Here is a 144,179-nt window from a genome sequence, read left to right on the forward strand (position 1 = left end):
GCTCCTTGGTCCCTAAGTATGAGCTGATTTCTAGTTCTTAAATCACTCTAGGAGTTGCTGGACTCTTCTTTGAACCCTTTCCAAATTCTCAGTGTCTATTCTTGAACTGTGGACACCAAAACTGACCAGGGTTCTCCAGCTCTACCAGACACCAGCAACACACACAGAGCTCACCTAACTTTATTAGCCTCATTTAGTCTGCCTGTATTTCAGCCTGTAGAGATCACATTAGAATTTTAAACATTTTAGCTCCTGCTGAGCTCACTGTCCATTATGATGCCCATGACCTCCTTAGAGTTTCCCTTTCCAGATTGGACTCCCCATCCTGACATATGGCGTGCAAACGTTCTTCGTGCCTGCATGTATGGCCTTAATTCTGAGTGTGCGGAAACATGCACTGTTTTCTTGCACCAGGCTTAAAAACAAGTACTGGAAGAGCTTGCCTATGGATGGGGGGAATGTCTCCCACTCAAGAGCAAACGAGGCAAAAATCTGTCAGGATAGGAGTTCCTTCTTTGGAAAGAGAGGGAGGGAGGGAATGATCTTGAGGTTGTCACCAGCCCTATTTGTAATCCAACCACATTGTCCCCCTGATTTTTTCTCTCCCCTTTTTACCAAAGCCACAGTCTGTGACACTGGCAAACTTCTCAGTAACAACTTCATATTTTGTTCTGGGTCATTGTTAAAAACGTAGTTAAATACTATAAGGTCAAGAAATGATCTCTTTGGGCCCTCATTAAAAACCCATCAGGTTGATAAAATTTTCCCCATTTACAGTGACATTTTCAGACCTAGGAACTAGTCAGTTTTTAATCAATTTAGAATAATACAAATTCAATACAGCCTACATTAATTTCCTAATTAAAATGTCAGGTAGCGTGAAGCTGAATATTTCTGAAAAGTCTATAATATCAAACCCAATTCCTTTACCAGCTAAACTTATACTTCAATTTTAATTTCACCAGATATTTTTTGTTTACTGGTGTTACTCACATTATCCTCCCTTAATTCTTTATCTACTAAGCCCTGCATAAACTGTTCCACTGTTTACCTAAAATTGTTTTTAGCCCTGAGAGACATCTAATTACACAGCTCATTCCACATATCCCTTTGAAAATATTGGTGTAATATTAGCTGTCTTCCACTTTAATGTTCCCAGTGTTCCAAAACCTGTTGAAACAATGTTTGTAGGTCAGAGAGCTCCTTGACCAACTCATTCAAAATTCTTAAGAGTAAGACACCAGGATCTGACGATTTCCTCTTCAGTTATTGTTAAAATGGAAAGTATTTTATTACCTTGTAGTATGAGTAATATATCATTTCACTTTTCTCAGACACTTTTTAAATAGTTTTTGTTCTATTATTCACAGATCTATCATTTCTATCTATGACTGATGAGAGTCATTGTTTAAATTGCTTTAACTTCTGGGATACTTAACTCCTTTCTAACTGTTAATTGTGATAGCCATAGATTTTTCCTTCTGTTCTTTGTTTCCATTATTACTTTTTTTTCCACAATCCCTGCTTCCATCTCCCTTCTCCTTGCATTCATCTCCCTTCTGAATCTGGCTGTTCTCTGTTAACTAGAACAGCCTCCATTCTCAGCTGAATTGTGGTTTTTGAAGCATATTCTAGAATGTTTTAAGCAGTTCCTTATTATTATTCTCATTTTCTATTTATCTTCTTTCCTTCCAGCTGATTTAGCTTTTAACTGTTTTCAGCTTTGTGAAATTGGCTTTTTTAGTTACCAAGTACATATATAGCTGTTTGGACTATCTTTTGGTTACACATCACAAATGCAATCAAGTTAGGATCCCATGCAATTAAGCAAGCTCTTTAATATAGTGACAGATTTCTCTACCCATCATGACTGAGTTTAACACATATTCCTTTCATATTAGAGGCAAAATCTGATGGGCTAGGAAAGCCATCTGTAGTTAGCAGAACTTCATCAAATATATTGACCTGACTGAGTATCATCAAGTATTCCTTCCTGAAAATACATTTAAAGTGAGTATTTAGAGAGATTTTTCACTTTGCCATTTTATCAATGGAGAAGAGGCATGAAGAAGATCAGCATGTTTGGAAATATATTTTAAGAGTATGGTCAGCTTAACCTGCTAATTTCTCTTGCTGGCATTTTTCCATTTGAAACTCAGCTGAAACAGTTCTATCTACATAAAATTAGTACAAAATACATTTGTCTTTATAATGTTAAGGGGTGAGCAGACAGAAGTATTCCTTTAATACTATGTGAACTTTTCAATAGTTCTCAGCATGGTTTATCTTCATAAACCAGCCACAGTGCCGCAGTGATCCCTTGCGTGTTGTGTTTATTTAGAAGCTAAGGTCATTTGGAGCTTCACAAGCTCATGTGGTTTCTTCGTATTCTTGCTGTAGAAAGGCAAAAATAACAATCAGGACAACAGGTTAGTAACAATTTTTTTTTTTAATTATTTTTCATGGACTTACTACCCCAGTAACAAAATTCTCTTAAAACAGATAGGAGAAACTCTGTAAAGATGGATTTCACTTTCTGAGAAAGCCCATTTCTGAATGTCATTTGAAACTGTCTTCACTAAATGGTGTCCTCTGACTTCCCTCTCCAGATGAAAACATGAAAAGATGTTTGCAATTAATGTTGATAGCAAATATCTCTTTAATAATATTTTATTTTAAAACACTCCCATGGTTTAAACAAAGACAGTATATATGCCTTCTGGGGGAAGAAAGGAGATCTCTATAAACTAAACTATTTGAAACTCAAAATATAATGCAAAAAAAAAATAGTGATATTTGACAGACAAGAACACTGTACTGATAAGCACAGCTTATTTGTTCATTGTTGGCATTAAAGCAGGATGCAGTGAGTAGAAGGGAAAATGCCATTTGCATTAGAAAACTCACTGTATTTTAATTAAAAACTTGATTTATATGGATCAGATTTATCTGTATTTCCACTATCTGGCAGAAGTAAAGGGAAAAAGGGCCTCATAAACTTATAGTTAGTGCTTCAAGCAATAGGGGTCAAGCAATGAATCATTTTACTATGTGTTTGCTTTAAAACAAGTTGGGCACCGCTGAATATTTTGCCGAGGGGTTCCAAGAAGAAAATCATTGCACTCCAATCCACTCCTTGCAAATATGTTAATAGCAGTTCTCTTGGAGATCATGAGGTTATTTCTACTCCATGGGACCAGTAGCAATACTAATACCGTTTGACATCTATGCATTTCAAAGAAAGATGCATTTGGTAATTTACAGCCTGATTTAAAGTTGACTGCAGTTTATGGGAACTACTACCAATTTCAATAAGTTATAGATCAATCAGTTATTGAATAAGGATTGAAAGACTGAGCATGTGATAAATTCACTCCACTGGGAATCACCTGGCACCAAATACCAAGCCTCACATTCAATCAAGATATCAGGGAAGCCAAGTTACATGAATAAGGTATTTGTTTATTGAGTATCAGTTCATTCAATATTTGTTAGACATCCAAAATGTACAAATCTTAAGAATGTGTTTTATAACTACAAAACGTTTTTTGATCCACTTAATGCCTGGGACAAAATACTTTGAGATAGCACGTTAGTCTTACAGCTTCTGATGTGATCATAAAAAAAAAAAAGAAGAATAGGAGGAGAAGAAGTTGTTCTCCTATGGGTGAAAACAGATCAATGTTTAAAGACGAGCCACTAAAATATAGCTCCAGGTATACCACTAGATGAAGATGGGACAAAAAATGTATTTATCCCTTAAACCAGCCACTTATTTTCTAGAGTCTTACCACGTTTGCATTACATGGGTGTACCGTGATGCATATACTGTTGCCTGTTTATGTTTCTTCATATTTTTCCACCTTCCAGTTCATATTTCAAATGTTTTACCAGCTCCTGCAGGGACCTCTGCCCAACCAGGTATAAATGAAGCAGAAGTGTTTCGTGGCTTCTAAAGTTTTGCCTACCTCCATCACAAGACTTCAAGGCACCATATTCTACAAACTAACACATTTAGATTCAGTGAAACCCTGTGTTACTGCACACTAATGTAATAATGAGAAATGTAATTAAAGTCACTACTATAATAACGTCTTATCGGAATGCACAATGAAGATAAACTTGCTTATTCCAGAGACAGAAGGTTTATTGCATACATAGGAAGCAGTTTGTTCTGATGGATTCTTTGATCTACAACTAGTATCTCTGTTAACTGGAGGGGTGGGGAAGGGCTTGGTATATATTGCTAAATTTTCCTTCAGCTGCCAAGGGAAGAATAATTAAAAATAAGGGGGGCTTCAGGATCAAAGAAATGGAAAAAGTTATGCTGCCTAGTGAACAGGCTGAAGGAAAAAATTAAAAAAAAATCTTCATGAGTAAATATTTAGAAGGCACAGATGCTGAATAAACACCTCATTTAGCTAGAGACTTCAGCAGAACAATTACTGTATGAAAAAAATCAAAAGACTCAAAAGAAAAATAAAACTAGGTTGGTGACAAGTATGTAGACTGTGTACAGAAATACCACAACTATGCACAAGGTATCAGGTTTTCTTCATAAAGAGCAAGAAATTACTCTGACTCATCTCTCCATATTTTGTACACAAATGAGACTGGATGGCAACTGAAAGCCTCAGAGACATTTCAGAAGTTGTCAGTCCCTGGGAACCGGGTGAGATAGTTTCAGCATACTGGCCCTTGGCACTGTGTATCTTAAACTGGTAGGTTCAACTTGCTCCAGTCTTTTCCAAAGGAGGCACTAACAAGCTCAGGGAAATAAAGAAGAAAAGAAAAAAAAAATTTTTTTTTTCTGCATAAGGCTTGCCAAAGCTAGAGCACAGCATCAATCGTTTATTCCAAATACTTAAACACTCAGTGCTTGGTTCCATGTTTGCAGAGTCCAAGTGGAAATGACTCAGCAAGAAAAAAGAAAAAGAGCGGCTGCCCTGTTGTAATTCACATAATTAAAATATTCTGCCTAAATGCATTACATCTCCCCACACACATCAAAGGCTTCTGTTTCCTCAAACCCACCATTTACATTTAGGGAAGCCAGAGTTCTTAGGCTCTTAAGAGAGAGAAAATATGATGTGGCCTGGGCATCTCTGCCTTGGTGTGGATAACAAATCATAACACTGTAAAATACAAGGTCCCAGGCAAAGATGCCTTATATTTAATATGCGCTGCAGCAGTGCCACAACTCAGTTACCCTTTGCTGTGCTAAGGGCTATATGTCTAATTCAGTTTCTACATTAGCCTAGATGATTCCCCTGTGCTGCCACATGCCTGCAACAGGGCATCTAGGTCTTTCAGTGATCTAAACCGCCAGCAGCCCAGCTGTGTATGAAAACTAGGTGCAGGTGTGAAGGAACCAGCAAAAGAACCTACATCCTCGTGGGCAGATTTAAAAAGGCTTCAAGATGATGAACAGTTTTTATTTTACTGGATTTTGGAAGGGTGTAGGGGGAGGTCCTGGGAAGTGGAAGGTTGCCTAGAAGCGTGGCAGTTCTGATGTGAATGGGGCAAGGGCCTGCCGTGCTACTGGTGGTGTTTGGATTGGGCTACCCTGTTCTCCTGCTGAACTAAATACAATTCGTGATGACTTTCTGCACCAGTGTGTGTGGTATATGTTGTCTTGTCTAGCAGCCTACATGTGGTGGAAAATGCAGGATGAGAGGTTACAGTTTAGGGAAATAAGAACTTGGAGATTCTGATGTAGGAAGAGCAGCAGGAGCAGTTGTGGGTTTGTGTCAGTAATGAGAATTACAGTCATAGCAGAGTTCCATTAAAAGCAATGAGAAGCTGCAGTAATTCTTGCCTGGGCTGCTGGTGCTATGACTAACAGCTAGTGGATGAGTGCAGCATTGTGGGGCTTTGCTGGGGAGGGAGACAGATAGGGAAGATGTGGGATAGGCACTTAGTGCTTGTTGCGCCCTCTTATATTGGGCCCAGTAGGCCAACTCCTGATGTGAGCAAGGAGAACAGATCAAAAGACTGTGGCCTCAGAAGAAAAGCTGGATGCTATCTACCCCTTCTATAGCCCAAAGTTATTTGGACTGAGGCTGGAATGGCACCAGGTCAAGGATGCTTGGGGGCATGAAAGGAGTGAGGGCAGGGGTCAGGGTATGGTGGTGATACCTTCGTCTCTGGAGATCAGGCCAGACCTCTGTCTTGACTTAGGGGACTCTGCTCTAGCACGCTATGGGACTGACAGTGTTAGGAGTCTTCTCCGGTGGGGTCATCCACTCAGTGAGCTTGAGTCTGTGAGTTGGCCCCTGCTCCCCTTGGCTGATGCAACTTCTTCCTTCAGGGTGCTTTAACACTATTTGGTACTTCCAGTGGACTGGCAGCATTTACTGGGGTGTTGTACTCTGTGTCTTGTGAAGACAAGGCTTGTCAGCTGCAGTTCAACACTGTGGTACCCACTGTTATGACTGCCTAACATAAACAACTACTCCATATTGCCTGAAGGAATAAGACCGTGGACGGAGCATGTTCTGGACAAATTTCCTCACACAGTTTGTTTTGTTTTTCCTCAATACTCCTGATTTAGCTTCCTCTAGGAAAAGAGGTAACCATTCATCCTGATGCCTTTAACCTCATGCTACAAAGCAATTTTTTCCCAATTAATCATGCCTTAATGAAGAGTTTGGGAATGGAGCTCATCTCTGCACCATGGCTGGATGATCTCCTGTTTCGACCTGTAACTAGGTAAAGTCTTGACAGCAGTTATAACAGTTGCTAGATAGCAAAAAGATTAGGAGAGGCCAGTTCTCCCTGCCTGCCTTAGCACCTCAGCTGGAAGTTGTTAAGCCTAAGAGTAGGAGCCTGGTCACAACTGGGTAATTCTCATAGGTTAAGGTAGGTAGCTGAGCTCTTCATAATGGACAGGACTGGACATTCCCATTGTGGGGGAGCAGTGTACTGTGGGTGCAGTTCCATGATGTTCTTCAGCTGATCAAGGCAGAGCTGCTATCAGTCCCACCATCCCTGGCCTTGCTTTCTTATCCCCTCCCTTGTAGGAGGATAGCATAACTGCCTATCCCCTTGTAGGAGGGGATGAGAAAGCATAGGCATTTATAATAAGGTCTTCATGCCAGGACTTAGGTAGGTAACAGGTCCAGCTGAACACTAAGCACTCTTCAGATGAGTTAGTGTTCAGCTGGAAAATGCACTCATCTAGGTGTGGCTGTGCAATGGTGACATAAAGAAGAGATGAGGACAGGAGATGAGAAGATCAAGATCACACCCTACAGTAGTAGGGCAGCTTTAGGCAGGCTTAGTGAAGTGGTTACTTCACTACATTTATGGTATGAAGGCTCCATATGCATGTGCATGGCAATTTCTGTTTTTATTTTTATGTATGTGAGAGCAAAGCCATTTGGAGTCAGCTGTTAGAAAACACACAATACAGAGATGTGTCTCAAGAGGCAATTGACTCAGGGCTTCACACTCACACCCCTGCATAGGAGACTGAACACCAGAACATCTTCTGAGGAAGGTGAGAAGAAGTAGGGGTAGTGGTGGCACCACAGCAACATAATGGTTACAGCAAAATGGAGCAGATAGGTTCTGGGCCCTCCTTTACCTAAGGAAATTTAACCCTTGGTACCTCCTTTCTCAAAAAGCCACTCAGCTATAGAAAGCTATGAAGGCACTGAACTTTTGTTGAAATTGGGCTGCTGTTCAGCAAAGAGTGCAAGACTCATGACAACACAGACTAAGTGGAGGGGAATATGGCTTCTTTTTTTCACTGAGGAACATGTCTAAGAATGGGAAGTCTTCGTTCTCATCCATGTGCTGAGAACTGCATCACGAAACTTGTCTGTCAAGTCATAGAATAAAATGCGTCCACAGGACTGGAAACAAGACTCAGGATTCCTTTCCCAAGGGGAGATTTAAACTTTTAATCGGAAAAGATTTAAACTTTTCATTGAACATAATTTGTCAGCATTGATTTTATTACTCAGTGGCTATTAATCATGTGCCTCACTGTGGCATTCATATTTCAAGTCATTAGCCCTTCAGTTTCTGGCAAAAATGCAGTAGATCTGTAAGACTGACTGTTCCCTACGGTTGAGAAATCCATGGCATCATAAAACTTGAGAAGCCTTACACTAACGTAATCAATCTATTAAATGACATCTATATTAAAAATACAGTGTGCATGTATAATGCCTCGCAACAGACAGCAAAATACCATTAACACAACAATGTAGTGGCTCAGTTCCAGCACTTGGTAAGTTTCTTGTATGCAAGGGTCTATTCCCTCTGACATAATGTTCCTTATCTAAAACAAATGGTGGGTTGCCACATAGCATTTTGATCTCAGATTTGTATCTTAGTAAAATGATAAGCACTTCTTTTTTTTTCTTTTTTTTAAATTACATTATTTGCTGGATATGAAAGATTAAAGTTTGCCACGACTTCACATCCAGTGAATGTTTCCTATAAGCTTTTTGCTGTCTAAAGCAAAGCACTGGGAAATGTGAGCCATTTTTTTAAAGTTTGTGTTTTATTGTCTACAAAGACAGTAGCCATTTTATGTGCCTTGCTCACTTTGATCTAGCCTCTTCCTCAAGGTTCAAAAGTTAATTTCCTATGTAGAAGGACTATACAAGATTCAACTGCGGATAACTATACAAATCAAATTGGGGCAAAGATCAAATTAGGGGCAAAATGTTCACAAGTCCCTAGCAGAACATGGAACCTGGTATGAAAGAAAGAACCTTTCGCAGAGCTAGGAATGTGAATTTCCTGAGAAACTGTTTATGATCCTTGCAAATTATTATCTAGGTACTTCTGAGAATATCAGTATATGTGCTTGCTAGCTTTTTCTAATTCTTAAATATCTGACTGTGAGCTAAAATAGTAGCTATATGAATGACTACTTTACAAATGTTTTCCTAAAACATCTTGCTTGATGGAAAAATAAAAGTTTTTGCACATTGCTCAATCTTGTGCAATTACATTACGCATTAGATTTGCACTTAGTAGCAAAGATTGTATTCTCCCCAAAGCAGTCACTGTGTATAATAAAACTTCTTCAAAGCACAGAATTTAATCGCTTGATGTTGATTGTATACCTGCATAATTTGCATAATATGCAGGTATACATTATATGCATAATGCTTAAATTAACAGGGAACATCTTAGGAAGAGGAGCTAAATCCCAGGATTTTTAGTGCAGGCTGCAGGCAGGATAAATGGGGTCCTAGACAATCAATGAAATCACTTCATATCACTCTGTGAATGCTTGCTATTCACAGTGAGGAGCTTTTATTCTAACACATTAAAATCTTTCACCCTAACATTGGAAAATTCAGTAGGGGTTTTTTGAGGGTAAATAAATTATCATGCCCATCTTTCAGATTAGGGCTAGACTGATGTATTGCATAATCTTGAATAAATCAGAAGTAGCCAGGAATAACAAAAAATGCTTCATTATTTTACAACCCATAGAAATCAGTACATGTAAAATTAGATTCCTTTAAACATGCAGGTCTGCTCAAGTTATTTCTGAAATTCCTTTGTGATGGGGAAGGGTGCATACAGCAAGATCAACCTTTCTTCACTGCTTTCTCTGAAACTGTTTCAGTGTTGGAGGCACTGCATCCATGCTTTCAGGGAATAGAGTGGGCCCTGCATTAGATTTTTCTTCTCTCCATTCCTCTCACATCCATAAGATGCAACCACACTCTCTCTTCTTTCAGTGATTGTTCAGGTGCAATCCATTTTAAGGGTACCTGAGCAGTGACTCTGTATTTGGGATTTTATCATGATCCTCTTCTATTATCTGGAGAAGGCAACATACAGGATATGAAGTTAGGTCTTCCTTGGTTAGCACGAGCATTAGGAAGGCACTGGCAAGTATGTGAAAGACAAACATCATGCACTTAGACAACATGATGAGTAAGGTCTCCAAACTGCAGTAATTTTTTAAGGTCTGACAGATCATAGCATTCCTTATTCTTTGTTTGCCACTTAAAGATGAATGTATCCAGTAAGTCATCTAGCTGCGTATATTCATTTTGGTAAGAGTCTTTCCCAAAAACTAATTCTTCTGATAAGTGAACTGGTCCAGCAAAGGGCCACTAGGATGATTAAGGGACTGAGGAAAGGCTGAGAGAGCTGGGAATGTGTAGCTTGGAGAAGAGAAGACTGAGGGGGGATCTTATCATTGTGTATAAATAGCTGAAGGGAGAGTGTAAAGAGGATGGGGCCAGACTCTTTTCAGCAGTGTCCAGTGATAGGATGAGAGGCAACAGGCACAAACTAAAATACAGAAAGTTCCATCTGAACATAAGGAAAAACTTTTATACTGTGAGAGTGACCAAACACTGGAACAGGCTGCCCAGAGAGATTGTGGAATCTCCATCCATGGAAATATTCAAAAGCCGTCCGGACACAGTCCTGGACTACATGTTTTAGTTGACCCTGCTTGAGCAGGGGGGTTGGACTAGATGATCTCTAAAGGTCCCTTCTGACCTCAACTGCTCTGTGATTCTGTGATTTTATTGAGAAAATGTTTTCTTTTAAGCATATCAGGAATAGTAAAATTAAGCATACCACCAAAACTGCTCAACATCAGAAAACACTCTTCTGAGACCAGAACTTTATTGTTTAATAAAAGCTCACCAGGAAAGGTTGTTCTAACCTCATCTGTGCTTAAGCTCTCATTATCATGAAAGCTTCTACCAAACAGAACCTAGCCAGACTTGTAAAACTACCAAAGGAAGAGCTGACACAGTTGATTAGCACTTCCAAAACTTATGACTTGGCTTAAAGACTGGAAGATGGCCATGGATATAGTTCCTTTTTTTGGTTGTTTTTCTGGCAACAGGATACAAGAGTTATCAGCAATTCTGCTGCTGAGACCTTAAATGGCATCAGACCTAGTCAGCCAAGAAGAGTTAGGAATTTCTTGTGGTTTTGACCTAGTTCCTGATTTGACAGTAGATCATTTAGAGTATACAGTGGGGTGGTTCATGACACTTGGTCTGTGCAACTAAGGTTGTAATGTGGCCGCAGAATGAAGCCTGTCCTTGGCATAATTAAATGACTTCCATAGCTAAACCTTTGTCTACTTAACAAAGATAAGAAGAAAAAGATTTGTCCCACATGTGGAAGGCTGCTTTCCAGAGACCATGCAAAGTGAATTTGCCAAAACTGTTTGCAGAACTGAATTTTCTTCATCATCGTGTGGTTCAAACAGCTCTTCTGATCTCCAGTCCAAAAGCTGACATTCAATATTTCTCTTTGATTTGTAGAGGAATCTTTATACAGATCCAAAATAACCTCAGATGAAACATTAGAACATGGCAGAAACAGATGGGAATTCCAGAGCTAATGTCACCTCATTCTTAAAGAATATTGTATAGAACAGGCCAGCAATGAAGGCTTGGATTCTGTCTAGATATTGAAGTTAAGTCTGCAAAAAGAACAAACTGTCAAAAGTTCAAAGGAGGACAGTGATCTTGATAGCAGAACAGTAAGACTCAAGGAGGGTAGAGTCTGACTAATGGAAAGGCACGGACCTGTGAGGGACTTAGGGTCATGTAGGCAAGAAGGATCACCTCTGGCTAAGCCATTTCTGGAAGATGTTTGTCTGGCTTGTAGCTGTTTCCTGAATACTAATTGTACATGCAGAAAGAGATTCTTGAGTATGAGTAGTTATTTATATGATTTGCTGCTTGTATAGGAGTGCTGAGAAGTGTAGGAGAGTAAATATAGACAAAGGATAACTATATGTGACAGACTACTGTTCACTGATGGTAGAACGTGTCCTTAGAAGACATAGGAGAATTAAGAGGCCTTAATGCAATACCTGGGAGCTGCAGAGAGTCCAAAGAGAAGTACTCTGTATTAGTAGTGTGCCTTTTATCATGAGAAGCATTTCCTGTGGCCCTGCTGAATTGCTTTAAGGATGCTTACACTACAGTTGGTCAACATGTCCAGCTGATGCAAATCGGGTGCTGCTGCAGCTCAATACCTGACCTAAAGTAGGTCAGGTATTTCTAATAACTGCAGTCATGCTCTTACTGTGCATTGAAGAATTGCTGTGCTGACCAGGCTGCTGGTTTTGAAGTGGGCTAGACAGTTTCACAACTTCTTTGTTCTTTTAAAATGAGCGTGGTAGATTTGCCAAGTATGGAGTGCTACTATTAGTGAAACATACAGCAAGAGTTCATCTCCCTTTTCTGAAAGGGAGATGTGCTTTAGCAAAGAAAATTCTACCTTTGGCACTAATGAACGTGCACATACTATGTCAACGTATGTATGTAATGCAAGAATCTGGCAGACAGATAGGCAGCTTACAAACTGACTCACTGTTACCTGTGAAAGTGTACTTGGAAGACTGCTCCAAGCAAGGGGAGCTGGAAAGTTTTGTTTGTTTTTTTTTTAAGACCAGGGAAATACCAAATTATGCAGTTAGAGCAGTTGCACAGATTGCTACAAAGACTTGCAAGCAAAATGGATTAAAAAATATCCAGGAAAATGGAGGCTGGTTAGCTTTTTCTCTTCTGATGTATCCTTTAAATTAAATCATATCCTAGCACACCCCTTTCAGCTATGATCTCACAACTATTACTTAAACGCGGTCATATAAAAATACCATCTCTTTCTCCAGTAAGAAACAAAGGTTTGTCTATAGCTTCTCCCCTGAGCCTAGGTGACCCCTTGGGCTAATGTGTTTGATACTCCCTTATGTGCTGTTGGCTAACGCAATACACACGACATAGTGGCATCCAACTCTTAACCTCTGAATCCCTGTCCCAAAGAGGTAGATAACTTATGGTTCAGCTGGGAGGGTGCAGCCTTCAACAACTTTGGAACACTACTTTAATTCATGCCTCTTGAGCTATAACAGACGTGCCACTGCACCCCTAAGAAACATACACGGATCATAAATAAGGTTAGATGTTATGTTAAGTAATAAACAGTGAGACAGAGAAACTTCATTGCAGTCTTCTGTCTTTGCCTGTCTTTTCACCTGGACTATTTTTAGTTTGCAGTCAGCCTTATGACTGTGAACGTTAGGAACACTTGGACAACAGGTACATAAATAATTATGGATAGGTCTCCAGAGCCCTAAACTTTAGCAGAAGGATTCAAGTCAAGTGCTGGCTGGGACTATTCAGTGGCTTGGAGATGTGGCAATGCTTGTACATATTAATATAACTTCATTTTCCAAGGTGAAAAAATAACCTGGACTTCTCTCTGCATTATTGGTAGTAGAAGGGTCTGCACAGGAGTTTTGAGTGCTGTACATTGATGTATTATTGAACACCATTCTGCAGAATGAACTGGAGCTGTCTTCCATGTTTGGCTGCTTACACTTCACAGTAGTGATCTCCGAGTGCTTTATATAGACTAAAACTGATTAGAGATATGTGATTACTCATTTCAGAGTTACTCTGTTTTGTGATAATGCTGCAGTGCCACTGAAACCAGTTGGGGATATAGAGCTAACCTCTGGAGTTGTTCCAGACAATGTGACTACAATATACTGCACATCGACAGGACATGTTATATGTCAAAGAATAAAAAGAGAGAGAATTTTTACTATTTTCCCCATCCATATTCAAAACATGAGTAAAAAATGGCTTCTAAAGATAAAAACCAAATGTTTACCAGGGGATTTTGCATTACTGTTCTGATTGTGATACAAAATGGTAACAGTGAAGAAATCTTGTGTAAACTACTGAACTATTCTCAGTAACTTTTTTTTTTTTGCACGTATGTCTATGAAATTACTTTGTTTTGATGCTTCCTTGGAGGGCTGGGTCATGCAGGAGACTGAGTAATCTGGAAGACTCACATCTGCACGGGTCATCCCTAAAAATGCAAGGATAGGAGGAAATCATAACGGTTAAGCTTCCACTGAAATACAAACAAGGAGACTGCATCTCTGCCAGTCTGTGAGGAGAAGAGTGAGGATAAGTTGTACAAAGAACTGGTTTGAATGACACGCTTTGTGATCAGGGAAGCAGTTCACTTTATGTCCAGAGAAACCTGGCTGTCTACATAATCTCTGGTTAAATAGGACTGCATGAAATCTGAATCCATCAGTCCTTCCCCTAGTAGAAACAACCTGCAGATATTCCACTAGAATGTACCATTCAAAGTTTTGGCACTTCGTAAAATCAAGTGGTGGCTTTAGAATACATCAAGAGAAGGAGCCAGTACTTTCTTGCTGTAGCTCAGTGATTAGACAACTTATGCAGGGAGGGAAACACCACCTCACCCTTGTCTAGGCTTCAGAGAGGAAAGATGGAAATTAAATCCGCATGTCCTACCTTCTTAGAAAAGTGGCCTAGCCCCCAGGTGACAAGTTATTCTTTGGGCTTGTGGTGAGTCCACAGTTGTTAAAAGGGGAAGCCCTACTTTTGCTGCTTTACCTTCTGTTTGGTGGACCGCTTGGTGAGTCATTTTAAATCACTAAAATGGCAGAAAACTATCTCAGAAAAAAAGAAAGAAAAAACAAGTGGAAGATGGCATCCTGCCATTCTGGTGAGTCAATGTGGCTTGAGGGACAGTCCAAACAGTCCCAGAACAGGTGCAGAGGGAGCAGAAACTCTCCTCTTGATGGCTGTGTGCTATTAAACCAGCACAGCTGCTTCTGAAACTGTACCTAGAGCATCTTCCACTGCTTCTGGGATTGCTGTGCAAGAAAACTGATATGTTGGGCCTGAAAGAACACACAGAAGGAGAGGGGTGCTCTCAAGAAACTTACCTGATGACTGGAACCCAAGTCTTTCTCACCCTTGGTAAGTACTGTGATAAATGAGGTGGAGTTATGTTTCACTGTTGGGCTTTGTGCACATCAATGCACAGTGGAACAGCTTAAATAGAAAGCAGTTAAGAGAACAGCCCATGGGAGATAAGGGTTTGATCTCCCTCCAGTGTAGGAATCTAGTCTTGGTCTCCTATTTTTTAGATAAAGATTCTAATCAGTGGGCTAGCAAGCAGGTTCCTGCTCTGTTAAAAGCAAGCTTCGACCTGTTTTCTGAAAGGCTTCTACTCCTTCCTACCCTAAGAAAAGAGTTCTGGGCTGTGCAGGGAGCAAAAAGATACCTCCCTGCATGCTGAGTAGGCTGATGTTAGATAACTCTGACTAAAGCCAGTAGGTTAGTCTGGGACATGCACTATTTCACACAGGTGCCTTGTTCAGGATTCTGGATTCCAATCACCTTTAGGGTAGGCACCATAGAATCTGATGGTTTATGTCTTAAATCACATATTGGATCTGGTCCAAAAACTCTGTCAACTGCTGTGATCTTCATGGAAAAATCATGATACGTGATTCCAAATCTCCCCTTGGTTCAGACAGCTACACACAGTTACTGGAAATAACCTAAACTGAGTCACTGGTTAAATAGCTAAAAATTTATGCATTTAAAGAAAAGCAAACTCTTAAGGTAAAAGCTTGGGGAAGATCAGGATATAAATGACTGCTAGTGTGTGTGTGTGTGTGTGCATGTGTATACACATATAAAAATCACACAAAGACAGGTCATCTTTGATTTCTGACACTTACAGATCTCTATTAGATTTTTTAAAGGATCTGTTTTCAGATAATTCTAGATGAGTTATGTTTCCAATCACCCTGCCTCTAACATTTCTATAGAACTGTTGGGTTAGTGTAAAATGTTCTGGTGTCACAGACTGCTGCTTGTGTGTTGGGATTACTTAATACTGAATTTGGAATCTTTGCCACACGGCCGTCTCTTATTTAAAGTCCATAACCATTGTGTAGCTGCTTTTCAAAAAATCAGATGTTCCATCACGTTTGCTTAGGAGTTTTCAGTGCTTGCTTGTCCTTGTACTTCCTCTTCTCTGCATTCAGTAAATATGAATTCAGTTAATGTTGACCTGTATTTTTATATGGGGCTCAAGACACAAGCGGACTTAAGATACCTACCTCTGACTCAAATCAAAAATTTAATTTTTCAATGTTCAAAATCCTTGCTCTGCTGTGGTCTGACCTGAAGGCATGCAAAAGCAATAGAGAGTAAAACATTTTCAAGTTCCTGATACGCACTAAATCTCACTGTGGACAGGCTCTTACAGACTTTACTCTTGACATCGAAAAGCCACTTTTTGCTTATGTTTTAGTTGCTCCTTGTTGGGATCCACAAAGTAGACACACCTTTACCTCAAGAGTGTGATGTTTACATATGCCTAACATAATCTGCCAAACACACATCTAGAGGAATGCTGATAACTGAGCATGAGCAAAAATCTAAAATCATGAGTCTAACCTTCTGTTAAGATATGTGCCTGATGGAATCCTGGTCTCCTGTGATGGCTTATGAATCTTATATTTTATAATTTACAGGTACAAGAAGAAGGAGCTGAGGATGCTACCCAGAAGGTTTCTAACCACTACATAAGACAGACATGTTTCACTGCTGAGTGCTACTACTACTATCTTACAATGTTAATAACCATTAACAATGTGAGTCTCTTATAGTCCTGATTAATCTGGCTGAAGTAGCTTTAAGACTTTACTGCCTGTAGCTGTCCTCCTTCCCTTCCAATTCTGCAACAGAAGCAACCATCCTTCTGAGCTAATCTAAGTCCCCTTTGCTGCTTCTGCTTCAGCAGAAGCTTGGAGCAGTTGCTTAAACAAGTGCAGGTAACTGTTTCAGACCTGAGCACAATCCATGCAAAGAAATCAGAAAAGGACTGATAATGCTTCAACCCCAGAACGCACTATGGTAGACTCTGAACTCAAATTTTTTGAGCAGCACCATCAGCGCGCACATTGCACTGCTCAGATCCTTTCCTAGAAGCTACTGATGAGAGCAGGGCTCCCAGCTCTGCCTGGGCCTGTGTGTGAATGCAGGGAGAGGCTACTGGAGCTTTATTTACCATCTAAGCAGCTGGTGCCTTTTTTACCCTGATCTGTTGTAAAGTTGAGATGGTATCACATCTGCATCACTGAATGGTCCAGATACCCATTCAAAATGATCTGCAGAACAGTTTGGAAGTCCTTCCACCATTTCTTAAGATGTGGGCATGGATTCCCTTAAACAATAGAGGAACTGAATCCGTACCTCTAATACCCTATTTGAATGCACTGACCATTTGGGCAAGAGGGGAAAAACCTCAGATGCTTGTCTTGTTTTAACTTTACCTGATAAAGGAGAGTGTACTGCCTTTTATCCTTTGCCTCATTTATAGTCTGTCCAAACTTCCAGTTTTTAAACCAATCAATTTAGTTTCCTTTATCACACAACGCGTTAATTCCTTGATCAGTCCCATGCACTGAACAAAATATGTTTTTTAGGAAATACAGTTCTTAGTTAAGCAAGTATCTGCTATCATAGCACACATACACAATATGGGAAAGAGTCAAAAATGCCACTTTTGTTTCCAACTCTCTTTGTACCTAGCTTTCTAACTCGGAAAAGTGAGCTTTCATTGGAACTTGGTGTGTACAATCTCCTGCTTCTTTGTGAGAGATTCGGTTGCTCCTTAATGCTCTTCAGAGTTGGAGCCTGTAGATCTACTGCAGATTTCAGTCACCAGGGCTGGAAGAATAACTGACACCAGTAGCCATTTATTCCCTTTATGGACCAGCACTGAAAGAGGAATGAGACATGGATTGTGTAGAAGTTGGATGACAACTGAGAAACACTGAGAAACGGATCTTGGGTTCCACTCCAGACTCTGGACAGTGCTCTGTTTGTTTCAGTCTCAGTTTGTTTTAGATCATGACACTTCTGTCCTAACCCTATTCTCATGGAGGACTTGGCTTAGTGAGCCCCTTCAGCTTCCCCTTCCCCCATTGGCAATGTTTCCATTTCCATGCTTAATTGATTTGTTTCCTTCCCCATTCCCTTCTTCCACTCTCTTTGCTGAGTCCATTGCTATTCCATCCCCATTCCTCATGCAGTCTCAGTATTCCTCTCTTCCATTTCACTCACTAGCTTTCAATCTCAGCCCTAGATCAGCCTCCTTTTCAGTTTTTCCTTATATTCTTTCTGTCCCAGTTTACTTTTTTTTTTTTTCCTCCATCCCAGTTCAGCTTTTATCCCCACTGCAATGAACAGGCTACACCTCTACAAGTAAACTAAATGCCAGGTGTCCCACAGCTGCCTATGCCTGTTACCATGCTCTCAAAATGTTTTTCAGGCACGGTTTGGGAGTCAGTGCAGTTCAAGGACTATCTCCAAGAGACAGTCTGGATATGGCAAAGGAGAAGGGAGCCTTAGTCATATGGATGTGAGCTCTATCATGTCTGTTGACTTCAGGGCCAGAGAACAGACTCTGGACTATGAAGCGATACAGTGAGCTTTATGCATGGCTCAAATTCACAGAAAGCATGAGATTTCCTTGTCAACAAGTTCTAGTATCAACACAAGAAAACTAAAAGATAGCAAGTCTAGCATCACCTCTGCATCTCTGAGCTGGAAGATGGCAAATATTCTGTGGGAATGATATATATGTACAGGAGTTTTTAGAGGAGACAGCTCACTAAGGAGAGAGCTACTGGAGAATTTATCCGCCAAGTTTTAGAAAGACTTTGTAGAAAACACTTTTTTTTTTTTTTTAAATATCGATTACACTAGCACCTCATTTCCAAGCTTTGGCATCCTGTTTAAAAGCACACGTTCTAAAAGAACAGGTCATCAGATGTTTACTTATCACGGGGAAATAATGCATCACCTAAGCCTCATCATTTGAAAAAGGTGAACTATTTCAGTCAAAATTTTGAAGTACAATTTTAAGGTAAAACATCAGGAAAATTTAAGGGAACTGTTTTTGAGAACTGGCTGACAACTTAATTATGGGCACAGCTATCACTCTCGAAGTCTGATCAGAGCAATTCACTTTACCAGAACTGAGAAGCTGGTATTTTAATCCAGCAATGGCAGCAAGGAGTCATGTGATTGATTCTGCAAAAGTGAGAGAGATGTATGTGGAGTAGGCAGAATATCAAAGAGAATGAAGCCTACAAAATAAACTGAACGTATTTTTTGAGAATTTATTCCAACACTTCAGTTTATAGAAAACTGAGGTAACCTTAATAGGAGCAAAACCCAATATTGCGTAATAGAGTTGGCAGAAGGAAGAAGAGAAATTACCAATTAAATATGCCAAGATAAAACTGTACCCACTTCATGCTTTAAGCATGTTCAGATTTGTACATGCTTCCAAAAGAAAGACAAGTTTAGTTTGTTGGCAGTCCACAGCTATATAGTTTTGAAAGCATTATTTAAAGTTGTATTCTGTAATAGGGTATGACATTACTAAGAAAAGATACTTTTTCCCCCCTCTGATCTCATTTGAAGCATGAGAACTTCAAATTGGCATTGCTAATGCACAGGCCCCCAATGTACACTGGGTCTCATTTTCGTATGCTCTGAATTACTTTTCCATGCCCTTTTTACTACAGATTTGGAGATGCCAAGGACTCCTAGCCTTGAACATACAGTATTCATTAGTATGCAAGAAACAAATCTATTTATAAAAGACAACATTTTAAAATGAAATGTGCTTTCTCTTGAAACTTCTACAGTCAGTGGAGACAATCTAAAGTTTGATCTCAGACAAACTATTTTGGCTTCAGACAAGAACATTTGGAATGTCAAGAAACTACTGAAAGTTCTTAGAACAGCCTTATGAACATTATTTTTATAACTCAGGAAAACCCATTAATGTTTCCCATAACATTGAATCTAAATATGCATCAGCATGAAGTATGATTGATCATTCCAAGCTGCAATATGGCTGTAAATTTCCATATACTACAGAAACAAATGGTTGTGGCCATTTACAACAGACAGAATATTGCACCTTGTAGAATATACAATGCCTCTTTTCAACATGTACGAATTTTACTAGTAGGAATTCTGAATGTATGATGAGACAAAAGCAGATGTATTTATTTATGTGAATGAATTTATATAAGACCTGTTGAAGCTACTATTCAATATAATAAAAACCTGATTACCAGATAAAGAAAATCTTTTGAGAAATGCTTTCTCTTTTCTAAACATTATACAAGTTCCCCATTGACAATCTTATAAAACACATACATGTTGCAGAAATGACGCATACAACAGGAGCAATGAAGATTACCTCAGCTTTCATCACCATTTTGCTTCATTGAAACTGTTCACATGTTCCATTAAGTATAATAATACATTTGGAGAATGTAAATAACCTAATTATATTTTCTTGTTTCAAGCTGCCAGGCACCAGTCATATATCGCAGTCGTATAAAAAGAAGATCCCTGCCCATCTGCAGCCAGCTCCAAAAGGGAACCAGCTTAGAACCTGTGATTAATGAAGAAGAAAATCAGAAGGACATTGTTAGAAAAAATGAACATTGGCAAGACACACATTTAACTAGTCATGAATCTCTGCATTGTCAGTACATTCAGCTTAGACCTTAATTTTAATAAAAATTTATACAGCAAGAATTATTGCCTTATAGTAATTACATCATACAATGAGTGGGAGATTCTAGCTTGGAAGCAGTGCAGCACAGTAACTCAACACATGCCACAGAATGTATATGGTCTTCTCTGCTGGACAAGGTTTTGTTCAGGTAAATAAGAACCTGAATGCTAATAACTAGGCAAATTGTTTCTGAGTGACTTGGGAGACTTACAGCAATAGTACAAATGCACCAATCTTCAGGTAATGTAAGGAACCCAGACCATTAAACTAATTTCTTTTCCATCTCTGCTAGCATTCATGCCAGGTGCACCAAAAGAAAGCATTCCCTTTTCTAGTAAAGTTGGCTGAGGATGTTCTGTACTTGCTTGCTTGCTCCTGTTCCCCCCACCCCTCATCACTGTTGCAGTTTATTATACTTTTAGTTGTTCAGGGGTTGTGTTGTAGAGAAGAAGTCCAGGTTAAAAAAATTAAATGAAGAAAAAGGAATAGCACTTGATGGGAAGGGATAAATGAGCTGAATAAATGAAGCAGTCAGCTGGAGACAAGTACCTCTTCAGCTGGCTTTACTACTAAGAGGTACTTGCTTCCAGCTGCCTGACAACACAACCCCTGAACACCTAAATGTAAAATGCTTCCTGCACACAGGTCTTCTACAATTGCAGTAATTTTGTTAGGACATTACAGCAAGAGGATGTGCCAAAGAAGTACTACTTTGCCCTAGCAGTATAATTATGTACATTTGTCTCCAGTGGGAATGCACAGTTTCTCTCCTTTGCTGCTACTCCTGTGCCTACAATCCCATGCCTTGTCCGTAAGGCTGGCAAGGACACAAAATTGGACAGTCATATAAGGAAGGAGGTTGGATAAAATCTGACTCACTCTGGGAAGAGACTTGGATATTTTATTCTGGATTGACACTTAAGAGATTTTATAAAATATAAACAATTTAATTACCTTCAATTTCAGTCCAGTTGACAGCAACTTCTGCTATAGGTATTCTCAAGTGCTGAGCTATATAAAGAAGTTCCACATCAAATGCCCTGAAGTAGAACAGGAAATAACAAATATGGTGATATTTATTTTCAGAAGAAAGATGGTAGCACTGTCAATTAAATCTCTAGCCTGATACAACTTAAAGCGCTTGGTGCGCAGCTATGAAATTGATACCAATGCTCTAAAGGTCAGATGCACATGAATGGGAAATTAGTTATACGACTGAATGACTCAGAAAATAGCCAATATACATATGACAATACTTCACTGCATCCTGTTTTTAAAGGTATGTGTTATGCAGTGCTCAGACCACTGCTCGCTTTCCATTTAGTCACAACCATGATTTAGACATTTTTAAAGACCAAGGCAGTCTAATGTGCAACGTCAATCTACATCTCTAGCACCTTCATCGAAGGGGACTACCTGCTGTGGCTTTATGATGATTTGATGCTTTCTCCTTGTTTTCTCTAAGTCAAGAATAAAGGCAGCAGCACATAAGTGATCTGAGAAGGTACTCTGCAGTAACAGAGCCTGAATAACAGTTGTAATTTAGCCAGTGACCATTTAACATATAACACACAAGCTCTTTCGAGAAAGAGGACCCAAACCTCTCTTCTCAAAGCTAATGCTTTAACAACCAGACTTCGCAGTCAGGTCCTCTTTCACTCACCAGTGAGTTTTGAAGATTCTGCCACATAGCTAAACTTCATCAGGAAGCTGAAGGGCTTCCTTTTCCTTCAGAACATGAGGTATCCTCATGGATATGGCACCCTCAAGGGAAGCATGAGATGTGAATTTGAAATTCCTTATGGCAAGAAGAGACAGTCTACAGACCTTCCCTTTTACTGTTAAAGCGTTAGTTCTGCATGTACATGAGTGCATCCAGAGACTATTTGCTGTGGCAGGGAATATGTTTTGATACTGTCGAAACCTAAGCAAACCAGCTTGACACCTCGTAACAAAAAATCCTGAGGAAATCAGGTATAGCTAATAGGGGAACCTGCCTGTGTACGCTTGTAGCCAACAGTGCTGCAAAAAAATGCCTCCCTTTGGAAGTCACAGTAGTTGAATGCTCATATGTGGAATCAATATTACATAAAAAGGATGCACTGCTAGCACTAAAAATGTCAGGTGTCTAAGAGAGTTTCATGCTCAGAGTACCAGATTCATTTAGACTGCAGTTTGAAGTTTAAATAAAAAAAAAAGACAGGTAGAATCTCAAACACGCACAGCCTCTCCAACACATTTCACATTGACTCAGGTCTCATCATAGTGTGACATGAACTTATTTCACTGGCAAAGCTGCCTTAAGCAGTTCTGACCTTCCTTCATCCACTCTCTCTTCTGCTTTGACCTCTCATTTTTGTTGGCACAACTGTTTGTAGGCTGTGCAGCAATGTGACTTGGGGAAGAGAACCTACACAGGCAGCCAAGCTCTGCTACCCCCCAATTTGTCAAAATATGCCTTAATTCTCTCCGTTCTCTGCACAGAGAATTGTCTATTCCATTCTTTCAACCATATGCTCAACTTGATCTTCAGGATCTGAGGCACTAAGGCATTTGATGTTACAAAAGTGCTTTGGCAACCACAGCTTATATTCTTCATGTAGAAATCAACATGTAAAATAATCAGTAGCTACTATTGACAAGGGAAAAAGCAAATCACAATTATAAAGTTTTTGGTTAGGTTTCTTAAAATTATTAATTGCTAGGTCTTTATTTTTCCCCCTTTATACTCCTCAATTGCCAGTAGGAGTGTTTCTGTTTCTTAACTGATTTCTAATCATTAGAATTTAAGGCACATGAAAAAAGTCTTTTGCCACTGGAGAAAATACATGCAACAGAAAACTAACATTATTCCCTCATGCTTCAAGTGTTGCTCGGATTCAAGTCATTAGTAATCCCTTTGACACAACTATGGAACAGAAAGGTGAACAGGAACCTTCTGATGAAATTATAACCAGTCCAGCAGCAACCTGAACACACACTGTATGTGCATATTACAGGAAAACTACTGCTATCACTCTGGACCACATTAAAAGATGTAAAAGCAGTGTAAATAAAGGTTATCTACAGAGACTACACAATTGTTTTGTATAGAGAATTTAGAACCTCTTTGTAAGTCTGATTTTGATTAGGACACAGGCCTTTTAATTGCCACAAAACAGTTACAGGAATAAACTAATGTTTTTTCTCAGTGAACTGCATCTGCTCCAAGTGGCCTTGCTACTTCACTGTTTTTCTTCCAAATGAGGGTTGAATATTATTTTATTAATTATGCCATGGTCTCTTTTACTGAAATTGTATTATTTGTTTTTTTGCTGACATTTTACATTCGTAAGCCAAAAAACGTGTACACCTTTGAATGTCTATGAGTCATGTGTATTAGAGTAAATCTAATTTTGTAATACTACTTAACTGACTAAAAATCTTAAGAGACACAGAATATTTGTCTGATGAATTATACTATATGAGCTGCTCTAAAAATATTACTTCATAAAATATTAGCCTAGTGAACTAATAGTCATTTGCAGCAATTTCTATGGATAACCAATTACTGGAATGTCAGCACATACAAAATACATCACAGTAGAGCAACATTAAATAGTTTGGTGAACTACAGTGTTCAAAGTAAAAGATGAACAACACAGGAATGAATCAGGTTGAACACTGACATCAGTTACATGTGGCAGCCATCTGCATAATGGTGAACGTATCCCGAAATTTAAACTCCCCTACTCAAAGATGAAAGGAAAAAGACTCCTGTAACATACTGCTGGGATACTACCCTGCCACCTTCAGTGTACCCAATATGTGCACTAGAAGAGTTAACAGGGGAATACAGGTTGCAGTATATTCAGTACACTGATGGTATTACACTCCTATTGCAGATACCAGATCCAGATAGTACAAAAGAACTCAGTTTCCATATTCGGGATTTAAGTGTGGGTATGTCAGCTGGAGCCTATTCTAGAGAAGATCAAAGAAACACTAGTGGATGAGCTGGTGAGTGCAATACAAGTGTTTGACATGAAGCAGCAAGTCATCCATTTGTGACTACCATGTGACAGAACCACTGTTGGAAATAGCAGGGAATTATTCACACCATGTATTTCAGAGGCTCATGCTGTAGACGGTGGAAGTAAAAGCCTCTGGGCAGGGGGAACACAGTTCAGACTATCTTAAGTTTGAAAGTTAAGCACTTTCCTGATCATATAAAAAGTTCAGGCTCCAACTTAAGCACCTGAAGTTAGACACCCAAAATACACGGTGCAAACAACTTCCCCATCTATTTCTAATAGTGGCTCTATTATGTGTTAATTTACACAAATATGAATTGTAAAATACAGAAAGGGGAGAACTTTTTCATATGGTTGTGTTTAAGCCGAGGAGTACTTTTGCTTAAGTTATAATTTAAGACTATGCTGGCTAAAATTTGGTTGAACCCCAAGTCAGTAGGGTATTTAACTGAATTCAACCTTTTTAAAGCGAACGCTTAAAATGTTTCAGCTTATAAAATATCTATACTGCAAACTTACTCTGTATTTTGAAATTGCAGTTAGGCTTTTTTGGTGGTGAGTCACCACTGATACTAAGTGTTTCAAATTCCAAAATCAGGCCTTCAGCTATACTGTTATAACAGGAATTTAGACTTTCTACAATCAAAATGATGTGTTCTTCCAGCAGACTCTTGAAGTGGGGACACAACTTTCAATGGCCAAAGAGTTTTAAGAATGAAATATGCTGTCAAGAGGATTAAACCGCCAATACAGTTGTAGTTCTACTGGGGCTTTTGAAAGCCCACATAAGCCTGCCAAGAGGAGGACTTTTTACTTCAAGATGAAACAGACATAGTTATAACAGCATGATATTTTTGTGTAGATTAGACATTCATAAACAATTCTACTGGTCATGCAGAAAACCAGGAAAAAACAATTCATTCCACTGTTCGTGTTGGTCTAAATGGCCAAAAGAATGGAAAAAAATCCCCACTGCTACAGGAAGCAGATTTATATAATATGAATGTTGATTTTTCTGTAATTCTTATATTTAGACTCACATTTAGAGATTAGTGACAAATTACAGAAATAAACATTAATATTTTTAAAAATTCACTAGCTCAGTACAAGTGTGAAATAGAATGGCTTGTTCACTGCACGTCATTTTTATAGACAAACGTAATAACCAAGATCTTTTTTCTTTTTATCCAATCAGTGATCTGCTGATTTGCTTAAAATCATTATAAATTGTCAATCACAAGACTGTGCCAATCAAGACAGGACTAGAACTGTGTTTGAAATTTCCCTCATTTGACCAATATTCCAGATAGGACAGTAACCGCTGCCATCTCTAGTTTCCTTATGTAAGGAAAGACATTTTCAGGCTAGAAGAAAATTTACCGTATTTCTCCTAGTCAAAAGAAGTCAATGAGAAAATTTTAGATAGGAAAATTCTCCCAGTGAGGCCATCTAATTTTCCAGTTTTCCTCCTGTGCATTATAATTCAATATAAAAAAAATTACATCTTTCAGGTCAAGACTGTAGATGCAGAAACAGAGCTTCTTTTGGAATCTGGAAGTGAGTAATTCCAACTGTCTCTATTATGCTTTTAAAATATCCCTTTTAATTTTCTTTTAAGTTTTAATTTAAAAAATGTGCTCCATCCATTTCTGAAAAATAGATTAGTGGTGTAATCAGATTCAGAACCTAAAACACAAAGCATATGCTCTCTGTTCAAAAGGTTGCTCATTTCAAACTAATGTCAAAACTTTGCTATTTAGAAAGTAAATTTCAAAAACATTTGGTTTATACTGGTATGTATACAGCCAGCTTTCAAAAGGGCAGTTAAACAAAAAAAAGTCAATGAAAATACCAAAAGAAAAAAAAAAAAAACTTATTTAGGATGTGATAATGATTTCTTAGTATCAAAAATATACTTTCCAGCATCTATTAATTTTCAAATGCTTTCCAAATTTTAGAGTTAGATTAAAAAAACCCTTTTGGAGATATCTTGGTCTCTCTTTGGAAGTATTGCTGCACGGCCCTCATCCCCTAATGAAGAAATACCTTTCCTTGTATATTTCAGTTTGCTCTCAAGATTCCCTAAATATAGGCATCTACACACCAAATTCCACACAGGAAGTAGACAACTGTGCTCTCAAACTTCTAGAATTTTTAACATTAAAGAGGTGATATTTAATTCAACATCAACTGGAAGAGAAAGAACATGCTGAAAGAAGAAAAAATTGGAGACATGAGCAAACAGTTTTTCATTCCTAATCTAGCCGAAATAGAGTTATTTCTTGGTGATTGTGAAACTGTCAATGACACACAGAAGATCATATAAAGGACAGTCTTGACATATTCCCCTCTTTTGCATATGAAAGGCAAACATGGAAACACAAGGCTCCAGTTAATAGGTGGTCCTGATGAAACACTGAAAACACCATAAGCATTTCTTTCTGGTGTCTCTGATAGCAATTTAAATGTGGAAACTTAAAATTTTTTCAGCCTGTCCAATCTAGCAGCAGGATAGCTATGTTGTTTACATTGACATATTTATTGCCAGGGTGCAAGCTTCCAGGAAAGAGAATGTGCTCCCAACACTCACTCTTTGAGTGAGGTATGTTAACAGCCTGCTGAGAGACATAGAAATAAAACTTCTCTTATCTCTTGGATAAGTGTTGCTCTCTCTTTTGGAGAAGTATTGACAACAACCAACACTTCAAGGCAATCTCCTACTGCCCAGTGCTAATTCAGCATGTGCGGTCTCTTGTATGCAACAAAATCTACTGAATTCCTTCATCTAAAGGGAAGGATTCTTTAGGCTTTGCCTACAGAAACAACTGCCACTGTCAATATAGTCACCAGTCTTCCCCCTACTCTACTTCTTTCAGGATTTACTGCATGGTTTATCCTTTTGATAAAATGGAGGCACCAGTAAGATGAAAATTTTTTCTTGAGATATTACTACACTAGGAGAGTGGAATTTACCTTGCTGAACTTTATTCACCTGCAGTACAGATACTTACCTATGCACAAATTATCTAGACTCCCTTTATAGTCAAGGGCAGGAAACAGGCACTTGTAGGCTGCATTTCATCTGGCATATTTTAGACGTCTATATTAAGATGAAATGAATTACACCCTCCTTCCATTGCTTGTGATGGCAGACTAAATAACTAGTAGATACACTCAAGATGTGATGAGGCAAATCCTGTCCTTTTTAGGCACATATTTATATTCTAATTGAACTATAAGCTTAAAAGTTCAGGGCAGGGATTATTATATAACCAAATTTATAGCCATTTTATATTAACACCATGAACAAATATGTTATGCATTAATGTTTGGTCTAAGTATTTATTATGTTCTTGCATGAGAACTCGCTTAGATCATTAATACCTCAAAAAAATCTGAACTTGACCGAACCTCAAGCAGAAAGGATACATGAGGCTTCCGCAGAAGCTGAATGGCCTTTATCCTCTCAAACAGCTCTCCACACATGCAAGTCCAGCAAGGGGGGGCACTGCAGAGACTAGATATAGGCGGGGTTATGGTTCTCAGATGGATATGACCTTATTAAATGCTGTTTGTTTGTTGAATACTCCCCAGCACTCTCCTCCATTACCACAGTATCTAAGCACTGACCACACTAAACTGAATTTTTTCTTTCAATACCTAACAGAGTGCCACTTCCCTAATGGGAAATTAACTAATTTCTTCAGATGTCAGAAAGACACCAATGTAGTGGAGCAGAGATGGTAACAAACCCAGACTTCAGAGTCTCTTGTCTAGTGACAAGAAAGTGGTTTCTCTCCAATCCCCAGCTGATGGTCTCAGTATGGATGAGTTGCTGTGTGACCCACTCAAGGACTCCCTACTGTTCCAAGTCAGCAGAAAGATAACAGACTACTGATTTTATTAGGCAACTGTAAGAGGGGGCTATTTTAATTCTCTTACATCTTCACTCAAACTCATGACATGTACCAAAACCTCCATGGCACAAAGTCAAAACAGTTTTTTTTTCTTTACATATATATTATGCAATGGAAATGTATCGGGGCGAGTTTTGCTTAAAATAAGTTTTCATTTTGGGATTATTTCAGAATATTACAATACTAAATACAAAGGAATTTGATGTATGGTTCTATGGGATGCATTATGTTTCCAAGCAAGTAAATAACTGAACCTACTAATGAAATATGGAATATTTTGTGATTTAACATAGAGCAAAACTTAGCTTTCTGGGAAGGAGAGAAAAAAAAAAAGACAACAAAAAGCCCTACCCCAAAGCCTACCCGGCTGCTCTCAAGGAACAAAGCAAGTTGTTCTGTAAGTATTAGGATTAACAAATTCTTGTTTCTTACACACCTGATAGCCCTACATCATTTCCCACTGCAATTATCCCAGCTGCCCTCTCAACACCACAGACATTTCACTTATGACTGCCCTTTCCTCTGATACACCCACTTTCCCCACATTCTCTTGCCTCCCAATCTGCTAGTTTATTTTCAGGTCTCCCAGATAATAACTGGAAAAGGTACAGCACTCTGTTTCATGTGCTGAAATGTCAGCTTCCAGTTACACAGGCTGAATGGCTAGCTATGAATCTAACAATAAGTAACTTTCGAGTCTGTATTGTAGCCTTTTCTTCAGCAATGCACTGATCTGAACCTCTCTCCTCTACTTGGCTTTCAGCTTCCACCAAACTTGCTGAAACTTTCCATGTTTGAGATCTCCACTGTTCTGTCAAATTTGGTTGAAATTAGACAATAGGTATGAAAATAAAGGGAGAGGAGCACAGGGACTGGCTGATGGACAGATGAGGAGAAAAACAGATAATACAGTGCCTGTTTTGGCAGAAAACTAAACCAAACAACAACAACAAAAAACCTTACTGTTTTAGGCAAATTTGTTGCTTGGAAGTATTTAGAGAGCTGTTTTTTGGAAGAATTTGAGTTGCCCTTTTCTTCACTAGCAAAGTAAACATTGTTCATCACCAACCAGTAAGTCACAGATAAATATGAAAACATTTATGGGATTATTTTAAGGATTATTATAAATGAAAGAGCAAGAACAGAAGTTTAATTTTGCAGCAGCACATATAAGCACAACAAATTGGCACACCAAAACCTGAAGTTCTGGTGTGTTCCACACTAGCAATAAAACTACTATAAAATGAGTTAGCAATATCCCTTTTTCACTGCTTCTATTCCTGGATAGTGGGGTGCAGATAACAATGTACAGCATATAATCAGTTTTGCTCTTTTGTTCCTTTGTTGCTAAAGAATCTTAGAGTGGCAAAAGAAAGTCTGTTAAAGGATTTTTTTTTTAATTTAATCTGAATGTTTTATTGAGTATGGCTGACCAATAACTAGAGTTATATTCAAAATTGTTCAGTTTCAGAGTAAGACCGATGATTGCATTTTTACTGATTAAGGTGATTATCCTCATTCATTTCTTTCAGTATTTCTTCTTGAAACAATTAATTCAAAAAAGGCAGTAAAGTTAAATAACAATTTTGAGATGTGCACTTTAGGGCTTTGAATACATGTTTAGCCACATATTTAGAAAATTCTGGAATATGAAGGATTCAATAACAGTTTACACAGTTTTATAGATTAAGCTTGAAGCATAAATTATGTTTCTGCTATAGTTTTCCTTAGGGCAATTACCAAACCACTCAGCTAGGAAAGTGATTTTTCCGAATGCTGAGTGTCCACAATTACAGACTGAATTCAACAAAAGCTCTGTATTACACACCAGACTTGTACACCCAAACACTACCTTTGCAAACCCATTCTGAAAGAGCAACACAGGTTGGCTATCACTATCAAAACTCAAGCTAAAACTAGATGTATTGGCTTGGACTAGGATTGTGGGATCATACGCATTTTTGTATGGGAACATTGCTCAGTAATTCTACTCCTTGCCAGCAAACAGTACTCTGAGAGAGATTTTCTTGGATGAACACAGTAGTTTGAAAAGATTTGATTATACTTAATTAAGCCTGGGAACTGTCACCATCCTTTTTAGCAATAGTTGTGGTGTAGAAAATTTACAGAAATTATGGTATTTATGTGGAAACAGCGTTTCATTGTCTTAACAGCAGTCATCACTATGTCAATATCATAAGGAACTATTCTAGCTAAATTATAATGAGACAGCTCTAAAGCAATTCGAGCGGTATACATCATTTTCTGCTGTCTTAAATTTATGAGATTTATCAGTAGCCCTCTCTTATTAAAAAGGAAATAAGGAAATAAGCAATGAGTAGGTGTTTCCTTTCCCTTTAAGCCTTCTGTGACTACAGCAACTTATCAGATAGGGATTTTAGGAAAAATACTTTGGTTCGTATGCACTAATTGTGAAGTTGTATTGCATAGAAATAGACTAGTCAAAGTTTCGAATTGGGCTAGTAACTCTCTCAACTCATATCATTATAAGAGGTTCTCTCCATTCCTTACATTGCTTGCATGGCTTGTATCTATAAAATGAGAGAGGAATCTCTGAAGTAGGGAAATGACTACAACAGAACAATAAAATGTTGTTTGTTTAGGGTTTCTCCTTGGGGGGGGGGGTGGTGAGGGAAGACAAGAGTTCTTAGAATTTTGTTTGCTCCCTTCTCTAAACCAATTACCTCTTATAAGGCAAAAATAAATGTCCTTCTTCTGAGTATTACACAACTTTCTATACCACATGCCAAAGTAAATGAGCTTGCAAGGAGTCAACTGTCACGATCCAAAATTTCAGTACTGCAGTCTTACAAACCTTCTCATAGTTTACCTTGAATTCTATTTAAAAGCAAAACTTAGTAAGCCATCTCTTCTCCTATCACAAGAGATTGAACTCAAATACACGACAATTTCCAAAAGTGTATCTTAATAACAGAATTCCTAGCAAATAGCAAGATATTTTAGCATAACAAGAAATCTAAAGTGCCACACAAGTAGTACTATAATTTGTTAAGACCATTGAGCAGCTAGGATTTATACATAGACATGACATGCTTTATTGTAAATGTTGATGTTAGCTTTTCAAAACTACATTTAATTGGGGGGCAGGGAGAGTGAGAAAAAAAAAGAAAAGGCATTTACCAGCGTTCTATATGAAGAGTTGAAAAAGTCTGTGCAGCAGCTTCTCTGGTTAAAAGTTTAAATCCACACTGCGTGTCCCTGATCTCTTTGACACAGAGAAACCATACAAGGAAATGGAACCCATACATAAGAAGAGTTCGGAAGTAAGAGCGCTGTGAACAAAAGGCAAGAAGTTAGATGGCTTCATTTATATGGTGAGCAAAAAGTTTGAAAAGAGCTGGCTTAAAAGACAATAATTCTGTTTTGTAACGGCTTTCAAAGTTTATGAACTGTTTTTGTTTGGCACTGGAACAAAATCTGAACTTTTCAATTGTTACAGCAAAACAGAATCACAGCTGAAAAGGAAGGCTTGCCAGTTAAGCCCATGGGTAGGATACCGGCCTAGAATATGAAAAGTCCAAGGTCTTGGCCCTGCTTTCCTTAATTCACAGCACCTTTTCATTTTGGATAATACCATATTAAGTAGAGTAGGAATCTGAATTTCAGGTCATGAATGGGACAGTCATAATGTCTTCTCTGTGATTCTCTGGGAATTGGGGGTGCCAAGATGGGAAGAATGAAGGAGGAGGGGAAATTCATACTACATCCTCTACGTGCTACTTAAATGCTGTTTGTTTTTCTGTCTAGTCTTCTGTTTTCATAAAACTTTGTTGAACAGGTCCAACAGATTCAAAAGTTACCATGAAAGATGATGGAGAACAAACCCGGCAGGACTGCATAAAAACTGTTTTTCCTCAAGAATACACACTAAAAACTAAACAGGTTTCCAGCTACTGCTCTAACACAAAAATTAGAGTTTTATATTATTCCTAAAAACACCAAACAGAAGCATCCCTTGTTGTTTGCAACACAATTCTTTCATTCAAGATCCAATGATCTTTAGAGCTTACACACAGTGTTAAGACACTTGGGGGAATGCAATTAGGAGACTGCAGCTTTTTGCAGTATATGATGGACCAAGCAACAAACAGAATCAAAGTAACAGCTGATATATATGATATTCTTTCATTTTTTATTTCCAGCAACGATTCACAGTCACTTCTGTTCTTTTGCAAAGATATTTAATGTTCCTGGTAAACATTTTCCCAGTCTACTCTTTGGTTACACTTTTGTTCTTGATGTAATAATCATATGGTATGTTTGCCCATATAAGCCAGAGGCTGAACTCTGGGTTTGAAGATGTCCTTCCTAGGCTTGTGCAGACAGCTTCTAAAGAACTATAACTTAGATCCACAAATCACTTAGGAACTCACTGCAGGTCTTAAGTTGATTTTAGGTTCTTGCATCCAAGATTAGAAGCTAAACATGCAAAATCTTTGGGAGCCAACATTTTAGCTGGTAAACATCTCTGGATGATAAGAGATGCCTTTAAAACTACTCATTACAAATTTCAGTTGAAAAATGAGAAGATGTTCAACTTATTACATAATAGCCTAGTGCTGAGAGCACTTACTCAGGAAGTGAGACTTCTCTTTACGGACTTCCAATTTTTCCATTGGCTTAAGAGAATTCAAATTCCTATCTTGGGCCTCTCAGAAAAGCATTCTAGGACCAGGGTAACAGCAGGTCTGGTGTGGACTCTTTGCCTCTTTTGGTGAAGGTGGACCACCATGCAACCACAAATGCAAGGCTACTAGTGCCAAAAGGAAAGCAGCAAGAGGTTGTATGACCGCCATCCAATCAAACTGTGCACTTCATGAAGAGGAGCTCCCAGGTTATGTTCATTGCTCCAGGACTACTTATGCATATCATACTAAGGACTCACTAAAATACATTAACAGTTTTGTAAACAGAACAGAAACCTTGATCTCAAGAGATCAAGTTTAAGGGTGAAATGCTGGTCTTAATCATAAATCCCTTACAGCTACACATCACAGCATCATTCTACTGTTCTAGATACTACTAAACCCAGAGAGAAATCCTGATCTCTCGAAAACCATTCTGTAATTTTTATACCTATTGCACTACAAAACAGATTCTTTTCAATGTTAGAGTGGTAAAGGCAGTCTTTTCTTTCTGGTCTAGGGATATCTAGGGTGATGAAACGGGTTACATATTTTAAAGAGCAATACTACCTAAACAGTTAATGATTCTTTTATGATAAAGTCAGAAGTAAGGGGAGAAACAAGAAGCAAAGGAGAGGCACACACCTCCTGAAAAATCATATTTTTGCCTTAAGAAAAAATTCTGCTCCAAATACTCCCTCATCTGGCAAGACTTTCAAAGATGGAAAGAGATATGAATGCATTGTAGAAATTTTATTTATATCCAAAGCCTTAAAATGACCACACAATGAGAGATGTTTTCTGGACTCAAATTTACCAGCTACATGCTCTACATGTACCAGCAACATTTCTAGGATACGCTGACTGTGCAGCTAAAATTAATGCAAAGAGTGTATTCTGTGCTATAAGCATGTAAGTACCACATCAAAGATTTATCCTCATTTCTGAAAAAGATGAAGGGTTTCTTTTTTGTGAGGATGCTAACATTCAAACACTACTACTTATAAGAACTTTCTCCAGTGCACTGTAACACTCCAATGCTACCTGATAAACCAGAAGAAAAAAATTAAAAGATATAACAGGGGTTGAACACCACCAGTGTGACTTCTCTTGGACTTTTGCAACTATTTGAGTGTTTGCGTATATACTTTAGAAAGATTTCAAGTATTAAACATCAGTATAAACAAAGCTTACTCTTGAGAACATTCAACATGAGCACATCCAATGATGCTGAAGACATTAGTCCAGCAATGTGTCTGTTGCAATATGAGTTCCATGCCTGTGCTTTGTCAGCTACTGTCTGCCAAGACATCAGAAAACCAGATGCAAGATAAAGCCATGTGCCTGTGCATCACTGTTTATTCCACAAGAGCCACATACTGAATAGTACTGTCTGTGCATTCAAAACTCAAAAATTTCACTATGAGTAACACAGAAAAATTACAGCATTTTGCTGTGGATTGAGATACTCTTCAAACAGTTTATTGCTAAGTATCCCTAATTCAGTTTGAACACGTCTCAAAATCTGCGAATCAACAAGCTCTTGCACTGGAAGTGAATCAATAAAAATCGTCAGTTGTCTTTTACCTCAGTCCCAGTATTGGCAAAATACGCACACACATGCGCAGAAACCATTCCAGTGTAGGAGCTTTAACTCATCAGTAAAACAACCATGAACTCCTACAGATTGTGCCTAAAATTTTACATTTAAATAACACGAAACAAAAATGGTTTCTTGCTACCAATTATATCAGGGATTTGAAGTCCTGCTTGTAAGATGTTCTCAACTAGAAAAATTAAATCCTTAAAATTGAAACAGTAACTGAAACCAGTGCAAAGTTGGTGATGCCTGAAATCTAGAAGAACACATCCTTTGTATATGATTGAGTATATGCTAGACTTATGACAAGTTTTCCCTACTTTTAGCTTCCACTCTTTTACAAATTCTTATTATTTATTTGTAAAATCTGAATAGTAGAATCAAATAATGGAAATGTCTAAGCACTAGTACTCTGCAGGAAAGGGAAACATACCTTTGCTATTGATTCCTTCTCCAGATGAGCTCTAGAACCACAGGAAATAGCCATCTGGTTCTGCACAGAAATACAAATTTAAGACTTGTCAGTTAAACTACTGTTTGAGGTTCCCCATGAAACCTTCGAGAGTGATTATAGATGTATAATAAAAACTTCAAAGCAGTACATCTTTCTGCTTCCTGTAGCTGCACTTTTTATACTGCTGGATTCTGGGGCTAAAATAAATCTTTTTCCACAATTAACAGACCAGCTAAGGTTTATTGCATTTTGTACACGGCACATATAAATTACTGCAGTTTATTCATGTCTGGTTCAGCTTACATTGTTCCTCCGAGGTAGGCAGACAGCAAACGTACTGAACAGCACACATAACATTAAGTGCCTAGGCATGCTTAATGCATATAGGTATGTTTGCCCTAAACATTACACTGTGAAAGGGATAGCAGAATGTTTCACTGATGTATTTTCAAACAAATAAAATGCCATGGTATCAGTCAAAATACCATCTCAAATTAAATCAAAAGAGATGATCCAAATGGAAGATTTAAAATTATTCTCATGCTACTCCTTCTTGCATAGGATACCTCAAACCTGCTACATTTGGGAGCATGTGAGAGATGCTGGAGAACCAGCAGCTGCTGCTGTCTTGGCAGTGGAGCATCAGGGAAATACTGCCACCCTGTGGCTCTGCGACTTGGGGTACCGCTTTCTTCCACACTGGCACACCTGTTAGATATTCCCTTGGAAGGCTGCATATCACTTTCTGCATTTTGGAAACTAGCTAAAAAGTACTTCATTGTTCTGCCTTTAAACACTAGGTCAATAGAAGTAAGTCTCAGTTCTTTCAAATCAAGCACCTGAAAGATAACAGCTATCCAGGGAGAAGCTCTTATTTCACAGTGTTTTGTTTTTTTTTTTTTTTTGGTTGCAATAGAAGTTCTTTACAAATAATGTGATTAAACTGACAACTCCTAGAAAAGAGAATCTATATAAAATAGGGTGAAATTAAGCTGCATCTTTAGAGCTAAATAGGATGACATCAGATGAAAATAAAATATAAAACCCAGCTAACAAACCAAAAAATGTTTTTAAGTGAGTAGGCAACACATGGCATTTATACAGAGTATAATAACTACAAACGAAAAATGTTAAATAGAACATTATGTACTGCACTGAAAGAGGCACCATGAATGCAGAGGAGGTAAGAACTCAGGGGAAGCTATCTATTGACAGCCCATTGTTGCAATTTCAAAACCTCAGCTCTTCAGAATGTATCTAAATTTTTCACTGGATCTCAATGAACTTAGGTTAAAGGGAATTATGACAATCAATCTATATGCACGTGTATTACACTAAAACCATAAGAACTTGTACTCACAGGCCACGGCTGAAGATTTTGTAGACCTTCTTCTACTTTTTCAATATCTGGAAATTTTGTAGCTCCATCTGCATCAGCCATCAGAATTTTTTCCCCCCGAGAACTAAAGACACCCTGCAATTGAAACAGTTAATAAAAAACTACACCTTTTAAATCAGTATTTGTCATGATAAGCTAGCTGCAAAACATTGCAGAAACTTAGTGTAGTAATTGGAGTAGTAGTATCACAGAAATTGAACACAGCAGGTGATTCTTAATATTCTGCTACTAACTACAATTAATTAATTTATATTGCAACAATGCCTAGAGACTTCACATACTGATCAGTGTTCCACAATGATAAATAATGCATAAACACAGCAGAGTAACAGTCCCTCTCCTGAAGAGCTTACAAACTAAAAGCTTTGCAAACTAAAATCCTGAGAGATAACAAGTTAAATATACAGTTAGCTATACAGGGAAGCACAAAGAAGCAGTGATTAGCAACTGTCGCTGCACTGGATAGCTTTTCTTTGTCATCTGAGCTATGCTGCTTTGTCAGTCTAGTGCCATGGAAAGGAGGATGCAGTGCTACCTTCTAACAGAGTTTCAACAGTAATGAACAGAGAATACTTCTCAAAACTAATTTAAAATAAAGCACAGTGTCATTGCAAATGACCTGTGACAAAGAAGATCTTGTAGCTTATTTTGCCATATTCTTAGTCAGATCTTTGACAATTTTTGAAGGGGTCCAAATAGGAAAACAGTATGACAGTGCTTTTGGCAAACCCACTAACCGAGCACATGTGATTTAATAAATACACCCACTCTACATTCTGCAATGTAAAACTATCACACAGTCATTCTCCTTCTCCTAGAATAACTGAAAAATGATATTCCTTACAAGAACTCAGTACTTTAATTTTATGTGTTCTCTATTTCCTATAGTTACTGGTGTTTCATAAGAAAACCCTTGAACTGACCCATTAAACATTTAAGCTTTACTGAGACAGTCAGTGAAGGAAAAAAAGAAAAAAGAAAGAAAAAAAGAAAAAGATTTTTGAAATCATAAATTCAACACCTAATTAATTCTAAAGCGTGCAGTTGTTATTAGGCTAGTAGAGGCTGTGAAAACCCATAAATCATACCCACCTCTTACTAAAAATAACATGGCATTTACCCTAGGAGGGAACGTTCCTTTTAAATTTGTAACAGTTATTTTATTGGACATGATGATTTTATGATTTTATACAAAATCTATGTGCACATCAATACGTGAAAGCATGAAGTGTGCCCCTTCTACCATCAAGTGCAGTTGATAACACTGGACTTCAGTGAATATGAACTTTCTTGGAGGAAAGTGCTAGTTCATTAGCCATTTTTTAAAGTTAGAACTACAAGCTGGAAAGCAATGTTTGCAAATTGAGCTGTACTTTCTTTACAAAAGTTTTATTTAAATCTAATTTTTTTTGTTTTTGCTTTTTAAATGCAGGGCTATTTCTAAGCAGAACTAACAGGAATATGAAGTTCAAGTCCAATACTTAAAAAAACAAAACAAAACAAAACCCTTTTGAATTCTCATATGAAAAGAATTCTTCGTTACTGGCCTTCCCAGGTAGAGAATATTGTTTTCAAGATCTAAAATAAGCTTACTTTGTAAAGTGTTTTTGCCTTAATTTATGGAGCCTGTTCTCAGTTTTCCTATAATCATTTTGTTAATGTATTAAATTCAAAACTTCCATCAACACAGCTGTATCACCTGCATATGGGGCACAACTCGTTCAAATAGAGAAGGAGATGAAAGCATCAGTTACCATCCTGACTGCTCCTCCTTTCCCTCGATTTTTTACCAAAGAAAGCACTCGCACTTTGTCGCTTCCATATTTCTCGCAGTACTTCAGCGCAACCTAACAGACACAAAAAAACAGCATAAAACAAAAACAGGAATCAAGGTAGAAGTTTTCATTTGCTCACCATTTTTTTTAAAATTCAATAGCACAGAGTTATAGTCACTTCAGTCTGCACAAATATATTGCCCAGAGATTGCTGAAGTCTGTTCAGGAAAATAAAAACCAGTTCACAGTGAACACAAGACTGAAAAAGATAGTCATGTTCAATAAGAACAGGATATTCCCCCTAGATCCTGTTTTCCCTGTCTCACCAAAGTCTAAAAACCTCAATACTGATGTAGTTTATATAATACTATCATAGGCCTTTTATATTAACACCTATAGCTAGTCGAAGAAATATAATTTCCTACTAGTGCTACCTATTTCCCATTTGTTTCACTGTCATCTGTGGTTTGAAGAAAAACTTCAGAAAGGTTTAAAATCCCATTCACACTGCAGGGATGTGCACTTTTGGTCCATGCTGTGAGGAAGAAAAAACAAGAGTTTTCTCCTCTAATCTTTTCCAAAGGTTGCCTCAAATCCTTGCAAGTTCAGAGATCCATGGCGACTGTGGGCTGTTAGAAATGATGCTAGAAGGAATGCAAGGAAGACAAATATACATGCACAATCCTTAACAGACAAGCTTAAGGGAAGGAAATGAAAAAGCAGCACTCATGTTAGTAGCTGACCCAAGCATCCATCAATAGTTAAACAAAATTCAAGTTGGTCAGCCTTCACTTACACTGACATTCATCAAGTAGAAACAGAAGAATGCAGAACTATTTTGAAAATCACTACCACTGGCAATGGGATTTTTAAGTGAACAATTTCATGATCACAGCAAACTATGTTATAACATATTAAAAAAGACTAAAATGACAGTTAAAAAGAGAAGCACAGAGAAGGATGAACAGGCATTCTTGAAAGGGGAGAAATTCTGAAAAAAGAGTGGAAATTTGGAGAGAAACTCTCCGCCCTAGGCTTATTGATGCTGTCATAAGATAATGAATTACAAATTATAATGTTCTTGAGGTGACACTGTGGAAGTGGTAGTGTACTTGTGGAGCTGTAATGCTTTGGAATATCATTCCATGAATGGTATGGGAAAAGAGCTACAGAACATGTTGGCCACTCTGTCCATTACAGTATAAATCAGCTATTTTGAAAGGCTTCTTAGCTTCACTAAGCTTAGTATTTGCATCATTATGCACATGTAGAATATTTCAGATGAAATGTGATGAAGTTAAAAATAGAATTTCAGCTGCAGGAAAGCGGCTGTCACATGAGCCAATCACGAATAATAGCATTTGCAAAAGAGTTAGATGTGTGTGCATGTGACATCTATATGCATGCAGGATAATGACAGAAAGTGTTCAGAAACCAAAATTTTAATTACCAAGTAGAGAAAATTATTCGAGTACCAAAATGTAAGGACAAAACATTGTTATGGTTCACAAATGCAGTATATAAACCCATACATTCAATTACTTGGTAAGAAACTGCTCTTTCTTACCTTTGTGGTTTGATCTTTACTACCATCGTCAACCACTATTACTTCATAAGTGAATGAAGGATCTTGCTTCTGAAAATAAAAAAAGAAACAATGCATTTGATACAGCCTTTTCAGTAGGTAGCACATCTCTCAAACATCAGTGTTCTTTTCTCCCTAGCACCTTCTCATTTGTGTTTACAGACAGGCACCAATATGATGCGGTAAATTTGTTAAGATGGCAATTACAGTTGAAGAATTTTACCATTTAGATGTCTGCTCCATTACCATTAGCTTGTCATATTTTTCCTCAGCTACCATCTAGCACTGAAAAATCAATTTATTGAAAAAGGGCATGTGAAAGATCAGAACATCACTGTTAAAAAACAAACAAAAACCCAACAAACACCCCCCACCCCACCCCCAAACCTTCATAATGGGCTTCCTAACCAGATAACCAATCCTAACAAAGAACAAATGTTTAAAAATATTGGAGGCACAAACCAGGTTGTAGTTTAGAGAGTTAAATTCTGGTTAATTCTTAATTTCTATCTTGGATACATATCTTGCATGTAAATTTTTGTCATAGTACAATAGTTAATTAAATTTTTACTTAATTAAAAAATACCTTCCAGCATTCAATCCTAAAATAACTGACAAGAGACAGAGGCATTACTTCTAAGCAGCTAAAGTTATGTTTTAACATATAACAAAATAATCAAGTGACTAGATCACAGACTTGTACATAATACACAGAAAAATAGTGAATTCTGAATGCAAAATGAAAATACCTGTCTTTTTTCTAGATAATCCAAAGCTTCATCCATCATAAGAGGCACTACAGAAAAGGTGGAGGAGCTCAGGTTAGTAGATATAACAAGCTAAACACCAAGACCACCAACGAGCACACGCGCAAGCAAGCTGACAACAACTGCAAAGCTAAGGAGAGCAAGCTGCTTCATTCATAAAACACTAACTTCAGTAAACAAATTTAGCACCCACAATTCTAAGTCCTGTCCTTTCTGAATATGAAAAGAATAATGAAAAAATCCATATCTAAGGGGAAATAAACATTTCTTTGAAGATCAAAACCAACTTCCTATTTTGAAATATGTAATCCTCTAGATAGTATTAAAGAAAAAAAAACATTAGCTGTGGTTCATCCTGCAAACCAGTGTTGACTAATCTTTTGGTATTTAAAAGAGGTGACAGAATTCAGCAAGAGAAATTTCTAATACTAGTCAGTATCATGTATTCTCTTACTAACGCTGCTGGCCCAGATGCTTTAGGCACCTAACAGGCACTACTTTTGCAGCTGATTTATCTGTAGATTAGAAAGATATTCAATCTCATGGTGGTCTTTGCAGTATATGCTCATTCCTGAGCACATCTCAGGTGATTATTCTATCTCTGAAAAGAGAGAAGGCTACATGAAAATCATGTGAAATGTATTAAATCCTTGCTCACAGAAAGCGAGTGTCTGAGAACCAGGACTGTCATCAGTCCCTGGAATACACTGGACTCTAGAAAGTGCCAGGGCTACCCTGCAGTCTAGGCACACATTATTTGCCAACATCCCTTGTCACAGAATCCTGAACAGCTCAGTATTTTCACTTCACCAGGAAAGGGGATGACAATGTGTGCTACCATGTCAACCACAAGTAGACCTTCAGAGCTTGATGCTTTCTTATCCCATTAGAAAGCCTTCACCTTTTAGCACCATATGAATGGCCAAGCCAAAAGTCAAACAAAAACCCATGAAGTCATCCTTTTTCTGCCCGAAGCTGCTGCTGTTTGTTTCAGAGTGGGAAATTCTCAAATCAAGTTTAAAAGTCCTTTTCTACTTCTCTACTTACAACATCTACAGGGGAATAAGCAGCTACTTTGTTGTGCTTTATTTTAATATAGAGCATTCTTACAACTAACTTTTGTTGCTAAATATAGCAAGAGGCAAATTATACAGTTTCTTAATTCTGAAATTCAATGTACTTGGACTGGTTTCTGGAAACTGGGCACAACATTGGACACATAATCTAGCCTGCCAAAATCTACTGCTAACATAAACTAACCTCTGCATTATTAGAGTAATAACAGATAGATTTTCTTCTTTTTCTCAAAACAAGAAAAATCTTACACCGATCTTCCTCATTGTATGAAGGCACAACAACAGAGAGCTCTCTTGTAGGGGGATCATGTATACTTGGTACAGATTCTTTCCTGCCTTCAGCAGTTATGAAGAACTTCTCTTCTTCATGTCGGTGAAGGGTTGGCATTTTTATGGCAGTTATGTGAGCAATCATACAAATCTGTGAAGAAAAAAAAACCCCAAGAAAGTCTTTGAGCACTGTTTACAGATTAATGTTCCATTAAAGGTTTGTCCAGCTGTTGCAATATGCTACAACAGGAAAATCAAATATAGTTCAGTAATGAAGTGGCTTAACGATGCAGTATTTCATCTGCTGACCATATCATGCAGGACCAAAACCTTCTTATGCTGCTTGCTTACTCCATTTTACCTAATCTGGACACAGTTAGTATCACTGGCTTGTTTCTGTTTTCAGCCGGAAAGCACTTCTGAAGATGTGGTCCAAGCCCCACTATACCTTCTCCAAGCAACCTGTAATAGCACTAGCTCACGCTGCCTCCGATTCCACACAGAGCCACTGAAGCGGATGGCATTACTCATGAGCATAGCCAGCCACAGTTTGCAAAAATCACTCTTCTGCCTAGCTAAAATAAATCACTAAAGCTTGCTTTCTGAAGCACTTTTATTCGGAAACAATATATACACAGTACTCCTGATTAGCAGCAGCATTTCAGTTTCCCAGCATCACAGGTCTCAAACTTGCATCATAGTTTATTTACCCAGAAAGAGCCAACATCCCTAAGTGATTAAGATGCAAAAAGCATCACCAGGGTATTCTACAAGAAATACGAAACGAGTAAAAAGCACTCCATTTTTAGCTCTTTTACAAGACGTTACAGCAACGCGGCTGGCGAAAACACACAAAAATGTTCAGAGCGAAGCCGCTGCCAGCCGCTGCGGAAACAACGTCCTGCGCAAGCCGCCCCGCCGCCCGCCCCCGGGGCCGGGGCCGAGCCCTGGCGCCTCCGCCGCCGCGGCAGGGCCCGGCCCCGCTGCACACAGACCCGGCCGGGCCGGGCCGAACCGGGCCGGGGGCGGAGCGCCGCCTGCCGCCAGCCCCCGCCGAGCCGCCCCGGCGCCGCCCCCCGCGGCTCTCACCAAGACGAGGGCGGCGGCCGCCAGCGCCGCCAGCGCCGCAGCGGCTTCGGGCAGCGGCAGCGCCATGGCCCGCGGAGGGGGAGGCAGCGGCGGCGGCGCCCTATCGGGCAGCTCCAGCGAGGCGGAAGCGGCCCCCTCGCCGCCCCGGCGCCGCCGCCAAGAGGGGCCGCCCCGCCCGCCGAGCGGTGCTGGGAGCCGCCGGCGCCCCCAGGCGGCGAGGGCCTGTCAGCGCCGCCGCCGCCGCCGCCGCCGCCTCCCCGGGGCCGCGGGCCGGCGCTTCCGGCCGGTGGGGTCACGGGGAAGCGCAACCCCGGAAGGAGACCTGAGGGCGGCAGCGGCGCGACGATGGCGACGGCTTTTAAGTAAGTGGCGGAGGTTTAGTGCCACTGCTCCCCGCCAGCGCGGAGCTGCGGCTTCCCGGCCGCTCCTTGCCGTCTGCCGCCCCTCGAGCCGCGGGGGCCGGGGGGCCCCGCTCCCGCGCGGGAGCCGAGACTGGGGCCGAACGGGCTGCGCGGGCTGAGCGCGGCCGCCCGGGGTGGGGTGGGGTGTGGCGGTGACGTCGGCGGCCAGCGGGTGCCCGCGCGGCGCGGCCTCGCGCCGCTGCCGTTGGGGACGTTGGGCCGTTACCGCCGCGCGCGGCTCTGCGCGCCGCGCAGCGTGGCGGCTGAAGGAGAGGGGGGTCGAGCTCACTCCCTTTAAGTTTTTTTAAGCTGCTGTTTTTCGCTCTCATTTGATTTATGACGCAAAGCCGTCAGCTGCCCTTTCCAAAACGCGTTTTGCAGCAACCTGCAAGCTTTCCCTCTGGTAACCTTGCGTGCCTCAGTGGTAACTGAGCAGCACAAGGGCAGCTGCAGTGCTGTATTTTGTCAGCGCTGCTCTGCTAAGAAGTAAATGGATGTTTGGAGATTCCTATAGAGCCTCTGGACATCCCAGCACAATGTATTTGGTAGCTACAGCACAGAGACTTGTTAATGTCTTTAGCTACCTAAATGGGGGGAGGGATGCGTAGAGAAAACAGAAGAGTTAGACAGGGACAGTGTGAGAAACAGTGGACACAAATTGAAACATGGGAAATTCTGATTAGATTTTAGGGAAAAAATTTTCACAGTGAGGGGTAGTCAACTAGAGAGGGTGTGGAATCTCCCTCCTTGGAGACAGACACCTGGACAAGGCCCAGAGCAACCTGAGTGAAGGGCTGGGCCAGGCAGCCTCCAGAGGCCCCTTCCAACCAAACTGTTCCATTATTCTTTGTATTCTGAAACATTGACTTGCGCATTAGAACTGGAGAAGGGCAATCTTCTCTGAGAAAGGGAAGAGGTACTGTCAGTATTGCTTTAAGGAACCAATTACAAGAATGACAATTATGAAAAACATAGAAAAGAGGAAACTCAGTGGCTATCTGTTTATGACTATACTTCCTGTCACTGCTCTTTCCAGATTTCTGGCTTATGATCATGAGACGGTGTAGCGGGTGCTCCTGTGTGAATCAGAAAAGAATAGGCCATATGTTGGCATTAAAAACAGTAGTAGAGGCATATCGTATAGGGAATTGACAAGGGTTAATTCATGCTTGTCATCATAAGTTGTGGTGTCTCTGTATGTTAGCTTGTATTTGGAAAACTTGCTAAAAATTTTGCCCAGTCAATTCTTTTTTTCCATAAATGCTTATTTGAACAAAACCTTTGGCTTTGGTCAAATATCACATTGCCTCTATAAGTGTTTTTTTTTACTTAGGTGTTCTGTGCTGGAAATACTGATACACAAACTATGTTGGTAGTATCTAATTAACAGTACACATTAAGTATTCCTCAGCTGAAGCATTGCATAAAGCATATTTCATAATATTATATTTTTATTTAAAAGGGTTCTAAGAAAAAGCTATTATGTTTCAAGACTGATAAACTGTTTTTTAGCTGTTTTGTACCTCTGAATCCAGTCATTGAACTAACAAAATATTTCAGATAACTTGTTAAGTTACCCTTTCTGCACCATTTCTTCAAACACATTTGACACTCTTGCCTCAATAAACACTGTTTTTGACCTTAACTAACTACCTGAATAATAGTTTTAAGATTCTTGAGGTGAAAGCTAGTTTGTATAGGCATATGGGCATGCAGATTCCCTAATTGTAAGGAAAAAGCATTTTGTTTTAAATAGATAAAATATTTATTTCTTCATCCTCAGTTTTTCTAAACCTTTTCCCTTTTCAAAAATCATACATGCATTATGGCAGCTAGCTTTCTGAAACTTAGGAGGCCTCCTCTTAGATTAGTTAAAAGTTTCCTGATCTTGCTGTAATCATATTGCTAATCAGCTTTGCTAGTTAGCTTGATTCTCAAATTACTGTTGTTGTAGGGAGTTGCCTGCTTTTCTTTTTTTGCTATATCTTAGTGTCGCGCTGTCATGCTATGAAGGTTCGATAGCAACGACTGAGACAGTAATATAATAATAATAAAAAAGATGTTTATTTCCTCACACAAGTTCTTGGATTAGTAACATCCATTAAAATAATGCGATTACTAATTTAGGAAGGATAACACAAAACCATCAGTTACTAATTTAGAAAGGATAACCTGAAACCATCGATTACTGCGTTATTAATTGGAAGGACTGCTTATCCCTACTTGAAAGCTTTCTTGTTCACTCTCCTAGTGAGAGGGCTCTCAACCTCGAGGAGTTACCTTAACCCAGCGTCCCAGGAAAAGGGGAGGGGGGGGATACTCACGGTCCAGCCGGAGAGGATGATCAGGTCACGTTCCCGTCCCTGCTCAAACTCTCCTAGCTCCCAAGTCTGTTTTTATACGGCTGGGGCTCTGGGCAAACACTGCTTTTGCTGACTTTTGCGAGTTTCACAATCGCAGGACTGTCTGTTTGTCTGCTTGGGGGGACCCTGCTAGCGAGGCAAGACCCCGACACCTCCGTATTGTTTCTTCCCTCCCCGGGGGTCCGTGCAGATTCCAGGTGGCAGACCTCTTCAGTCTTGTTAATGCTGCCATTCCGCAGCCTTGCGCATATCAATCCTTGCGCATATCGGTTGGTGGACGACTTTAGTCCTGTTAAGTCCTCTGTTCAGCAGCTTTGTGCACGTCAGCTCTGGTGCTATCAGTTCTTCTGCATATCAATTGACAAACTTCAGTCCTGTTAACTCTTCACTTGCCCGTCACTTAGCTACCAGAGACTTTGCATGTGAACTTCAGTTTCTATTTATTCTAGAACAGTGGAACCGTTGGAATATTACAGAAGATTTTTGGTGAGTAAAACATGATATGCATGTATAAATTGCTTGTAATCTGTATGGAAACCTGAAACTTCAAAAGCAAAACGTGCTGTGAAGAGTATGACCATTTTTTCCCTCAATTATTATTTTTTTTCCCCCCCTACATCTTTGGCATTTCTTCTGCAGCAGGTTTAACTTCACATGGATAAATGCTTCTTTTGGCCTCAGAAGCAATGTGAATTAAACTTGACTAAGATAGCGGCCCAGGTTTGTGTCTAGTACAAAATGATCCCAGACTGGGCTTTTAGATGTTACTAAAAAATAAGTATAGAGACTGTTACTGCTAACTGTATTCATCATGAATGTGGAGAAAGAACAATGACTTATTTGGTAATGCATATTATATTAGTCTATGCATTACTGAAATAATACTAAGAAATGAGTCCAGTATCATTGCAGTCAGCTTTAATTCTTCTAAATGCAGAGTGGATATGTATGTTAACAGAAGCTTCATTGCCTACAAGGGCTTAGTTTAGAGTTCTTTACCTTCTAAAACACTGGTTAGGAGGAAGATAACAAAATGTGATTAAGATATGAATATACATTAGTTGAACCATTAATTACAGTCTGTGTTTTTGAGAAGCTTGAAATTATGGTGCATTATCATGCCCATCTAACATGATGGTGAGTTGGGGCTGCTTCTGATTTAATGTGTATGTCCAGGTTTTGTTGACAGTTTTTGACTGACAATATTTAAGGTTTTTTTTGGTTCGGTCCAATGTTCGTTTTAAGAGCCCCTCTGGGTAGGGAAGGGGAATTGCCTACAAAAACTAAACAATGCAGAAAGGTGGAAACTTTCTAAATTTATCAATAGTGTTCATTCTTGGATGGTTTTCTGAATCTAGCCTGTAGCACTTACATTTGAGATAATTAATCCTTTGTTATATATATTTTTTTCTATAAAATTTTGGGCCTAAAACCACGAGTGGAGTATCAGTTGCTGAAAAACTAGGTAGAATATGACTGAGTTTTCTCTAGCAATTTTGTAACTCCATATTTCTGCTATAAATAAGAGAATGCTTTTTATATAAACTCATGTAGCATAAATGTTGGTGTGTTATTTCATGAAGCATGTTTTTTAATTTGAATTTTGTAATTTTTGTTTAGAAAGAGAACTGTCGACCTGATGGAAGGGAGTTAGGTGAATTCCGGGCAACCACTGTCAACATAGGTAAGTGCTTATTTGGAATAATAATAATGATAGGGTTTTATGTTATTATTCTCAGATTTTTATAGTTGGTGCCCATAATGACTCGGTTTTCCTGATACTCGAATTTTGAAACAAGAAAGGAGTAGGATTTGTATTTATAGTTCCAACGAGCATTAATAAGAATGTGTTGTACAGGAATACATTTGAGTGCTGTTATTCACTCCTGCTTCTGGGCTGATCTGCACAGCATAATTTAGGATGCATTAGGATGCTTGGATGCTTGTCTAATTCTAAGATCAGCTACGTACATTATAGATGCGGAAGGCACCATCTAGGCATATACTGAATGCCGTAGCATCTTGGGAGAGGCAGTGACTCCTGGCTTCTGCTTTGTTTTAAGCTTGGTGAGCAGCTGTCTCGCACAGAAGCAAGATACCTTCTATATGGTGAGCAGCAGCACCTTATCTTCCTGAGGAGCCTTTCTTAGACCTTGCTATGATGTGAAGAGTATAATTAACTTATCTTTTTGAGAGAAAACTACAGGTTAGCATAGCACCATGGAAAAGTTGCTGATTATTGTTCAAACTGAAATTAGCAGGTCTCTTCCACTGCATTGCCTTTCCGTTACATCTTACTGCAAGTCACTCAGATGGTGGTGTTACGATAACTGTCTGTGATTTCTGGTCTATAAAGGTTTCCTGTTGATAGGATCTGTGGCATTTAGAGCTCTCTCTTGCTGTTTTATCTGTTTGTGTAGTAGAAAGATACATTTTCATCTAGCAGACCATTGACTGCTCCTCATCCAAAAGACATTATTACCTCAGTTTTGCATTAATGAACTAAAAGTCATATGTATGAAAAAAATGGATCAAAATAATAATGAGGCAGGCTTATTCTAAGACAGAATGTTGATAGAAAATATTAGTAATGCATTTTGGATCATGGATTCAGCAATCCTTTGCTTATATTTTAGAAGTGTTGATAATCCTGTCTTTTGACTGTTTGGTAGAGAAAGAGATTCCGTTCCCACTCTGAATTCATGGACACTTTGCTTAGCCTGTATTTATTTTAAAATGATGTAAACGCTTTGTGAAGTTGGTTGTTAATTAAGGCCCTTTGAATAGAAACAAATTTTATTGAACAGTGCTTTCTCTCTTCAGGTTCAATTACAACTGCAGATGGTTCTGCCCTGGTGAAGTTAGGAAATACTACAGTAATTTGTGGAGTTAAAGCGGTACAGTTGAATTTATGCATTTATCTTTAGAGTGAATCTTCTGGAGAGCTGCAATAATATGCCAGTCAAACAGTTAGTCTTTCACGTGGGTTACTTTCAGGCCTGAAACTAATATAATTTCATTGTCCAATCCTACCTATACAGTCTGAAAACATGTATTTTGTATTGTGTATTGTGTATGGGGGGAAGAAATATGCAGAATTAAAGTTTTTGTTATTTATTGATAAAAGCTAAATGAAGAGCTACTGAATATTGATTAATAAGAGAATTGGTAATTAGGTGGCTGGACTGTTGAGTGACTTCCAGCCTCAGCTTTACAGCTGGCCTGCTGTGAAACAGGAGATAAATCACTTCACCCCCCTGTATTTAGTTTTCCCTCATGCCGAATACATATACAGATACCTGAAGACTTGAAATTGACTGATAAAAATGGCTCTTGTAAATCTAACTGTAATGATAACCAGCAAGAAAATGACTCTTCATACATAGAATAGCCAGAAACTCTTCTTGTGAACAAAATCCAGCTTTTTATTTTGTCTCATTCTGCAGGAACTTGCAGCACCTCCAGTAGATTCTCCTAATAAGGGGTATATTGGTAAGTGTTTCTATATGCATCTTATTCAGATCTTGTATTACTTCAGCTAAATGGCTGTAATGATGGGATAGATTGAATGCATTGTGAAGAACTTTAAAAGAAAGAAACTAGATAAAATTGTACTACATTCCTTAAAAAACAGTTTCCAAATTAACGTATAGTACTTCAGAAATAAAATCCAATATCTTAAATTAGGGACTACTAATTTTGGTACTGTAGGTCTCTAGTGCTGGTGTGGTGACATAAATGAGGATCTGCTGAGCCTTTTTCAAGTTACGAGTTTCCCTGCCCTGCTTTTGAGTTCTCCATGCAAAGCTACCTTCTCATGGCTGATTTCAGCCAGGCTGAAACGATGCCTTCAGCAGGGAGGGAAGTATGTATGCTATGGGAGGAAGGTTCATTTATAAAAGATTGTGCCTTGCAGGGTTGTGCAACCCTGGCATGTTAACTTTTGTCTTGAAATCCCAAACAGAGACAAAAACAAAAAAACCCCCTCCCTTAAAAACAGTGAAATAGACCCATTTTTGTAACTGCTTATTTCTCAGGGAATTGTGCAAATCCTGAGGGTAGATCTTTGCTCATTTGTGGAGTTCTTTTGAGATAAAATACTTCTGTGGAACTGAGAGCTTTTACTAAATCCCCTTTTCATAAGGTATTTCCAAAGTATGTTGTTTTCAGTGAACTTGATTATGCTCTATTTTTTTTTTTCCTGTAAACTTTATGCATGTTTTTGCTTCATGTCTAAAGCATCAAGTTGTAACAGTTGATGAAAAGCAGGTAGCATACCAGTAAAGTCAGGCTGTGGGTTGAAAATGCTGTTGTCTCTTGATCTAGTTAAGAATGCCTAACATTTAAAGAAGAGTTTGTGTGAGGTCATGATATTCCTAGCAGGATTGCAAACAGAAAATGGTAGTTAGGAGTATGTACTTCTTCATGGAATAAATAGTTTCAGAGTGCAAGGTAGTATAAATTCTTTACTACAAAGCTCATACATAACTTAATTTTTGAGGGGAGAAGAAGGAGGACTTGATTGATAAGTTCTTAGTCTTGCCTTTCATTTGAAGTACATAAAATGGTATTAAGAGGTAATGGTATTAATGGTAATGTATATTGTTGCATTTATATTTTTGATTTTTCTATAGCATGCTTTCATTAGTTTGTAACTTATTTTTGATATCTAGTTCCCAATGTAGAACTGCCATCCCTCTGTTCAACAAGGTTTCGCCCTGGACCTCCTGGTGAAGAGGCTCAAGCAGCTAGCCAGTTCATTGCAGATGTGATTGAAAAGTAAGAACCATTTTAATGCATTTAAAACAAGAACAATTCTGCAAAACAATTTTCTGTTTCTTGGTTTACACTCTCATTTTATTTTAGTTCACAGATAATAGAGAAAGAAGATCTGTGTATTGCAAATGGCAAGGTAAGATGTATCTCAAAATGAAGAGGGACTTGTTAACAAGATCACAGTATAAGGACTTTAAAGAAGGTATTTGGGGTTATAGATTTTTACTTTTTAGTTTTGGTGTCTTGGATTACATCTAAAGTGCAAGAAGTTTATTATTATTATTGAAATAAGCATCTTTGTTCATATGGTCAGCATTTGCTTAAATAATGCACCATTTCTTTACCTGCTGTAATATCTCACATATGCAAATCTTTTTTGGTAGCTTGCTTGGGTGTTATACTGTGATATCATATGTCTGGATTATGATGGAAACATTTTGGATGCCAGTACCTTTGCTTTGTTAACAGCATTAAAAAATGGTAAGTTTTCTCTAGAGTAAGATCTGCACCCTTGTTACTATTGTTTGGAGAACTATGTTAGTTCTGAATCACGATGACTAGGCAACTAGTTCTTAATTCCTGCACACTGCTTTTTTTTCTTTTCTGTCATTTGAACCCTAAATTACTAAAATTTAAATATGAAGTGGAAATGACAGTATGCACCTAGGGAGGAATAACCCCATGCACCAGTACAGGTTGGGGGCTGACCTGCTGGAAAGCAGCTCTGGAGAGAAGGACCTGGGAGTGCTGGTGGACACCAAGTTGACCATGAGCCAGCAATGTGCCCTTGTGGCCAAGAAGGCCAATGGTATCCTGGGGTGCATCAGGAAGAGTGTTGCCAGCAGGTCGAGGGAGGTGATCCTCCCCCTCTACTCAGCCCTGGTGAGGCCACATCTGCAGTACTGCGTCCAGTTCTGGGCTCCCCAGTACAAGAGGGATGTGGCACTACTGGAACAAGTCCAGTGAAGGGCTACAAAGATGATTAGGGGACTGGAGCATCTCTCTTATGAGGAAAGACTGAGAGAGCTGGGCCTGTTCAGCCTGGAGAAGAGAAGGCTGAGAGGAGATCTTATCAACGTGTACAAGTATCTGAAGGGAGGGTGTCGAGAGGATGGGGCCAGACTCTTTTCAGTGGTGCCGAGTGACAGGACGCGAGGCAACGGGCACAAACTGAAACACAGACAATTCCATCTGAACATGAGGAAATAATACTTTTTCACTGTGAGGGTGACAGAGCACTGGAACAGGTTGCCCAGAGAGGTTGTGGAGTCTCCTTCTCTGGAGATATTCAAAACCCACCTGGACGCAATCCTGTGCAATGTGCTGTAGGTGACCCTGCTTGAGCAGGGGGGTTGGACTAGATGATCTCCAGAGGTCCCTTCCAACCTCAACCATTCTGTGATTCTGTGATTCTACAGATACCTAACAGCTGGGCTGTAAGCTGCGTATTTTTGCATGCATATCATCCCTCTCTTAAGAGACTAATAGCCATTCTGCTGTATGTTGCATCCCCGAAATCTGAATCTTTCAACAGTGGTCATAAACAACTTCAGTATCTAGATCAGGGTCTTACCTTGTTGATCTATTTAGTATAGGCAAACTAAGTGGTTGTGGGTTTGTTTATTGTCACAACAGAGTATTTCTAGTTTTATTATAGTTTGAAAAACGATTTTGATGCATCCAATATATGGACTGATAATTCACAAGTTTGTGGGTTACATGTGCCTGTAGGAGGGTACTATAAAGGGATGCTTATGGCAAAGCCTCATTTTCTAACTATGAACTGTTTGCCTTTGAATTCCTGTAGCTTCTTTGCTTTTTATTTCCATGATGCTATCTCTGATACTGTACGTGTTGTCTGAGGGAGAATTTTCTGAAAATTGAATTGTACTATTTCTACAGGTGTATAAGAAGTTACTGAGAAAAGACTATATTCCTGTTCTTAATATGGCTAGTAGGCTCTGGGGGAATGCTTTTTGTGAAATATGATTCTTAAGATACTGTAATTTTACAGCATTTTAGAAACAGAAAATGCTTCTGTGTAAAGAAGAACTTGAGGAGTAAAATGAAATACTTACTTGGACAGATAGTTCTAAGCTAAGTATGTTCACTGAATTCAAGAAATTTTGTGTACAGAACACCAATAATGTAGCTAAAACACTATTCTGATCTGTTTTCAATGGCTTACCAATATGGTAAAAGAATAGCTTAAATATTTCAGTAGTCTTGATCATCAGTAGTCTTGATCATCTCTATGCCTCTCAAAACCAGTGTTTAATGATATACCATTGTCCTTTTTCCTTCTCTTCAGTACAGTTGCCAGCAGTTACTGTAAATGAAGAAACTGGTTTATCAGAAGTTAATTTAAAACAGAAGAATCCTTTGATCATCAGAAAGCATCCAGTTGCCACGTCATTTGCTATATTTGATGAGTAAGTTGGTAAAGGTTTTGTACTTACAAAAACAGCTATGTAGTTAAAAGTGGAGAAAAACGGAGGATGCTACCCAAGGAAGTCACTTTTCACCCATTTGTGCTAGTGAAGACCATGCAGTGTCAGTCAGTACAGTTTCACTTACTCTTATCCTAGGCCTGTCTTGCTGAACTGTTCCACAGTTCTGTGGTATGAATGAGTATGCAGTAGAACAAAGTGAAGTCTGTCCAACTTCTTCCTGTGACTTAAAGCAGGACTGGTTCCCTGCCTAAAAGATACACTTAAAAGTACTCTAGGATTGAAATAAGCTTCTGGAATGGATGTTGTTTATGTTTGTGCAATATCTTTGAAAAATGTTACCAACACAATCTTTTAAAAGCTTATGGACACAAAAGGTGGTATTTTTGAACAGCTTATACCAAGGACAGTCAAAAGAAGTAATAAGTAACAGTCCAGTTAAAACAACAAAAACTCTAGATAACTGAAAACATAATTGCCCAATATGACATATGACCAGCACTCTTAAATCATTAGTCCTGTAGGTAAAGAATCTGATGATGAAAATTTAAAGTAATGACATCTGACAGCTTGACTCCTCTCCTGAAAGTATTTACTGGCTTTTCTTTTAGTCTAGGCGTGTTAATTACACAGTGGTTCTATTTTGTGACAGACTAATCTGGCTTGACCAATGCTTTTAAATATTAGTCCTAAGTATTTCTGCTTTTGAGAATGTGGAACTTGTATGTGTTCTGTTGCTGTTTATAAAAAATGCAAGTATTTATGGTGATACCCGTTTGAGAAGCAAAAAATGACAAATAGGATGATCACTGTTCTAGGAATCAAATTCAAGATTTAGGTATTTTTATGGTGCTTGGAGGTTATGGCACATTTACCTGTATTCCCAAAATGACTAATAGACCCTTCTATTCAAACATGAAACGTCCAGGGTGGGCAGATGGGATGCCAAACTCAAATGTTGACCAGTTGATTACCAAAATGAACCAAACTAAGAGTTATCAGTATTTTAGAGTGCTTCTGTTAATTGCTTTAATACCAATTCTTGTGGGTTTTAAGTTTGATGTATACTAAAAGTGAGAAAGTTTGTATGCCATGATAGGCATACAGTTATCAGTATGGTGGTATTTGCACTTAAATCACTCATACTCACCAATAGACAAAAAGTTGCCTTTAGAAGAAAGCTATCAGTTATGCTTTGTAGGTCTTCCCTCCTTTCACTGAAACTGACCCTTGCATCAAACAGGTTACTCTTTATAAAAAGTCTGCCTTTATCTCCTAAAACTAAACATTGATGGTATGTGTGTGTATATGTTTCCTGGTTTTTTTAGTATTTCTGTAGCATTGGCACAGCCCTCCAAATAATAGCTTTACATACTCTGGCTTCCAGACATTTTTCTTCCTGCCTAAAAGCTCTCTTTGAGTAAATAAAACATCTGGGCTACTGGGTAGTGGCTGTGGGCCAGGCACACTCATGTAGAGCAGTGCACAGCTTCACTGCATGGCTCCTGTGGAATCAACCTATTCATAAATAATAAGTCTGATGCATTAGACTCTTCATGTATGCAGGTTGCCTGCATCATGCAAAGGGCTGATGCTGCAGAGTGTATGTGGTTAAAACTAAAAAAACCCAGTATTTTTGTGTACCATAGCTAAGGACTGATGTTTTCATTACACCATTATTAAAAGAGCAAGGTGGAAATTATTTGTAAGGCTTAAATTATCCAGAAGAATTTTTTTTTTAATTAGGAAGTGTATGTTTGTGATAAGTGTTACATATTGCATTTGAATAGTTCAAAGTGAAAAAATTCTGTTACCCTTCAAATTGGTTTGTTTAATCAGCTCTTAACTACTGATCTCCCCCAAACTTGTCATAAACATCATGTAGCACAGTTGCACTCGAGCTGATAAGCTGTTTGACTACATCAGTACTACATAAAAAATTTTATTTGAACAATGTAAATTGAGACTTCATGAAAATTTCAGATAGTATTTTTCCTGTCTTGATACCTGCACTTCAGTCTGTTTAGGTTCTAAATTATGGATAGAGCCAAATGTTTGTAACAGCAGTGATTTTTTTTTTTTTTAGAAGAAACTAAGGCTGAATTGTAGGTTTTTTGGTTTTTGTTTCTTTTTCATTTCAAATTCTTGTTGTTGTACAAAGCTGGCTCATAGCTGAGATTGTCTAATTTTTTTAGTTGGTTTGCTCTATTTTTAACTTACTAGATGGTTCAAAAATAACTATTTAATCTCTTTTAATGATCTGCATTATGTGATCTATGACAGCTTACTTCAGTTACCTTAAGGAACCCAGTCAATCAAATTTTTGAACTATTCCTAGTCTGATCAATGTTAGAAATCTGATCAGAAACTGAGAACTACTTTGGTAAACTTGCTATTTGAAGTGTAGTTTACCTTAAGGTCTGGTAAAAAGATTAGTGTGCAGTCTACGCAAAAGCAGTAACACTGTCTTTGTGTAGCTGTAAGTGACTAAATGTTGCAAATGGTAGTTTATTGATACTTTCCTGAAATAAGTGGGTAGCACAGATCTTTGACATACAACTTTATGTATAACAATTTCAATGATAAGTCTTTACAGACTCAAATAGACCCTTGAATTTAATGTTGAATCTCCCTTTTTGTAATTTGCTTTTTCTTTTTTTAAATTGGTGTATTTTGATAACATAACTGGTGTTACATAAGCCTGTGCAGGAAATCACACTATAGATATTTGGTACAATTACATTTAAAAAAATTAAATTAGTAACTTGTATTTTGCAATGAAGTTAATGGATCATAATATATCAACACGTGCACATGTGTTTTCTTTCAAAAGCACGCTACTGATTGTTGATCCAACTGCAGAAGAGGAAGACTTAGCAACTGGAACGGTAACTATTGTAACTGATGAAGAAGGCAGACTATGTTCAGTCCATAAGCCAGGTATGGAGATGACAACCTTTCTTTGATCCAAATATGCTTTACCTACATTTCTTTGTAAAATGTGGCTGCTTTATGATAACGGATGGATGGCTGGAGTGCTTATTACATCACTTGCTCTTGAAATTAAGTTTGAAAAAGGTAGCATGACTTAAACTTAAGAAAAAAGTCATAGCTAGCCCTATATATATTCTGCATGTAGCAAAGGATAGATTTTGTACAAAGTCTCTTATGCTTAAAAAGCCACTAAAGCAAACTTGACAGCTTCAGTGTAGTTCGTGAAGCTATATATGCCCCAGATGCAAGTTTGTGGTCACAAGAATTACTATATTATTTAACATTTCCACTTGGAAAACAGATTTAAAGAAACCTAACCAAAGTATAAAGGGAAAACCAAATTGTTTTTAATTTTTAGGTGGAAGTCCTCTGACAGGAGCCAAGCTTCAGGACTGTATCACCAGAGCTGTTACAAGACACAAAGAAGTAAAGAAGCTGATTGACAAAGTGATAAAAAGTATACAACCCAAATGAACAAGGCAAGATCTTTTCAAAAATGGATTTGTAAAAATTGTATTTGTTACAGTGTTCACAAACCTTTTTTACTAAATAAACAAATACCAATACTACACTTATAAAGTTCATTTTTTCTAAAATGATTTTCACCCTTATACTATATACAATGCTGCTGAATGGTAAAAAATACAGGATAAAACATTCTGTTAAAAAATTAAACGACTTAAGGAAACCAAGCCCTAGCTGCTTTATAGATGAAATCTTTAATTTCCAAAGGGTTGGCTTCCTGAAACAGTTCCATTTATTTCAGTGTAACTTCAAAAGTTCATTTTCCCACCAGCAATGTGAAACACTGATTTGTTTTTAAGCTTTCTCCTTGTTAAACATTAAAAAATCCCCTTTGAATCATTAGTTATATATAGAAAAAAAAATGCAAGTCTCAGGATTTTGGAGGGGCCAGTGTGCCTCTTTTCCTCTTACTTTTTGAGTGGCTGCCTGAATGTTGTTGATGTTGTAGGTGAGCTGCTTGTGCTGCTGCTGCCGCCATAGCCATTTGATGCTGCAAGAATCGCAACTGCTGCTGTGAAAAAGGAGGGGGGAAGAAAAAGTTTAAGAGTTAGCTTTACAGCTACCTTTCATCTCAGGAAGAATGATAGGAAGGGAAAAATGAAATAAACTGAGAGAAAGTACAGGGTTAACAAAAAGGAATACACCACATACTGGGGCAATAGATACAGTCAAGCAGCACCAGTGGCACAGAAACCTGCTGAGGGCATATCTAACATTTTACACACATAGTGTTGTTTCTTTGCCCTCTCTCTGTTGCAGTAACTGCAGTAACTCAGCAACTTCAGTGAATCTGTTTAGTTAAGCAGTACATTTTTAGCATAGTATTTCTTCAGTATTTTTATTTTCTATGTGTATCACCTGAAGGAGACTGTGGTTGAATACTAAGATATTTTTATAAAGCATCTGAATGACAGTATGCTAAAGGAATGCTTTGCCAGAGCTGTTTTTTTCCATGTACTAACTGGAGCTGTGCTACATTTGAACTTACAGGTGCCTACAGTTCATGCTGTTACATTATTTTGAAATTCTAATGGCACCTTGCAGAGCTTGTTTTTAATGTGCCACAAGCACTCCTTGAATGTTATCAAATCAGGAAGGTGGATGGCTTAAATGAATAAAAATAAATTCAGTGCTCCAAGCTGAGATAACAACAGATTTTAAGTCTTTCAAGATGTAGTTTGCCAAAATGTTTTATTGGCTGAGAGACCGTGAAAACATTAGTAAAAAAAATCTAAGGAGCAGAATTTTTGGTTTTGGAGCTGAGAATTGTATTTTTTTTGTTTTTTTTTCAAATGCAGTCAGAGCGAAGTTGCTGGATTACTTGTATCTGTTGCTGCTGCTGCTGCAAGGCTTGTTGTTGTTGCTGTTGTAAGGTAGAAGAGAGCTGGAGTCTCTGCTGAGGAAGGCTTTGCTCAGGTCTGTTCATGGCAGAGCCAAGCTGAGACAACACTATGAAAAGGAGAAGGGGAAAGCCGGCAGGTCAAAGAGGTCAGGTCGAGTTTGTCAGGGTTAGGAAAGGAAGACTTAGGAATAGAGAGCAACAGAAAAGGAGGATCAATAGAATTAGTTTCAAAGTAAAACTGGAAACGGTACAGAATAAAGTATACACGATATACATACTCGGTTAGTTAAAAGGTAATTGATTATGAAGTGCATGTAGAGACACAAAGTTTTCTCATACTGGATGTTAAGCACACAGTTAAAGAAACATTCCTCAATGAAGTCTGGCATGGAAGTTTTCTGTATTTTCTTTTTGTATGAAGTGTGACTTATGTCCATATGCTTTAAAGATAATCAATTTACTACGCTCAACAACTGCCAAACAAAGCAGAAAAGTGCATGCTTTGAAAGAAACTATTTCTTGCATAATTTATGTACTGATAATAAAGAGTAAATTGTTCTGATCTAATGTAAGACTACTTTAAGACCAAACTTCATTTCAGTATGAATTTACCAACATACACAAGTACAAAAGGACGCTCAGCAAGCACATACCTGTGGCTTGAGGTTGCATAAAATTCCCTACTCCAGTCAGGTTAATTACAGCAGCTTGTTGGGCAGATAATGCCTGATCTTGATTGGATGGACCTTGGTCAGACCCCTAGCAAAAATTAAAAAGCTTGATCCTTATTACCAAACTTTGGCACCAATCAATAAATAAAGCCAGTATGAAGACAAACTTTTGAAGTGCCTTTTTAAAACTCTTAATTCTACTTTTTATAGCGTGTGCAGATACAGGCAATAATGTAGTCACTACTGAAGTAGAACATAACAGATGCTGAAAACCCTGGAACAGCTCTGGTAGGAATGGTAGTATTATGCCTGTTACCTAGCATAAGGCTCAGGCAGATGTCAACTTCCCCACTGACAGTCAGCAGAGACTACCATTCATGTTTCTAAACATGTCACATTTTATCTCCTACCCCCCCACCCCTGAAGTCTTCAGCTGACACTTGAGACTACCCACATGCAAAAATCATAATCAAAATGTGAAAAGTCTGAAATTCATATGCACAAGTTCAGATTGTGCCACACTTTTCTTAGTTTCATGGACAAAAAACCCTGCTTTTAAAATTTTATTTTCAGAACAAAGCACTTCTCACATTAATCACAGAAACTGAATTAGAGCCTGACCTGGTGCTCACTGAGGTCAGTGGTTGCTAAATTATGGCCTATTTTTGAACCTGTATTATGTATTAATTTAAAAATCTGAAAAGAAAGTGCTTAAGTGTGTATTACATGTGATTCAAGCAAGTTGCGTGGCTTATCAATCATAAGGGGAAAATGGAAACAAGTTTGAGTTTTTGTAGTGCTTCTTTAGAATAAACATATGAAATAATGCCAGTAAGATCTAGGTAAACTTTGCCAAAAGACTGCAAATTAAAGAAAATGTTATGGTAGTGTGTTTTAAGAATTTTTTTTTTTTTAAACAAATCAAAGTCACAGAACCAACATCTGCAAAAAAACCCCTACGTGTGAGAAAAGTAAGACTATATTCTGTTGGCCCAAAAGGAAATTTTTTTGGCTGAAGTTTTTTTCCACTAAGCGCTTTGAGTACAACACTCAAGTATAGTTCTTGTTCTCACTGAAAGCTAACAAATCTAGTATTTCTAATTGCTGATTTTAGCCAAACAACCCTAGTCCTACTCTGTAACTTGTGGTGAGAGAGAAGTTCCTTAAAGACAAGTTAGCCAATGCTGAGACACTGATGCCCCCCAGAAGAACTTTGCTATAGGAAGGAGTAGGCTCAAATCGGCCTTTGTGAATGTCTTTAATTCAATGTCTAAAAATGAAATCCTAAGAGCACCAGCTTGCATGATTATTTTTAAATAATTCAACTAGTAACTGACATTTGGATTCTGAGAATAAATCTAGAAGTCTCTCATTAAACTGTCACACATTCCAGAACAGGCCCTGTGACACAGGAAACTGTACACCATGAAAACATTTTAAGAAACCAACTTACATAAAAGAAGGCATATAAAATATTAAACTGATACTCTTATATTCAGAGTCATCCTACTTATGAACAGTCTGCAGTAGCTCAAGTAAAATTAAGACGAACATTTGTGTATCCAGTGGAGACTGTTTAGTAAAACAAAAGTCTTGAATGTCCAGGAGACAAAGGAGTTTGTAACTATAAAGAACACAAAAGCAGAGCAGCTACAGTTTTCCCCAATTGCTGCATTAGTTCTGGTAAGATTTTAGGTACAGGTAGAACCAACCACTCAAAATTTGGTATTTTGAAAACAGACAGATTAGTCTCCATCAAGAGTTTAGACTTCTTCAGTGATTATAGCCTTTAACACTGATTACAGGCAGCAGTAGAGCAAATTAAGATTACAGCTTTAAAGTCAACTGATACTTTCTTGGGTGCAGAGAGAACAATTCTGTTAAACTACAGCACTGAGGATCATAAGCCAACTCCCAACAGTGTGAGTAAGAAATTTCAGTTATTCTCTAGTAATCCCGTTCTGTGTCTCTTCTCTGTTCATCTGAAGTGAATGGTATCCGCTAGGTGTGATAAACAGGACAATGCTAATTAATTTCACACTACTCATACAGCGGGCCAGCTCTCTTCATGTTAGAGCAAGACAATGCTTAGCCAGTTTTTGCTAATGCTCTTTTATACAGGATATAAATAGGTAAGCATGACCCAGCTCCAGCCATGGCAACGAAGCCACTGCAGTCCTTGCAGTTTGAGAAGGATTTGGAGGAGGACTTTCCCCCCACATCTGTTTCAGATCTGTTGTGTAAAGGCTTATTTACTTGTGGAGATTGGGGGGAATAGGAGAAACTGTTTCATCCAAGCACCCCAGACTGAGGGCTGTTAGCACACACCTGTTCTCCCTGTTGGTGAGGACTACAGGTTGTAGGCTGTTGAGATTGTTGCTGTGGAGAAAACTGTGACAGCTGCTGCTGCTGTTGTTGCTGGAGTGGGTTAAAAATAAGTGAACCACCTGGAAGCTGTTGAAGATTAAAAACAAAAGGCATAATTCAATCAAACCGCTGAGTTGCCCATTGTCCTAGGATGAATATGATATTGATAATGATGCACTCCTTGGAGATTTTGAAAAAATCCTTTAAAATGAATTAGTTTACAATTGCTGTTTTTTGTGAGAAAGCCTCATGCTCAGAAAACAAATCTGCATTATTGGAGCTAGATATTTCTACAGCAAAATACATTTTTATTATTCTGTTTTAATTAAAATAGTAGAGATTGTACCAACACTGGATGTATAAAGACAGTCTTCAAAAGTACAGTATACTAATTTCATATTCAGAATATTCCACTGTATTTAGATGTTTCCAATCAATACGTTGCAAAGTCCGATGCAAGAAATGCTAAAATGAAACAGTCTTGATTTGTTTCACTCCAGTTTTACACTATTAATTGCACTGATTTCAACTAAATTATTCCTGACTTGCACAGATGCCAGAGGTAGCCTGAGTGGGTACACTTTGATTTGGAATCACAAATACAAGCATTTCATTTTACAGAAGAGCTCTACACTGGCATAACTGCCTCCTGTGCCAGCCCTATTCCATGCTTCTGGAGCGTGTACAGGAGTGGGAGGAGGAAGTATCAAAATTGTGGCTGATCTTTTACTGGTATTAAATTCTGGAAGCATGGTGCTTGTGAAACTTTTTTTTGTAGAACTTGGGATTTGTGGAAGTTGGAAGCTGCACCTCTGCAGCTGTAACTTGCAGGTGACTTCAAGATCCAGGAACTGAATCCAGTTCCATGAACATTCCCTGTTATGCTTTTACATGGCGCTCAGACATAGTGTCTTTTGTGCATGTTTGTGTGTGTGCATATTTAATTTAAAGAAAATATTTATAGAGCCTCTAAAGTCTCTTACACAGACTTCTATTTCCATTACCAGAAGCTCTTCTAAAGCAATTACTGCATCTACTGGTGCATGCTCAGCTCAGCTTTAGGCCTATACGTGTAACTGAGTGATTCTACTGTACTGTTTCGTACTTTTCAAATAGTTTCAAATAATTTCAGTTTAATCCTAAAATACCATCTTCCATTTTCAGCATTTGCCTCTGCTTTCAGTGCAAATAATTTTTTTAATCTCTTGAATTCAAATGTCAGTATTTTTATATTGTTACTGAGAAATAGCTGCTTTGTAGTGAGCTGAGAATGTCATTTCCACTTGCAATCTTTATGGAACCAGCTTTTTCTCTTGAAGTGTTTTAATTAGTAATCAAAAATTTACAATAAATGGCTTGTTTATGAACAACTGTCTTCAAAGAGCTGTGGGGCCCAATGTGTAAAAAGCACTAAACATGTTTCCAAAGCAATACAAAAAGTTATCATTGTTAGTGTGTCCAAGTATATCAATTACCTGTAGAAGATTTAAGGGCCGAAGATTTGATGCATTTTTCAAACCAAAAGGGCTGCCTGTTAAAGAAAACATCTTTTTATTAGTAGAAAGTCATTACTTAACTATATGTGTGTTGCATTAAATACACCCTTCCACTAGGATTATTTCTAAACATTTGGAAGGTGGAAACTGGCAAGCTGAAACTTTACACTGAAACACAATGCTTCATTTTCCCTAGTTGAAAACTGCATAGTTACCCAGATTCAAACTTAGTGCTGGCTAAACAGAAAGAAAACTGTATCACTACTAAACATGGTACACTGTAAACCCTATAACCTGTTGCTGCATTTATGACAAAGATGAATGTGGAGAATATTACAGCAGTTATTCTTCAGTGATTCTTCTCCGGGCTTTAATTTTTTACTGTTTGTACAATAAATCCAGAAATATCTGAGGACTCATTGACGTAGCAGGTTCTTATAGTTTCTCTACAGGGAAAATTAATGTGGCAAGCGACACCAAGCATTAAAAAAATAAAAATAAAAACACCCCATATCTTAACCACTGTCCTCCCTCCAAAAGCTTCTGGGAAGACATTTCTGTCTTCCGTAGACATTTTGCCATTATTCCATGTGGCATTCTTCAAAGCTATAATAAAAAAACAAAAACTAAAAACCAAAAAAATCACAGTTTGTAATGTAGTAAGCTATGAGCTTGATTAAAATGCTTCAATAGAACAGTAATTGTCGAACAAAATCCCCCAGAGGTCTGCCTCAGACTAGTTCAAATCACTTCCATTTGTATATGTGGACAACAGTGTTTGTAAAATCTGTGAATGACACCAAAACTGTTTAAATTTAACAGTGCTTGCAAAGACAGGATTAGAACTAAAAATGATACTAATAAATTGGAGAAAAGGTCCAAAATCAGTGATACTAAATTCAAAAAAGACAAACGAACAGGTACAACATGCTGAGTAACCAGCTTTGCATCTATACAGCAAGGAAGTATGTGAGAAATTACAGTAAATCACAAATATATCTGAAACATCAATATCACACACTACAGAACACACAACCTCTTCACATATAGTGCACATTTATAAAACTCACTGTTACAAGATGCTGTAGATGCCGAAAATATAAATGGGTTCAAAAAAGCAATAAATAAAGAGATAAATCCACAGAATAAAAATCTAGCAAGGGATATTAAACATGAAGATCCACATGGATAGTCTTTAGCTGAGACCATCTCAAAGCTGCAGATTGCCAGAAGAGGTGGGGGTTGTACACCAAGGGATGTATAACTCTATACTTGCCTGGTCTTACACTCTCCCCTAAGTATTGTCTAATGGCCACTGTCAGAGACAGAATATAAACTGGATGGATTTTTGGCCTAACCCAGTATAGCCATTCTTATGTTAATGTAATTGCTGTTGCAAAAAAATACAAATAAATATAGGCAGACCTCATTTGGGGAAATGTTAACAGGAATGTTGTGAAAGAGATGAGATGCAGTTATTCTGCTGTGCTCCACAGTGGTAAATCAGCCAAGCTCAGGCTTGTATCCAGTTTTGGGTATCACATTTTAAGAAGGATGTAAGCAAATTGGACAGTCTAGAAGAGAGTGACAGGATTATGAAAGGTTTGAAAAATACGACCTATCAGAAAGAGAAGACAAATGTGGGACATGACAGCATGTTTCTGATATTTAGAAGGTAAAGAGAAGTGATCAACTGTTTCTCATGTCTGCAAGGAATAGGATAAAAGATATAACTTAATTCACAGTTAAGGAGATGCATTGTAATTAGAAGGAAACACTTTGTACGGATAGTGAACTACTCCAAACAGCTACCAAGGGAGACTGGAATCTTCTTCAGGGAAGGTATTTAAAGACAGTTTAGATAAACGCTGGTCATGTTTCAGTGTAAGGGATAGCTATCAAAGCTTCTTCTATCCTTCTGATTCCATAATCATACATTAGGGTTTTTGTCTTTATTATATTCTCAAAAAAACTTAATAGAATTTAAATGCTCCTTTAATGAATACTCAGGCATATAGATTGGTACAGTCATACTTGAAAGCAGTACAGGACTAATTAACTGTTTTACTAGAATAAAGCAGTATCAGTGATAGAATAAAACACCACAAACATTTGAAGAGTGAGGCCTCTTTCTAAACTGTTATGCCTTTTTTTCTGGCAGTCATTGTTATCAAAGTTGCATCTGAATTTGAAATGCAATTTAACTTAAACTTCCTGCTGGGTGTACCAAACATAGTCCAGATGTAGAGTATGTTTCCCCAGCCTAGCTCCTCAAAATCACAATCTCAAACAATTTCAACCATAGCTTAAACTGAGGAGGCAAAAATATTCATGTTGTTCCTAAGCTCAGGTCATCATATATACACTCTGTTCACGCAATGGCCCCTTTTGTCCATTGTTCTCACAGAATGTTTTTGCACTGTCCCTATCTGAAGGATGGCTTTTTTACTTATTCACACTAACCTGCTTGAGAGGCAGACTGCATTGCAGCGGGCAGCGCACTTGGTACCAGACCTCCTGATGGTAAAATGCCACTCAGATTTATACCTGCAGGGGCTATGGCACCAGTGTTGCACCCCAACATAGGGTTTGAACCACTCATCAGTGTCTGTGCTCCACTGTAGAAGAGGAAAGACAATACATCAAACCCAAGAGGTACAAGTAAATCTGAATAACTAAATTTTTCCCCTCTATCTCATGACAAGTAAACTCAGTCGTTTGCTCTAAATGGAATTATGGATAAAGTTTCAAGGCAGCTTAAAAAACTTATTCCGGTGTATAACAAATATGTAGATCTATTTTCTCCACAAATACATTTTTTTGCTTTGTTATAACCTATGGAAAATAAAACATAAGTGGTTCTTTTATTCTAGAAATATTAGAAAGCTTGGAGATCAGTCTTCAAAACCATTGTACTATTGTAACAGAAAGCTGAAGAATAGGTTCTTATTTTGCTTTTGCACCATTAAAAGTCTGCTTAATGAATCAACAGTGATCAACTGTTGAACCTCTTAAATGAGTAATTCAAGTATAACACACTTGCATTGAAGCACACCATGCGACTTGCACTGACCATCTTACATTGACTGTGAAATTTCAGTCAGTCTCAAAGCAGTCCTCTTATATCATATAATCTATTCTTGACAGCAGCACTTTTCTTAACCACAAAAGGAGTTTTAAGGATCAAAATAAGTTTAACTTCAATGTTTAAGCAACTGTTAGAAGTCAGATTTGCTGATTTCCTATTATAAATATTTTACATAGTATTTTGATTCACAGGGACTTTAATATTGCATTTCTTTCCATTACTCATTTAAAATGGTCTGCATATCTCATCTCCTCTCTTATGATTAATAAAAAAATTTCAAACTCATAAAAGAGCAAAACCTCAAAAATACTTAAGTTTTGAGGTAAACCTTATGAAATGAAACCATCTTCACCTTAAAAACTCAAAGTACGAGTTTCTTTATAGACTTTTTTCAACATTTTGATAGTAGATGCCTTAAATTTAAGTAATACAAGTAGTTTCTAATTGTTCTTTACTTCATAATTACAAGGTGAATGACCTTTCTGTATTGCAGATCCTGAAAAACATCTACCTTAATGTATGCTGCATAATTCTGTATTTAATTCTGTATTAAAAAGAAAAAGACCCCACCCCTCCAACCCCCTTCCCCCCCAACCAAGACAAATTAATAAACCATCGTAACAAAGAACTTACCACACAGAGCCCACTACATTGATGAAGTTAAGTCCTGCAGGGTTTGCCATGACCTGGGTGGAGGTTGTTCCTGTAGTAATGGATGTTACCATGGTGGAAAGAGGAATGGTCATTACAGGCAATGCCTGGCTCAGAGACATCTGCTGCTGAGCAAACGGGGTTAACAAAGTGGGCTGAGGGGTGAAGCCTGAATCTTGGGGAGTAGGGGTGGCAGAAGGGGTAATAGGAGTTGAGCTCTGAGCATCAGGAGGGTGTGGGGTCGATGAAGGGGTGTTGGTTGGAGTAGGAGTAGATGGTTTAGGAGTTCCAGACCCTGCTCATTGAGAAAAATAAAAAGTGCTAGTTTGTTATAAAAGGCCAGTCCTTTTTGTATAATAAGGTTAATGGAATCTTATTTAGCACTGACAATTTGTTCCATTTTTTAAACTGCAAGTGTTAATTGCTACATGACACGAGTGTTGCAGCACGCACTCATTGTTAAGGATGCAGTATATCACACAGAAACCCCATTCTCCATGCTTAATTCTTTAAACCAAACACAAATTTGTATCATTCCTCCTAAATTTCTGGCACATTAAGTCATAACTCTATTCAGAAATATTTAAGTCAAAATAAAACAAGTTTTCTTAGTGACCATTTTAACCTAATTAGTGTTTTTGTCCTAAAATGTTCAACATATACTGTATATGCACTGCCTGCACAATAGCATCATGTTAAAAAACATATCATGGAAAACAACAGATTCAACAAAGAACAGATACTATTTCAGTAACTGTGGGGTCAATCTAAATTTGATCAGATAGCTAAATTCCCATTTGCCAAGTTTTGATCAACTAAAGAGAACAAAATTTTTTTTTTAAAAGGATAATACTGCATCTTTAAAAGTTACTGTGAAATTCCTTCTGCTTAAACGGAGTATGTATAGCTATATTTGTTGTGGATGCAGTAAGCACAGTTTATCAATAGAAGAAAAAAAAAAACAAAAGCTCTTGAGGTGTTTTCTTTTTTTAGCTTTCATGTCCTGCAGAAAGAAAGGAAAGAAATGTGAATGTCCAGATGTTGTGACCAGAGCCTTACTTACAGTAACAACTGTGTGCAGTAGATTTACACAATCCATAGCAGTAACATAAAAAATGTGAGTAAATCTGTTAGAAGAAAACTTTAAGTTTTCTGTTTTTCTTTGTGCAAAACAAGAAGGCAGAAAAATTACACCTTTTGAGCTATCCAGATTTCAAGTTATTTAATGCAAAAACCACATTATAATACTGTGCAGGATATTGGAATGTTCAGTATACAATTATTCATAAAAAACCTGAAAAACTGCAGCTGTGATTTCTCTCTTTGTACAAATCTGTTCAAAAAATGCCTCAAGACGCATACATATTTTAAAAACTGTTTATGATCTATATCTCCGATTACAATAATCCTATCAGTGTTAATGAAAAAATTAAACTAGGATGTCACTTGTTATTGAAATTTACATTTTAACACCTGAGAATATGGTGCTATCATCAGCAGCAGCAGCATCACCACCACACTTGCAATCAGCAATGATTTGTAAAACAGTGTAGGAGTGTTTTAAAAAATCATCTTATAGTTTATTGTATCACCACCTTGGGACTGATCAGATTATATACATACATAGAGATACAACTGCACCAGCTCCTATAACATTTTTTTAAAAAACAGATGCTTAAATTATGTAAAGGCAAACTGATCTAACATATTGTTTTTACACTGGAGGAAAAATCTACACTTTGGAATTGTATGTTGTCACATCATCTACCACCCTTTCATAAAAGAGGAGATCATAGTAACTGCATAAAATATATTAAAACGTATACACAAAGGGTGCATACATATATACAGAAAAAACAAACACAATTACAATAAACATAAAATACATACAGTGAACAAGAGACCTGCCTGAAGCTGCACAACTTATACAATTTAGGGTACACTGTACATTTAAATTTCATCATTCCACAGGTTAAGAAGTTTATCTCAAGAAGCATTTATGCAAAGGTCTAAGATTTAATGGAGAATTTAGGTCGTGACTCACTTTGTGAAGAGCTCGCAGGAGACATGGCAGCTGGAGAAAGCATGCTAACTTGATTAAGATCCATAGACTGTTTCCGAGAAAGACCAGGAGGCTTAGAAGGAGGAGGAGGAGGAGTTGGGGATTTTAGATGGCCACTTGACTGCTGTGGACTAAAAATATTACCTGAAAAAGCATAATTAAAATACATTATGGCTTTGTGAGTTGATGTTAACCTGTTATTGCACAAATTCCTGAACAATGTAATTGGAAATCAACAAAATGATGTTTTGGAAAGCTCTTTTCACAAATCAGATAATGATTTTTTTATTAAGATTTTACTAAAGTAATAGTATGTCACTTTGCAATAGTCAGAACACATGGAAAAGAGACACTAAAGTCAGTAAATAGTTACCTGAAGAGCTACTTCCTGAACTTGAAGGTAATTTGATAGGAGGAGGTCGGTGTTTTACACCTTTCCCCAATACTGAAGACTGAACAGAGCCTGATATACTTTCTGGCTGCTAAGAGGAAAGAGAAATTAGCACTACCTTAGCAATGATGTGCTTCCATATATTTGACAGGAAAGTGTAACAATCCAATTAATTTGTATTAGAATTCTCAAAACCATGACAGAATGCCTTTGAAACATCACTGAAGATTTTTTTTTAAACCATAACCCTATGACTGACTCTTTGCAGACAGAATGCTTACTATCAAGAAGAAACTCCAAGGTACTGCTAAAATTTAAGCAGAGCTGAAAAAAAATTAAGGAATTTTATTTTTCTCTCCATTTTTGAAGTCTTTCTTGGTACCTATTCACAAATGGAAGAGTGACAGAATCAGATAATCACAGAATGGCTGAGGTTGGAAGGGACCTCTGGAGATCATCTGTCCAAACCCCCTTGCTCAAGCAGGGTCACCTAGAGCACACTGCCCAGGACTCTAGCCAGACAGCTTTTGAGCATCTCCAAGGAAGGAGACTCCACAACCTCTCGGGGCAACCTGTTCCAGTGCTCTGTCACCCTCACAGTGAAAAAGTATTTCCTCATGTTCAGATGGAACTGCCTGTGTTTCAGTTTGTGCCCGTTGCCTTGCGTCCTATCACTGGGCACCACTGAGAAGAGTCTGGCCCCATCCTCTTTACACCCTCCCTTCAGATACTTGTACACAGTGATAAGATCCCCCCTCAGTCTTCTCTTCTCCAAGCTATACAGTCCCAGCTCTCAGCCCCTCCTTGTGTAAGAGATGCTCCAGTCCTTTGACCATCTTTGTGGCCCTTTGCTGGACTCACTCCCGTAGCTCCATGTCTCTCTTGTACTGGGGAGCCCAGAACTGGACACAGTACTCCAGATGTGGCCTCACCAGGGCTGAGCAAAAGGGAAAGATCACCTCCCTCGACCTGCTGGCAACACTCTTCCTGATGCACCCCAGGATACCATTGGCCTTCTTGGCCACAAGGGCACATTGCTGCCTCATGGTCAACTTGTCCACCAGGACCCCCAGGTTTTTCTCTGCAGAGCTGCTTTCCAGCAGGTCAGTCCCTAATCTGGTCTTGAAAAAATATATTTCATTTCATTCATCCACCATCTGTATTCATCTGCCATTTCCAACCAGTAAGGACTTAAAAAGTAGGATCAGACTTCTGCATTCCGAGAGTAGGAATTTAAGCACTTCAGGGAAATCCTGAACATGCAGAAATCAATAGGCCTTTTCTCATTGACTTTAGTGGAATCAGAAGTTCACTAATCTGTTCAGAAGAAAGGTGGCTTTTTGTTTGTTCTTATAAACTACCTATTAGGTTGTTTAAGCAGGAATTAACTTCAGCTAATTCAAATCTGTTTTTCTCAGTCACTCAATGGACCCTCCCATCCAATAGATGACGCTCAAAAGACAACAGTGAAAAACACATTTACACTTATAACCTATATATTTTTACATATAAAGCCACGTATCCCATAAATGAAAATAGTTGTCTAAACAAACATACAGTCTGCTAACTAGTTTTAGTTATAGAAGCTAGAAAATGAGGCTCCCAATACAGTGAACGGAGTACTTCAGTGCTTGAGCCTAACTTAGATGCACATAGGCTAACAAATCTGAGAATCCACAATTGCACTGAATCAGTCTTCCTGGGCAGTTTAGCCTTCACTGATTCTCAGTAATAAAAGAAACTCGCTATCCTTCATCTACATGCTTCTGTTGTTTTCTTACAAAAACGAATCTTTTGAAGAAACACCTGAGGACTGCCCTTCTCTTCTACGATACGAAAAACTTCCTTAATTCTGAGAAGACTAATGCACCATTCAAAAGGAGGCTGGATTGTTAATAAAGTAACCTGAGTAACTTTGGTCCTGCTTTCAGTGGGGGTTTGGACAGCTGGACAAGATGACTTCCAGAAATACCCTTCCAACCCAAATTTTTCTATGATTTATATATATATATATATATATATATATACACACACCACCTACATGTGTATATATATATACATATATGCACATATGTATGTATACATACATATTAATTCCTCTCTGCAACTGTTGGTCTTTGCTTACTTTTATGGCTAACACAAAGAACTCTTTCAAAGAAAGGTTATTCTAGGTTAAAAGTAGGTATCTAAGGAAGAGATGCAGCAAAGTGAATAGTTCCAATTTACTGAAATTCATTTTCTAGTTGGTAAACACAGCTTATCACTGGAGTACTGAATCTGACCAAGAAAGCCAGCAGAAGTCAAAAAATATAGGGCAATGTCAACAGGCACGAGAATCTGGGAATGCAGTAATCTCTACTGTATGTGTACATACAAGCACAGGTGCCTTAAAGATTTTTTTTTTTGAAAGTTCATTTCTTCAAAGTCATGTAAAAATATATATATATATATTTTTTTTGTAAAAGAAAATGTTCAGCTTCTACATCTGATTCGATGTTTACTGGCCTGTACTGGAAAGTGCACAGCTGTATTTTCCTATGCTGCTCTGCGAAAGACATCTGAAAATAGGGTACACTGTCTATAACAGAACCTGTGATCAGCAAAAACAGCAGTACCTTCCTCCAACCTCTTTACAATATACTTATCCTGAATGATTGATCACAACAACACTGCGTTTAAAAATTCCTTCAGAAGAAATTTTTAGATTATTTTACTTTTAAATATGGCTAGCAAAGATCCTTCTAATAGTTCAAAAATCAAGTGCAAATATAAGAAACGTAGGGCTCAGTAAACTCACTTCCATTTCCTTCCCTGGAGAAAGATGGCTAAGATTGACTGATCCACCTGAATTATGAAACATTTTCACAGGACATTTAGCTTCATTCTGTACCAACTCTTGGTACTGGTTCACCACTCTGAAACAAAAATGAGGACAAAAAGATTAAAATAGATTAACAAATTTAAACTTCTAATAAAACTTTTCTGTTCTGTGTTTGTTTTTTTTTTTCTAGTTTAGATTTGCTCCGTTTACTTGTTATTACTTTTTTTCTAATGTGCTTCTAACGCTTAGATAAAGTAGTTCCCTGCAGTGAAGCTGAATCAGACAGCAAACTGCTTTATCCAATGTCAAGAAACACTGTTTTGGAGGAATAGACTAGAGAAGACAGAACAGCTCCCTTCCCCAAAGGGACTGTAGTTTTTTGGGATGTAGTCAGTGGGGAATCCATTTCCTTCACATGAACCCAGAATCTTCTATAAGGCTGTGTTCACTGGGTTTACATGTGTCCTGCGCTTATTTATGTTCCATACAGAACAGTCAACTCTCCTTCAATTTGAAATCTATGTTAGATGAGGACTCCAAAAGCAAGGGATGGATTGAGAAGTCCATATTGAGTGTATTTCAAAGAATCACAGGGAAAGTAACTGTTCTTTCTTCTTTGAGTACCAGCACAGCCAAACTTCCTTCTAGGAGACTAAGTAGCAATGATGCACCCAGGAATATAAAGTGTCAATAACTTCAGACAAACAAGTTTGAAATACTGTTCCACAAAATCAAATATTACATCTCACAGCCAAGTTGAGAAAACTAAGTTGAGAGAATATTGTTTCACAAATGTGAGCAGAATACGCTACAAAGTAGGGAGATATGATGAGATATTTGCATTAGCTCACACCTAAGTGTAATGAACTAAATTTTAATTTGGTATAGCACTGATGCAATATGCTGTTACATGACCACTTATGCTGGCATAAGGAAGGTACTCAAGACACACGGCACAGGAAAGAGAGCAGTGTCCTTTCTTCAGCAGCTAGGATTTAGCCTGGCTTTAAATGACAATGGAACCAGAATAAGAAAATACTGCATACTCGAAAAAGTGGTCCATCCATCCTCCTTTCATTGTTTCTTCTGCCCCAGTCCCTAAAACCCAACTGCTTATTCTCATAGGAGGATTTGCACAACAGAGTGGCAAACATGATCAGGAAATCAGTTCCAGTTAAAACCACACTCCTGTACTACTGTTCAGTTTTTGGCCAACCAGTCCCCCCAGTGCAGCTTGCAGCAAAACCCACAAAAGTTTGTATCAGCACAAAGGAGGCAGCAGAAAATATAAACAAAGAGTTTCTTCAGAGTTATCTATTAAACCAAAAAACATTGAATTTTGACCAAATCAAAGATTCATCTTTCTGTCAGGCATGTAAAAAGAGAATGGGGGAGGGTTATGGTATGTATACTGCCTCCTATGAGGGCACAAAAACATGAACAGCTTTGAGAGAAGCTGCTTTTTAAAGGTTCTGTGCTCATATGCACAAAGCACACAGGTATCTAATGGGATCTGTACTGAAAAATATTTGAAGAAATACTTATTTTGCTACCTCAGTTATCTGAGGCCAGAACTGATATTCCTAATCATTTTACAACTAAAAATATACTGGAAAACTATTTTGTAACCTGCTTCAAAAATAAAAGATTACTTCTCTTAAGAAAGCTGAATCAAATAATGAATAGCATACAAAAATAAATTGTTCAAGTCTTATATTATACTTAAAGTTCAAATTAATGACTTTCATGATTGCCAGTTTACCATACAAATTCTCAAGGTGAAGTATCTCTGTTGAGCGCTCTCAGAATTTTACCATTACCTGTGTAATTAACAATAGCTGTGTAAATCACTGTGTAACAACATTCTTGGAATTTAGGTAGTGGATCAAGCTATATTCAGATATTTCCTTTCCTCTATTATTTCTACAAATGTTAAATGTACAAATGGTACACTCTATGAATCGTTGTAACAAGAGAAAGCATTTCCCATGTTTTCCCCATTTGTTCCGCAGCTACTTTCATAACCACAGCATTAAGAGTCATAACAGCTAAAAGGACACAATTCATCCTCTGGCACCAAGTCAGCTGCACATACATACTATATTAATTTACCTTTCAGCATCAGTCTTGGAACCAATAAGGAACCTGAAATGTAAAAACGTATAATATATTTTCAGTCATGAACTGGACTAAAAGAGTATGTTTCTATATGTTTCACAAGGCTTTGAAAGAATGGAATGCTGCTCTCATTTGGGACCTGCCCAGTGACATAAGATACCATATTAATTTAACGGACTGGGTATTATTTAGCACTTGAATTACAAACTTGGCTTCATAATTATGTGTGCAATATACTATACTTAGGTTACATTAAGGATGATGAAGTTCTGTTCTCATTCTAATATGGTTCCCTTAAGAGTGAACTCTCTACAAAGAAAAAGGCATAATGAGAGTTTTCTATTTTGTATTTCCAAAAAAAGGAAGCTAGTATTTACTACAGAATCTCTACTGTGAAAAGCAGTATAACAAATGTATATATAAACCAATGTTATCAATCTGCTCACACAGAAAAAACACAAGTGTGTTGTGGGTATGTCAAGAATAGCTCTAGCTGTAAAATTTTAGCTAAGCTTTTAGTTTCCATTATTTGATTTGACTTGTCCAAATTCCTCACAATTTTCCAAAACTCCCAATTAAGCATTCTTCTTTTGCTTAATGCGTATGGTGTGCAAACTATTTTATTACTTCAGATTTAATATGAGGACTTGTCAGAACTTTTTTTTTTTTAAATTACAGATCTTTTCTCTATTTCTCTAGGTCAAAAACATTTTTTATTTTACAGTAAAATGATGAAAATGTCTTATGCATCTTTCACTTCCCAGGCTAGGATTTTCAAATGAGTAAGAATCCAAATTCTAATGAACTTCAACTGGTAGTTTCTTAAAGGTTATAGACTACAGCAGTAATTTTCAAGAAAAACTGAGCATCTAACTCCTTTACACTCCTTTCAATTCTCAGACTTATTACACAACTGTAAGCCAGCACTGCTGCTCTGGGAAGATCAGTAGTAGGTATGGAAACAAACAGCAAATAGGTCAAGAAATCCAGGGATGAAACATCCCAAGTATGAAAACATTAAGATTTTAATTAAAAAGTAATAGATAAGAATTACGTATTAGACAACAATAAAAATAGTACTGGTTAACAGAACTAAAAGTTTGTTCAAGCTAACTGCTCTCCGCCTTGCTGAAATGTATAGGGTCTGCTCTGCTGCACAGGTTCAGCCACAGAAAGAATCTGGCACTGTGTACAATAAAGAACTGAGCTAAGAACAGAGAACCTTTGTAGAATTGCAGCCAACAGCAGCAGATTCAAAACATAACCACAAACATGAGGACTAAACTTCTTTGGACTTCATGTTCTCCTTCATCACTTATTTACTTAGGCTAAAGTTCTCTGGATAATATAATTAATTCTTATGTTTTCACAGGAACAGGTAGATTTTGACACAAGGATCAAAATCATGTGTAATTTTGGCTCATCAAAATTATGTCCACCAGTATCTTTACAATTTGAGATTTTCTTCAGTATAGCTTTAATGCAAAAGCTTTAACACAGATTTACTATAAGAGACATTCAGTTATGATGGTTGCTTGAAAAATGTATCTTTTTTTGGTAGAAAACTTGTATGAAAAGTTAATTTTCCGATTTTTCAGATAAAACTCTTAAATGAGATTTCTAGCTCCTGAGTGAAATATAGTGAATTTCTTTTCATGACCAAAAAACCTACATATTATTTGTCTTCTCTCATCTATCAGAACATAGCACAATTCAAAAGAATATGTAACTTACTGTGATGGAGTTAACAGGTTATCATTTTCATCATCACCTTTGAGTGTCTGAATTTTACCATAGTACAATGGATTGCCAAGAGACTGAAAAATAGTGAGTTTTGTTTTTTGAAGCTGATTACCAACTTCACATTCAAACACGTAATCATCTTTTACTTCCTAAAAGACAAAAGAAAATTACCACATGAATCTTAATCAAGCAGTAAGAGAAAAGCTAGTAAAATATGCCACAGTTTTAGAAAATAAAAGAGCTATACATACTATAAAATGGTGCTCAATATCTAAAGTGAAACTGATTTGAGAAGAAATTCTCTAAAGGGGTGGGAGGAAGAAAAAGTTTATCATCTCTTAAAAATACAGAAATATAATAAACCCTACACCAACCATGTCTGATAGGGAAAGGCAGACAGGATAAACATATGCAGAAACAACTGCATACAAAAAAAAATTCTGAGTAGAATGTCAAAGATGAAAATCCCAGAGATGGGAAAGTATTACTTTTTGCTAATATGAAACTACAAAGACATAACGGAAGATGCTGATAATAAAGTGGTATCTTGCCTCAGAAATTACACAGAACCAATGAATTGATTTATTACTAATTAATAAATGATTTCTCCTTATCAAATCATGTAATTTGTGCTAAATCTTAAGGTCCAATTTAAACACTGGAGAAAGAGCCTTCTGTAAGAGGCATGTAATATAACATAACCTCTTTTCAAATTTACTGCTTTCATTTTAACAAAAACTGAGTGAAGAACGCAATTTGTTGAACAAAGTACTGCTCCCTGTAAATTACTACATTGTCTTTGCTATGCAGTGACATCACATGTTATTTGGGATAGTCAAGCTGCTTTTTCTTGTATTTCCTGAAAAACTAGATACTGTAATTTCCTCAGGTTAACTGATTATCCCATTACAGGAAGGACTTTGGCAAACAGTTGCCACTTTCCTGATCATGCTCTAATTACAAAACTGAGATTAAGATTTATGAACTAACTTTACAGATTTTTATTTACTTTACATTCCAATGAATAATAACAGCAAACTACTGCTTTTACTAATCATGTGCCTGATGCTTTGTATGCAATTACAAGTCTCTGTAATAATCTCCTTTTCATATTTCTATAACACATGAAAGATTAAACTGGAGAAGGGAAGATTATTCCCAGATTATTTAGATTTTGTTGAAATAAGAGGCATTTTAACCAAAGACAGGAAAGACTGGCCAAAGATTTAAACTACTCACATGTGCTGGCCAGACAGTTGGTTGTGAATCATCAGACTTGATAGACTTTTCCACTTTGGCATATTTTTCCACCTTAAACAAAATGGAGATATTAGAAAAGAAACACAGTCTTTTCAGGCCAGATTTAGAGTTAACACAGCACATCACCTTGTTTTGAAAAGTGGCTAACATCAGATTCTTAGAAAGTGAGTGCAAGAAACAGCCAAAGATAATGTCATACTTCTTATAGCACCCCTCTGTGTTCAGCATTTATGAAAAGTGAATCAGAGAGCCTTCAGAGATTTACACTTGTTCTGTTATACCATATTTGCTATATTAAACTTAACAAAAATGTTAAGTGGAAAACATGGATTAAAACTACAGATTTAAACCACTGCCCACAATGTGGAATGGTTAAGAAATTTGACAACAGCAGTAACTCCTAAACTCTGATCATGGCAGATACAATGGTGTTGAAGAGCAAAGAGAAAGAAGGTTTGTATAAGCTAACTGCATCATTTCAAACATGTAAAGCACACTCCTGTTAGCTCTATTAAGCCCAATCTACATTTGGGCCGAAACTACAATCTCTTTTAGTCCCATCCATATACTAATAGAATATATTCTGGCAGTACCAAAACCCAAGAATGTCTAAGTCCCTGAAAGAAGAATACTTCTGGATTACTTTCCCTTATATGCACATATAGATTGAACACAAGAGTTCCAAATCAGAATTTCTCCATATAAAAACATTAAATTATTGAAAATATCATGTCCTCTTGTGTGGTAACATGTCAAAAAACGTAAGGAATTTCTACCAAGCAAAGTGACTAATTTTAAAATAATTTACCTCATTTCTGTTTCTATTTTTTATATCATCAGAAAACTTCAAACAGGTGTGCTCATTCACCTCACAGCTGGACAATACTGAAGGTCACTTTGCACTGTTTATTTCATCCAAACCATCATGTTAAAATTGCAACGTATTCCAATGTGGTCTAGCTTATATTTATACCTTACAGTACAGGAAAAGCTATTTCAAATGTTACAGTCATTCCCATTTTTAAAAATTAGCATTATTTGATACTGGACTCTCTTAGTCATTTCCTTCTTCATACAATACAACAATCATCGATCTTGGTAACATCAGAACTTACATCCACTTCAGAAGGTGCAGTCAAGTAGCAAGGGTTCTGTTTCCACATATCTACACACTGAAAGATGAACAAGAACAAAGCGGTATTAACATATGAAATATTTAAAATAAATAGTTAAAAGTTCACCCACTCAAGTCTTAATGCACTTACATTTCCAGCTTTAGAAATTTTGAGGTCATACTGCTGGGCTCCTTTCCTCTCCTTTCTTTTCTGTAAGTAGTCAAGTAGTCTAAGCTGAGGTGGAGTTGAATAATGAGCCACCTCCTGCTGCCTGTTCAGAGATGACCTGGAGTATCTTTTGAAGCACCTATGGTAAAATGATAGATGAGCTTGAAAAAACATGAAAATCAAATACCCCTTTGCCTATATACAAACACAAAAATATGCAGGAAAGTACTATTTACATTGAGACTAAAAGAAAGGTTCTGAAACATTCATTTAAAATTGTTTTTCTTGACTATACTGTATAACTCAAACTCTTGACTTCAGATTTTAAAAAGTATTAATATTCTGTTCACGTACTTCAGCTAAGAATCTGTGATATATTTTTGAAATACATAATGGAAGATCATTGTCAAAATGAGTAACTATCTACAAAGTTACCAAGCTTGTAAAATTGCTATACTGTCAGAGATTTCAGTTCTGCCAAAAGACCCGTGTACTGCTTACGTACCTAGAGAGTTATAGTTATTGTGTTGTTTTTGTACTATCCTGCATTCTTTGTCTCACACAGAATTCTTCAGTACATTAATACTATCCTGGACAATCATTTAAGACCTCTGCATATTTTTCCTAACAGATTGATCCAGCTGTCCTTAAAATTAAAACTTAGTGGTCAATGAACAATTTCTCTATTTACAATTATATATATATATATATATACACACACAATTGTACAGGAGCATAATATTTCAGTGCATATCTAGTTTTAAATATATTTTGGTAATTCTAACAGACTATTAGTACTTTAACATTCTACAGAATGAATGCACTTTTTTTTTTTTACACTAAAAAAATGCCAACCATTTCAAGCTTTCATGGAAAAAAGTGAACAACCAAGCACAAGAGTGACATTTTGTATATAATGTATTCCACATTGCTTATAAAGTTACTGTGGTTCTAATAAGCCAATACTTTAGTGTAGCCTTAATTTCAAGCATAAATAATCCCCTTGATTTCCTCATTTAGGGTTAAACTTGTACATAGCTTTTAAAGGATCAGAGACCAATAAGCAAAATATCAATTCATATATTTCGCATTACTAAGCTGCCATCTGCTTCAGCTTACATTGAATTAAGCAAAAATCTAGACAAGATCATAACTGCAACGTAATTCATTATGTTAAGAAAATAGTAAGTGTGCATTTTTCTGATATACAGAAATACATGTATTACTGGATATATTACTAATTGAAATACAGTACAAAATAGAGCACTTCAAAGAATACAGTTCCTCGACTGCCCCTAGTATTTAATTTAACTAGATATGAATTTGAGCACTGCACACAAGAAGTCGAAGTTTTGATGTATAGTACTGCTTGTATTTTTCATTGAAGCACCCCATAAAATTTGAAAAAGTCCTAACATGCTACAAATTGAAAGCTACCGTTTCATTGGGCGAGTATTCATCTTCTGCTTGTTGTACAGGAGTCTGTTGGTGGTGCAGGTCACTGCTATTGAAGGATCAAGACACAAAGGCTCTGCTGTAGCCAAAATAAGTTGACTCTCAAGTAGAAGTTTGTCCTCCTGTAACATATACAGCTGTTAATAAATACATAAATCTGAAAACTTCTATACTAATTAACAGAAACCTATGCACATACACACTATCTTACAGAAAGCTGAAAAGATTGCTGCGGACAGTCGACAACAAAAAAAAAATGTTAAGCAGTTAATAAGTACCGCTATCCATTAATGAGAGTTACAGAGCTGTGGGTGAGATTTCTAAACATAGAAGAGATCCTACCGAAGAGTATATTTTATAGAGTAGTAGTGGCAATGAAATCAATTGCCTGCCAGTGATTTTTCTTGATGGATTGGCAATCAACTCCATAAAGATGATCTACACAGGACTTCTGGTTACAATTTGAAATGAATTTGAGCATGATTGTGCCTCCGAAATACAAACAAGCACTTTGAGAGCACTGTGCTCTTCAGCATTTAACTAACTACATAATCCTAAACATTTACAATATTCTTCGTTGCAATAATATGATTAGGTAAGTGCTGCTAAAGGAGCAACAGCATCATTAGATTCCAAGGACCACCCTGAAACCATATGTTGAAGATAAATGAAGTAGGGTAGACTAATTAGAGACATTCTGTCATTCTGCATGACCAAAACCAGAGCTTTTAACAACTCCTATTGTTTTCTGTGGTATCATGTAGGAAGCTGCTATTAACAAGTCTATGCAGCAGCTCTCTGGAGCATGGGATGTAAGACTATACGATAATTTAGGTTGGAAGGTGCCTCAGGAGGTCTCTAGTCCAACCTCCTGCTCAAAGCACAGTCAGCTTTGAGGACAGCCCACATTGCTCAGAGCATCAGGTCTTGAAAACCACTAATGATGGAGCGGTTCTGGACGAACCTCTCTGGGCAGCCTGTTCCACTGCTTGACTGTCCTCATGGTGAAAAACATTTTCCGTATAGTCGGTCTGAACCTCTCATTTCAACTTAGGTCTGTTATCTTTTGTTCCCCTACCACGCACCACTATGCACATCAATCCGACAGTTTTCATTAATCCAAAATATCATCAGTTTCTGCTTATCCAATTTTATTAAACTAATTAAGTACATTTACTATATCACTGTAAAGCTTAAAAGTAACTGGTGACTCACCTGTGTCCATTTGTGGTTGTCACTTGTTATAGAATGCACATCACAAATTAAAGTCTGAGGAGAAAGACAGAATCATAGTTATCTTTCAACAAAATAATATTTTCAGTAACAGTTTATATCTGGTCCGGGAATTACTGCAACAGTGAAGAATGACTTGAGGCACTTCTTACCTGCATTGTAGGACGCAAAAGAATGTGCTTGCTTTGGTACGTTGGAGATTTCATGTTACCAGACTGCCTATAGTCACGTATTTCTGCTATGACACACCCACAATGAAAAATGTTAACCTAGTTGAAACAAACAAACAAACAAAAAAGTGTGAATACTCAAATATCTACCAACTTGTCTCATCTCTCCTCTCCAAAAAGGAGTTTGCTATATATTTGTTCTAAAAACAACTGATAGGATTGATGCCTGAGACCATTTTGACCTTTGTTACTATTGTAAAAAATGTTAAATGCAATTGTAACTGATCACGAATTCATATTTTTGCTCTGTAAATAAGGTTAATAAACAGAATATACTTAAGAAAAATTCAGCCTCAGTGCTAGTTAGTGCAATTTCTGCCAAGTCAGTGCAAATTGTGAAGTTGCTTCTGCTTATTAAGGTATTGTATAAAACCCATGGTGCTTATTCATTGATAGTATGCTTAAAAATACTCACTAATTTTATCAAGATCAGTGGTCTTTACTACATACCTAGACAGATCTAATCCATGTCTCAAACATTGTATTTTCATATGCCAGAAATGTAATTTTAAGAAATTCATGTCGCATACTTCATAGCAACAAAGAACATTTTGCAAGAGCACAGAATCCTAGTGGTCTGTCAGTGTAAACGATAGCAATGTCTCTTCTATCTCTTTCTCCCTAATACTTACAAATTATTTGTTCTGGATATCATGAAAATATTTATCGTGGGCATAAAATAATATGGCCCCAAATGCACAAGCTTGCTGTGTTACGTCTTTGGAAACATCCATAAGAAGCATTCCAAGATCAAAGCCTATCTGGGTACAAAGCATGACTTCTTTCCAAAAACAAACTTTCACACCTGAGATTTTTCCAGAAGATCAACCAGAATAGGTGGTAGCTCCTCTGCATCCAAATATTCAAGCAGTTCTCCTTCCTCATAAGGCAGCCGAATGGTCTCAGAATCTGAATTTAAACAAAACATACTGCTTTTCTTTTGCCTTTCAGTTCAGACTTGAACAAGGTGAAATTTAAAACAAGCTTGACACATAGGCTTGCCATTTCCATTTCTGTTTCCAGGGCTTGATTTAGCTCTTACTGTGCTAAAAGGCAACACACCTTTACAGCTCAATAGGACCAAATTTTTGCTCTCAAATGATTTACTTTATGCTCATATGGCATGTCACACAGTATTGGGTGGCATGAAGAGGCAACTAAACTGGAATGCAGATGCTTTAGTCTGACCTAGATATAGGGAGTCAGTGGGGGGGGGGGGGGGGGGAAGAGTTTGAGAGAAGGAACCTGAAATGAGAGAAACTCAGGTAAGGAAGCCTGGAAAAAAAGACAACTGATGGGAAGCTGAGGGGAAATAAGAGAGTGGAAGTGGCTGAGCAATACTGGAGAGAAAATGGGGTTTCGATGGGATTCTTAGTAACAAGGACTTGCTACGATAACTAATATTGGGGAAAGGAAAAAAAAACAAAAACAAAAAAACCTCAAAACCAAGAAGCTGGGACAGGCTAGAGTTAAGATCCGCTAACCGTATAAAAGCTTGCCCCAGGATAAACACACATTAGAATATAAAGATGAAGGTTATCAAGACGACTCATACCAACTACTTTACACTGTATTGATACAGAGCCCATCTACAAGCACCTTACAGCATTATGCAAATTTTTAATTCAGGTACCGATTTGTACAGGTGATATGTTAGAAGCAAAACAAATGCAAACCAGTTAAATGCAGGAAACTACAACAACTTGTTCTAACAGTTTATAGAGAATTCTGAATATTTTTAAAAATTAAATAGCAGAAATGTTACCTGAACCATTTTTTCCCCTGAGCATCAGTGAATAACCCTCATTTCCTGGATAGAGGTTCACTACCAGACATGACAATGTCTCCTGCATAACCAGCTTCTCAAGTAAATTCACATTTCGCCTCAGCTTCTGCTTTAAAAGTAAACATTGCTCATGAACATAATACTATCAAGTAATTATTGGCAATAAAACAATCATTAGAATCTGAATACTATTGAGATTAATGTTAAAGCAAGTATCTAAACAGACTCAGTTAAATTCAATTTGGTTGTATTCAACAAAGTATGCATATATGTTAATGAATATACTTAGGCACACAAGACTTGTTTTTTGGAAAATCATTCATTTCAATTTAAAAAAAAGCATTAATTACAGGTCCATAGACAATACAACTGTATCACAGGATCATTCTTATTAATGCTGTAAATCTACTGTGCACTATTGTGTCATTTATACGTGGATCATTTATACAATTATACATTGCTAAGAACAAAAAAAAATTTAATATTTTTGAATATTTCTAACAGAAGCAAACATTTCCTTTCAGAATTAAAATGCAGAATTACAGCATTTGGAAGCTTCCTTAATTGCACTGCCTTGTCTGTATTTGTTGAAATCTCATCTAGCAGCTGCAGAGACTATTTCATTAATTTTAAGAAAGATCTTTTCTATAAATAACAGATTTTTAAAACGAATGAATATATTTCCAACAGCCAGTGCAAGTATGACAATTCTAAACATTTTAAAAGCCCTCTTCACAAGAAAAACGATGTTCTCTAAACTTCAGATAACTTTTACACCTTCTGGTTGGAGACTTGACTCCATCACTGAACATGAGGACTGGGTGGATCTATTCACTGGAGGGTACCCTGTGTGTGCTACTTAGCGTGCCCAACATTGGTTGGGCACATTTCACACATACCCACTAAGTAGTAGTGTGCTATCTCTGCCTTTTTGAACAAATAAGGACAAGAAATGCTAGTAAGACAGAGGGCAGAATCACTTCTCCTAGGGAGGTTACTCCTAAGAGAAAAAGCGCTCTCTCTCCAAAATAAAACAAAACAGGAAAGAAAGAATGTCAATGTAATTTTAAAAAGGTATGCACAACAAAAGGAGAAAAATCTTTTATTTCCTCCTAACGAGTTTTGGTACCATTGCCAAGAGCTAACTCTTTCCCATGCATCACGAATGATGGCAAGAACATCATACTACCTTTTACAGCTTAGAAATAACATGGAACTAACACAGAAATATGAAACAACATAGAAATTCTGGGGAATTCATGGGGAAAGACCTGGAGGAGAGGGGAGGGAAAACATGTTCTGGCAACAATAAAGGTAAAGTCAGCCAAATCCTCGCATATGGATCTGGAGATGCAGCTTGTTCTGTAAAATCTTCTTCAGTTAAGACTCCTACTAACCCCACAGACCTCCACTATAATACAGGAGACTGCATGTGCACTGCTTCAATTTTCAGTCACATCACTGAGTAGGGGAACAGCTATAGAGCCTTCACTTAGACACACTGTGAAACAGCTGGGAGCACAATCATTGCCATTTGAAAGCAAAGTTAGCACTCCATTACTCTGACATCATTTACCTCTTAACATTTGCTAGTAAAGAAGACTTTAGAGGAAACGTAACAAACTACAAGTGGTATTCCCACCCATGCAAGAGAAACATAGCAGCAGTAAGTGACGGTGACTGAACTGTTAGTTTGCCACGGTTAGCCTAAAGTTTTGTCTCTTTAAAAGGATTTGTCAACAAACATCCATCGGTCTTCTGTTGATGGAGAAGAATTATTTTCAGTGTTGGATAATTAATACTTTTCACACTAGAATTCTCCATTCACTTAACAAGGGGTTTTACTTAGGAGGGCAGAAAGGAACATGGGAATTCTGCAAGACCTCATTTTGAAAAAAGTGACCATGTTATGCAAGAAAGGTTAACAGCAATTTAAACTCAAATATGCAGATTTCAAAACACTTACATAATAATCTGGACTACTTAAACATCTGTAAAGCAATCAAAAATAAAAAAAGTCTATTCTTCTGTCATTAGAACAGAATTAACAATGCTTCTGGAGGCTGTTACTAATAACACTGACATTTCTAATTCAGCTTTTCTATTCTCATGAGCTGAAGAAAACTGATCAGTCAATTAAGATTATTATTCCATGCTAAATACAGGCACTGAATAATTTCTATTGACTAATAACCACTTGGAGAATTTCTAAATAAACAATACACCTTCTTCCAGAAATTTGTCCATGTGTACGATAAATACTGTAGTGGAGAGATTTATTTTTTACAAAAGGCTGCTGCTCGTAACAACTGTTAAGTAACAAATATAATGGCAATTCATTTGTAAATATAATTTAATTCAGTTAATCAAATTAATTTAAATTTATTCAATGAACAACATCTTACGGTTTTGTTTTTTATTCATTTTTGATTGGTAACAGTAGACCAGTATGGCCTGGGAGGTTTTGCCTCCCCCCCACCCCGTTTTTTTTTGGGGGGGGGGAGGGGGGAGGGAGGGAGCTAACAGGGGAAATCAGGGAGAGGAAAGAATAGTGGACCATCACACGTTTCTGACACTGCATTCATATTGTCTGTTCTGAATAGAAATTGTTAAGATATAAACCTATTTTAAAATGTAGTGCCTCTCCAAGAAATCAGAGTAAACATTAGTGTTTTAAGTGTAAAACTTCAATAAATGGGGACAAGAGTCGTGCTTCAGTAAGCATGAAAAGTTTTATAACCACATCATCAGCTTTCTCCTTTAAGCTGGCTACTGGAGATAGTAGCTCAGAGCTGATACTAAACATTAGGTCAGATGTTGACTGGAAACATTTTTAAGATTGACTGACTGGGGCATATTATTTTTCTTAAGCATTCACCACAGCGTACATTGCAAGAGTTCAGACACCAAGCAACCAGGTCAGCTGCTTTGCTCTGCTGGCTGATGTTGCTGACCCTCGCTGACTTCATCCACACAAAGACAGCCCCCCTCCCTCCCTGAACACGCGTGCAGCAGTGACTGCATGACGGCTGGAAGGCAGCACAGGAAAGGTGCAGGTGCTCTCCTTCTCTTGCAGTGACTTCTGATTCCTACCACTGAAGAAACAATACTGACCATTCCCACCTAACAAAACTGAAGTAGTAATTTTATATTATGCTTGTAATTCTTCTACCCTTGGCTATGAGTGAAATGCGACTTTAACACCTTATCCTTGGATGGTGCACAAGTTACACAAATAAAACTATGGTTTATGATTATCACTGCTTCTCTTGTCCTCTCACTGTAGCATTTGAAATGGATTTTCCCCACTCGCCTTTATGACAAAAAAAAAAAAAAAAAAAAAAAACCACAACAACCACCAAACAGATCACTTTCTTAAAAAAAGCTCTCATAGCTTATTATATGTTTGTGAAGTGCAAGTATAAAAAACATCTCAGGTTCTCCCTGTGACTGAAGACATATTTCATTAATGCCAGCGCCACTTTACAAATGCACAGAAGGTACAAGAACAGACCGGATACCACTTCTTTTACTTTCTGCAGGGCTTGACAACTGAATAACTTGTCTATTGACAAGAGTTTGGCTGTGTTCAGCATTACACAATCTGCATAAATTTATAGCTTCTCTGATTTTCAGGAATTAGAAAAAACAGAATTTAGGTTTTATTATGTCATGTCAGACTCAGATCAATCATGTTATTTCTATTGCATGGAGTTTTCTGTTTAAAATAAAATTTAACAGCCATTGCAACTTTGGTACAATCATTTTCTCAAAATCTTAAAGGCTAATAGATTTCACTGTACAGATCTTGTTCCAAAATAAGCAAAAAATACTGTCTTATTCCATTCCATTTGCATTCCATGCAAAAGAAACAACAGAAAGACACTCAGGTTTTTGACCTTTTAAAAAAAAGTACACAGCATTTCCTATTTTCAGGGAACAGATGTCTTATTCAGTGTTTTCTTCTATAAATAATTTAAGGAAGAATTTTGAGAGGCCAAGACCTATTCAAAGTGAGATTACAAATTTTATATTCAAAGTATTTCAGAATATTTCCTTCAGGGTAAACAGTTAAGAATCAGTTTTAGGATAAATTTCTCCAAATGGCATATCTGTTTTTTTAGGTATAGATCAGGGCAATAGGAGGGGGAATTGAAATATCCCTTTTACAGTCATGTAGTTCAGGTTGCTTTAAGGTCTACAGTGCCTAAAATGGTTAAAGTAAACCATATACAGAAATCTATTATTATTTTTTTTTCTTGGAGGGGGGAATCTCAATCAAATATCCCACCCGGATGGCATTACTTACAGACTCCAAGATATGACAGCAGTACAGCTAACTGTGAAACAAGTCAACAGGCTCAATACAGGAATTCACAAAGGAAGTTATATGGCTACTTTGTACATGAAGGAAGATGAAATATGATTGATTATATGGGACCAACCTCTAACCTAACTAGCATAAAAATTATTTGCTATTTTTGTTCTCTTCATAATAAGTCAGATATCAATTATCCATTAAGCATAAATGAAATAACCAGGCATTATTTATCATTTCTCTACAATTTGCAGAATATCAAGATAAAAAAAGCTTTCATTTTGATATTTTAAATGATTTCACATTTTTAAAGCTGATATGGGAAGGTTTCTTCATGCCAAGAAGAATTTCTTTCTTACTCTCTGCATAGTCTGGTCAATAGTGTCAAAGATACCATGATTCAGTCTTCACTTATCTTTAACACAATTATCAGCTACTTACAGATTAATTGCATGAACACTGCTAAGCATTTTTCTTTCAGGAAGCAGAAGGAGCAAAGCAGAATTTCTTATGTACCGACTGAAAAACAATCCATACAACTTGAGGAGACATAATTTTTTTTGTGACAAAATACAGGGTATAAACTGAAGCCTAAGGATGTTTGTGACCTAGCTGAACCTAAACTGGACCTGAAAGAAGATGGCAACTAAGAGCCGAGTGTGCTTCCACTAAGATGTAACTTGACATATCAGTCCGTAGGCTGCCATTCCAAAAGAGATGAGTATTAATGTGGCTAGTAAAGCACAAGAGCCATGAATTCGCTGTAATGGAGGCAAAAAAACCCTTTTCAGTTTCAGAAGTATTATTTAACATAATTTTTTCTAGATTGAATTTACACAATACTGTTGGCTTAAAGTCTGTTAGCTTTAAAGTGCATTCTTGCAGTCATTTCCTCACCTTACACATGCAAGTTATTTACATTTTCTTCAAATACAGAAAGATGCGCGGATGATGTTTTACACAATTTCCCAAACACATCTAACCCTGCTTAACATTCATCACAATCAGAGATTAATCAAGGATGAAAAAAACCCTGAAGATCACCATTATCTGGTAGTGTTTATTCATGCATCATCATTACTCATCCCCCCACAGCTACCAGCATTTTTACAGCAAAGTAGCAGATACATGCTTTATTATTTCTGCATAGTCCAACATGGAATTCAAACTATTGAATTCCAGTGACTTTCATTAACAGTGTTCTGAAACTTTCACTACTATGAAATGCTTTCATGATTGCACCCTGACTAACAGCATAGTTAGTTCTCCTTTTAGTGTGCATATGCACAAACAGAAAAGATTCTAAGAAAGAAGCATACAGAAAACTTTCCTTCACAGAAGAGTCTTGTAAGCCCAATCTTCTCCCTGCTGTTTGAACACCTTGTTATCCATTCACTATTGATGTTTTAAGTAAAACGCAGAGGTGAAAAGATTAATATCTCATTTGCATTTGTGATACAAGACAGCATCATATGTTAATTAATACCAACTAAATCAGTCACCCAAAAGTGTTACAGGTATTCAGCAACTGTAATATCTCATGGGTTTTTATTTTACTGTGGGAAACAGCAATGTAACAGTTTCCAGAGCTCATCCTTCTCAGTCCATTTTTATACTCAGTCTCACTCACTCACTCTCTTCTAATATTAACAGAATGTCTCAACAACTCATCAGCTATCCCAGAAATCAATGTGAATTTACAACAGAGCATAGATTCTAAAAGATTTTCCATGTATTTTTTCCATGGCAGCCATACTAAGCATGCAGTTCAGAAACAGCAATACTGACAATAATGCAGGTGGCATTGACACTGGTCCTGAACTTGCTCTCAACTGACTTCAGTGAAGGAAGATTAAAACAGAATGGACAGGTCACTCATGCCAGTGTAGGCCCTGCTATTTATTATTCAGTTATTTTAATAGCACTGCCTGTCTGTATTATATTAAACTTGTTATATACATCTCTCCATTCTAGACTGTTCCTTTGTAATTGCTTGATATTTCACATACAGAAAAGCAGCTCAAGAATACCACAGCACAAGCTTCAGTCATCTGTTTCTCTTTCATTTTATTGCCTTTAAAAACAGATTTGGGATTACCAGGTAGTCATCAGCCCTCCCACCACCCTGTTTTAACTTCAGATTGTACTAAGATAACACTATTAAGTTACACAGTCAGTTCAGTCCACAGAAGTCATTAATCTTTCCTATTGCAATCCTAGCCTTAGGTAACTACCACAGTTACCAGACTTTTTTTTTTTTTTTTTTTTTTTTTAAAGAAATGGAATAGCAGTGGTGTTTTTAAAAAAAGTCTGCATTTGCCTGTTTAAGCAGCAATGCAAAGCTGCTTCGCAATTTCCACTTACCTTTATCTCAGGCTCTTTTTCACATTCTTCTATATACAAATCATAGAGTTTTTGAAATACAGATTTTCTGTAATTAAAAAAGCTGAATGTAAAAAAAATAAATTAAAAGAAATACAATCAAAAACTAAATACTGAAATATTTGCTACCTTCCACTGGATAAATATTTTCGTTTGGGAGGTCTCTGACGGGCACTTTCAATGATATACTGGAAAAGAAAGGTAAACCAAAAGATAATACTTGCATTAAAAAGAAGTTTAATTTTTGCTATCAAACTGCTTTAGATTATTATCAGACATTCTTCTATGTAAACAGTAAATAATTACCATCGTTATGGTAAATGACCGTCAAAAACGTACTAAATGTGATCTACTGTATGTTACATTCATCAACAAGAAAGCAATTCTCATTTTGACTATGAAATACAGCACTTCATGGCCATGGAATGAGCTGCATTCAAAGTCTTGATCTATACCTACATTTTGTAATTATAGTAGTAACTACTTACAGACACCTTGTTTACTGAAGTTATCATGTTACAGTCAAATTTAGGTCAATACAGTCAAATTTAAGTGCATTGGCTCAACAATATTTATGTATCAAGTACTCATCAACATAATCAACTTAAAGTTTATTTTTCTCCTTGTCTCTTGCACCAGTGCTATGTTTCACTAATTTATAGAGCCATGTATTATAAAAGCAATTTATGTACATTAAACATTTTAATTAAAAAAGGAGTGCTACTCATGATACCATACCAGTTAAAGGTAGTTTATATTCTAACAAACTTTCCCTAAATGTTTATCTCAAGTATTTTTATTAACACTTTAGTTTAGAATTTCAGTGAAGACAGGTCTCCCTCGGAAATATATTTCCCATAAAAGTGATCAAGGTAAGCATTACATCACATGTCAGCATAAAAGAACCTGAATGTAAAAGCATCTGCCTCTTTGTCCTAACTGGGCTACCCTTAACAACACAATCAAGATTTTGCCATACATTTCTGTCTGCTACCTCTGATTTTGGAGTGAATTATCACTATACAGCTCTGCTTATTTCACAGCACATAGATTTGCTGTGTTTTTGAAGAAAAACAGTCTTGCATGCTTTATCATCATTGCACCCGACATTCTCAATATGTTTGGAAAGAGATAAATGCCTGGCCTAGCAATTTTAGCAAAAATTTTGCAAAGCCAGTGTTACATGTATTTGTGATTATATATATATATATATGTGTACACACACACACACACACACGCCCTGTGCCCCCCCCCTTTTTTACAAGAAATACAGAACCGTAATATTTAAGTATGCGCCCAATACGTTGTTTATGTGCAAATAACTTAGCTACTCCTTACCTCTGCACGATCCAATGCCAGTTCTAAAGCTTGTTGCTGCAAGAATTATAAACAGCTTTCTTAGAAAGTATGTTAATTAATTATATAACCTTGCATTAAACTCTGTTACTATTGATATTAAATAATTTTTAGAACATTGTTTGGCACATAGTAAACTTGGCAGCCGAAACATCATGTAAGTGCATTAATGGTCATTAAGCGCACTGCCAAGCGTCTACACTTGCAAAGTTTTGACCAAATAATGAGGTGTTAGAACAATGACAGAAAATTAGAAATAAAAGCAGGAATAGAAACCATGCCTAATAAAGGTACTGACAAATGTTAATCAAAAGTTATGGGCAACAAATAGAAAACCTTTTCTCTTTTCTTAACCTGGCTGTTAATACAACAGAAGGAGTAGGCAGGTACAAGTATGAAATAAAGACAGTAGTAATGGAAAAGGTATTCTTGAACAGTAGTCCAGAAATAAAACATTCAGTGCTCAGACACCGATGCCAAAGTATTAGAATAGTTATTTTTCTACACAATGGAAATGAAAATTCCCAGACTCAGAAAGTTACTTCTCTGCACAATACAATGTTCCTTGGGAAGAATTTTTAATGATTTATTATTAGGCAGCTGAGAAATAAATGCAGCCTCCACTCCAGATTTCCTCCAAGGTAGGCTAAGTAGCATGCCTGATCCTAGGACAGCACACTGAAATCCTTGCAAAAGCTTCTCTATATCCCATGGTATACCTGATAACATTTATTTTAATTGATTCAATCCTTTTGGGATGTCTATCACTTCAGTGCATTTGCAGATGAATATATATGTATTTCAAAAAGAAACAACTTCACAGATAGAATAATGAGTTCCTGGACTAAAGTATGACAAATACTTCAAGCCAGCATAAGCAAGCACTGCTGCCAAAAAAAAAGTCTCCCTTGATCCCTCGTATTTGTCCTCTGCCACTTATTCTAGCTCTGCCACCTACTTTGTGCTGGAATAACTTTGTGCAGCTGCTAAATGAACCAGATCACTGACTGCAGTCCACAAAACACCCACAGAAGCTGGTCTAGCTGAGCTGGTTTTTCATCTGGAACAGTTCCATAATTCAACTAGCTATGCAGTTGTACATGCTGTTATATTGACACAAAACAGGTGAGAGTAAGTCTTTTAGCTTTTCTTGTAAGATACTAAGAACTAAAGTATTGCAGGAGAATGCTTAGGGCTTGATTCAACTCCAGGTAAATTAATGAGAAGCAATGCATTAACTTCAATGACAGGTGGATAAGGTCCTCAAAAATAAAGATGTGATAAGCTCTAACAAAAGTAAAAAAAGATATTACTTAATAACTAATACGTAATCCTCACAGCCAGAACTATTTAAATAGGCTATGCTATTCAAACGGTATAAAGAAACACTCTGGAGAATCTTCCACTCTCCAATAATGCTTAGAAACTCTTGAGTAGGTATTTCTCCCTACAAATATATTTCTGTTTCTTCAGTTTACACCCATCCTTTTCAACTGTTCATAAAATACTTTTATTCAAACCTCAAAAAGCAGGCATATGAGCTATCTCCAGTACAGACTAGGCATGTTATTTCATACTTTAGAATAGAATTCAGGGAAGAGAAGCATACTAAACAAAGAAATGAAGAAATATACAGGAAAATACTTATTCAGGCTTATTATCTTTTACCTACAATATCTCTACAACAGAATTTCTTACCTGTTCTTCAGGGAAAAAAAAGCACACACTGATAGTGTGCTATTACTCATTAGAACCTAACGCTACAGAACATTTACATTTTAAAGTGTTTAGGTGTTTATATGACTATATCAAACATTCATGGGATAATCCCATGATTTCAGATATTCTATTCACTGATTGCTTGACATCAGAGAAAATCCATATCACCTGTGAACAGAAGAATACTAAAAAGGTAAGTGGAGGCAAGATTTATACTTCATGATTAATTGTCTAACACCAGTCACGGTTGAAAACACACCACTAGCTTTATATAGTAATTCCTATGATGCACTGGACAGTAATTAAGTGTTTAGGAGCAATATACACAAGCTACAAAGAAAGACATCACTGAAAAAAGGATTGATGGAAACTCAAGAGTGCTAAGTAAAAATCAAATATCCAAGATGATGATAAACATTAATAACATTCTCCCTCCTCATCACCCACACAGCTAGCAGACTAGAGAAAAAGACATCTGAAAACATATTATTTGAATCATAACTTACCATTGTAGTTGAAGCCAGGTGACCAAATGGCAAATGAAATATTTAAGATGTTTGGCGCAGAAGGCAATGAATCATATTTTTTGGTTACACTTGGGGTACTGAAAAGTAAAGGAGAAAAAAAAAAAAAATCACTAAGAAACTAAACAAGCATTTTAGTTATTTAAATTCAACATTTCTAATTGTTAATTATACTTAAATCTCATTTGCATAGTAGCCTTCATCCAAAAGTAGAAACAAAAGTTCCATTCAGTGCCAGTGCAGAAGTCGCTATTCTAACGACTACTGCTACTTTGCACAATCATTTTACATCTGAAATACTAATTAGTAAAGTAATAATAAGCACATAATAGAAATTATATAGCCAAATACAATCATCTGTTGTAGCAGTCTACCTAGACACCCCAAACATCATGTCCAGAGAGGCACACAAGGCTAGAGTATGTAATTGCAAGTGACCAGAACATTTAAAATACCCTATTAGTTTTTTTGTTTTACTTCTATGAAAGTGTTATTCCATAGACAACACCTTCACTAACAGTGCCTTCTAGCACTATTTTGAGATGTTAGCTTAATACTGACTCACCGCAGACTGTCAATTACAAAGCAAATGAAATTTTCACAGCACAAATGCATTTCTTAGGCATCCTTGTGTATTATGTCTCTTTATTGTTTCATTTTTAAATTCAGCTAAGTAGTTGTATTAAACAAAATGGGCTTAATAAAAATCATTTTAATCGTATCTGCTTGTCACTAATTACATGGTTTCTTCATAGCATCATTCCCAAAAGAAACATGAAAGCTAAAGTCAATCTTATTTCAACATTTGAGCATTACAGTGTCTACAAGTATTTGAAATCACCATTTAAGAATTTCCACTGCATATCATTTTAATTTGTGAAAACATTTATGTGGTATCTGATTTCACATCAGCCTTGGTTTGGGCAAAATTTAAGCAGCTTCCCAGGCTTCTGATGACATACGTCTGCTTCCTAAAATCTCCCAGAACCTTCTTACTCAGCTGTTTCAGCACAGTACCGATTTCCACAGAAAACATACACAGAAGGCAAACGACTCAAAGCTCTCCACAAGGCTGAAATCTGCTGGCTTTGGCAGACAGCGAGGCGATGGGCCAGAAGCCCGCGCGGGATGACCTGGGGGATGTCCGTCCGCCCGCCCTACCCCACAGGCCGCCTGCTCTCCCGAGCAGCCTCCCCCCGCCCCCGGCGATGCCCGGGTTCACACTAAGGCCGGGACTGGCGCCGAAAAGAGGGAGACCAAGGCAGCAACTCGCCCGACGGCCAGCGAGGTGGCGAACGCCAGCACCGACATGGAGGCAGGGCCCGATCCGCCGGGGCGGCCGCAGGGCCAACGGCACCTCCGCGCCCGCCGGCGCTGCCGCCCTCTCCGCAGAGACGGGCCTACCTGCGAGGGCGGAGAGCGACCGGATGGAGCCACCGACCGCAGCAGCCAGCCGGGAGGGCCGAGCCCACAGGCCGCGCCGGGCCGAGCCGGAGGGCGCGGGCCGGCCCACCTCCCGCGGGCCGGCCCGGCCCGCGAGGGCGCAGGGGCCGGCCGGTCGGCCGCCCAACGGCCCCGCCGCCCCCGCGTGGCGGTGGGGGGAGGCACGTGACGCCAAAGGCCGTTACCTGCGGCCTCACGTGGGGGCCTGCCCCCCGCGCAGCTGCCCTCGCCGCCCGCGCATCCGCCCCCGCCTCGACCCACGGCGGCGCCCCTCGCCGCTTCCGCCCCGCCGCTTCCTAGTCGCCACCGGAAGGGGCGGGGCGGTCGCTATGGGGACGAGGGGGCGGGGCGGGCACGGCGTCGCTATAGAGACGGGATCGGCCGTGGCGGGCGAGTGGGTGGGTGGACTCCCAAGCTCCGCTGCCGGCCTCAAGGAGTAGAAAATTGATAACTCTGGAAAGATGCGGTGCACAAACGGCTGGGGAGTCTTTGTTTAGTACTATCTCAGTTTTCTTCAGAAAAGAGGGGTAGCTGAGTGTGTGTGTGTGTTAGGTTCCCCCCCTCCCCCCAAGTCCTTCCACAGCAAAATCTGCTGGCCCTTTTGAACTTGATAGAAGTTTTGTAAAAATGCATACAGGAGGGAGAGATAGATAGTTTTATATTTGTGCTGCTAATAAACTCACCTTTTATCAAATTCAGAAAAGCCATACAGGGCTCTCTTGGGATATAGCATAGAGCAAGGCACCAAATACTATTTTGTACCTGACAGAGCACATGAAGGGCAACTTAGACTCACAGGCTGGCCTCACACAAACTTGCTATGGACTATCCACCCTACCCAGGGGGCTGTTTGGAACAGCAGCGGGCTCAGAGGTTGACGTCGTTCTACTTCAGAAACAGAGCTCAGCAGAACTTTAATATAACAAGTCAGGTTCTCTGTTAAGTGACAGATGGGTCGTGATTTTGAGAATTCACTTTTTCGCATGTAGATGCTTAAAACTCTTGTATGTCTTTTTCTAGATCCCAATACTTTTTTTTTTTTTGAGGGGGGGGTGCAACTCCTTACTGTAGTTACCTGTCTCTCTTTTCAAGCAAAAATTCCAGAATCCAACTGGACAGTCTGAACATAAATTTTACTCAGTCATAATGCTCTTCATTTTGATAATTCCCATTTGAGGTATATAGAAATTGTTCTTAAGATGATACCTGGAGCACTTAAGGCCCTCTTCCCTGTAATAGATTGTTGTGGGCCTTTAGCAGTGGCTTCTAGGTGACTTCCTAGAGCTGCTAGATGATTAATGAGATCTCTTTAAACTGATGGTTGTTTGCATATTGATAAAAGATAATTTTCAAATTGTGTTAAAAAGCAGTTACGTTTGTTAAGTGAAAAAAATAATTGTCTCTTTATTTTGCTGGAAAGTTCAATTTTCTGTAAAATCAGACAAAACAGATCAAATCACAGTTGCACAGCGAACTTGGAATGTATATGTTCACTGTATATGTATGTGTTCACTGGATTTTTCTGGGAATTATGTAGTCACATCAAACAGGGATTGGAAGTACCTTGGGAGGAAATTTACTGTGTCCTCTCCCTCCAGAGAGGTTAAATGATACCTGTACTGTTTTTGGCAGATACTTGTCTAACAAAAAATTATCCAGTTTGTTTATATAGCTACAGATTAACAAATATCAGGACTCATTGGTAAAATATCATTGTGAAGAATTGAAACATCATCATATTTGGAAAACAGTTTGAAGTAGGATTTGTATTCCTAAAATCATATGTATTGTAAAAAAACTTCTAAATTCATCCTAATTTCATTGTAATATTAATTAATGGTAGCTAGACTTTCAGCAGCTGGTAAAGAAGTCTGCATGTCATAATGCATGTTTAAAGACTTACTAACCAGATATATCAACCTTTTTTCTTATCCATTGTTGTGTCTTTTTTCTGTTTTTTAAAACTGAAGGATTAATTGAGTCGACATGGCCTGCCTACACTGCTGGAGTGCTTCCCAGACTTGCTTCCCAGGGCATCCTAGAAGGAGAGTTCCTGGTTGAGATGCACTGCTGGTATCCATACTCTGTCTGGGTCTGTAAACATTTCCAAGCTGCCTCAGGTACATCTGCAGTACATGTACATATTGTCCCTGGGCAGAGCACTGCACTTCTACCTCTTGTCTGGTTATTCCCAGGCCTTTCTAGCACTTGTGGGTGAGTCACAACTCACTTGCTCAGTTACCCTGTTATTCACCAGTCAATCCTATATAATGAACCACACCCACCACTGCCCTTCAGTGCCAGTGTTAACCTTCCTGTGCTGACATGTCCTAACAAGTGACTTGAAAATTCAAGGAAATTTGGAGACAGGGCAGAGGGCCTAGAAGAAGCTGCACTGCTTCCTGCAGGGTCACCCAGGTGCTGTGTCTCACAGGTGCTGACACTGTTACGGTTTCAGCACCAGTTTCTTCTTAGCCCCTTTGCAACTCACACTCAGAACAGTCAAAATGTGGGAAGTCATAATTGCTGATCAGGCCTACAGTCTCTCAGAGGTTCTCAGTACATACGATAAAAACCTCTGATTGGATCAGAGTTCTTCAGATGTGGGAAGAAAAATATGGGCACCCAATTTCAGCATGTGAAAAGCTACCTTCATGATTTGCCAGGAGCCCACATAGTTCCTGGACATCAAGAAGTGGTGACTTGGATCCCATCCTAGTTGAGAAGCGGGTGGCAGTTCCTTCTGGAAGCTGACTTCTCCAGGCACCTATTGAGGCATGGTACAGCAGTTCTGCTGCTGCACTTGATTGAACTTTGAAGCTAGCCCAGCTCTGAGCTGGACTGGACTACGTGACCCCAGAGGTACCTTTCAACCTAAATTTTTCTATGAATCTCTGCACTGTGCCATCCTCCTTCACATTACCTGGTAACTATAAAAGGTATCAGAACATAATTGTCATGTTCTTAAGGCTATTTTTTGGTCATTTTGTTCTGCCAAGTGAAGAACACTGGGAATGTGAAATGACAGCAAATTGTTGGCTAGGCCTTTTTTTGAAAGGATGTTTCTTTGATTTTCATAACAAAGAATATTAAGTATACTTTTTGATTTATGGTTAAGTAAGTCAGTAACTTTGTGTATTTTAATATGATAAGTCAGAGTTGAACCTAGCAAAATGTAAGCATAAATAAAGTTTCATTTCATCTCAGTTTACTCTAATGACCAGAAGTAACATTGTGGAGCATTGGCTCAAAACTACAGTGGCCATGTGCATCATGTTCTTGTGTTTCAGAACTCTGTTATATTTCACTTTGAGTAAATAGACACTTGCATTCTGCCCAGCAACATCAACATCCCCTTTGAGGGACCCACATACTGACAACAGGTTCTTACTGCCACAATCTATCCTGGTAATCATCATGCCAGCTCTTAGTTCACTGCTCAGTGCCTATTGATCAGGCCTTCATTTGGCTCAAGTGGTGCTGCCTTTGAGATCAGCTCTGCACCAATGTGCTGAATGCCGTGAAGACCTATGGTGATTCACTGCAGAGAAAGGGCAACCCAAGTAGCTGCAGGAGAACTAGACATTTCGTAAGACCTCCTAGCCAAAGGCTGATCTCAGGCAATATAGCCAATACCACATTTTCCTCTCTATTCTCATAAAAAGATTATGTGAAAAAGATTCTTGTTTTACTCTGGACTAGTCAGTCTGGACTGTCTGGCTATGGAATCAGGAAGCTTGGCAGCTGAGCTCTATTCATGGCCTGTACCATTAAGGCTCATGTTTTGAGTGTTTCTTTTCCTCCCCTTTCAGTTCAGGCTGGAATGAGGAGACCTGACCTCTCAAGAAGGACGTTGTGCATAGTCATGATCTGCCTGGCAGTCTTATTACTGAAGACTGCCTAAAATACTTTCTATCCAAGGCAGAAATGCATTCTCATCTTTAGGCAGTAACCTGTGCTATGCTTGGCCTTGTGGTAGGCCCCCTTTGGGAGACCTACAGCCTTTCCCCAGCACTGCCTCCAGGTTAGATTATATCTGGATTGGGTGTCTGGGCTAATCTACCCATCTGTGTGTGGGTTTCAGCTTGACTTCCGTAACACTGTGGTGGGTGAGGCCCAGCATATTACTACTATTTGAATGTAAACTTTTGTTTACAAAGGCATCTCAATATTGGGTTCGGAAATGTGCTTTCTTCTTAAAAGAGGAGCTGGATTTCTCAGAATCACAGATGGTTTTGCATATTCTCTAAACATATTGTTTCTTTATGCCCCTTTTCCCCTTACCAGAAACAAATTAATATGTATTCTTTCTTGTACACATATGGAACCAATGATGAACATATGGTCAACTTTTGTACAATGATTATAATGATAAAAAGTATTGTAATTACAGTGTTTTGAACACTTGCCATTGTCTGTTATAAGTCTATTATAGTCATTCTACCTTCTTTTGTTTGGCTTGGCATATATTGGTTGTATGTACTGTACTGGAAGTTAGTTCTTCCACTGCAGATTGTCACTGGAGCTAGCTAGCTAAAGATCACACATATGGCATTCAGTAATACAATCTGAGATCATTAAACTAGAACAATTATAAAGCATCTGTGTAAATAAAAATTATACATTTCTTCATAATTCTATTAAAAATATGTAGCAAGTATGTTTTCATTCCTGTTACTGTTAAAACCTGAGGAGTTTTTCATATGCAGCACTAAAACTCTTTTGTTCCATGAGACCACCACAGAATCAAACTAGTTTGCAAAGCTACATTTTGGCCTGAAAGTACTTGCTCCTTACTATCTGTATGTTGTTAAGTTTAAAGGAACAAGTGAACAAAACTCATGACTGAATCTCATCAAACTTCTTAGGTTTCTTTACGCATTAAGGTAATGGGTTCCTCAAGACCGATATCTTTCAAATCTAAAAACATTACTTTTTAAGGCCCAAGTAATTGAGCATCTTCAGCTTCAATTTTGTTTTTTATATACTACAGTTTTTAATCGGGATAAGGTTCTATTTAGAACACATCCCTTGGCAGATTCTCTCAGTGTTCTGATCCTTCTAGAAAGTTTTCAGGATTTGTGATGATGGAATACATTTCTGGCATTTATTATACTTGCTTAAAGTAGGAGGCTTTACATTTAGAAACTTTTTTTTTTTTTTAATTCAGTGATTAACTGGAGCATTGAGCATCTTTTCCTGTCATTTAGCCGTTCATTGTGCCAGGTGAATATTCTCACCATCCTCTTCCATGCTGAAACATTATAAGTATCAGCTGAGATAATTTAGAATATGAAATTAGAGATTCCTGAATAGTCATCTCCGACTTGAATGCCGCTATTGGGCTTCATGATGAAGCTTGCCCTCTCCAATTATTCATACTTTTGGAAATCTTAGAGTAAAATGTCTTATAGCAAGTCAAATTTTCTTGTTTTTAGTTAGCTTAAGCCAATTGTCTGGTATTCTCTCTGTGTTCCCTGCAATCCATATGGAAAAGCTTGAAGATTTTGAATCCAATATTTAAACAAATCTGTAGGTATGGAACTGATTTGGGAACCTACTGACTTTTCCAGTAAGAAGACTGGAAAATCAGTCCTGGGAGTTGATAATCCATCTATACTGCATGACAATTTGTTCCACCTACCTTCAATTTGTTTGCCTTCTCACTTTCTTTTTTTCTGACCATATGTCATTTAAAAAGCCAGCTTTTAAAACTCCGTGATTGCTTCTACAAATCCATTTGAAGATAGATGCTGTCTAAGTAATTATGCTATGAGTCATCTTGTGGTTTACTGACTAGATTTCATTGAAATTTATGCTACCAGATGATGAGTTTTTCTTCTGCAGAACAGGGGATGTTGATGATAAAAAATTGGAGCAGTTTTCACCCATCCTTTCTGTGCTTTGTCTTTTTTTTTTTTTTATTCCTTTTCTCTGGAACCTGTTAATTTTTGGTGACTCCAACTCTCTAACTATGTCTTCCTTGTTATTGCAGATTGTTCCTGAGAAGAGCTATAATACCATAATTCAAGCTGGATCATTTCAAATGCATGCATATTGTGGGCCCATGTTTCCCTCTAGCTTTGCGCTGCTGTGTTTATACTATTCAGGGAAGGCCTTCGGGAGAACAGACATCTTACATTTCCCTTTCTGCAAGCCTTTTACCATTGATTTTTCTGCACTATCACATCTGCAGGGTCTTACCATCTTCTATACTAGTGGCCTCTCAGCATTCCCACTAACCAGGCACAAATTCAAATTAGCTACATAAATGAGAGGTGATAGCTGAGTTTTTAAAACAGGGTTTCCAGACATCTCATGTTTGGCATCTTCAGTTTCTGAAAAGCCTGGGTAGGATTCTCCGTTAGATTCAGACCCTGCAATTTTGGGTTTCTTTCTTTATGACCATTACGTGTGTTGAATTTCACTTTGTGCTGTGAGTTCATCTTTACTACTCTGAATAATCTGGTATTAGAGAATTTTGCCACTTTGCTGTTCACTCACTTTTCCAGATTGTTTATGAATGTGTTGAACAGCACAGGTCTCAGGAGATTCCTGTGGAATCCTACTGGTCCACTGTGGAAACTGGCTTATTCCTCCCTTTTGATTTTTATTTACTCCTAAAGTCTATGTTAAGGCAGTCTCTAAATCCAGTCCTGAGTCCTGTTCAGTCCTCTGTAAAGGGGCCTTAGCAAATGCAACTTCTACGATCTTGTCAGTTGCTCTTAAGTTCTAGTCAACACAGCAACACGAATCAAATTAACAAGAGTTGTCAGGACATAACTTAGTCTCCCAAGCTCCTTCTTATAGCAGCATCTCCGTTTCAGACCTCAATAAGAAACATGACTTCTTCTGTTTGAGTCTAGTACCTTGTCTGGTGTAACAGATAAGATGAACTGATTAGGCTCCATCTACCCTGTGCTTCTACAGGCCAGTTTGCTTTATTATATAAAGGACTCTGCATTGGGGATCCATCGCTTAGTTTGACTCTAGCTGAATCTGGAAAGACAATCCAGATTTGTTGATCACTGCTTTTGAGTTCTTATATCTAAACAGACTTTCTCTTCAGATGCATCCTTTCCTCATCCCTTTCAGTTATAGTGTGGTGTGGCCCTTCAGCCTTGGATTTGAAAATTTGTTTTTGTTCTGTAATACCAACAAAACTTGACATCAGTGCTTAATTCTTTCAGCATTGTTTCTTCACTGAATTTGGCTTTGAAATCAACTGATCCTATATTCAGAGCCACACAGAAAGAACAAGGAATAGCTGTGCTGCTCCAAGGCTGTACTGGAGGATGAGCTGTGATGTAAGTATTTGCAATGCTTCTTTAGCTTCCTTCTGAGGCTGAGGGAACGTTAATCCATTCATTTGAAAAAGTATGTTCCTGCACGTACAACCTCAAGTACCTTATTAGGACAAGGAGCCAAAACTCTGACAATTTCCTTTCTTACCTACCTTTTATCCTGATTGGATAAGGCCCTGAGCAACCTGATCTGAGCCCACAGTTGACCCTGCTTTGAGCAGGAGGTTGGACAAGAGACATACTGTGGTCCCTTCCAACCTGAGTTATCCTATGAGCCTATGCCTTTTACATAAAAGATTAAAAGCAGCTACTGCAAAGCCTACTATCTCCATTGATGTCTTGGTTTATAAACTGCATAGGTTACAAAGAAGAGTGAGTTTAGCTGTCTGTATAAAATCAGTCTAGGACTGACTCTGAATCTGAAATTTCTATAATTTTTCAAAATTTCTTAGATAGGAACTAACTTTTAATATATATGTTTCACTTTGCTGACTGTATAGAACAATAAAAATACAAAACAGAAACAGCAGTGCAAAAATTTCAAAGACCGAAGTATTGTGATGGGAATTTTTTGTTAACTTTTAATATTTCAGTGTAGATGAGAAGTCAGTCTCATTGTTAATCTATTTAAATTAGATTATTCTTTAATATTAACAAACCTTCATTCATAATAGCTATCTGTCTATAAACAGATTTACTTGATTAGTTAGTTTGACGCATTCATGAGTGTCAGCATTCTGTAGCCATAGTGATACACTTGTCCCAGTACAAAATTGCAAAACTGTTTTTCATTTCCCTGTGCTATTTCATAATGAAATGGCATGCAGGCATATGAATCAGATTTATGTGCTCAGGCTGAAACAATGATTCAAGTACTGTCCCCCTCATTTGAGTACAGATGAAAAAAGAAATGACAGCATGCTCATCAGTAGCAAGCTCTTTGTTCTGATCAGACAGTCTGTGGGCATGTGATTAAAACTTAGGGCTGAGAGCCATGAACTCCTGAATTCTAACTCGGTAATGTCATTGACTTGCTGTGTGGGCTCTAAAAAAATCCCGCTGGCTAACATTTTCTATCCTGGGTATGTACATTCATATTTAGGACTTAAATGATTTGCAGATGTGCTGAGGAACCACAGCTTCTATTTAGTTTTAAGGTCAGGTATACCTTGTACAGTCACCCATTCTTTTGTAGGCAGGTATTTGTAATTTGACTGTTGAAAGAGAATTTGGCAGCTGGAAAATAGACATGAACAACATTCTTTGATTTATGTTCATTTTGGTGTCTGAATGTTGTTTTTCCTTCATGAAAGCATGCACAAAAAGTCACAGAGAAAGCTCTCCAGTTGCTTTTGGACAACAGAGGTGAACTAAATATGCAATACCATGGAATAAATATTTTGAAATGACTAGGGATAGGATCTAGTTCATAGTTAAGACACTTACAGTGACTACACATGCACTAGGAGCATAGATTTCCATTATACTCAGTAAAGCCTAGAGATAAATTCACTCCACCCTAAAGTAGATATCTTGTGTAAGTTCCAGTTGCTTGAAGATAAGCATCTAGTGCATTTTGTGATGCCCTAGGATATCTGAGACACTTATGCAGGGCTGGCAGATCTGTATTCTTCAGCTGGAGGCCAGGAGGATACCAGATGGACCCTAAAATGGTACTAGACGCCTATCTTTAGTCAGCTTTTGGCTGGTCAGCTGAGTCACTCTCTCTGACTTCCCGGCTGTATGGGTGAGCTCCGCTGACCCTGGAGCATTGACACACGTAGACACAGAAAATTAGGTGTCTTCATCTCAAACTGAATCTTTCTGCAAGAGCTTTAGATGCCTCAGTTTTGGGAGGCTCAGCTAGAGATACCTTAAAAAAAGCCTTGATTTTCAGAATGTGCTGACTTACACTGTACAAAGTAGGCATCTTTGTTAGCTCTCAGGTTGGACAACTGAAGAAAGTGATTTATGATTACAATTTTATGAATTCTATCAGATAAATATAACGGTAGAAGATACTCAGTTCCAGCCACATGCATTATTTTGAATTTGCTCTTCTGATGGTTGCTCTAGTGAGGCTACTGAAAGCTGGATTACCTTGTCTACATGACAGGACATTATGGAGCCTTGGGAGAATGAACAGAACATTCACACTAAAGATCTGTGGGACATTTGGACACAACTATTCCGCAGGCCATTTCAACTTCTCCAAGCTCTTGCTCTACCCTGAACTCAATCTGCACCTCTGATATTAACGTCACTTCACTGTCCTACATAAATGACTCTATCTCACTCTTACCAGCCTCTTGTAGAAAAAAAGGAGCAACAGGATGGACAACCTAGCCCAGAATATCTCGTTATCATCCCTTCTTCATGGCTTTCCCCTTGCCTGAACTTGGCAGCTCCCACAGAGTGCAGCACAAGCTGCTTAGTAAGAGAAGGAATGGGTAAAGATCATCTGGGATTCCTGAATGCAAACGGATACTTTGGCTGAGTTTTCCAGCCTTCATAAGCAACAGATTTTGGTCTTCACATGTAATGCTTAGAGTCTGGAAGGTATATTTGCATATTTGTGTTTTGATCAGATACAGGTGATATGGAAGTGCAGGGGATTTGTGTCTCTTTGGAAGAGGTGTCTTGATTTTATTTTTTAATTATTGTTTTTATGCTAAGAATGATGCCCTTTTTATGCTGTGTCTTGTTTGGTCTGATTCCCTTTTGCTTAGTTCATGGTAAAGCAGAACACCATCATTTACATTAATATGATTAGATAATGTAAGTAACTAGGACAATCAACTGTATGGATGCATTCATTAGCACTGCCATGCTGGAGACTAGGATTTATAGGCAGGAGCAAAAGTACAGTAACTATGGCTATCCTGTTAAGACTGTCCATATATCATCTACCCTGTGTCAAGAATTTGAAAGAGAGAGTTCTCATTTCCATTGCCTTGTGTCTTTTTTTGGCCTTCAGTATGAAGACAGCTATTTTTAATGTATCTTGCACGTTTTCTGGAGTCTTCATATGGAAGCCTCCCATATTTCATTGAAAATCATTGCAGCAGTCTTTTCAGAGCTCTGAATTTAATTTTCACTGTGGGACAGAAATAACAGGAAACATGAGATCCCTAATCTTTGAGTCTGGAGTGTAGCATGGAAGTGTTTAGTGCCATCAGTTTTCACTGGATGTAAAAGGGGTTGATAATGCTTCACAGTAATCAGGTAGGCTTGCATTATAAAATTATGCAATGTACCTATTCTTAACCTGCCTTGTTTGTTTTTGTGAAACCAACAATGGATATCTCTGGGTCAAAAGATAAGTCAGTCAAAAAAGATAAGCTAACCAAACTATGCAGATATCTAAGAAACTAGTAATGGGGTTTACTTAATACAGAACTCCCAATAGGAATGAGCATTCATCTGCTGACTGTCATAAACACCTCATCACTCAGATGGATGTTGCCATAAGGCAGAGGCAGTACTGCTGTTGGCCTGTAATTAATTTTCATTTGTATAATAGTCCTTGGCTGCTCATATGGCTGTGCTGGAACTTCTGCGTTTTCCAGCCTGAAATGAAAATACTTAAGAAACCGACCTAGCATTTTATTCTGCTTGTAATGAGTGTTTCACTCAACCCACTAGAGGTCAGGGCTGTACTGCTAAAGTAAATGGCTAACAATCAGCGTGAAATCTCTTAAGAAGTTGCCAAAAGTGAAAATTTTATCAGACACTTCTATATTTTAGAGATGTTATATATGTTCAGTTAATATTAAATAACCTCTAGCATTTAATACTGGCAAAGTAGGCTTATTCAGTATATCCTCGTTTATTATAAAATTATATAGCTTGATTTAGCAATGACCAAAATTTTGACTAATATGTTTTGTAACCCATATGTTCCTAAAACTCAGTGTATTTGCTGTTAAAGCTTTATGCATTTTGTAAGCTGTTTATTTAAGTGTCTGTTTAAAGAGGATCAGACAGGTATAAGGGACACTTCTCTCTTCTGTGGAACAGAGGTTACTTCTAGTCATGTAGCCTTCTCAACAGTGATTTGAAGGAATGTGTTACAGTGGTAATGGTTTGAAATGCAAAAGATGGATAAGGTCTTTGACATAATATTTCATAGCTTTACACTGAGCCCAGGCAGGTTTGCCCTTTTACTTGCTGGTTGTAAGAACTTATTTCACCTTGTTATGACTGAATAAAGCATAGTACGTGATTAATGCTTTGTTAATGGTATTTTATTCTGCTCTCTAATAGTGTCCTTTTGTAAAATTCATACCTGCTAATGTAAAAGGGAGCCACAAGGCTCATGACAAATATAAACAAAAAGCTGATTACATTGACCATATAGGCTGTGATGGACAATCAGTATATATCCAAGCCAAGGGAAAAGGCAGTCAGGGGAGCTCCCTATTGCTTCTGGCATAAGAAAGGAGATATACCTTGCTGTATTGACTGTAAGAGTAAGATAGCCAGCTCCATCTTGTGACAAGAGAAGGAGACCTTAGCAGATGAAAAATTAGTATTCCTCCCAAGACTTGTAGTAGTACTCACTCGTTTGCCATTCTGTTTGCTTTGACAGTCTCTAAAATATCTAAAGCAGATCTCTCAAGTGACCAGACTACAGACACACAAGATTCATTTGTCACAGAGAAATATCTGCCTTTATGATGGATATGTTCCTGCAAATGATGGCCAGCTCCATGAGCTGCTGTGCATATAGTGTTACAGGAAGGATGCACACCTGTGTTTGGAGCAGGGTGCTTATGTGTCCTGGGGGATGTAATGGGGAGGGCTGACAGTGCAAAGCAGCTGGTCTGGAGGGCCATCTAGTGGGATCATGCACCTGGCTTTCCTGCCATTCTACCACTCCAGTAGCTATTTTGCTCAATCGGTAGTCAGCAAATCACAGATGAGGGTGACTTGTGACATCCGCTGTGTGGGACTCTGGAGTATTGAATCTGCAAATATGCAGACTACATACAGGGACTGTGACAAAGCCAGTAGAATGAATCTCAAACTGAGTTTGAGAGTTTTGGCACACAAAATATGCAGTTGGGTATCTATCCAGACAGCTAAGATTCTTCCCATGATATTTGGCTTAGTTACTCTGTTAGAAGTCTCACATTTACAGAAATTAATTAAATTCTAATGGTGGGAAGGTGTGGTTATGTTTCTGAGCAGCTTGGATAACAATATTTGCGGGAGAATGCAATTTAATGAGTTTGCAGATTTGGAAATATTCCATAGCAAAGGAAATCCCTCTGATTATGTGCTGGGATTTATCAGCCTTCACTTATCACCTTGCCATTAGTGAATTAAAATTAAGAGAAATAATGTGGACACTTCTAAATTCTCCACAGAAGTGTAGGATGGTGCAGAACAAACTTAACTATCTCTGCCAGCATGAAGGATGATATATATTGTGACAAGGCAGAGATCCTTTTCTGTAAAGTGTTTGTGAGGAACACTGTAAAATGACCTGTAAGTTTCTGTGTGGCCTGAATTTACCAGATTAGGAGGACAGTTTGATATGCTGTATGGTGAACTTGCTCACTACCAATTCCCATGGAGTACAAACTGCTGCACGATACAGCATATCTCTAGAAGACAGTTTTCAGTTTTAGTAGACAGGGAAGACTGAAATAATCAGTGGGATGATGTAAGAGAGTCACTGACCAACTAATTATTTTGTCTCCTACATTTTATTCAACTTTTACTACAGCACGTTGGCAGTCCATGCTCATCTCTTTTGATTTTGCTAGGCGAGGCTGGCCTATTCGGTGTTCCAGTATGACCAAATGGTTTGCCGTTCTGAAACCTCTGCTTCTTTCAGCCTTCTGGCTCCCACATTTTACTTTTTTCATGGTGTTGTCTTCCAGCACATTCAATTTAAGAAGAGTTGCTTGTTCAGTGCAGCTTTGTCTTACTGCTTATGCCAAACTAAATGTCAAAGTAAATACCAAACATTGCTGGCGCAGAATGATTATGTGTAGATGATATGGTGGATAGCCTCAGCAATCTCCAGCACCTTTCTGTATGTTGGAAGTTTGCTGATACTAAATTCGTTACCCACTAATTGGCAAGAGTTGGGGTAGTGAGGCTGTAAAGAGGGAAGGATGGCAGGCAATCTGTTTCTCCACTGGGATACACTGATGGACTGTGATGGTCTGGGGTCAGCTCTCCCCAGAGAGCTTCAAAGATGACCATCTGCATGGGGAAGTTTTTCACCCATTGCTGATCATCCCACTCATTGCGAAAAGTAGTCTTGCCAATGGGTACTAGTCTTTCAGGCATGAGACCTCCTCTCTTGCAATGGGTAATGTATAGCAGTCTTGGACCCTCCTTGTTGCCATTGGCCTCAGTGGGGAGGTCTGGGCCTCAACAGCAATTTTCTTTTGTGCATTGCCAAGTCCCAGAACCAAACAGGGGATGCATGTGTTATGGAGCCTATGGTGAGTGAGAGCTTTGCTGGCCCCAAAAAAGAAGACAATCCTCACACAGCCGGAGAAGGCTACAAAGGCTGTCTGGTATGACCATAAGTAACAAAAACTCAAGAGCGGTGCATCCCTATGAGTAGGAAGTCAGGCAAAGGAGGTAGGAGACCTGCATGGATGAGCAAGGAGCTCCTGGCAAAACTCAACCAGAAGAAGGAAGTATACAGAAAGTGGAAAGGGGGACAGGCCACTTGGGAGGAATATAGGAACATTGTTAGAGTATGCAGGGATGTGACGAGGAAGGCTAAGGCCCGTTTGGAATTAAATCTGGCAAGAGATGTCAAGGACAACAAGAAGGGCTTCTTCAAATACATCAGTAGCAAGAGGAAGACTAGGGAAAATGTGGGCCCTTTGCTGAATGGGGTGGGTGCCCTGGTGACAAAGGATGCAGAGAAGGCAGAGTTACTGAATGCCGCCTTTGCTTCAGTCTTTACTGCTCAGGCCAGCCCTCAGGAACCCCAGACCCTGGAGGCAAGAGAGAGAGTCTGGAGAAAGGAAGACTTTCCCTTGGTGGAGGAGGATTGGGTTAGAGATCATTTAAGCAAACTTGACACCCACAAATCCATGGGCCCTGATGGGATGCCCCCACGAGTGCGGAGGGAGCTGGCGGATGTCATTGCTAAGCCACTCTCCATCATCTTTGAAAGGTCATGGAGGACAGGAGAGGTGCCTGAAGACTGGAAGAAAGCCAGTGTCACCCCAGTCTTCAAAAAGGGCAAGAAGGAGGAGCCAGGGAACTACAGGCCAGTCAGCCTCACCTGCATCCCTGGAAAGGTGATGGAGCAGCTCATCCTGGAGGCCATCTCCAAGCATGTGGAGGAAAAGAAGGTGATCAGGAGTAGTTAGCATGGCTTCACCAAGGGGAAGTCCTGCTTAACCAATCTGATAGCCTTCTATGATGGAATGACTGGCTGGGTAGCTGAGGGGAGAGCAGTGGATGTTGTCTCCCTTGACTTCAGCAAGGCTTTTGACACTGTCTCCCATAACATCCTCATAGACAAGCTCAGGAAGTGTGGGCTAGATGAGTGGACAGTGAGGTGGATTGAGAACTGGCTGAAAGGCAGAGCTCAGAGAGTTGTGATCAGTGGCACAGAGTCTAGTTGGAGGCCTGTAGCTAGCGGTGTCCCCCAGGGGTCAGTACTGGGTCCAGTCTTGTTCAGCTTCTTCATCAATGACCTGGATGAAGGGACAGAGCGCACCCTCAGCAAGTTTGCCGACGATACAAAACTGGGAGGAGTGGCTGATACACCAGAGGGCTGTGCTGCCATTCAGAGAGACCTGGACAGGCTGGAGAGGTGGGCGGAGAGGAACGTCCTGAAGTTCAACAAAGGCAAGTGCAGGGTCCTGCACCTGGGGAGGAATAACCCCATGCACCAGTACAGGTTGGGGGTTGACCTGCTGGAAAGCAGCTCTGCGGAGAAGGACCTGGGAGTGCTGGTGGACACCAAGTTAAGCATGAGGCAGCAATGTGCCCCTGTGGCCAAGAAGGCCAATGGTATGCTGGGGTGCATCAGGAAGAGTGTTGTCAGCGGGTCGAGGGAGGTGATCCTCCCCCTCTACTCAGCCCTGGTGAGGCCACATCTGGAGTACTGCGTCCAGTTCTGGGCTCCCCAGTACAAGAGGGATGTGGCACTACTGGAGCGAGTCCAGCGAAGGGCTACAAAGAAGATTAGGGGACTGGAGCATCTCTCTTATGAGGAAAGGCTGAGAGAGCTGGGCCTGTTTAGCCTAGAGAAGGCTGAGAGGAGATCTTATCAATGTGTACAAATATCTAAAGGGAGGGTGTTAAGAGGATGGGACCAGGCTCTTTTCAGTGGTGCCCAGCAACAGGACGCGAGGCAATGGGCACAAACTGAACCACGGACAGTTCCATCTGAACATGAGGAAATACTTTTTCACTGTGAGGGTGACAGAGCACTGGAACAGGTTGCCCCGAGAGGTTGTGGAGTCTCCTTCTCTGGAGATATTCAAAACCTGCCTGGATGCAATCCTGTGCAATGTGCTGTAGGTGACCCTGCTTGAGCAGGGTGGTTGGACTAGATGATCTCCAGAGGTCCCTTCCAACCTCAACCATTCTGTGATTCTTTGATAGCAGCAAGAGCTTTGGGAACATGAGCATCCTGAGGCTCCCAGGCAGCAGCCAGAGGCAGCATGTTAAGACACAGTGAGCTCAGTAAGTGCCCACATGAGAGCATCTGTGGATGTGATCATACCTACACATGTGGGGCAGATGAGGATGTGTGTGGCCTATATAGCATTCTAGAGAGGTGTGTGGTTAAGTTCAGAAGCCTGTGGATTACATTCTCTGCCAGGGTCTCTGCCACCTAACTTGTATCTGGCACAAGGCCACCCTGTTTTGGAAGGTGGTGAATTTGCTAGCCTGGATGCAGGCCATGCTATGCCAACTTGTTGGAGGGCCAGACCAAGTGCCATGACATGTTTGTTTTACTAGTATAAACATACAGTCGTGTCCAGATTAGGCAGAGATAAGTACCTAAGATGTGTTTCATGAATGCTGACATGCTGATTGGGGCATAGCGTATGTTACATTGTTGAAAATATTGAAAACTGGAATGTTGCTTATCTTAACTTTTCTCACTTTCTTCTGCAGCATAATCACAGCACAAAAACTCCTTCTGAAGGTAGAACCCATGTAACAAAACTGAAGAGTAATTAGTCCTTTCTTTCAAAAGATGATCAGAGATTAGATATTAGATCCCTGCTTATCTGTCCTTTCTCTGGAGTTTTTCCACATTCTTTTCTCCTGTCTGGTCTGAAGAATATTTGATTATCCATGAAGAATGGTCCAATCTGAACGAATCATCAAGAACAGTATTTGCTCAACTCTTCCCTCTCTCCTCACACTATCTTATCCTACAAACACACTTTTTTCTGAACATGCTAAAGCAGTGGGGAAGGGATTCTTTGGGAAGCCAGAAACAGTAAGTTTTAATTGCCCATGCAAAGAGTGAACTTAAATTCTCATCTTCCACATCTTTGGTGATTGCACTAACCACTAAAATAATGATGGAAAGAGGGGCACTTCATTCTCCTGTATGGAGAGATTGATCCACTATGTATGCTCTGAACATGCCTCATGAATTGAGGTGTTAAGCTAACAGCCCTAAGACTGGAGGAACACCTAGTCTGGCTTACGCATGAGATAGGCGTTGAGTTTTCAGAGTTGTCAAGATTAGGTTTTCTTCTGAGAATTCCCATCCAGAGAAGTCTAGGCATCAAATAAACTCTGGTATCAGACAGTTGGTCAGCCATGGAATTTCTGTCCATTCAGACTGAACAGATACTGAGTGGTGATTTTGCTGGGCTATGCTTCGATTAATACACCTAAAATGACAGTTGGGACTCATCTACAGCAAGACTGAGGCACTAAGGGACATCTGGATTAAGTTATTTAGTACAAATTTTAACTACAGTAAAATCAATCTCTGATCAACGGAATAGCTGAAATTGAGGCACTTCATTTTTCTTTCTCAAACACAGAAGGAGCCCCATTATTTTATCCTTCTCTTTGTATGCCTCAAACTTTAAAAATTTTCAATATGCCTCTGGTTTAAATCAATTAAAAACTTTATTCAGTATGAATAATATTATTTTTTATGAAGAAAATAAAGTAGCTCTGAAATGAACTCAGATTAAATATTGGTAAACTGACATAGCATGGAAAAAATCACTGGTGAGAAGGTCAAGTATCCTTATGATGTAACTTTGTCTTATATATCAGGTCATAATTTTGTATGAGAATACATGTTTCTTTCCAGCTGTTGGCAGCCTCCACTTTTTAACTTTATGAGCCTCAAGTGTGTCTATTAAGGAGAACATTGACTCAAAGCCGTTTTCTTTTCTGTCCTTTCCAGACAGAATACAATCACTGCATCTTCTTATTGTTTAGAGAATCTAGAAAGTTTGCTATGGAAATTAGCTTCCTTTTCATTTTGGCTTGTTATTTTTTTCTTTTCTGTATTATTATTATTATTATTATTATTATACAGTATGTTGTAAATTATAAATAAATCCAAAATCTTTAAATGATATTGAAATCAAAAGCATTTGGCACTTTCTTCCATGAACAAAGCCAATTTGTTCCATTCTGGTCCTGAAAAGCTGGTTGTAATTTCTGTTTGTGTGTTAAAATAAATGGCTTATCAATACACGTGTCTATGCCTCATGATTCTAAGGACTTTCTCCTATAGAATTTAGCTCAATCCTGGAAGACTGTATAACAAGGTAGGCTAATCGAAGAGACTGGCATGCCTGTGGCCCTGAAAGATGCATAGCACACCTTTTACAAAGCTGGGTCCTGCTTACATATCTGCCTTCAAAAACCTTCCACAATTTGAGGTCTCTTGTTTTGTCTCTGTTTTTTTTCCACTAGGAGCGTTAATTACTATGTCCAGGACAAACTGCTGCCTGGGGAATGACATAATTTTTGACTATATTATTCAGATCATACATGTTTGGGAATTCTCAGCTGTGCAGTACTCTATGTTCTAAACCTTGGTACCTGCTGAGGCATATTCTAGTTTTTGATGCTTTTGGTCTTTTGTACTAATAGTATGATATTTGGTATGGGATAGGAAGTGTGTTGTGGCTTCTGGTGTGTGTGTGAGGACATGGAATGGTTGTCTCATGCTTAAGACTTGTCTGCCTACAATTGTGGGGGAATGGATTTAATACCTGAGGATGTGCCATCCATTCCTATGTTTCTGTGCATTTGTAATCTCCATGGAATTCCAGGTAGGATATGTTATTTCTATTTGAAAATCCTGCACATGTTTGCATGTATCATCCAAGTATTTGTTTCTTTAAGAGCCCAGACTATAGACACCTAAATTTATGTGTCTCTATAGAAATTTCCACATGCAAGTGAGGTGTCTAAGATCCCACTACCGTAAATAGGGATCTAATTATCACAGTGAATGGGGTGGGATTCAGCTGACTGAATCTAGCTGAACAGTCTTAGAAGGTTATTCAGCTGATCACTTGCAAGTGTCTCTTTCAGGATAAGTCAAATCATTCTCTAAACTCCACTGATTAGATTAACTGGGTGAAGATTTAGTTACCTAAGCATACGAGTTTAGTGGCCTTTTTGATGGTGGGGTTCATACCCAGACTTCAGCTGCTGCTCCACAAGTTTCCTGCAAGTCCTGTGTCAAAGCTGTGAGCTCTATGCAGACATTTTGTATAGTCCAGGGCACTGGAAGTGTCTGTTTAGGCAACTTAATCTCACCCTAGATCTAGTATGGGAACATCAATATGTACTCTCTGAAATCTGAAACAGATTCCAACCCTTATCCTTCATGGTCCCACTAATCACCACACTGTGCATCTACCCCAGATGTTTGTGTCGTGCCCAAGAGTTGGCCAGTGATCCTGCACAGACCTTTTTAAACTTTATGTTATGTCATGTAAGTAATCCTATTTTAAGTTAATGGTACTACTCAGTGTAACGTTAAGATTTATCATAATTTTTTTAGTTAGAAATTTGGATCAGGGATCATATAACTGTATGTTCTCCTTTACAAATTTCCTTATGAATAGTATAACATATCAAGTGTCCCTCTGTGATATATTTCAGTTGTATGTGAAGTGATTGTTAATTATAATTTGAGGATCCTTCTGAATTAGTGCCTGCTGTGTCATTGTTATTTGCTTTAAATAAGAGTTTTACCACAAATGCAATTTATCTAATAATGGGAGTTATAAATATTAGATGTCCTTTCTCTTGACTCTGTGATCTCACCTTTTTAGCATCTCTAGCATTATTCTACTGTAGATATCAACTGTCTAGTTCTGCAGATGATATGGACAGGCTTAATTATAGAACTTCTCCTTTCTTGTCAGCAAAGAATATTCTGAATTGCTAGACAAAAGATCAGCTTTTGAAGTCAGTCCAACTGTAAGCTGGAGAAGTCTCTGGCATTGCCTTTTAATATTTCTGTCTGAAATTAATGCTTTCTAAAATAACTAACTTTTATATCATTTTACACAGCTATCTCTTTCAGATGCAGCATTTGCTATATAATACATGGAAAAGTATACAACAATTCATGTCAATAAATGATGAAGAATGCAGCATGTGTAACAAAATGAAAATTTAAGTAAGTAAAAAGCCGTCACCTGAGCTGGAGTTTATCCAGGTACTACAACTACCTTCCTGGACTTGAGAGATGTATAAGGAGAGGTCAAAGTATTTAGGAGTTTGATTTGTGTATTTTGACAGAGAAAAGGCACCTCTAGAATCATTTTTTATTTTAATGTTTTGCTGGAGGTTTAGTTCAGTATGGACTGATCAGTATTGGATAGCACTCAAATACTGTCCCAGTGCTGTACTACTCGCTGTCCAAGACATTGTAGGAAGACTTCAGAGCGGGCAAACAGTAAGACTGAGAGGACACCATTCTCTTACAGAAGGAGTCATCTTTTGGCTAAATAATAAGAAATAAAGGCTTATTCTTTAGTGGTGGAACAGACTTTACATTCTATATACCACTGATCTTGCAATGCATTCCCATCCTCCTTTGGAAATGAATTAGTTTTATCTACTGGAGCATGCAGGACCCACAATTTATTACTGAATTTGGAAGGTTTATCTTAGTAAATCAAGATAAATATTTGCAAGAAGAAAGATAGTCTTATTGATTATGCAGTCATATATATGACTGCAGCCCTGGAGAACCCTGTATTTTTTTCATGGCTCTGCTGGACAAGTCATTTTCTGGTGGTCAGTAAGTAGCTACCCAGTCTGATATATTAAGGATAAATTTGTAGAAGTGCTGGGGACTTGCAGCTGGATGGAAGTGAATGGGAATGGTCCTTTAAAGTGCTGTGTAAGGCTCAATACTCTTAGGAGCAGATACAATTTCAGATACAGCAAATAACTGTGCAAAAGTGCCAATGTTTGAACAGCCTAGAGTGAAGAGAGAGTAAACAAAATGCTGAGCAGTTGTCGTTAGCACAGCTGTCTGTGTGTACAATAAGTGACAATTTGATAGAAAAAGAATGATTACATGATCTGATAGTCAGAAGCTGTGTTGTAGCTTAGGTCACCTTCTCTGCCAAGCTGGCTATGGTTTTTATCTCAAAGTGTTCCTGGAACATGGCATTACTGGCTCAGGAAAGTCTGCTTTCTAGATCTTAGCGGGTCAACATCACATAGCAACAGATTTCTTTTGTGTATCAATTGCACTTTCTTTCACATGGATTTTTTTTTCCACAGAAGCTTTTTGAAGAGTGCTACTCACTGTATTCTTTAGTATGTATTACATATTTTACTTCCAAATATCCTCATATTTTCACTGATTTTGTACTTCATCAAATTCATTGGTATTAATTATTACAGAGAGAAAAAATTGCCCAAGAAGTTCTGTGAGAAAAAGCTGTGTAGTTAAAATTAATATTTCTTGTTGTGTTTGGAGTTCCTTATTGATAGTTTTTGCTTCTGCTCCTTTTGGTCAATGTCATATCTTGTTCCTCACATAGGCTGCCAGCCTAGCTAGTTCTGTGTGATAGTTGCATAAAGAGATTTTTTTTTTAATTTAAAATATTTTATTTTTGCAGCTAAGCAGTACTGAAATGACTGCACTGAAATACAAGGTAAGAGAAATACAATTACTGCAATTGCTTGATGGTACATACAATACATAATTAATTTGAATTGACAAATACACTTTTCCTTTTAATCTCATTGCTTCAGAATTGTTCTAATTATCGAAAGAAAAGGTAGTTGAAAATGAGGAATCCTCATTTCCCAGTGAGGAATAATTGTTTCATATTTCCAGTTGTTATCTTAGAAAAAAATCACTTTCCAATCAGTCCCAATTTGAGAAAAAGAACCACCTCTGTATATATGGAGAAAGTTTAACGTTAGCCAAGCACTTAAATGGAAAGCTCAAAATTACATGAAAGAAGGGCAGAGTTTTCAGTAAAAAGAAGATTATGTCATTCCCTCATTATATATCTATTTTGCTGCTGATAGATTTTCCTTTCCAGGCCCCCAAAAATAGCACAGTGCAAATAACATGTGGCTTACATAGCAGATACAGTAGACATACTTTAGACAGATAAATGATAAAATTGCATTGCTTGGAATATAGGCTAGCTAGGTTTTCCAGCTGGAATTAGCTTGCTAATGAGGTGGACTGAATGGTTTAGACATTTTCTTCTTTTTTTTTTTTTCCACCGCTACCTTTTCCTTTATTCCTTTTGGTCTTAGAATGAAATAGAGTAACATTTAGCACTAGTTTTATTTTCTTTGGGTTTTCTTTCTCTTTCATTTTTTCTATTCCTTCTGTTCCTCTATAAGTTTGAGAATCTCTTCATTGAAAAAATGATGAAATGTCAAAAAAGAAGAGGAGGAAGAAAGAGAAAGTATATCTGTATTTGGGGAAACATCTGAACTTTACTAATTCATTTGTATTCATTGGAGAAAAGAGGAAGATGTTTATGCCATTTCCAGTCCTTAATTTTCATGCTCTCTGAATACCTTTTTGTAGAGAAGGTGACTAGAGAATGGCATTGTACAATTTCTCATAATACAAGAAGACCCCAAATGGGCCTTCTTGATGAGTTAGGTGGATGAAAATTGGTCTGCATGTTAGAAATGGTGGTCTAGACTCACACTCTGGCTCAGCATGCCCCAGAACTGATGGCTGTGGGGAACAAAGGAAATAGTCTGGATAAAGGATCCCTCTATATTTACCTTTTTCTTGCTCTTTTCCCTAAATCAGGTGTTAATGGCCACTGCTGAAAACAGATTAGAAGATTAAATTAACCAAACCTTGCACCCAGGATGGGAGTTCTTATGTTCTTAGATTCATACATTATCCTCACTTTTAATGACAATGTATTATTTGTTAGTACCTGTTTTAACTAACATTATGCTTTTCTTTTCAAATCCATGTATGAATGAAACATCATTCTTCATTTTACATTTTCAGTTTGAAATTAAGATGGTTCACAGCACACCCTTTGACATATTTGTCCCAGAGAGGAGCAGAAGTTTACTGTAAATAATCCCTCTGTGTCTCTAATTCACATCCATCTGTGTCTCTCATGTTTCCTGCTGAGTCACTATATGGTTTTCTCACTGCCTTGTCATGTTGGAGTGGGAGTTTATTTTGGATGCAGTTAATTTGGTTCAGGCAATTCTTTCTGTATTTCCATGTATTATGTATTGTGAAGAAACAGAGATGATGTGGAAAACTGGGAAAAACAGCCAAGGGAAGATCACAGGAAAGCCTTTTTTGAATAAAACAAACCATTAGTTTAAAAATGAAGGTAAAACTGTAAGCTAATGTTGGTGCTCTTGTCAAAGCACACATTGTCATAGCAGCTTACAGCAAGTGGCCACAAAAGTCAATCTGTAGGTTGTCCTTTGGGCAGAGAAGATCCACATGTTCACCATGTTGGTTTACAGAGAATGAAATGAATTGGTACTCTCCAACCACTATATCTCCAAGACTACCTGCAATAAATCTAACAATCAAAACCTGGATGGAAAACTGGGTGTTATTGAGATGTCTTTTTTAAAAAAAGCTTTATATCAATATGGAATGTATTCAGAAAAAAATGATTGTACTCAGAGAAAAAAAACACTCTTTTGGTGGTTTTTCTCTGTTCCCATATTCTTCATAGTGGCTTGTCTTCAGGCTAAAATGCTCTGCTGGCATAACTCTGCTAAATTAAATAAAGGAATGTAATCAGTCAGTGTAAGCATATGAAGACAGATATCTTTATGTTCATGTGGATGACTCTTAGCATACTGTTGCACTGCTAGAATAATAGTACTTATAGTAGTAGTTAATAAAGACTGAGTTTTAAAATAGGGGCCTATTTTTGTATTGATGGAAGTGAGCTTGGTCTCTTGATGAGAGGGAAGTGTTAGTAATTTACACAAATGATACATTCCCTCTTCCATTTTAGTCTTTCCATTTTTAGTATATGAGGTCTTCCACTCCCTCTTCCTTTTTTCATTCTGCAGAAGTTTTAGGGTTTTGCATTTTTATCTAAGCATTAGACAATTGGGGCTTGGTTTAATAGTGAGAATATTCTCTCAGTCTACCAGCAGGCATTTGTCTGTTGGCAGTGTTTCTGCAGTTTATCTGGGTAGTTGATAAAACAGTCCGAGACCATTAGTTTCTAGCACTCTCAGGGCCTTACATTAGAGTTACTGCTTGGGGTTTGAAGCAGAAAGAGACAGGAATGTAGGGGAGCTGTCTGCATGGCGGTGGTGTATTCATGCTTAGCTTCATCGTTTATTAAGCTGATTATAGCAGATTGAATGGGCTGTTCACACAGTAGCTACACAGTAGCTGTAGGTTCAATGACTTGTAGCAGCATAACATAAAATCAGAGTTGCAAAATGAGTCACTGTGTCATAGATTTCTTCTATGTGACTAGCTGAATTGCCTTGATGAGCCTCAGAAGAAGACGACCTTCATTGTCTCTACAGATTGTGTAGTAGTGAGGAATCTGTATGAGTTCTGGGTTTTCCACTGCCTTGCTTATAGGGAATTACATGTCCGTGACTGATGTTGAGACTGGTGTGGCCACAAGGTACTGGAAGTAATTCTCTCTTTATATCACCATCAGACCTCTTTTCCCAGGTTTATACTCAAGGCAGCTCGCTTTCATCCATCTGTTGTTTTTTCTCCAGGCATTGAGATATACTAATAATGGATGTGTTTATATCAGTTAAGCAAGAGGCATATATTTGAATATAATATCTGTTTTTAAGGTGTAAGAGCCCTTGTTATCTCACAGATTCTCTGTCATCAGCCTCAGATTCTTGTGTGAAAAGAAGAACAAGTTAGTGAGCCTTCTGGGCCTGCCTGTGGAAACTGTGGTGCATTGAAGCTTCTGCTCAGTTTGTATTTCTGAGACTGAGACGTTTTAGAGGAGGAGGCTGATAGCACCCATAGGAGTGGTGTGCCTGTCAGTGGAGCTAGTGCTTTATGAACATTATTACTGTGGATTACTCAACTGTTGTGTATGTATTAGTGTCCAGTAGAGTGTGGAGGAAAAAAAAAGTTTTAAAAGAAGAAATCACTCTTTTCAACCTGTCAGTAGAACGTGATTCTTGTTTTCTTTCACTGCTTATAAAGTTTAATTGGTTATTCATCTTTATCTCTGTCTTCAGTGTCCCTTACCTTTAAAGAAAAGCCCTTAAGAGACAGAGCTGCTAAGCTTTGACATTAGTAGTGGGATAATTTGCTTTTTGATCTAACCATCATATACAGTTATCGGAAAATGTTCCCTCTCCAGGCTGCCATGCTGAAACTGAAAAATGATGGGGTGTCTTTGTTCCATGGCCTGCCACTTTCATCATGGCACTTACGGAAATGACGACATTGATACCCGGAAGCCAGCAGAGCATTTGGGAAAAGTATTGGGTATTTGGGAAAAGTTCATAAATGCAAAGGTGTATTTAATATTTCACTGCCTGTCTAGAGCTCTGGTATATTTTGTGGGGAAAAGAATATTTTTGTATTTCCTTTTTTCCTCTCTCCTTTTTAAAAGCTCAGGAAAAAAAAAAAAAACAAAAAAAGACCTTTTGGGGGGGACTTTCCTTTCTCTGTTTGATTGAGGCTCAGGTTCTTTCTGACTGATCATTTTATACTCTAAGGTAGCTTTTGATATTTGAAAATTAGGTGTTTCATCAAATATAACTATCTAAGCTCTTTCTAAACTCGGTGCAGGGAGATAGTCACTTTCACAGGTGATTCACTGCTCCTGTTTTAGATGTCTATTTCAGGATGAGATGATCACCCTCTATGCCTGTCTTTCCCCACTGACTAGTAAGGGGACCTTACTGGTCATCTCAGACCTGTAAATTTTTGAATAGCTAAAAGAGGATGAGATGAAACCCTGCTCAATAGTATAAAACAATCCATCCTAAAAGGGTTCAAGTGATTCATCTCATCTTGGAGTGGTTGTCTAAGATGGAACAGATAAACCATGTCATAGAAGTACCTATTTTTCACCAAAACTATAATGTTTCTCTCTATATATTATAGAGGTCTAAAGTTAGGAGCAATAGATCCTATTTCTAGTCTCTATTTCTGATGGTGGTATCTATTACAAAATCAAAGCCAGAGTGAAATGATACAGGAAAACCAAAGTCCATATGCATATGGTGGTTACAGAGGCTAAGAACGTGGCCAGATATTAAAATAAATCAGTGTTTCACTATTCAGAAAGGTATTAACATAGCTTCTGCAGCTTTATTCACTTCTGTTATGCAGGTGTTTATATTCCTGGCAGATAAGCAGTAACAATTCTGATAGGGTTGCTTTAAGCTCACTTTTTGCCTCCTTTTTGCACTGGAATGAAGTTTTGATAGAAGTTTTGAGAAACCTGGAGATGTTGTTTACTACTTTCCCGTGTGTCCTGCATTAGACTGACTGGATATATACAACAGATTTGCACATGTACTGCAGGCACTTATCCAGGATTGCCAGACATCCCAGAATCAGTAGGTCACTGCTTGGAGCAGTAGGATGGCTGGGTTTTGCTATAAGACCTACTGTGTGTAATGCGGAAAGCAGAAACTGAAAAGTAGTACGAATATTCATGAGCAGTCTGTGTCTCCTTTGAGTCAAAGCCTGATGGGTTCCCACATTAGCTGCACAGCCTTAGTCTGATCTGTGGAACTACACAGCTGTTTCTCATTACTGATTTCTAGTAATTCCTTTAAGGTATTTAGTAATTCTTTTAAAGTATTTGATTACTTCCGCCGCAGTGATTTTGTTATGGAAGAAGCTTAGCAATATGCATTGGCACCCTCATCCCTTTTCTGTGTTTACTAGAATGAAGTCACTGACATATGGAAACATTTAGATGACTGTATCAGACAAGCTAGACTGAAAGCAATAGACAGATGTCCAGTGAGTTAAATATGCAAACCTTAATTGTAAATGATGAAGCATTTAGTGTCATTAACAGATTTAAAGTAATCATAATAAAAATGTCTGAAATTTGATCTTACTCCTCTTGGCGTGGGAGAGTTTTTGAGAATCACATTATTATTACAAAAACAGAGTGTTTCTGTTTTTAGTATAATCCTTGATAATTAGCACCTTCTTTGTTATTATCATAATATGTATTAATGTATTTTTCCATGCCTAAGTGGAACTTTTAGGCAGATATTTTCTGAAGATTCATCATTCACATTCACTTTTATTTGGATATAGCACTAAGTAGATCTCAGTCACAGGAGTTTTGATTCACAGTCCCAATCAATTAGAAATATCAATGATTTACCTAAAAGTGTCTAATCAAAATAACAAAAATATAAATGAAATGTTCTGATCTTATTTAAATGACCCATATAAATATCTTATTCTACCTTTCTGTGCTCGCATTTTTATGATTGGGAACTGCACATAGATACACAGGACTTGGTTTTGAACCAATGAAGAGTGTCAGCTTTTGTCACAGGTTGGGGCACAATGGGTTGATCAGATTTAATATGAAATGCATTTACTTACAGCAGAAGGCATTCGCTTATGTCTAAAAGACGGTCTAGGCTGAGCTAGTTGTTTAAACTTCCTCTACGCTCAGTGGAGAGAGGCAGATTAATGTCACGGTCAGAAATGCACTTTAAGCTAGCATGACTCTGGGCTGCTGCTAAAAGAGGTGTCCCCTCCTTCCCCACTACCCATTTGTCCTCTGTGTCACTTTTACCAGCCACTAGAGTGAACTGGGCCAGGGCAGTGAGATGGCTAAAAACTGGCTTTCCCACCCCAGGTTAGATTCCAGCCAGATCTTTCCCTGGGTCCAGCACGCTGTGTGTCTGCAAAAATGCTAAATGCGATCAGTGCAAAACAGCATCAGGAGTGCTAGGGAATGGGGAAACATCCTTTCTGGTGGCAGTTCAGGTTTTGTTGCCTGAAAGCACCCATATAACCACAATTAACAATATGTGGAATGAAGTGCACTGCCTATAGTAGGAGTCCAGACAACTCATTTACCCAGGGAGATAGTGTTAAATGAGGTGAATCTTACTCTTAGTGCTCTAAAGACTTACAGTTAATAAGATTAAACAAACAACCAGTTTTAAGTATCTGCATGACAGGCTGGTGTGATAGTGTTCTGTGATGTTTCTTATGTAGTTCATTCTTTACATGTATTTTATAAAATACATGTTACAGATGAGCATGCACTCATCCAATATTGTTTATACAATTGCTTTTTTTATTTAAAATATTTCAATATTTTTAAAACATTTTCTTTAAACTATTGTAACTGCAGTGGGATTCCTTCCTGAGACACAGTACTTTCCTTACCCCATCACCTTTTCTTCTGCTGCTCTTTTTTGGTTTGTCTGGTTTTTGTATGTTTTTTTTGAGGAAAAAACAATATAATCTTGAGCTGAAGAGTGCAGTTCCCATACACTCCGTAGTTTGAAACAATGCATGTCACTTCCCAATATTATTTATACTTCTAACTGGAGCAGAACTTGCAGTACAGTCAACTGATTGATGAGGAGACCATATGATCTAGGAAGATGCGCTAGTACAAAGCTGAGATGTCGGTCTAAAAGTATGGGTTCAGAATAACCACTGACACTCTCCAGCTGTGAGTCTGCAGGAAAACTACTGTATTTCTTTAGGTCTTTCCCCCCCACTGGTTGTCAGTCTGAAAGGAGCAGAAAGCAGGATGGCTAAGGAGGCTGCCTCCCCTCTCCTTTCACCTACCCTGAAGAGAGGACAGCTGAACTTGCTATTAATCAGCTGTTGTGGTGGTGAAGTTTGCAGTGTCATGTTTTAAAGTGTTACAAGTTCTGGTCTGTCTTAAATACCACAGCCTTTACTGCAGCAGTTTGGAGGGTGATTTAAATGGTTTGACTCTTTTGTTTTTTGTTTTTTTTTCCACTGGAGACAAGGTGGACTTCTGGGGTGATAACTTCATGAACGATCCTCTGTTGTGATGTCTCCATTCAGGAATCAGAGCATTTCGATCCTAATTCAGCTGTTCAGAACAGGGTTTTTGTTTCATGATGTATTTTAATGTACTATGAGAGGCCCTTCGTGTTGCCTGGGACTTTCAATCGCTATAATAATACAAATAATAATGAGCCAGTGAACATCTGTACATGGTTATGAAAGGGCACTATGTAACTGAATTATTATTAAGAGATTCCATTAGCCTATTTTCAGAACAAGCAGAAGTGCAGAGTTTGGGAGTGTCCCTGCTCTGTGGAGCTGACTCACATGTGAGTACTTTCACCACCAAAATTTGAGCTGGGTTTATGCCCTAAAGATAGCATGTCTTCCAAACACTAATCTTCCGGTTCTTTGTGGTAACTAATGGAGTGGAACCGTGTGGCTTTGGTCATCCCCAGAAGATGGGTCCTTTGGGAGGTGCTAACCTACCTTTGTGTGAAAAGTGATGTTAGAAAGGCAGGGAACATAGCCTTGTATGTGTGTATTATGCAGTGGAAGCTGTATACCAGATATTGGGACTGATATGAACAGGAGCTTTAATTTATGCACCTCCTTTTCCAGTTTGCTTCCATCATGTGAGCAAAAGCTATATATATATATATATATATATTTGTGTGTGTGTGTGTGTGTGCGTGTGTGTGATCCGCTTTTTCTATGACCAATGTCTATGTCTACCAATATCTGTTTCTTTTTTTGTCTGAAGGATTTATGTTTATTCTCTTAACAGTTAAGAGAATACTAGTTTCATGTAAGTTTACTATTAGGAATATTTGCAGCAAGGAACTGCTCTCAACTTCTGTCTAATTCCAGGTTAAATAGATTGTAATTAAGAAATGATTGTGGCTCATAAATGTGATATTTTGACCTTACTATGACAGGCAAATGTGAAGTATACCACAAAATATTTACCAGTGGGGAATAGTGAGGTTTGATGATTTTCTAGACCTTTCCAAAGTAATGTGACTCATCCTTATTATGTATTATTTTTTTCCTCACATGATTTCTTTTGCACTGCATGACCTTGAAAATAATTCCATCCAGTGAAAGCATATGTCTGCATTCTTAAAATATTTATCTGGCTAGGTAATGAGCCACAAGGGAAAAAGAAGGGGAAAAAAATCATCCCTCAGCATTTCAATTGTTCTTTTTTACAGCTAGAAAACGTTGCTTACTTGGGGTGATAAAACTTCTGTCTGAGTGCAGGACTAATTCAGGAAGTAGAAAAGATGGTCAAGTGAGGAAGGAAGGTGGGAGTGAATTATCTACATATGAATTGGTCATTGTTAGTTAAATGTCAGAATCAATCCAAATGCCAGTTCTCATGAACAGAAAACCACATATTCCAGTAAAACATGAAATTCTGACTAAGAAGCTTGATTTCTAATTATGAAGTTATTCCCTGTCTGCTTTAGTATTACAAAAACTAGTTGGGGGTTTAGCCAAACAATTGGGATGAATCTAGTATTAACCTTTTATTAAGGCATCTGAACTACTACTTTGCTTAAGACGTTTAAAACTCCACTCAGATAATTAAAACTTCACTATAAAGCATTAGAAAACATATAGAGAGAGTCTGTAATAGTAAAACTTGTTATTCTTCAACTTAAAATAAAGCTTACATATCTACATGTGTTAGTTAAAATGAATATTTTAAACAACATTTTATTGTGTGAGCAAATGAAATACGGAAAATGAAGAATCTGTTTGGGTCTTGCAATTTAAGTAAGCATTTAAATATATAGCCACTTTTCAGCTTCCTTGAAAACAAAGGCACATGTAAGTGCCCATGTATGGATTTAAGTGTCTTGTCTCAAGGTCACAGAGAGCCTGTGAGAAAGTCAGAAGCAGATGCTTAGATGTCCTGATTCCCTGTCCCACACTTCGGGCATAGGAATTTGTCTTGCCCCCATCTTCACTATATTCTGTGCACTTCTATATAAGACTTTACCTTTATCAGAAAGGACAACCCTCTCTACTTTCTAGCCTAGCCATATGCATTGTGTGTGTTCATGTGACGGAAAGAGCTTGTATTGCTGCACTAACATCATATCACTATGACAGCTGTTTCCACCTCAGCATACTCTATCTTATTTACGTATAAAATTCCTTCTGGATAATTTCTTCCTAATTTATCTCTTCTGGACCCAGGGAGGTTATAACATAAAAAAAATTCTGTCCAGTGTCCTGTTTTCAAGCAGAAAATCTCCAAAGCCAAATTTAGGCAAGCCTCTTGTTATTTCAGATCTCCAGGAGCTGTGAGTTCTTCAGTAAATCTAACTTGAAATGTATAGCTTGTAGCTTCTTAAATTATACCTGATCCAGGATTAAGGCAAGAATTCATGGAGAAAGCTCTCAGTTTCCACAAGTATAAAGAATTCCTGAAAGGAGAAACAGGGTAAAAATCAGACAAGTATTAAAAAAAAAGAAAAAGGCTATAGATATTTGCAAACCTGATGTATAATCTGCAGCTATTGGCTTAGAATGATAGCAAATGGAGCCAGGGACAAATATAAACCAAGTTCATTGCTTGCATATGAGTCTCTAAAGACCATATGTTAAGTTAATGTGCTGCCGATAACATTTTCTGTCTAGACATCCAAGCTAATGTGAAAGGGAATATTTTCTTGTGATTTTTCCCTTTGTTTTTTTCTCCCACAACAATGCTCTTTTTCTTTTCCTACTTCTGTGTTGCTAAAAATAACAATGGAAACTTGCTGTCAAAAAAACAGGCCCCCTGCTGCCTCCATACTGTTTCATGATGTACTGTAGAGCAGGGAGCTTTGGGCATTTAGATGATGTATTTCAATTTGAAAGCAGTGAAGTATTATTAACTCATATTTCTTTCTTAGAATATGTAATAAACTATGCATCTTTAGACTGATTCTTGAGAGAAGACTTTAGGTCTTGTTTTGCATCTGCTACATTTCACCTGGATTATAGCTGAGTTATCAGGAAAGAAAGACAATTCTCCTAGTATTACAGTGGATTGTTATACTTTCTTGGAGCTATTCACTTAGATAAAGTTCCATATCAAGAGGAATGTTCTTGAATTTATGATTAATTAGCTACTGCAGCAAGAAGTTTTTCCTTGACTTTTTATAAAGACTCTTTCAAAAGCTCTTTTAATAGTAAGGTTCCTGTGCTAAAGGATTAAGTGACAGGACTGTGAACTGTCTAAAAAATACTAAGGAACCTATTTTAGTTATATCAGTTCTAGCCATTTGATGTCCTTTGTAACATTCTTTGTTCTTCAGCGTGTTCATAGAGTAGCTGGCTAAATGCCATTTGTATGTCCATGTAATATTTGCTTATATTTTAGCCCAGCATCAGTTTGGCTGATGGAATTGGTTCCACCTTTTTGGCATTAACTGATAAATTTTCCTGACAACGAAGAGTGGACAGATAACCATGATAACCTCTCAGGTCTCTCTGAAGCTTTTGATGCTCTTGTTCTTGAGATGTCTTGCCTGAAGGAAAAATAATGTCCAGGGTGCTAAAAGCTTTCCTTGAGAGATGTACCTTCTGAGTAGTGTAAAACACCTGCAACTCTAACATATGACCTGGCACTTGTGATGTTCCCCATGAATCAGTCATCTTGTCCCTTTCAACATTTTCATGAAGCCTGTCAGTAAGCAGCAAGAGCGGGGCTGCTCTGCAAGGGAAGATGAGCCCAGAGCCAAGGGTGGCAGCAAGGCAGGCAGGGCAAGGGACACACGGACAAGGGCCAGGTGCCCCGATACACTTAAAGGAAGAGCAGAGCAGGTCCAGTGATGGTAACCACGACCAGCTGATGGTCCCAATTGCCAGACAAGTCCACAGTTACAGGGCAGGTCTGAGGTCAAGCTGGGAAAGCAAGTCAGCGTGTCAGGGCCAGGCACAAGGACCCCCAAGGGTCCCCGGTCGAAGGCCGGGGCCTGAGCCCAAATGCAGCTCCTGAGTCTGGCAGAGGCCCCAGATGAGGCTTGTCACAGCTCTTCTTCACATGGCTCTTTCCTAGCAGCCTAACCCAAGGTTACAGCCACACCATGCCAGAGCTGATCTTGAGCACCCACAGCCAAGCCATGGAGCGGGGAAGAGGCTGCACAGCCTGTTGGTGCACTCAGGGCCCTGACAGCTATTTCATGAAAATATGGATTCAGACACCAGAGGTTTGCATGTGGTGCATAGGTCTACCTGATCACTGGATTCAGTCATTCACTATCAGCTAGATGGCTCCTGGGTGAAGAACATTAGGTGGAAGCTGAGCAAGAACAAGCCAGCCAAGCATTCTGAAGAATTCACATTGGCTGTATATTTTTCTTTGTTTGAAAATATATAACCTCAGTTGGTCAATGCAGTCTGTAGTTTAGAAATAGCCTTGACTGCTTCTGTCATGTGAGGGTAGGTCATCCTATCAACTATAGCAAGAAAAAGTACAGAGAAGAATGAAGATTAAAGATATGAAATTGCATCTGCACAAAGACAGAAGACTAGAACTTTCAATATTGAAAAAGATATAACTAGGGGAATTTGTTAGCAGTCCATAGACTACATGATAAAGAAAAGGTGAATACAGAATGACTATTATCAATTTCTCACAATTAATTTCATTAGTGGCTTTTTTTTTAATCAGTAGTAGATTTAAGATAAACAGAAGGAAATGCCTTTTTACATAATAAACAACTAAATCATGGAACTTTTGAGGTTGTGGAGGACAAAGTCAGAAACAGTCAAAAAAAAGTTCAACTAATTTGTGGAGGATAAATCCACAGATTGCCATAAACTTGATAAACTAGATGTGATTTTTGGCTCAGAAAGTCTCTAAACCATTGCCTGTTGGCAGCTGAAAAGATTTGCCAGGGAAAGAATCTGCATCAGACATATTTCTTACACTGTGTAATAATGGCTCAGTTAGTCATGCCTTCATTGTATTTTGTATTAACTGTAGCAATGTAGCTGGGCATGAGTCTTTTAGCACTTTGGATGTTTGAACTAGTATGGATTACTACTGCCAGTCGTCTTAGTTACACAGATTCCAGCATCAAACTTGTCCTTCAGACAACCTCTGGCTTCCTATGGCATTTTTCATCCATTTGGAGAGCTGATCAACATACTCTGTGACCTATTTTACTCTTCCTATCCTGTTTCTAAAAGGAATGATCTTAATGTTGTTTGGCCAGATAGTCAGCTAAAATGTCTTGTCGTGATGCTAATGACTCTACTCTGAGGATATATGTATATAGTCCATTGCTGGGACAAGAAAAAAAAAGGCATGAATCTGCATGGCATCAACTTCCTCAGAGCATAAAATACATTTTCATTATATTTTACTCCCTCTAGCACAAACCCCCTGGCATCTTTTGGAGAAAGAACTAGAGTCTACAGAGGTTTATGCTCCAGCCACAAAATTCTTAAATTCATTCCAGCCTCGTAATTTATTTTCTAGTTATGGCATATGAACCTGAATTAATCCAGCCTAGATAACAGTTACACAATTATTTGCAGTTTTCATCATTAGAATAAAATATTTACATACACATTTGGTATGCATTCAGCATGCTTGGTCCAATGAACATGAACCATGCAATGCTAGAAAAGTAAATTGTCAGCTGGAGCTCATTTGACACCTTATCTCCTTCTGCCTCTTGGGTAGTCTGCAGTGGAACAGGTTTATGCTGGAACACTATAGCAATATCTCCACATCTTTTCTTCTTCATTGCCATCTCTCCAGTAAAGTCCTGTGACCCTACAGTGACTTTTGTTACATGCATTCTTGTGATGGAGATCTCACCTTCAGACAGTGGACCAAGTCACTAAAAATACTGGAACAGATGTGGGTCTACTACAGCTGTAAGATGTCTTTTGTCCCTATTTTATCCTTCTTCTTCAGGTGTCCTGCTGCTGTGTTGGCAACTCACAGAGTTTCCAACAGCTGTGTGCCATCATAGCTTCTCTCCTGCTCCTCCTACACTAGAGAGAAGGAATAACTCTGTGCTGCAACTGGAAAATATCTGCCTGCCTCTGGCTTCAGCCTATGCCCTCAGCCATAATGTTTGACCCAATTTGGGAAGTGAAGAGGAACCAAATTACCATGATGGGACCTGATGTGGGGATCTGATATGTGGGCATTTGCATCACACCTCTTCCCCTCATGATGGTGAAAGAGATAATGTAGGTCTGAAACCAAGATCAGGAGATCAGAATCAGCATTGCTCTGTTCTGTTTCAATCATACTGTTGGCTTTTAACCTTGAAGTTTCAGTGGGCCAGTGGGGTCAGCTGTGTTCACTTGGAGGTTGTTCCTGGAGACTTCTAGAGCTTATTTTTCTTACAGGACTGGACTATATTTCTCTTGGACAATTAGGAAATGTTGGCACCATACAGAAATGTTACTCATTCACTTGGACACAAGTTATATGGGCTGCTGAAAGAATTTCAAGGGCTGAGCTAGCCACTGTGTAAATTTTGTGGTTAACCATAACTCTCTTCTACAGTTTGTGTAACGTAATGTTCTATACAAGTAGTATGCCACACAATACAGCTTCCTTTTATCAACTTATAGAACTGTTTCTCAAATTCATTTTGCATAGTGGAAATGACTCAGGTTGTTTTCATGTATTTTTATTTTTCTCCTCTTCTGCTGCATTTTACTGTGCTATACAGATATTTTGATTACATATTTTTATTCCTTTTTTTCTTTGTTTTAGTTCTGCTTTGCCTTTTTGATTATTATTTATTCTCTACTCTTCTACAGGTTTAATTATTTAAAAGCATTTTTCCTGTTGTTTTGCATGATGTTACCTTATTTTTCTGTCTATTCTTGCCTCCCCTGTTCAGTATGAGTTCTGTTTGGACATGAAAATTGCTCCAGGCTGAGGCTCCAAGTGCTTGGTTATGGATCTGCTGAGGCTAGCGGACCAGTTTTGAACAAAGCCCAGCATTCTTGCCAAAAGGTAAAAATTTTGATTTAACTTTATCTTTTTTATTGATATTTAGGTCACATTCTATTGTTACTGTCTACTCCTATGCTTTGATTTTCTCTTTTAACAGTCAGTAAAGTTTTCAAGGTTGTGAGTCTGAGATGTGACTTTGACTTATTGGTTTTATTTGAAGAGTTCTGCTGTTTACTTCTATATGTGTATTTCAAATAGAAAACATTTTTAATGAAAAGATTGTCATTAACAACATAAAGCTAAGAGTATATATTTCATAAGCACTTGAATGAACCTTAGATAAACATCACCCTGCCATAAATATCTGCAGTATAACCTCAGGTTGGGATTCTGTCATTCTGAATGCTTGTTAAAAAGTATATGTATTTTTCTAAGGCATTACATACTCCCCAGCAGTGAATCATCAGCGGTAAGGACTGAACCAACATTCTTGTGCTCTGATAGTGTGAGAGAAGAGTAGTAGCTACCTTTGGTAAAGCTGCTTGGCTGAGGCAGGAGAAGCCTGATCAATTTTATGTGTAACCAGCCTTCTGCCAAGATGTGACTGTCACATGGAGTATAAGCATTTAAATGTCTGTAAGCACACTGTATACTCTGTGCCAGACCCCTACCATACTCTGCTTAGTAACATTTAACTGATCTGGCCTAGAGCAGGTAACTGAAGAAATGCCTCTTGCTAAGACAGCTTTGTTGTCTTTTTACATCAATGGAGTAGCAGAAAGCACCAGGGCTGACTTGTAAATTCAGCCATAAGCATGCACATAAATCTCTGAAAAGTGAAAAGGCTGTCTTTTGCCGATAAAAGGGACTGAATTTGAGTTTTACTCATCACAGATGCTATGCTTTACACATACCTATGGGTATGTGTTTAGCTGGGCATCATTTTGACTGAAAGTGACTACAGGTGATGTTGGGCCACACTGGTCTCTGTGTGCAGAGCTGGGTATAAGAACTGGTGTGCCTTAACTGTGCTGGTCTACAGAGCCAATGAGATATCAACAGATATTTATGGACATACTAAATGAAAAAAAAAATTAAGTGTACACATATGTGCATTGCACATTATGTGCATGTGTGTGATTGTAAAGTATGGCAGAAAGGTTTTACAGATGAGCTTGGGGCATCTGTATTGGAGGAACCAAGAATAAGCTACGGAAGTCAACACAAACTGGTGTTGATAAACTATTTCAGACTCTCCTTTCCATCATGCCCTCTGCACTGGCTATCTGGTCTGCAAACTTTTTTAGCTTGTTTTTTAAAAAAAAAAAAAAAGGTGATGGCATTTGACCTTGCTTCACTTAAAACTCTGAGTGAGTTAGTTTAGGTGTCTAATGTCATGTAAGAGGCCTTAAGGTATTCTGCCTGTGCTCTAGCTGCCTTTCCTCAGGAGTGTGGGTCATCCATAGCTTCTTGTCATATCTGCTAGCCCTGTGTCTCAAATACTGTAGGCCATAGAAAATGACACTCTATGCCAATGTTCAGGCAACCAAATCAGCTTAATTTGTCATTACACTGCATCTCATGAATCTGATTTGGTAACCTTGACCTTGGCCACATCAGCTCTCCCCAGAGACCTGGCCTCTCAGTCATGTATCTTCAGCAGCTGGTGGAGGCTTCATGGCTGCTGTCCAGGGCAGGCACTTGGGTTTCCTCTGTATTAAAAACCGGGCATGTGGGAGAATAAGGAGTTCAGTTTGGGGCACACCCACTCAGATGTAAGGCTGGGATAGGGACATCTGGGCTTGAGCCTGTGGGGACTGACCATGGTCTAGACTATATCTAGACATGGTCTAACCAAAAGTGCTAGGTCTTTGGCTAGGGGAAGACAGCTTGAAATTTGCTCAGGTGGGGCAGGAGGGATGCTGAATCAATAGTCCTCATCCAACTGCCTTAGGGTAAGTCAATAATGGCATTTTGTCAAATATTGGATTTTTCATGGCTGTGCTAGTGATCTGGGCAGTCTTACCACTGCTGGTAACAGTGCTTTGTAAGATATAATTGCTGAATTCAGTAATAAAACTACAGTTCTGATAATTTTATTAAAAAAAAACGGTGTTTTATATACCCACCAGAAGCACATGTTCATACATATGTAAAACCTTTGCTATTCACAAACACATTTTGGAAAACACAGGTAAACTGCTCCTCCCTCATACTCCCCAACCCACCAATTCCAGGTTATATTCGAGCTTCAGATGGTACAACTCAATTTCTTAACAAACAAAGGCTGTGTCTGAAAAAGAGAAAAGTCTTTTGTTTTAAGGAAATTCAACTTATCACACTAAAGCAAACCACTGCAACAAACCACATCATTTAAAAATGAGCTGGAGCCTTATGATGGAATAATATGCACTTCATACTGGTAAGACTTCAGCTTGCCTTTTGAGAAACTTGAGAGGAGTTTGAGCTAAAGAGAGCAAATAGAGGAAGCTATCTAATAATAATTGTTGCTTGATAATCATTTTTTATCGCTATTTTTCCCTAATTGCCTGAGGACTTATGTTAGGATCTAGCTCCCCTTACATTAGTTATTATGTAAACACACACAAAAGATAATTGCTTCCTCAAATAGCCTGCATTTTAATTAAAGAATTAGTTTTTCCAAATCAGATGTGCTTATATAAGCAGGCTACAGTTTAAATGAGTGGCCTGGCACAGATTCCTAAGGGCATAATGTATTCAAGAAATGCAGGAGCAACAAAACAAATATCTTTTAGGTCCTGGGACTTCTGAAGACAGGGCATTAGGCTCTCCATTTAGTTACACTGATGTAAGTCACCGGATCATTGCAGAATGCACTAATATATTTAACTGTGCTAACATGTAACTCTTCCTCTGTAAACCAGGAGGACAGTTTCAGTGTGCCTGGGTCCACCGAGGTACCACAGAAGATTGTCATGTATGCCTTTAAATTTTAGGAAATTGTAGCTCATTCATAAAGGTACCATACTAAGGAAAGTATTACACTGAGTACAGTATAAGTCTGCAGTGACTCTTAAATAAGCAGTATTGGTAAATAGGTATGGGTGTGCTGTAGGAAAATTGCTGGAAGGTAAATCTACTGGCATCACTTCTGTAAAAGTATATGCTTTAAACATACTTAAACATCCAAGCAGAAAATGACTTGTTCCCACTAAGGATTTTAAAATTTCTATTACAACAATGATTCTGAATGCCTTCCAAGAGAAAGACGTTACCATGAGCAATTCAAAAGATAAAGAAAAGAGGGAGAACCTAGCCCAAAAGTTCTGTTGCAGACCTATGGAAGAGTTTTCCGTACTCATTACCTCCCAGCTGAGTGTCCTAACCTTTACCTTATAATCACACTCGCCCTTATCTGCTTTCCTTCTGGCTGGATGACTCTTGCATGCCTGACTGCACAGTGACCTGAGGTGGCTGGAGCAAATCCCCTCTCCTGAGTGACCTGCAATATGATGTCTGGGGCAGCCTTGTGGATGGTGTGAGTTCAGGTCTTTTCAGACTGAAGGAGGTCTAGGATCCAGTTTTTGGCAAGTGCTCTTTTCAGTAGGTTACTCTGAAGAAGGTGAGAGGTGTGGCCACCAAGTCCTTGGTCCTTTCAGGTGAAAGATAGGCTGGATCCAAAGTGGATCTAGGTATCAATTTCCATGAAGAGAGAACTTAGGGGCAGGATCTCCTTCAGGAGCTCTTCAGGGGCTGTTACTTTTCTCCACTGACTTTGCAGCGTGATTGCTAATTTTAGGAGATCTGGCTCATTTCCTAGAGGAAAGCACTGAACATCAAGTGAAGAAAATGTGTAAGATAGACAGCTAAGTTGTGCATTGTAAATTACACCCAAAATTAATAGAAACCTTTAAAAGAAATTGTTTTCAAAAAAGCTGTCTTTAATTGACAAATGCAGGTCAGGATTAGAAGATCTATACAATTCTTCCCAGTTCTGTCTGGATTAAGAAACTCATATTTCAGCTTCAGTGATTTCCTCACACTTGGAGTGGCACATTGAACCTGTTCTACAGCTTGGTACCTAAAAGAGAGGCATGGATTTAAATTAATTTTAAGGTAGTCTGTCTTTCCTTTATCTGCTTCCTTCTATTCTATTTGGGTATCATTTTGTACAGGCTGTTTTCAGATCATTGCAGATTTTGCGGGACAGGATTTATTTCGTAGAAATACCAAAGGAAATAATTCCTTTAATCATTTTTGATCACAAAACCATTTGCTTTTTTGTGGCGTCTGAAATCCTTTAGATATCTTCTCAAAGAGAGCAGTTGATGTATCACCTCTTCCCTTTGGCATTTATCAGGTGCAAACCCTGTAGATAATGTTTAACTGAAGACTTTTAACTGAAGACAACCAAGTCGTGAGAATGTATAATAGACCTGTCTTACTATCTTTATCAGTGGTTTGTCTTGTGAATGAATCAATAGTAAATGTATTTATCTTTCAGATCCAATCTGAACTGTTGAATAAAATGAAGCTGAATATATGTTTTTGCCTTTTAGAAGCATCCTAAACAATACTCCTGGAGTATGGTTACAGTTTCACACGCATACGTTATCACAGCAGTGCAGCAGGTAAAGTGCCATTTGCTCCATCTCTTTATATTACCACTGCTTGCTATCTGGGCTATCAGTCAGCAGGACCAGACAGTCTCTTGCTTTCACGCAAGTTCCAAGGATACCAATGTAAATGCTACCGAATTTGAGTTGCCTTTGATTTGCTCCATGGTGAAGGCGATTTTTTTGCCTGCTGTATTTTGAAGAGGTGTTATATTCTTTCAGGAGGGAGGAGATCTGCAGTATGTTTTTAATAATGCACTAAATGATTTTCTTTCCTAGGAGAGAGGCAGTTATCAAAAGCCACACACTTTGTTTAGCAGCTCTCATTGCAGCACTCATTTTGCATCTGTCCAGGAAAAATATGGCTTGTCTCAGGGGAATATTTAATTATGCTTTCCCTCCTCCAACAAATCTCTGTTAGTCCAAGGAGTGAATTTTCTCTCTAAGGCATACTGTGATTTGAAATCCCTGGCTGCTTTGTCCGGGAAATAAAAAGAGACTTGAATCACAGGGAAGTTTCAAGCCATTTCAATTGTCTGCCCATAGTCAACATTTGTTTAATCCACAAATAATTTAGACATTTGTGTATGGATTGAACCATAGTTTATTTGAGAAAACATTCCTTTGACCTTCCCAGATGGAAGAGGTGACCAAAGAGTGATATGCCCAGGGGCTGCTGTAGTGTAGAGAGATCCCTGCAGAGGGCCTCCTTGCAATGCTGTAGATTTTCTGCTGCAAAATGGGGAGAAATGATTCTCTTTTTGTTTCAGTTCACAACTACTCAGAGGCTTTGGAAAGGTTACACATTAAAATTAAAAGTATTAAAAAATCCAAACTCTGAGGTATCAGCTGGGTCTTGGAAACTACTAAAATAGTTTCTTTCTGGATTTTTGGGGGGAAGGGGCAATAGAGGGGTAATAGCCTGCTAAATTTTTCTTTGTGAAATTTCACCTGTTCTTATAGCATCTAATCCAAGAACAATGGAAAGCAAATGGAAAAAATTACTATGAGTTAAGATTTAGACTGGGCCCTTTACCAACTGAGAGTATCTAAACACAGCTTAGGTAACTGGGTTCTGTGCTGGCAGCACACACAGGAGGGGTTGCAGGCATGAAATCTAACCCCGCATCTGGGTCCAAACATGACAATGCAGCATCATATGTCATGGCAGACATTCCACCTAAGGGCGAGAAAAGTAGCTTTACACCCCTGTGCTACATGACTTTGAGCAAGGGATAAAGCAAAGGGCCTTCTCTGGGGAAAGGAGAGGCAGTGGTAGTTCCCTATTTCAAAGAAGTGTTGTGAGGATAAATAGACTTATGGCTGTGAGCTATGTATCTGTGAGCAGGACTGCAAATATCAGTGTTAGCACCCCTGAGGGGCTGAGGCAGTGCTGGAAGAGGAGGGGCTCTAATCCAATGGACCAAATGGAGATGAACTGCAGCCCAGATGAATTAACCCTCTGGTGTACAGACTTCACAAACAGCTTTTGCCTTCTCATATTTTTCCTCATGCAGTTAATTTAGGTAAGCTTGAGTTCTCTACACAGGTAACATTTCTAATTTCACTAGCTACTTCTTGCTGAGGTTTAGGCTGGAGGGAGTTTTGCAAGACTCTCTGTAGTATAGTGAAAAATAGTCTATTATTTGCTTTATTAACATGTAATTACAACCTTTTTTGTTATTCCTCTTATTCCTAGTCAGAACACATTTACATGCACTGTTGCATATACAGGGTTCTGTTTTGTTTAGTTTTCATTTTTAATCCTATAACAGTAACGAATGGCATATTCTGGCAATTTCTGCTCTTCTTAATGATTATGCTCTGAAATTGCTGTTTGGAAATAATCAAAACTAGCCCAAACACCAAAGCCTTTTACATGGTATCTTCTGTTTTTGTTTGCTAAAACTGAATGTGTTTCTCTCCCTTGACTGCATTCCTTTGCAAAGGACAAGTCAGCACAAGATGGTGCTAAACAGCACACCATTAATCATTTTCCTATACACAAACCTGAAGGGAGCTTTTGGAAAAGGCAGTTAGTGGGTAATCTCCATCACACTGTTGAAAGAACTTATTTATTTATTTATTCTTTAATTTATTTCTGTCTGTCATGGCTGGGAGAATAAGCCCATAAGACCCAATAAAGCCTGGTCACTCTAACTTTTGAAGACACCTTCTCTGACAAGTTTGGACCCCAAGTCTTTGGACTCATGCAGTAATTTCATGTCATGCTTTTCTGACAGGAAAATGTAGACATTATATATTTCTAAGTGGATGCTGGTATTTTTCACCTGTGTTCCACAGCTCTTTGGGTGAATTGCTTCTTAGAAAATCTGTACAGCTAAGAGAACCAAGCATGTGTGCTGTGGACTCAAATTACAGGGGTTTGTAGTTCCTTTTGACACATTGTTAAGGAGAGGTTGAAAATCAAAAGTGGGTGGGGAAGATTAAAAGTAGATGATCGGACTTTGGTGCCAGTCGGACCGGGTTCCAGACTGGCAGCTCCAAGAAGCTCCTTACCAGAGAGTTGGTGGCCCAGGTTCTTCTGCTCTGTGCTCCATACTGCTGCTGAGCCCTTGGTGGGGAGAGTCTCAGTGTTCAATCAGCTGATGGCCTCTTTGCTCAGCCTGCCAGAAGAATTAGATATTTTGTTTTCTTGGCATCAGATCACCTCTCCTGCGAAAATGTTCCTGGGATGCAATCTGAGAAAAATGGAGATCTTTAAAAAAACATCATTTATTTTAGGGGAAGACAAAACCGTTCTCTTTAAAGAAGCTTAAGAAGAAAACCTAAAGTAAGAAGCCTTCTAAAGAAGCCTGGAAAGGCTAAGAACAGAAGGCTAAACACAAAGTTGATCAACTGGGATCAAGTAGCGAGAGAACTATACTTGCTGACTCTGTGTCTCTCTGGGAATTTCACCTCACAGGTATTTGGCAGCACTTTGCCACTGGATCTGCACCTCAGAGAGTTTCTTTGGCATCCTCTTCCCTTTAAAAGCCTGGTTTCCAGGTAGAAAAGCTCTCTAGTAAAGTCTGGAGCAGTATTTCCTACTGCAAGACAATGGAAGGTTAAAATGGGGCCTGTTCCTTTTCCCGTCATGAGTTTTCCAGGGGATCCCAGGAAAGCAGTTATTCTCCTACCTAGGCAGCTGAGCTGTCCTTCCACTCTTGCTGAGTGCATGATTCTGCTTATTGATGTATAGCACAGGGCAATATGTGGTGTGAAGACTTGCCTTTTGCAGAGTGATATGAGATGTCTCATTATGTGTGTCATATCACATAATGAATAGCCCCCCCTCTCTCATAACTCATTTGGACTGGACTTGGACTAGAGATTGAGAGGTAATCAGTTCTACAATATGTATGATCACTGGTCCACACTCTACATTATCAGCTGCTTGAGTTGCCTAGCATTTAGCTAATATACTAATTTTTTCTTGCCAATATCAGAGGGTTTGAAATCAAGGCTGCGTATCTCTCTAGTTCCCCTCTGTGAGGGTGACAGAGCACTGGAACAAGTTGCCCAGAGAGGTTGTGGAGTCTTCTTCTCTGGAGACATTCAAAACATGCCTGGATGTGATCCTGTGCAACGTGCTCTAGGTGACCCTGCTTGAGCAGGGGGGTTGGACTAGATGATCTCCAGAGGTCCCTTCCAACCTCAGCGATTCTGTGATTCTGTGATTCTGTGATTCCTATTATCTAATTCTCCATCAGTGACATCAGATCTCTGAAACACATCCGTTATCCATTTTCTTTTGGAAGCAAAGAGCAGATCAAGACATGTTCTTTCTGTACTCCATTGACACTTAAGCTCACTAACAAACATTTATTTGATTAAAAGTTAATACTTTTTCTATAGACTCTTTACCAGGCTTAGTGCATGCTGTTGTTGTAATTTAACATGCTAACTCATATTCTGGAACTAATTATTCATAGGGTCTTTCATCTGGAGATGAGTCTGGACAACCATCAGGATCAGAGGCATCCAAATTTATGGTGAAGTTCTTAGTTTAGGTAATTGTAGTATGAGCTGTTGGAACAGAATTTGGCAGGAATCAGAGATTAGACGTGTTTATATAGTGGGAACATTGAATTAGTTTTGGATAAGAATAAATACCTGGACTTCAGAATATAATCCAGTAACTGTCTGTCTGGAGTTAGCAATACATTCCTTCTCTGGATATGTTATTCCACAAGTTTTTACTAAATAGATGGAGCAGTCTGATGTGATATGGCAATGCCTTTCTTTTTGTGTTTTAAGCTTCACAACAAAATAGTTAAAGTATCATTACTTTGCCATTTAATGCACTATGTTTAATGTATACCCCATTATTTTACAGAGGACGTGTTTGATATCCTGAGGGTCTTGCAAATTTATATCAGGACATACAGATCAACATACATAAGGTTTGGGGCCAGGAATGCCTTTCTTTCAAGTGTTTCAATTTTCTGTTCATGTGCAAGAAAAACACCTGGGCCTTGGCACACTCTCACCAGATGGGAATTCTGCACATCTGGATCTGTGTGACTCTGCAGTGCTGGGGGGAGGAGGGCTCTGGCTTACTTCTGATTACCTTGAACAAGTGCAGAACAGACCTGCAAGCACAAAGTGGTATTTCCATAGGTCAGCTCTGATACTCCCCATTCATGTTTTCAGTTTCAACCAGTAGTCTGAATGACAAGACATGCAGCCAGGAATTGTTTTTTCATTATCAAAGACAGTGATTAGAAAATGAAATGGATTATTATGTTTTTCATGTGAAGGACATAGCTCATATACCCACAGTCTTATACTTTCTTATGATCTGCACCCAATTTTGCAGAAAATGTGAATCTGTGGATTCTGCAGCTTTGCAAACCTTGGACTGGTGATTTTTTCTTTGCCTCCATTCCTGAACTCAGTTTATCTATTACCCTTTCTGGACACTTGCAGTAAGTTGCTTGCTAGTTTACTCCAGTCTCCAGTAGGCAAGATGGCCTACTTCAAGTGCATTCACCCCAAAAGAATTCTTTTTAGTCTGGATCATTGCTCTGAACAATAGGTATGCTTCCCTTCAGTAAGGCAACGGGGCACACCTCAGAAAGCGGTATGGTCACTTAGTTAGGGAGCAACTTTCTATTTTTTTCATAATGCAACATTGAGAGTTGCAATGGATCAACACTGAAAGCAATTTAAAAAAAGAACAACACAAAACCTCACAGCATTAACAGTTTTCATAGATAAAAATCCTCCAGCTGTCAGGAGAAGCTCCACAGAGAAAACAGCGATGGGGCAGAAATGAAAGTATTTGCTGATCTCATTGCTCCTGTCAATGCTATTGCACTGGTATTTGCTTGTGCTAGTAGGAAACAGAAATTTATACTGCTGAGTACCAGAGCAGGGTGGAAAGTTTCAAAAGCACTTTATGTAGATTGAGAACAACTTAATTTTATTTCCTGACTTAGTTCTACTAAACAACTAGTGAGAGATTTTGCTTGATGTTGTAGGTATTCACATTCCTAATAGCCCAGGTGTGAGTTTCTTTTCTCTAATTTATGTTTTACAATTATTGGTCTGTATACAAAGGTGTGAGGTTTTGGGCTTTACATTTCGCCAAGTGGAGTGCTTTAAGTGAAGACATTTTCCTCATTTTGTAATAATGCTGCCTTCAACTGATGGTATAAATCACTGGGCCGTTGTGCTCATTTTTCTTTAGCCTTCTGATTTTGTGCCTCCTGCAGCTTGGAACACTGCTATGAAGTACAGTTTGTTTCTGGGAAAGTCTTGCTGGCATTTGCAGCTTGAGTTCCTCTGGAGGGCAGAACCCATGCATGTACGGAGAGGCCCAATGCTTCCCTTGCTGGAAAACTGTACTCTCTGTAGTTCTAGTAGCTTAAGTTACTAGTGACTGCATCTTTCAGGCTTCCAGGCTCTTATTCCCCTAGGAAATAGAACTTAGCATTTTGATAGTTTGCATACTGAAAACATTCTCTTACCTATTGCCTGGTCATTCTGATTTTTCAAAAAAGGAAAGAAAAAATATATATTCTGGAAATCAGGGATCCCAATGATATAGAAATGTTGTTTTCCTTTCAACAGCATGATGCTGAACAATTAAAAAAAGAAGTTCCCTAAGGTAATATTGACCTTCTAGCTGTTTTACAGTAAGTGCAATATGACTAAATATTAAACATAAACCCAAGCCACAACATTTTATTCAGATCCAAATTTGAACAACTTTCACTGTTAGGGATGCTTATAACTTAGACTTAGGTTCGTTCTAGAATAAAGAGATGGGTCATTTGCTGTAAGCTTAGTTTTCCACAACTGCTGATCTGCAAATGAGCTTTGGCTTGGGCCCATTTCTTTTTCATGGACATGGCCTTGCGCATGTGATCATGTATTCTGGCAGACTGCTGCTCTGCAGTATGCTTTGGTTCCCATCAGATTGTGGGAAGCACTTCTGAAGGGCTGCGAAGTTCCAGGTCTGTCCATGCCAAGTGCCGAGCAGGGCTGCAGACACGTCTCTGCTGCATTCTTCCCTCCCGGTCCTAAGGTGAGAATCGGGCTGGGCTATTGCGGGCTGAATTTATAGTGATTTGTGTAGCACTGTGTTGTGGAAACCTCTCTGGAGACTCCAGGGTCAGCTGACAGATAGAGAAACCCGTAGAAGCACAATGTCTTTAGGAGCCACAAGAAATGGTATGGTGCAGGCATGAGTAACAATACGCGCTGTATGTGCAAGGGGCCTCTGGAAAATACATGAGACCACCAGAGATAGTAGTAGCATCTCCTGATTTATTTGTGAGCTAAGAGGAGTTGCTCATCCAGTTCAGTATCCAGTCCTAGGCAGAGCCAGCATCAGAGAGAGATATATGCAATGTCAGGCAGACACTTATGGACAAAACCTGGCCATTTCAGAAGGCTCTTCCTCCTTCCAGCTGTTTCATTAACCTGTTTGTGAGCTAAGGTAAGAATAATTTATGTCTTTAAATTTTACGCTTTCAGAAAGAACCCTGGATATTCTCATTATCCATATGAATGCCTAATTCTAGCTTTATTGCTGACCAGCACTTGAGTGCATCTCATAGCAAAGTGCCACACAGCTTAATGATATGTCATGTAAAAGGTACCAGTTTAAAATGTGTTGCTTTTCAGTTTCATCACATGTGCCTTTCTTTCTTGTATAGAAGAGTTCATTGCGTGAGACTTCTTTCAAAACTTTCCTCTCAGAAGGAGACCATTTTCACGCGAATGTTCTGGTTATCATTCTACAACAGTTAATCTGGGAACACTTGGGAACACTTACCCAAGAAATGGCATGTGGTCCAAAAACCTTTCGTTTTTGGTAGTTCATTATGGATTTCTGCTATAACTATAGGGGGAAGAAAGAAAATACAGAAAGTTCCAACAGGTCCTTTTATGTATGTATGTATGTGTTGACTTGGAAACATCTTTGGTATTGTTTCCATTCTGTTTACTTTTATATTTGGTTATCTGACTGTCTTTCTTACACTAAGAGAAGGGTTTTTTATTTTTAATACAGACAGGGGTGTTAGAGGTTTTGAGCCTCTGAGAGTTTTTAAAAATCGTTGGGAAGTTGACACTCCTTTTCAGCAACTATTGGCTGTTGCTCATGTGGTCAGATATTTTGTGCTATAGGCCCTGTCTCTGTCCTCTTGGTTTCCTTCAAGTGTGCATCTGCATGTGAGCACAGTCAGGCAGAGTCACAAGCATGGTCACAAAGTACACACTCAGTTTAACAAGAGAGCGGTTTCAATTTTTCACCAGAGGAGTGGCTTTTCTCCACTTGCTCATACAATTTTTTTCTCTTATTCTTTGAGGAAGATTGCATTCTTCAAACACCTCTCACAAGAATGCCACTTTTTTCTACCTGAGAGGAGCCATCTCTGCTCTGTAGTTAGAAAAGTGGCTGATAGTATGTATAGGAGACTACTCAAGTTTTCTGAACTCAACAGTTTTTTCATTGACCATAGCAGATTTTGGAAGTGTTTTGTATAGAGTGAGAACCAGTCTCACTGACTGTCTTTTAATAATGGAAGAAAATCCACACATAATATCTTTGAAGCTTTTCAAAGGCTTATTAAAACTGTAGATTAAGAACAACTTAATCAGTAGCAGTGTTATCAGAAAGTGAAAAATTTCCCAGAGGTAAGGATGCAAAAGGGGTCACAGATCTAACAAAGCAGATTAGAATAATAGAGTGTACTATACAGATATAGTTTTTAGCAGATTAAATGCCATGGGGAAAATGGGAAAGTGCCTCTAAAATTTTATGTGCTATTTTGAACTTGTGTAGTTAATTTATTCTATAATTAATATTCTTCAATAAAATTCTTCTGATTTAGACCAGCTGGAGTTGTGATCCAGCATATGTGTTCCAGGGAAAGCATGAATTCACCTGAGGGAGTCTGGCAAAAGTTGTCAAGTGTTCTCACGGCAAGTGGGAGTAAATGTTTGTGTCTGAAGAAAGTGGGCAAGCTCCTTTCATCTGTGGTGCCTATATATTTGGTGTTTGATGTTCATCACATACAAATCTGAAAACATTGCGAAGTTTTTTTTTTCTTTTACAAATGAGCAGATCTGCACTGCCTGAGTAGCGCAGAAACTTAAACTGTGCCTAAACTGTTTAACGTTTGTGCCTTTCTTCTGTTGAACCTAAATATAATCAGCACTTTTTTCTCCTTACAGTTCTTCTGAAACAGTTTGAACTGTATTCTGCCTGTACAAGAGCACTTGCCTGAAGGATACGATTATGCTGGAACACATTGAAACCAGGAAAAAAAAAAAAAGACACACCAATACTGTCAAAACCCAGAAGTCTTCAGTAACGGATGAATGAGTATGAAATTTATTCACGGAGTTTAAGCTAAATCCCTAGCAGGGCTTTCTGTTGAAAATTTTAGAATGGCAGATTGGAAATACGGTGCATTTCCACCTCATCCTTCACTAATAGAAGGCATGAAGTGGACCTGTCAGTTATTCTGAAGCAAAGGTAGAAATCTTTATTTTTATGAATAATACTTTGAACTAATCCTTTCCAAGTGAGGATTTCAAAGAACTCTAATGCCTGCTTTATATCTTCATGAAATATATTGCCTATCACTTCTTCTGTGAGTACTACACTCTGCAGGAGTATTGATCATTTACTCCAATACTGTAAAAATACATGTCAAAATATATAATGGACTTTTTCTCCTCCATCCTTCAGCAGCCTTCTCTTTCTGTGTCTCAGGAGCTCTACTTCTGCAGTTTTCCTTTAGTACACTACCATCTCTCCAAATCAGCATCTCCTCCCATCACAATATCCTCCCAAACCATTTTTCTTCGTGGTATGTCCTCCACTGCTGCATCTCAGTCATTCAGCCAGCTACCACACTGGATAAATACAGAGCAAAGGTGCAAGCAAGTGATGGTTTTGTGCCATAACCTGTGTGTAGGCCTGCTGTAGATGTTGATTCAGAAAGATCCAAAGAACATCCTCGCTATGCATTATACAAAAAGCCATTTTTCACCACGCCACAACAAACTCGAGACTGTGGTATAAAAGCCCCAAAGCCATAACAATGGGTTGGGTGGGTCACAGGAAGCCCTTGAATAGGTCACAGAAAGCCAACAGAAGAATCAAAGACATTTCCTTTGCAAAATAAATAGGG

At 38.4% G+C, this 144,179-nt stretch overlaps 3 protein-coding genes across 21 annotated transcripts; 1 reads left to right on the plus strand and 2 right to left on the minus strand.

Moving 5' to 3' along the window:
* Window positions 1-18,983: 18,983 nt before the first annotated feature.
* On the minus strand, window positions 18,984-43,180 carry ALG5 (ALG5 dolichyl-phosphate beta-glucosyltransferase). Its single transcript, XM_067291294.1, has 10 exons — window positions 43,031-43,180; window positions 41,921-42,092; window positions 40,578-40,624; window positions 39,811-39,879; window positions 38,223-38,315; window positions 36,430-36,543; window positions 35,049-35,108; window positions 31,511-31,662; window positions 21,373-21,458; window positions 18,984-20,292 (listed from the first exon to the last, which is right to left on the minus strand). Exons 1-10 carry the CDS (start codon window positions 43,094-43,096, stop codon window positions 20,180-20,182), a joined length of 972 nt encoding a protein of 323 aa, XP_067147395.1. The 5' UTR covers window positions 43,097-43,180; the 3' UTR covers window positions 18,984-20,179.
* Window positions 43,181-43,331: 151 nt separating this feature from the next.
* Window positions 43,332-56,583, plus strand: EXOSC8 (exosome component 8). The gene is made up of 11 exons (XM_067291454.1): window positions 43,332-43,392; window positions 46,244-46,280; window positions 47,415-47,478; window positions 48,618-48,691; window positions 49,241-49,286; window positions 50,468-50,573; window positions 50,661-50,706; window positions 50,954-51,050; window positions 52,882-53,002; window positions 55,854-55,960; window positions 56,373-56,583. The coding sequence occupies exons 1-11, from the start codon at window positions 43,376-43,378 to the stop codon at window positions 56,486-56,488; spliced, it is 831 nt and encodes a 276-aa protein (XP_067147555.1). The 5' UTR covers window positions 43,332-43,375; the 3' UTR covers window positions 56,489-56,583.
* SUPT20H (SPT20 homolog, SAGA complex component) lies at window positions 56,340-94,549 on the minus strand. Of its 19 annotated transcripts, XM_067291353.1 has the most exons (26): window positions 94,240-94,352; window positions 92,818-92,915; window positions 90,575-90,610; window positions 89,366-89,424; window positions 89,219-89,285; window positions 82,516-82,645; window positions 81,556-81,659; window positions 80,673-80,789; window positions 80,503-80,556; window positions 79,270-79,409; window positions 77,815-77,971; window positions 77,665-77,721; window positions 76,529-76,600; window positions 75,281-75,438; window positions 73,541-73,573; window positions 71,405-71,522; window positions 68,590-68,698; window positions 68,199-68,360; window positions 66,137-66,449; window positions 64,879-65,033; window positions 62,395-62,450; window positions 60,881-61,006; window positions 58,535-58,640; window positions 57,861-57,988; window positions 56,951-57,050; window positions 56,340-56,420 (listed from the first exon to the last, which is right to left on the minus strand). In XM_067291353.1, exons 2-26 carry the CDS (start codon window positions 92,818-92,820, stop codon window positions 56,401-56,403), a joined length of 2,580 nt encoding a protein of 859 aa, XP_067147454.1. In that variant the 5' UTR covers window positions 92,821-92,915; window positions 94,240-94,352; the 3' UTR covers window positions 56,340-56,400. The 19 variants fall into 19 exon arrangements, with proteins under 19 accessions (XP_067147454.1, XP_067147541.1, XP_067147471.1 ...); XM_067291440.1 differs by lacking the exon at window positions 57,861-57,988 and having other exon boundaries at window positions 56,951-57,047; window positions 66,137-66,206; window positions 82,516-82,642; window positions 94,240-94,353; XM_067291370.1 differs by lacking the exon at window positions 57,861-57,988 and having other exon boundaries at window positions 56,951-57,047; window positions 94,240-94,351.
* Window positions 94,550-144,179: the final 49,630 nt, after the last annotated feature.

The sequence above is a fragment of the Apteryx mantelli genome, chromosome 1 (genome assembly GCF_036417845.1).
Source record: "Apteryx mantelli isolate bAptMan1 chromosome 1, bAptMan1.hap1, whole genome shotgun sequence".
NCBI lineage: Eukaryota > Metazoa > Chordata > Aves > Apterygiformes > Apterygidae > Apteryx > Apteryx mantelli.

Coding starts and splice junctions, on each gene's coding strand:
- ALG5 (XM_067291294.1), bottom strand. CDS start 43,096: ATGGCGCTGCCGCTGCCCGAAGCCGCTGCGGCGCTGGCGGCGCTGGCG. Junction 21,459..31,510: donor ACTCTTCATATAGAACGCTG/GTAAATGCCTTT, acceptor GTTCTACTTCAG/GGCATTTGATGTGGAACTTC. Junction 20,293..21,372: donor CAACTGGACTGAAATTGAAG/GTAATTAAATTG, acceptor CATTAATCACAG/GTTCTAAGCTGGTTCCCTTT.
- EXOSC8 (XM_067291454.1), top strand. Junction 48,692..49,240: donor TAATTTGTGGAGTTAAAGCG/GTACAGTTGAAT, acceptor CTCATTCTGCAG/GAACTTGCAGCACCTCCAGT. Junction 50,707..50,953: donor TGTGTATTGCAAATGGCAAG/GTAAGATGTATC, acceptor CTTTTTTGGTAG/CTTGCTTGGGTGTTATACTG.
- SUPT20H (XM_067291314.1), bottom strand. Junction 75,439..76,528: donor CAACTGTCTGGCCAGCACAT/GTGAGTAGTTTA, acceptor TTTGTCTTTTAG/GAAGTAAAAGATGATTACGT. Junction 58,641..60,880: donor CTCACCAACAGGGAGAACAG/GTGTGTGCTAAC, acceptor AATTTTTGCTAG/GGGTCTGACCAAGGTCCATC.